At 42.6% G+C, this 144179-nt stretch overlaps 6 protein-coding genes and 1 pseudogene across 7 annotated transcripts; all 7 read right to left on the bottom strand.

The window, feature by feature from the left end:
• Positions 1–2818: 2818 nt before the first annotated feature.
• Positions 2819–7398, bottom strand: LOC143133207 (uncharacterized). Of its 2 annotated transcripts, none has more exons than XM_076292972.1 (8): positions 7342–7398; positions 5905–6395; positions 5688–5816; positions 5259–5495; positions 4055–4090; positions 3794–3889; positions 3567–3684; positions 2819–3421 (listed from the first exon to the last, which is right to left on the bottom strand). In XM_076292972.1, the coding sequence occupies exons 2-8, from the start codon at positions 6382–6384 to the stop codon at positions 2907–2909; spliced, it is 1611 nt and encodes a 536-aa protein (XP_076149087.1). In that variant the 5' UTR covers positions 6385–6395; positions 7342–7398; the 3' UTR covers positions 2819–2906. The 2 variants fall into 2 exon arrangements, with proteins under 2 accessions (XP_076149087.1, XP_076149088.1); XM_076292973.1 differs by having other exon boundaries at positions 3567–3681.
• A 39245-nt stretch (positions 7399–46643) lies between these two features.
• LOC143132955 (uncharacterized) lies at positions 46644–51895 on the bottom strand. Its single transcript, XM_076292784.1, has 6 exons — positions 51674–51895; positions 51140–51385; positions 50677–50742; positions 49849–50181; positions 47322–48852; positions 46644–46951 (listed from the first exon to the last, which is right to left on the bottom strand). The coding sequence occupies exons 1-6, from the start codon at positions 51893–51895 to the stop codon at positions 46644–46646; spliced, it is 2706 nt and encodes a 901-aa protein (XP_076148899.1).
• Positions 51896–65842: 13947 nt separating this feature from the next.
• On the bottom strand, positions 65843–68956 carry LOC143132954 (uncharacterized). Its single transcript, XM_076292783.1, has 3 exons — positions 67804–68956; positions 66577–67710; positions 65843–66150 (listed from the first exon to the last, which is right to left on the bottom strand). Exons 1-3 carry the CDS (start codon positions 68954–68956, stop codon positions 65843–65845), a joined length of 2595 nt encoding a protein of 864 aa, XP_076148898.1.
• A 94-nt stretch (positions 68957–69050) lies between these two features.
• LOC143132953 (uncharacterized) lies at positions 69051–70736 on the bottom strand. The gene is made up of 4 exons (XM_076292782.1): positions 70488–70736; positions 69954–70199; positions 69382–69835; positions 69051–69076 (listed from the first exon to the last, which is right to left on the bottom strand). The coding sequence occupies exons 1-4, from the start codon at positions 70707–70709 to the stop codon at positions 69051–69053; spliced, it is 948 nt and encodes a 315-aa protein (XP_076148897.1). The 5' UTR covers positions 70710–70736.
• Positions 70737–90927: 20191 nt separating this feature from the next.
• On the bottom strand, positions 90928–100189 carry LOC143132952 (uncharacterized; annotated as a pseudogene).
• Positions 100190–112164: 11975 nt separating this feature from the next.
• On the bottom strand, positions 112165–115380 carry LOC143132951 (uncharacterized). The gene is made up of 3 exons (XM_076292781.1): positions 113755–115380; positions 112881–113595; positions 112165–112472 (listed from the first exon to the last, which is right to left on the bottom strand). Exons 1-3 carry the CDS (start codon positions 115378–115380, stop codon positions 112165–112167), a joined length of 2649 nt encoding a protein of 882 aa, XP_076148896.1.
• An 18321-nt stretch (positions 115381–133701) lies between these two features.
• LOC143132950 (uncharacterized) lies at positions 133702–137586 on the bottom strand. The gene is made up of 8 exons (XM_076292779.1): positions 137365–137586; positions 136831–137076; positions 136507–136712; positions 136340–136473; positions 135558–136237; positions 135153–135392; positions 133934–134183; positions 133702–133712 (listed from the first exon to the last, which is right to left on the bottom strand). Exons 1-8 carry the CDS (start codon positions 137584–137586, stop codon positions 133702–133704), a joined length of 1989 nt encoding a protein of 662 aa, XP_076148894.1.
• Between the last annotated feature and the right edge of the window lie 6593 nt (positions 137587–144179).

Below are 144179 nucleotides of genomic sequence, written 5' to 3'. Positions count from 1 at the left end.
CTTCACCCCATGCGCACCCCTCAGTCAAACACACACACCACCCACACGAGCCACACGACCACTGTCAGCGGCGGGCGAGCGAGTATTAGCGGCGTGCGGCGCAGCAGATAGCTCTGCTCAATAGGCTAATTGAGAGCACAACAGGAGGCAGCCGGAGGGCCGAGGGACGCTCCGCCTCCTCACAGCGCTAGCAGATGTGCTAACAGTGCCGTCTGCCACGGAGGGGGGCCTGCGCTCTGTCAAGTCATGCTGTCCTATCTAAACAGACACACACACACACACTTTTGTTTCTGTCTTTACACAGACCCACGCACACTATACACATATACACATACACACATACACACGCACGCACGCGCGCACGCACACACACACACACACACAAACTCACAGAGAATTCTAGTGCTATCTTAATGACTGGAGTCACTGCTGGATGAGTGGCTCACAGAGTGGGCTGGGTATTGCTGGGGGGTGGCTGGCACTTATTAGAAACTCAGCCAGAGACTCGACTCACTCGGTCCGCCCTGCTCCTGGCTGGCCCGCCATCACGGCTGCTCGTCGCCTCATCATCATCTGTGGCCCTGTCCTCGCTGTCATCCCCTCCTTCAGCGTGACAAAGGTGCCCTCAGTGGAAGTGTCACCAACACACACATGGCCTTTTGTGGAGGATTTGGGGATTGACCATGTGGTGAGGACTGACTGACAGATCTCTCTGAGGGACGTCAGATAGCAGCTAAGTATGTGTGTGTGTGTGTGTGTATGTAGGGTTGCGTTGATAGTATGAAGACTGAAAGCAGGATTGTATGGCTGGGTACTCCAAGTCAAATGTGTTTGTACATGTAATAAAGAAAAGAGCCGTTATGTCAGATTCCCGACATTGAGCATGTGCACATAGGCACTTCTCTGGCCAGGGTCACTGCTGAGAAAATGTATCTCTGGGCATCCTGCCTAAAGTCTGCTTCATCTGATGCCATGGATGTCTGCTCTGCTGCATGAATGTAACTGACCCATGAATGTATAATTTATATGATATATGCTTACTCTCACCATACAGCTCAGCAGTGAATGCTTGAGGGTAAGCATATGTGCAGTTATCAATCCATGCATGGCCTGTGTCTCTCACACATCCACCTCTGCCTTGTAGTGTGGTTTTTAATGAACTTATCTACCTAAATCATCTTGGTGTGTGTGTGTGTGTGTTGTTGTTGTTGTTGTTGTTGTGTGTTGTTGTTGTTGGTGTGTGTGTGTGTGTGGTGTTGTTGCAGGTTGACAAGGTTCTTTTGGGACAGTATTTGCATGGTGTGTAAACGTGACATTTCGCACCTGACACAGTGCTGTTTGGCTCTTCCATGCACACAGCTGTCAACATCTGGGGAACTGCAGCAGGGTGCAGAGCTCTTCATTCTGGTCAGGGTAATGTGCCATGAAAAATTGGGGAATGAACAATATGTAAACTCTAATTCCCTTTCCTCAAATTCAGAATATGACTTCATAACACAATAACTCCACCCCACACACACACATGCACGACACACTGACATGCACAAACCTGAAGTCACAAACAAGTGCTCTGCTGAGAAGACAAGAGAACATGGAATCAAACAGGACAGGCATGACTAATCCACCCACTGCAGGTTATGGGACAGACATGAGTAATCACATATCTCACTGCTATCAGAAAGGATGGCCCCAGCAGACAAAATAAAACATGACTCTGTTTAGTGGTGTGCAGGAGAGGATATTAAAACCCTTATGTCTGCACTTAGGGGGGTCTGCAAAAGTATCTGTCACATCAGCTTCAGATACACATTAACTTGTGACCGAAGCCGGGAAATTCTCCATGATATCAAAAACGTGAGCTAAAGGGGACTGGTTCAGGTTTCCTACATGGACATCAGGCATATGCAGTGTCTCGGATACCATAGAAAAGCAATGCCAATTTTCAGTGTACATTTCACAACATCTACAAGGGGCTGATAAGGTGAAGTGTCTCAGAAGCGCTTTTTGCAAACACACACACACACACATATATATATATATATAAAATTATTATTAGGTTAATTCCTTATGTCACTATTATAGCATCACAGTTAACCAGTAGAGCAGCTGGATTAAGCTTTGTAGCCAAACAGCCAAAGTTCACCTATGTAAGTTGTAAGTGGACAGAATCAGCCATAACACTAGTATACATATTACTTATATTTATCTCAAAGCTGCAGATGTAACGATGAGGATGCACCCTTAAGTGAGAACTCTTTAGCTGAATGTCTCGAGGACCAAGCTGAACCCTCTGTCTTAACCGACATCACCTGGCAAGTGACTGAGTGTGAAAGGCTGTAAGGGCTTGTAATGATGTAAATAGGAATGGGACAGATCATGTGAATTTGACAATGACAAAAAATACAAAATCTTTTTTTTTGCATATTTCTGTTTCCATTTTGTCGGTTGTTTTTAAGGTTCAAACTACTGAGCAGTATGTGCAGAGGGTAATTTCAAATGACAAGGACAACTACATATTCATCACTATGCAATCATATTATGTAGTCTTCCTAGTACTGAAGTGATGTCATGTGCCTCATTAACCAGGAAGCACTAAGCAGACAGATATGCTCAGACACACGCACGCACGCACGCACGCACATACAGTATCAAAGTGGTTTAAAAAAATATTTCTTTTCTCCAGCATCTCTATCTGTCAGCCCTCCTTCAGGCAGTTTGCATCTCCATGCCAACATGGATGGTGATCCCAGGCCAGCAGGTTTAGTGCACCCATAACCCAAAGCGCACTCACAGAACAAAAGAAGGAAAATCTCAAAGCTGTTAAAGAGAGCAATGGCACTCTCTGGTGGCACTTTATTTATTCTCACCCTAGAAAACATTTGTAAAAAACAACCCAGTCCACAGTCCTATCTGCGCTGGCGCTTGGCCTTGCCTCTGACGAACGAGGAGTCCGGTGGGTACAGGTTGCGACCACCGTGGCCTCCAGACTTCCGCCGCCTGTCCGAGAGGCGGCCCATCCACCGGGGGCCACCCCTCCTCTCGGCGGCGGAGCGAGGGTGAGGGGTTCCCCCAGCAGCACCTTTGGGGGGGCAGTGGGATGGGGAGCAGAGGCCGCCTTTTTGGGACGAGTGTTTGGACGCTCCTCTCTTCCCAGCGGAGCGCTCTCTCGCTCGCTTTCTTTTCTCGGCGGCGGAGCGAGGATGAGGGGTTCGCCCAGCAGCACCTTTGGGGGGGCAGTGGGATGGGGAGCAGAGGCCGCCTTTTTGGGATGAGTGTTTGGACGCTTCTCTCTTCCCTGTGGAGCGCGCCCTCTTCCCTGCGGAGAGCTCTCTCGCTCGCTCTCTTTTCAGTCGCTTCGTCTCCCGCCGCTCTCGCCGCCTCTCTGGCCACGTCCCCTTCCGAGCCCTCGTCTGCAGTAAGCCTGGAACGCATCACCATACATACAGCTCAGACATCACACATGCCAATCATGTGAATCAGATCCATATTCTGTAGGCGTCTGTCGTTCATCATGTCTGTCTTGATTATTATAAGGCACTAATGAGTGGTTTGATGCACTCGCATACCTTTGATGGAGCTGAGAGTAGCAGTCTGCCGCTTGTGGATTTCTTCTTCTGTGTCGTAATGAGAAACATGTGGAAGAAAGGAGACAGAAGCCCCCGGCATCCTCTTCTGAAAACACTTCTGAAAGAGAGCAGGGGAAAGTGAGGGAGAGAGAGAGAGCACTCTGTCGCAAAAAAAAAGCTATTTCAATGACTTTTGAAAGAAAGAAATTTGAATGTAAAAGTCTCACATGGCCAGAGTGTCCTCTCCTGCCACAGTTGTAGCAGCCTTCTGGCCGAGGGTTTCTAACATTTCTGCCTGACTTTTTAGGGGCTCCTGGCTCAGTCTGGTAATAAAGCAGTTAAAGCATGACAGACAAATGGAGACAAAGCATGTTAACTACTTCAGTGGATTTGAATTACATTTAAAATACTTCAATCATAATGAACTGAATTAATTCCACACTTCTTCACATTGCACGGAGACTGGTGTAGTAATGCATCCATCTCACCGTTAGATGGTACTGCCTCCAGAGGTCTGGGCAGGCCTGGATAACAGATACACCAACTGATCAGTCAATACATACAACTCAACCACTAAAATGCACAAGCACAAGCTCTTGTGCAGGCCCGCCATGTGTCTTGCTCAGCCCAGGGGACAAAATCTGACCTATTTTGCATTATAGGGAGGTAATGTAAAACTGTTTAGAACCACCACATCAAGGGAAATGAAGATGAAATATAAAGATTTTCCTGATGTCATTGTTATCACATTATTACAGTAGATTTATCTAATTGTTAGATGGTCATTTTGAGGAGCCTGGGGACAAATGACCCAGAAACAGACAAATCCAGCATATAATAGCCATATTGTAGGCTACATGAAACATAAAATATTTTGGGGCTCTGGGACTCTGCATTTTCCATTATAAATAATAAGGAGATAAACAAACAGTGAAAGACGTTGCATATTTGTTGGATACAAAAGCTGTGAATTGAGGCAGAGAATTTGAGACTTGGGATCACATACAAAAAACAATGTTATTAGAAATGTGTAGTGTGTAATAACACTCTAAATACATCTGTTAAATGTATAATTACTTAAACAGTGTTGAATGGATATCTAACACATTTATTGTGAGTTAGTTCTTACCGGGGCTTTTACTGCCTGAAATATCCGATTTTGTTTACCACGCTCGGAGTTTAGTGCTGGGCTGCTGGGTGCTTATTCCCAACCTTTCTCAGGCACATTAACGGTTAGCCCGAGAATTCTCGTCGGCGAATCAAAATTCCACTGGAGCTCCAAGCGGATTTGTACACGCAGCCCTACAACACTGTTTACAGCTCTTCAAGTCACATTATAACTTAATTTTTGGTACATAGCTAATTTAGATAAACTTATTGTGTGGGTGCTTGCGTTTCTTTAGGAATCCGCCGTCTTGGTTTGTATAGAAATGAATATTAAGTGACACATACATGTAAGAGGTTGGTAATATGTGACGTTCCTATATCATTTATTGTGACTTGTAAGCACCAGGGTTTGGACCTGTGGTCCTTACCGTTGAGCTGCGCTGCTCCAGGTTTAAGCTTAGCCCTGTTTAAGCCTAGTCAAGTATAATGTAAACATTCCCTGGGCCAGGAACTAACTTCAAGCACCAGGTTTGGCCCACAGTAGAAACAGGGCTATTTGAAATGTATTCAGTACATATATCTGACCTCCTGTAAATGTCCACTGCGTCCACAGCGGAGGCAGGGTTGAGTACAGTGAGACAGCAGGGGGCATGGAGGTAGAGCTCGGCTGGCTCTGTTGGGCCGGGCCAGGTCTGCGTGAGGGGGCCTCTGCACTCCTGTCAGGTGCGTGTCCGCAGGAAGCCCACAGACAGGGCAGTGACGCCAGGGACAGAGAGACTGGCGATGACCTTGCTGACCACACAGTACACAGCAAACGCGTCTCTGCAAATAGTGATCAATACTTGGTCAGAGTAAAAAACTTCACAATTCAGTGTGTGTGTGTGTATGTGTGTGAGTGTGAGTATGTGCGTGTGTTTGTACACTAGTGTTTCATTTCATAATCATGGAGAAATGCTAAGTATGTAGATGTGCCTCCTAAAATAACAGACAATATATGGCTAAGAGTGTGCATGCCTTGGAAGCAGGGCAGTTTCGAGTCATGTGGCCAGTCTTCCGACAGTTCGAGCAGACGATTCCTGCCCTCGGGAGGAAGTTTGGGAGGAATAAACCAGGCGTAAAGTAACGAAGAGAAGGTGTCATGGTCTGAAAAAAAAGAAAAGTTTCTTCATGCACTTTATAGAACTGCATACTGTTCTGTTTTCCTCTGCACCACATTCATTGTCTCACCCACCTTTTTATCTTTCTCAGAAATCGCCCACAGATTCCGATCATCACCCTCTTTCTTTTGCCACTTTTCCTCAGACCCACTGTCTTTCCTCCCAAACTCCAGGTTTAGCTGAATGTTACGATCTCCCTCCATTTCTGCTCCACCGACCAGCATCCAGTCCTCCACACCAATGTTGTTGTCCTCCAAATCAGAACTGACCTCCAGGCTTAGGCCTGTCACTGACTGAAGGCCGCAGCTGGTTGAATAGTTCCTGAGGTAACGGAGTGACCTGTCCAAGGATGTGGACGCCATGCACTCTCCTGAGATAGTAATGTATTCTGCTGTGTCTCCATGTTCTGAGGCACTGTGGTCCGCTTCCTCCTCTGTTCCTGAATTTACTGATCCACTGCTCCAGTAATGAAGCAGGCTGTACAGTTCCGGCTCCACGTCGTCACTGTCTCCATCCCCCTCACTTTCATCACAGTCTACATATCTAGCAAACATGCTATGGACAGCTGAAACAAGGTCATGGAAAAGTAATGATAGTTTGTTAAATTCATTTCAAGCACATCCTTTAACATTTTGATTTATATATTCAAAAATCTTTTCTTTCTTGCTTTTAATCCATTTAGCAAAAGGGTTTGTTCGTTAACCCCTGTTGCTAAATGGATTCAAAGCAAGAAAGAAAAGATTTTTGGAGTGCGACCATTCTGTGATTTTCTGTGAGTTCCCTAGATCACGCACCCACAAGAAAACAAACAAGAGAACAAACGGGAGAGCGCGGTGTTTGCAAAGAAAATGATTTATATATTCAACAAATATACCTAGGAACAAATAAAATGTTTTGACAGCTGGAAAAGACAAGTCAGCTAGTTAGTTGTCATAACTGGAGACAACATTGACAGCCAGAAGCAACTCCTTTTTTAAAAAAAAGAAACACTGAACGTTTTGGAAAATTAACTCGCTTTAATGTTATTAATTTGCTGTCTACACCAGACTTAGATAAGAGGATACATACCCTTCTCATCTCTGTGCATGCAATAACCCATTCCGACACCGTTGGCCTAGCTTAGCATAATTCACATGAAGTAGGTTAGACAGTTTGCCTTATTTCCAAAAGATGACTTAATTATTCTGCTATTTCGTTGCTCAGGTTATAGGCCTAACTAGTGCCAAGACTGCCATTTACTCCAAAGCATTCTGGTGCAATCAGGGAAATCTAAAGCCATATGCGTTGTGCTTCTTCCTCTAGAAAAATGCTCGTGTTTTGTTTCAGAGCTAGCCAACGCTAAATCGTAAAAGAATGGTCAAATCTTTAACATATGTATTGTGTTTCGATAGAGTTAACATTCATACAGTACTATAAGTGTACCGGTTGTACAAAAGCAAATCCAAATGGATGAGGAGTAGGGTCAAGAAGAGTAACGTTAAATAAATAAACATTCTTCAACCTCAACTCACCTCACCACCTTGCCGGCCGGCCGGTGCCACGGGAAACACATGTAAACTCACGGCCGGGCTGGCTGACCAGGAGTTCTTCTTCTTCTTCTATAATGTTTAATGGCAGTTTGCATACTTCGTGCACTACCGCCATCCTCCGGGCTGAGGTGTGATCCAACGGGATGCTATTTATATCCAGTTTTTTAAATTAAATGAAAAAACAAAAACTAAATTCTATTTGCTAGTTGGGTCTCTTTTATGAAAGCTATAACAGCCTTAGCTGTGGACTGTGTGCTAGATATACTTAGTAAGTTTTCCATGGTTATATGTTTTTTAACCACTCCCTTCATGTTTTCTCTTTCTCTGTTATAATATGTGCAGTCTATAAGTATGTGTTTAACATTTTCTATTGCGCCACAGTGCGCATACCACCGTTTGATGTTTCCCTATAATATGTAATCCACTGTTTAAACTTGTGTGTCCCATCCTCATTCTGGTAAGCCATGTTTCCTCCTGCCTTTTCAGTCCACTGATTTTACTAGATGTTACATATTTGTGTATGTTGTATAAATGTCTGCCTTTTCCCTCCTTATCCCATCTCTCCTGCCACATTCTGTTGATTTTGTCCTTTATAATACTCTTAATTTCTGACTTGCTTAAAGTGACTTCCAGTTCAACCAGTTCTGATTTAATTGCTTCTTTCGCTAGTGTGTCTGCCTTTTCGTTTCCCTCCACTCCGCTGTGTGCAGGAACCCATACCAATTCTACTCTTATTCTCTGTTGGGATATTTTAAAAATGAGTTGATGAATCTCATCTATTAAGACCTGTCTACATGTAGACTTTCCAATCTCAATGGATGTTAGTGATGACATTGAGTCTGAGCAAATTACCACCTTATTAGGTTTTGCTTCTTCCACCCACTGTAGAGCCAGAATTATTGCTAGTATTTCTGCTGTAAAAATGGCCAGGTGGTCTGGTGTCCTTTTTTTAATATTAACATTGTATCTCGGAATGTGGACTGCAGCCCCTGTTTTCCCTGTCTGATCTTTTGATGCATCTGTAAAAATTTGAACTGTGTCATCATACATTATATCCATATATTGCTGAACATTTTGGTATACCCCTGATTTAATTATATTCTTAGCCTCCAAATCTATCCTGGGAGAACAAAACACCCAGGGTGGACTGACCAGGAGTTAACCCGGGGTTTGATGTTTTCTGTTCATTGATGGAAAACTTCTTCTTCTGTGGTTTTCATTGGCAAGTGCATTACCGCCATCTTCTGGACTGGAGGTTTGATTTCAATGGGATGTCAAATCTTCTGAATGTCTTCTGTTATCTTCCTTATTTATTGTCCTGCCACATTTGAATGATTTCCTTTATTTATGTCCAACTAAGGGGAACTTGTAGTCTTAAGAGCTTAAGAGCCTTAAGACTGTATAACTTAAGAGCCTCTTTTTTCCCCTTATATTTTCTTTAAGGGACTGTTCGTTATTTATTGAAGGGGCCACCGAAGGAAAATAGGGGATGGTCATGTCTTTTTATTCTTTTTTGAGGGGAGGGTCACCTAACTTTTTGTCAACAGACATGGTGACTATGTATGATATTGAGCTTGATTGGCCGGCCCAACGCTAACAGAAAAACACTTCCTCAAAAGACTATTTTGAACACTTGAACGTTTTCAATGTGCAAAAACAATAATTACAATAAAAGCGAGCTCTATACGCGCAAGATATATTTGGATGGCAACCCATCTTTAATGTTGCATATCTCTAAATTTGATCCAAGGTGTTTCTGAAAATACAAACTGAATCTTTTACAATAGCCTAGCTCTATAATTTTGAACAATCTGTTTTAGAGCTTAATAATCCTGACCTGTGAAAACAGTTGTGTTGATGGGGACTGATGTGGATATGTTGTCCATTTTCTTATATCTATTGAATCATGTCTGGTCTATTATTAGGCTTACCTCTTTTCAATCCATTATTATTAGATATTTTTTTTGTAAAGAAATAGGCCTACATCTATCCCTTATGTTATGCCAACATATTTAATTCACCTGTATATAGACTACAGTAGCCTAGATAGAGGATTATTGACATCTGTTGTTGTCAGTGTGCAGGCTATCCCTTAAAGGCAATTTAAAGGGATAACCAAAGTGCAGTTTCCTACCCAAAGCTAGAAAGTTGCTAGGTCGGCAATCGTCCAGAGAAGGCCGCTCAGACAATGGCAGAAGTGTTCGTCATGTTATATTTTTTACAGTCTATGGTTATGAGTTGATGTGCCATCAAAATGTTTTTGGAGACGTAATGTTAAGGTCGAAAAACTCTGTCACTTTAGCTGATGAGCTCTCACTCCTCGCTGCCAATCGATGCTTTGCTGAATTAGTCAGGGGGCCTATGTGGTTTCTGTGGGATTGAAATGTAAATTTTTGGAGAGTGGTTGGACTGTCTTTAGAGGTCATTGAACATGGAGAAAAATTATGTCTCCATTTGTTTTTTACCTGTTTTAACCCTATTTTTGTGAAATTGTATATTTCACTATAATTAACACCATAAATATTGCCTAAATCACTGGCTATGTTGAATAAAGTTCACAAAACAGTTATTTTATTATTTTCAACAGTATGATTGTATGTCAGTATTATGATTGTATGTCAAACAATTAGAGATAAGATCAATAACCAATCAGTTTCACCAAATACACATACTCCATTGCTGAAAGATAGCAAAATCACTGAATCACAGATGAGACCTCAAACAACATTTAATTCATTTACATATACACAACATATTAGATCTCACCTCCACAACGTCCTCATCAAAATCTACAACTAGTTTTGCTCTAGATTATAAATAATTCTGTCAGGGCATGTACCGCAGTCGTTTTAGACATCTGTTATTAAGCTCTCCCACAAAAAACCTAGCCTTGTATCTATACTGGTCCTCCTGGACCTCAGCGCTGCCTTTGCCAGCATAGACCATGACATACTACTTAGGCTTGAAAATTTGATAGGATCAAAGACTTGGTTTAGATCATACCTTCCTACCTGATGTGTTCATATGTTACTTCTGTGTGTAGTATACAACAGGGAGAGGTCCATATTATTGTACATAACTGTGCCTTAGGCCTGTGTACCAGCAGGAAGGTCATACAGGCCGATGTTTAGGAACATCCGAGGAACATCAGTGATAACATGGGCCGAGGGAGACAGCATGTCTGCCTATTCGGGCTAGTATCTCCATCTGGCCAGGGCCGGGTTGCGTACACTGGTTGGCACCTACCACATTGGCATGATTGACGTTTGTATGTTTTAGTATAACAGGCTGGATCTTCTGTCGGAAGGCTCAGCAGCCGCTTTTAATAACAACCACAACTGTTAGACTCAGCACAGTTTTACTGTTTGAGACTTAGCTTGTGTTCTGTTATTCATTGTTGTACCATCTACAATAAATGATCATCTAATCGCCGATCCTGATCCCACCGTCAAGCTTTATTGACCATCTTCAATACAGACATTAGAACTAAAACACAACGCAACAACCAGAGAATCCAACATTTGGTGCCGTGACCCTTCTCGCAAAAGGAGAAGAAAGACGACAACATTTGGTTATCGTGACCCGACCGCAAGAGGAGAGGGAAGACGAGAACATCCAACGGGTTCAAAGAGACTTCGGGGGCAGATTTTGGATTTTGAACATCTATAAGAAGAGTCCATCTTGGCACCCTGATTAACGTGACTGAATCCCAGCTGGAAGCCTGCCAAGAGGGGAAACACTGCTGCACTGCGCACCCTGCATTCAGTGAAGACATTCTGACCAGGTGAAAGCAAAAAGTCTTGCGGGAAAAAGAACCAAAGTAAAGCTAATTTATTAGATAAATTAGAAATTAAAAGCTGCACATTAATGAGAGTATTGAAGTTTGTGTCATTAAGTGTTTTGACAGGTAACATACCTATATCAATGATTGATGAGCTCTAGATGTCATTTGATATAAGAAGTTTTCTGGAAAAAAGTAAAAGGTCAAAGTGTACACATATTTTGGGTAATTGGATAGATTCGTGAACGAATTAAAAGAAGTAATCGATTAACTACGGACAAGCTTGGGGGATTAAATCTTTTCTTTTTCTGTACTGCCATTACATGTTAAGCTGTGTAAGTTTTATGAGATAAATGCTGTGCGTGTGCCAATGAGAAAATAGGAGGAGTTGCTACAGTCATTATTTTGCTGAGTGAACTGTGTGGTTGTTTCTCAACGGTCTTTGATTAGTTTAATGGCCTAGGACTAAACTTAGTGCTACAGAAGGAGACGAAATCACCAGAGTGGGGTGTTTTGGTTGTGCAGTAATTGAAAAGTGGGATAGGGTTTCCACCTATGTTTTTTTGTTGACTTGGTCAACTGTGAACCGAGAGGTCGTTAAAGGTGTGAGTGAGACATTCATTTTTATCGTTCTCCAGCCGTTTTGGGAGAAAAGAAACAGTCTGAGTTAAGTGAAACTGACACTGGTGAAATTTATTGTTGTGGCTTCATGCTGTGAGTAAAATAACTTACCAAGTGTCAGGTTAGCGAGAAAGATATGAGAGAGTGTTTCCTTTTCCCTGGCGGGAGCAGCGAGCGTGTGTGTGTGTGAGTGTGGAAAAAAATAAAAATAAAATAAGAGATAGAACAAATTACTAACAAATTGTCACTATATCATTACCACATCACGGAAAAATATAAAGAAATATATTTAAAAGGATCACGTCACTGCACGAAACACATAGTACAATTTAATATTTAATGATTTGATATTAGCACAATCCAGATATGGTTCTTGGTAGGAAAACTAAGTTGCAGGCCTTAGCTGAGATACAAGACTATGTGTCAGATTGGATGGCAGTGAAATTACATTTGGGCAAATTTGAAAAAAAACTACAAAGAAAAAATAGAGAAGTTGGAATTCGAGATCCGAGACAGGATTTGGAGAACAGAGATGGACAGACGTGATTTGGAGGAACAACTCATGGAAGCGGATGTGTTGCCAGAACAGAGTGGAATGAGGCGAAGAGGAGTAGTCTCAGAGGCCCACTCAATGGGGAGGAGCCAACTCCTCCCATACACACCGGCACCAATTGTGGGCGGGGGTCGCAACAGGCAACCAAGCACCCGCCTCAATCCGACTCTGCCTGACTTGGACTCAACAGCGCCATATGCCATGGTGGAGACATCTAGAAGTGCAGTGGACATTGATAAAGACGGCTTAATTGGACAGAATGCTGCTGTTATGGGGACCCCACATGGGCCAAGAAACAGCACCCCACCTGACCAACAGTCAGCAGGTGACACAAAACAAATCATTCTGGCCCCATCAACAGCCACTGCTTTCTACAATCCACAAAGACAAGGAAGAACGTCTGCAACCAATCATCATCAAACTGCTCCACTCCAGTATGGCTATCCACAGCCACTAGCCATAGCTTCAGTACCCCCCCCCCCTCCATTGTTGTTACCAATGCCACTGGCTACAAGCCCTTACCCACCTGTCAACTCTTTCCCTACCCCAGCACCAGCACCACCACCCCCACCTGTCAACTCTTTACCAATGCTGAAGACACCAGCTCCACCAGGACCATTCAGAGTTCTCCAGATAGATTACATCACTTTTCCCAAATGCAAAGGCTACCGAGATGTTCTTGTTGTCCTGTGCAAGTTCTCCAGGTGGATTGAGGCATTCCCTGCACGATCTGGAACTGCACTACACACTGCCAAAGTCCTTGTGAAAGACATCATTCCCCGATACGGATTGCCGGAACAGATCTGCTCAGACAACGGAACACACTTCACTGGAGCAGTCTGCACCCAGGTGGCCCGCATGCTGAATGTGCACTGGTCCCTGAACTGCCCATACCATCCAGAATCGTCGGGACAGGTGGAGAGAACGAACCGGACTTTGAAAGAACGGCTGACCAAGAAACATCAAGAAGGCATTCCCTGGGTTGACGCCTTACCAGCAGTCTTATGTAGCATGCGAGCTACAAGCAACAGAGACACTGGACTCAGCCCATTCGAGATTGTGACTGGCAGGCCTTTCTCGGCACCAGGAACGATTGATTTGAGGAAAGCCGACATCCACCTGACATCGGATGCGATGCTGACTTACTGTGTGCAATTGACAAAGGCAGTCCAAACAGCGGCTAACCAGGAAGAGGCCTGGGGAGACCCTCAGGAAGGAGGCCACTCTCTAGTGCCAGGACAATGGGTGATGATTCACAAGCCCCAAAGGTTAGCGCTAGGGGCAAAGTACGATGGGCCATATCAGATTTTGTTGATAACACAGTCGGCAGTGAAGGTCCAGGGTGAGAGAAAAGTGGATACATGCGAGCCATTGCAAACTAATAGAACCGCCTGAAACATGACGCGCTTGGGTAGGGTACGAATTCTATCTGAGTTTCCGCCGATCTTCTTTTAGGGGTGAGGTGTGAACTAGAGGGGGAAGATTCATGGGAGACTTTCATTTTGACAGGGAATTTATTACGTCAGAGGAGAAATGAAAGGTTAGGGATCCGAGCGTAGAATCTTCCTTTGAGAATCCGAACATGCTCAGAGTGTTGTGGTAGTGGACTCTTCTTGACACAAACTTATGTTTTGAAAAATTATAGACTTAGATAAGTCTTATAATTGATTTTGATGATTAAATATGTGTGATTACTGATATATGAAATGTTTAATTTGAGGAAACAATTACAATATAAAGACATGGATGACGAATAATTTCCTGCTTTTGAACTCAGATAAAACAGAATGGTTTTAGGTTCAAAAAGATGAGGGATATCCTATCCACATCACAGGCTACATAGTGATCTTCCACTGACCTCATCCACAAGTGTTAAAAACCTGGGAGTTATAATTGACCAGGACCTAGCACTAAGTAATCACATAAAACAACAGATCACCAAGATAAGGAAGTCCTTCTCCTTACCAGATGCCAAGAAATAAATGTTTTGTCATCTCAAGGATAGACTATTGCAATGCTATTGCAATGCTATTATGCTGGCTGTAATACCTGTCTAAAGAGCTAACAGTTTATTCAAAATGCAGTTGCTCACACACACAAAAAATATGAACATAATTTCCCCATCCTAGCGTCTTTACACTGGCTACCTGTTAAAAGTCATTGACTTCAAAATATTACTTATAGTTCTTGGTTAGTTGCCTGCATTGAAAGAGGACACCTCATGAAGACGCTCTTTTGTCTGCTTCTGACAGAAGAAGCACTTATCTATGCTGGCAGCAGCTGCTGCTGAACAAGTGTACAAAGTCCCTCTAGATGGACTTGATGCAGTTGCAGGTGTTGCTGCAGGTTCAGAAGATGGTCTACCACGTCTTTTCTGAAGACACTGAGTCCTGCCTGCTTCACATGATTTCTAGTAGTGAATCTTAGCATGCTGCAGATGCTCACTGTTACAGGTGGATTTGTAGCAGTTCCTGTGCCAAACTGCTTTGTTCTCTTGTAAGATAACTGCACTGTAACAATGTAACCGTTGGCTGATCTGTGATCCCCATCTCTATACTCTCTCATGGACAAAAACAAGAAATTTGGCATATGTCTCTAGTGATGGTTCATTCACCAGTCCACACATATCTGCCACTGGATACATAGCCCAAAATCTGTTTCTTTTAGAATATGTGTGCCATCACCTGACTAACAGAAAGACACACCTCAGAATATAACCTAACTAGACTGTGCCACCATGGACTATGAAAATGTGCTTGCTCAAATGTAGAAGGCTAGAAGGTCACTAATATCACCAACCATGAAGAACAGAGCACTATGTGCTTCAGGTTATTCGATATTCTAAATTCTATCACTGCCAGCTATCATCAGCCAACTGTCAATGGTAGTCAGGGATGGATTACTGCCCAGGGGAGACAAGGAGTCAGGGGGCCCAAGCCATTGCATTGAATCATTGCCTCAATATCAACACATCATATCAACATAGGCTATGAATCTGATTGAATTAAAGTATTGGCCATCCCCAAAATGCACCAGAATATAGGAAATCACATCAAATACATTTTTAAAAATGTCCCCCGCAACAATTAGTGGGTGGCCCTTAATACATCTGGGCCCAGGGGCCTGAAAGTTCATAATCCATCCATGCTGGTAGTGTCTCTCTTTCTCTTTCTCTCTGTTACACACACACACACACGCACTTACAGCAAAAAAAGTAATATAAGTATATAAATATAAACTCCACTGCACAATAGAGACTGTAGAAGATAAAAAAATATACTAAAAATACTAAATATACTAAAAAAATAAATAAATCAAATATCCACATAGTGTGCAATGTGTGCTATAGGATGATCAAGCATGAGGCGCTTGCAGTGATAGAGCAGGGACTGAGAAGACACTTAGGGGCAGTTTGGGAACCAAAGGTAAACAACTTTGATAAGGTGTGTTTTTTAAATTGTCCTAAAAATGTTGAGAATTGCTCTAAAACTTAAACTGTTTATCATGTTGTTAGTCGCTTTGGCTAAAAATGCGTCAGCCAAATGTAATGTAATGTAATGTAATGTAATGTAATGTAAAAAGGTTTAACTTTGGAGTCTTCATAGCTCGCTAATAGTGAACATTATCGGGAAACCGGCCCTCAGGCATAGGATAGTTGCATAGTTGCTCAATGGAACAAGTCCATACCGAACTTACCGACCTCAAATTTTGTGGGTAGGGGTGGGGCTAAGTTTGGGCTTTGCCCCCGCCCCCCATTTGTTTTAAGAGTATACTATGGCTCTTTGTCCATATGTTGGGTCAAAAGTTTTCTGCCATCAAGAGGCTGTGGTGATCAGATCATTAGGGCTCAATAGTGACCACACAAAGGTCACTATGGTATCAGCTGGTCAACAGACACAGAAATGTGGGGGATGTTTCTTTAACGATCATGAATGCTAGAGAGCAGGATAGCAGTACCTATGGCTGCAGGGTGGATATACCAGGATGGTTCAATGACCAGAAAACCCATGTGGACCTCAGTTGACACAAAATTACTGAAGAAAAAAAGATTCCGGAAGAAAAAAACTCTGACTAAACCTATATGACCGCCACTTCGCTAGTAATAATAATCCAATAAATTGCAAGTCAACCATTATATACATCCATATTTATCATAGATGAATGAAAATGTAATGTCATATGTTTTCATTATTATGACTTATTATGACACCGGATTGTTTTTTATTTTCTTTAGTAATTTTTTTTGCCAAAGATTCCCGGGACACTGAAAGACCGGGATGCACGAAACTTGGTGGGCATGTAGTCTCACAAGGATGACACAGAACCATTGTTTTTTGTTTTGATCCATCGCCCACCCGCCGCACCGAACCCCCCGAAATGAGGGTAGGGCGGACACAGTTCTCAAGAAACGTAGGGCCTAGGATGACCAACTTTTTTTTGTATGTTGGTCTCAAGGGACTATGCTAGCCCATCCCATATCCACTCTTTTGAGGTATAAGGCCACCTAGTTAAAAATGAAAAGGCAAAAACAAGGCGTTGTAATTGCAGGTATCTTTGGCTGACAGGTTCAAAACGGCACAGAATTTGAAGTGTAGGATCACTATCAAGTTTCGTGGAAATCCGTTCATGGGGGGCCATATCAGCTACACACACACACACACGCACATGCATGCACACACACACGTATACACACACACACAGGCACGCACACATGCACGCATACACACACACATAAACACACACATGCATGCACTCACGCACATGCACACACACACGAATACAAATACAAATAAAAACACACACATATGCAGGCAAGCAGGCACACACACACACCCCATTACCCCCCCCCCCCACACACACACACACACACACACGCGATCACACACACAGAAGAACACATATACAAAAAACCAAACACACACTATGCACACACTCATTTACATACACAAAAGTAGGGGATGGAGTAGGAGATGGAGACAAATTGACAAGCGTGATTTAGTTTTGCGGAGAGAATTTGAAGGCCTGGGCGGTCATATTTTGTACCACTCTGAGGTACATCTAGTCATTATTTTGAGTGTGATGAATGACATTTGCCGTTTTTGGCAAACCTTTCAAACACAGAGAACATTTCCCCTTTCCAAAAAAATGTGTTTTGCAAGAAGAAGAAAACGTTTTCACTTGCTGACCTCTTTGACCTATTGATGGTGTTGGCTAATTTAGGGAGTCACTTGATAAAAAAGGAAGACTTTCCAGAGAGTCACCATCAGCTGGGCATTCAAAGAGGATTCCACCATGATGAACCATCAGCTCTGCACCTCCTTCACTTGGCTCCTTCTCTGTCAACTCATTGGTAAGATATCTCATATGAACATTCTAAAGTACACCCCATGCAGTTTAATATAAATAAAGCCTAACTGTTGCAATGGCAAGTATGACTACATTGTTATCATGAAGCATGGGCCTTTCGTGTTTTGTTGTTAGTTTTAGCCTATTGCTCACACACTTTTTGCAGAATTTGGCTCATTATGTCAAAACTCTACACACAGTCAAATAAGACATAGCACTTGGAGATAAACAAATCACATCTATGCCAAAATGAAACACGGCAATTAAAACTCAACAATACTTTCTAAAAATAAATTATTCTAAGAAAACCTGTTTGAATTACTCTTTCAAATCAACAGCAACACACTGATGTGCTTTAAAACACTGCAGTCTTTGTGTTACTATTTTTAATTGTCATTTTCTCAGACTCAGTCTTCTGTGAAACTCTGAATTTCTGCAGTAATCAGCTGACATTTTAAGCAATAAAAGTTTTTACAAAAAAACAAACATTCTTACAGAAATAAAGAAAACAAAACAAATAAAACATGTAGGAACAAAACAAAAGTAAAAAGAAAAAACAATTACTGGAGAAATTGTTATTGGAAAAAAACATATGTTTGTGTGTGTGTGTGTGTATGTGGCAGGGGATTATGGATCCTGCTTTCTGTTCAGATCTGGCCACAAGTCCTCGTCAACATCAGACGATGTCCTTCTCGGGCTAGTCAATGGGGAAAATATCACCTTGTGTGCCATATCCACCCTTTAACTGGCCCCACCTCAATGTCTCTGCATGCCTCTTACATTGCTTGTAAAAGAGGCATGCAGTTATGTGGTTGGTGATCATATTCCTTTCATTGGCACACAGAAAATAATTATTCGATATGGTTTTAGAAATGGGGAGTAAATGGGCAAATACAGAACTGTACACTGTACTCAATGTAAAAGTACACACTTGAACATCTATTTGTAGTGCTAAGCCTTAGACTTAGATTAGATTAGATTAGTGTTCAGTTTTCTTTGTAAGTGTTTTCAGGTATGTGTGTGAGTATGTATTACCAATTCCCAGATGTGCTTGCATTTTTAACGGAAGTGTTTTCCCAATGATAACAGGAGATTTCGCAATAAGTGTGTTGCAGAATTGCAAACAATGTGCAAAGCAGAAAATGTGTTTAAGCCATGGTTACACAGTGTGTAAGGTACAAAAAGTTTAGGTATTGAGGCTTTGCTGTGTAAGCAATGGGCAAAAACTGTATTAGAATGACACCTACCTAACAGTCTATTTTGTGTTTGCATGAAGCATGTCAAGCAATGTTTATTATTAACTGTCAAATTTTATTTTGCTGTTTTTTTATGTTAGAAATTGACACACATTGGTATGGTTTTTCAGCTACTGGATCAGCAGTTACTGTCTATGGATATGCAGGACAGAGTGTTACTCTTCCTTGCAAATATGATGGCAAATCCTACGGCTCTTTGTCCATCTGTTGGGGCAAAGGCCTCCTGCCATCACTAGGCTGTGGTGATCAAATAATTCAGACAGAGGGCTCAACACTGACCACACAAAGTTTACCACAGTATCGGCTGGACAACAGACACAGAAATGTGGGGGATGTTTCTTTAACGATCATGAATGCAAGAGAGCAGGATAGCGGTACCTATGGTTGCAGGGTGGCTATACCAGGATGGTTCAATGACGAGAAAACCCATGTGGACCTCCGCATACAAGCTGGTCAGTATAACATGAGGTGCCATTGTACTAAAAAAAAAGAAAAACAGAAATTAGATTGTTTTTTTAATGTTCATGGGGTATATACTTTCAGCTCCAACAACTACAACCATAGCAACAACAACAGACGCTCCAACAACAACAGAAGCCCCAACAACACTTGTAAACACCACTACTTTGGAAACCATTGTGTCAACAAGTAAGGCTATGCAAGAGCATAAACAAAGCAATGTTGGGTGTTGGAAACAAAAGTTGAGGTGTAGTAGTTTGACTTATTATGTTTGAACTGTGGGCAAGAACACTTATTACTACTGTGTGGATTTTGTTTCAGTGCAAGAATCTACTGCAGAACTTCCTACCACTACTGCACAGGTTGTCACAACAGCAGAAGCTACACCAAGACCGACCAGTAAGTCAATTCAAGCATAGACAAAAGATCAATTATTATATTGGGATAACTTTAGAAATTATGCAATTAAACTGTAAATATAATTTATTTATTTATATTTGCTCATTTCATAAACAAAATCCAAATAAATTGTCATTGTTTTACATCAAGTTGGACAGCTTTCAGGTAGTGAACAGTCATCATCTTGGTCAGCAGAGATGACAAGTACTTCCTGCTTTTATATGGTCGGTTCAATGTTGTGTGAGGGCATGCTACACACATTAATGCAATACTGACTGAACTTGTGTCATAGAACTACATACAGTAACTCGAGCTATGTAGCACTGATTTTATTTTATTATGTAGCACCGATTTTATTTCCGGACTGACAGTACGAGAACATTTTTTAAAAATTGCTGGAGTTTTCCTGGTTATTAGAATGACTTTCACCTACCTAACAGTCTATTACATGAAGCATGACAGGCAAACTGCAAAATTCTATTTTGCTGTATTTTTGCGTTAGAAATGACATTGGTATGTTTTTTTTGTCTTTCAGCTGCTGGACCAGCAGTTACTGTCTATGGATATGCAGGACAGAGTGTTACTCTTCCTTGCAAGTATGATGGCAAATCCTACGGCCCTTTGTCCATCTGTTGGGGAAAAGACCTATTGCCATCAAGAGGCTGTGGTGATCAGATCATTCAGACAGAGGGCTCAACAGTGACCACACGATCATCACAACGGTATCAGCTGGTCAACAGACACAGAAATGTGGGGGATGTTTCTTTAACAATCATGAATGCAAGAGAGCAGGATAGCGGTACCTATGGCTGCAGGGTGGCTATACCAGGATGGTTCAATGACCAGAAAACCCATGTGAACCTCCGCATACAAGCTAAATGAAACATTATGTTGTGATGATGTCAATTCATGCAATAGAATAAACCTGTTTTTACTAAACAGCATTCAAAAAGCTTTCATTGTACGTCTTCTTTTACTGACAGGATGTGAACACCAACACTCAAAATGTTAAGATTTCCAAGACAGTGAGAGCAGGCGCGCTCAACTCCAAAACTCACAAAAATTTCGGGTGCGAGCCAAAATGTGACAACTTAGAATAGAGAAAACGCACTCTCAAGTTCATTCTCTTTACTTATTTATTAATACCATGTCCACAGACGCGTTTCGGCCTAAGCCATCGTCAGTGTGTAGTGTGACTACCAACATGAATGCTTTTTATCTTTGAAGGGGTAAAGGGTTACAGGTGAATCACATGAGGTCATTAGGTGAGCTGCACCCAAGGGTGCGCTGCACCATCAGTTGTACAACATATTTGCACACAAAGGACACAATACATCCGACTATAGTAAATAGACACATGCAAACCCTATCAAACAGTTGCCAAATTAATCAGCATTAAGAAAAATGAAAAAATAAAATAAATGATAATATAATGGCCTAAATACTAAGGCTAAGCCTATTTAAAATTATGCAAAAATAGAGAGAGCCCACCACATAGGCTATACATTACATATAGCCCAGTAAATAGATATGCATTACACAAAGGTCATAGAAACTCACAAGAAGCAATTTAAAACCAGTTCTTCATTTAAACCATTAGGGTGTACTGTTTGGAGCGTATAGATCCAGAAGGCCTCCCGTTGAAGGAGATAGCGCTCCCTGTCTCCGCCCCGTTTAAGAGGCTTAACTGCCTCGATGCCTTGAAATTTCAAAGTACAGACGTCGTGCCTAGATTCATTAAAGTGTCTTGCCACAGATGACTTAATGTCATGATTACGTATGTTGCTTTTGTGTTCATTTATTCGTATTCTTAATTCTCTTTTTGTTTTACCAACATAACAAAACCCGCATGGGCATTTCAGTAAGTAAACGACAAAGGATGTGCGGCAAGTGATTCTCCCCCTCACAGAGAAAGACTCGCCGGTCCGTGGATGTAAAAAGGAGTTGCCTTTATTCATCGCATTACAGTTCACGCAACTCCTGCAAGGGAAGTTGCCAGGATCGAGAGTTGAAAGCCAATTGGTTGGCGGAGTGAAAGAGTCCGCTCTCACCAGCGTATCTCTCACATTTTTACACCTCTTATAGGCAAAAAGTGGAGGGTTTTGAAAAGATTGGCCGATCTGTGGGTCGCTAGATAAGACATGCCAATGTCTTTTGACTATGGACTTAATCTCACCTGAAAGGGGTGAAAAAGTCGTGGATAAGACAACATGATTATCTGAAGTGGCTTCTTTTTTCTTAAAAAGTGATTCTCGTTCTGTGCGACTGTTTGATAGGGTTTGCATGTGTCTATTTACTATAGTCGGATGTATTGTGTCCTTTGTGTGCAAATATGTTGTACAACTGATGGTGCAGCGCACCCTTGGGTGCAGCTCACCTAATGACCTCATGTGATTCACCTGTAACCCTTTACCCCTTCAAAGATAAAAAGCATTCATGTTGGTAGTCACACTACACACTGACGATGGCTTAGGCCGAAACGCGTCTGTGGACATGGTATTAATAAATAAGTAAAGAGAATGAACTTGAGAGTGCGGTTTCTCTATTCTAAGATTTCCAAGACAACCACAAAACCTAACAATGGACAAAAATGAAAAAAGTTTTCATTTTATAATTGTTATGTATTGGGGTAGTTCTCATGTGCGGGCCACCGTAGTTAATTAAGAATTGCAGTATTCTAAGTTGTTGATGTTTACTGGCCACCGTAGTTAGGAAGAGTTCTGTTGTATGCTCGCACTTGGAGAACTCAGGAGTGTGTTATGCTTGACTGTAACGATGCAGTTTTCTCCAGTAAAAGTTCCTGAACATTAAGCCTGGTGTCACCTCTTCACTCTACCAAAACAGACATAACACTGGCGACGAAGCGGATTGCTAAATCAACTAACTATGCCGAACCGAAGGTGCAGTACGCTCTACTACTGAATAGACTTTCTGCTTGAAGTTATAACGTTGCTGCAAAGATGGCCACTTTTGGGCGCATTGAAGAGTTTTCGAGGGAGAAAGGGAGTTCGTGGCAAGAGTACTCTGAAAGACTGGAATGTTTTTTCGTGGCTAACGATATCACGGAGGATGAGAAAAAAAGAGCAGTCTTACTGACCGTGTGTGGATCAGCAACATACTCCACTTTGAGATCGCTGCTTGCTCCACAGCTGCCCACCACAGTGGATTACAAGGACATTGTTGAGTGTTTAATGGTGTCTCCGTAGCACACATGGGAAAGGCAGCGCTGTGCTACATAGCACTTTAAGAATGTCATCGCAGGTTCGAATCCAGCCTGAAGCACAGTCCGGCTGTTTCCGCGGTCTCACGATGTTTTACGCGACGGTGCCCTCTGCTCAGCGTCTTCCCGATCACCCGCGACATCTTATGAAGCAGAGAACCTGAGTGTTTGTAACTGTTTGCGTCCTGTTTCTTGTGCTTTTTTACTGAGGGCAATCATATGAATCATTGATATCCATTGCAACACCCAGAGGAGTAAAAATAATTTTACAAAATAGGGGAATGCTGCGATCGGCGGACTTTGACCTACGCACGCACGCAGTAGCCGGCAGTCACGAGACTCTAATCATGTATAATGAGCACTGCATTAATGGTGTCTCAGTAGCACACATGGGAAAGGCAGCGCTGTGCTACATATCACTTTAAGAATAGCATCGCCGGTTCGAATCCGGCCTAAAGCACCGTCCGGCCGATTCCGCTGTCTCACGTTGTTTTACGCGACGGTGCCCTCTGCTCAGCGTCTTCCCGATCGCCGGCGACATCTTATGAAGCAGAGAACCTGAGTGTTTGTAACTGATTGCATTCCTGTTTCTTGTGTTTTTTTACTGAGGGCAATCATATGAATCATTGATATCCATTGCAACACCCAGGAGAGTAAAAAATAATTTTACAAAATAGGGGAATGCTGCGATCGGCGGACTTTGACCTACACACGCACGCACGCACGCACGCACGCAGTAGCCGGCAGTCACGAGACTCTAATCATGTATAATGAGCACTGCATTAATGGTGTCTCAGTAGCACACATGGGAAAGGCAGCGCTGTGCTACATATCACTTTAAGAATGTCATCGCAGGTTCGAATCCAGCCTGAAGCACCGTCCGGCTGTTTCCGCGGTCTCACGATGTTTTACGCGACGGTGCCCTCTGCTCAGCGTCTTCCCGATCACCCGCGACATCTTATGAAGCAGAGAACCTGAGTGTTTGTAACTGTTTGCGTCCTGTTTCTTGTGCTTTTTTACTGAGGGCAATCATATGAATCATTGATATCCATTGCAACACCCAGAGGAGTAAAAAATAATTTTACAAAATAGGGGAATGCTGCGATCGGCGGACTTTGACCTACGCACGCACGCAGTAGCCGGCAGTCACGAGACTCTAATCATGTATAATGAGCACTGCATTAATGGTGTCTCAGTAGCACACATGGGAAAGGCAGCGCTGTGCTACATATCACTTTAAGAATGTCATCGCAGGTTCGAATCCAGCCTGAAGCACCGTCCGGCCGTTTCCGCGGTCTCACGATGTTTTACGCGACGGTGCCCTCTGCTCAGCGTCTTCCCGATCGCCCGCGACATCTTATGAAGCAGAGAACCTGAGTGTTTGTAACTGTTTGCGTCCTGTTTCTTGTGTTTTTTTACTGAGGGCAATCATATGAATCATTGATATCCATTGCAACACCCAGAGGAGTAAAAAAATATTTTACAAAATAGGGGAATGCCGCGATCAGCGGACTTTGACCTACGCAGGCACGCACGCAGTAGCCGGCAGTCACGAGACTCTAATCATGTATAATGAGCACTGCATTAATCAGCGTCTCCGTAGCACACATGGGAAAGGCTGCGCTGTGCTACATAGCACTTTAAGAATAGCATCGCCGGTTCGAATCCGGCCTAAAGCACCGTCCGGCCGATTCCGCTGTCTCACGTTGTTTTACGCGACGGTGCCCTCTGCTCAGCGTCTTCCCGATCGCCCGCGACATCTTATGAAGCAGAGAACCTGAGTGTTTGTAACTGTTTGCGTCCTGTTTCTTGTGTTTTTTTACTGGGGGCAATCATATGAATCATTGATATCCATCGCAACACCCAGAGGAGTAAAAAATAATTTTTCAAAATAGGGGAATGCCGCGATCAGCGGACTTTGACCTACGCATGCACGCAGTAGCCGGCAGTCACGAGACTCTAATCATGTATAATGAGCACTGCATTAATCAGCGTCTCCGTAGCACACATGGGAAAGGCTGCGCTGTGCTACATAGCACTTTAAGAATAGCATCGCCGGTTCGAATCCGGCCTAAAGCACCGTCCGGCCGATTCCGCTGTCTCACGTTGTTTTACGCGACGGTGCCCTCTGCTCAGCGTCTTCCCGATCGCCCGCGACATCTTATGAAGTAGAGAACCTGAGTGTTTGTAACTGTTTGCGTCCTGTTTCTTGTGTTTTTTTACTGGGGGCAATCATATGAATCATTGATATCCATTGCAACACCCAGAGGAGTAAAAAATTATTTTACAAAATAGGGGAATGCTGCGATCGGCGGACTTTGACCTACGCACGCACGCACGCAGTAGCCGGCAGTCACGAGACTCTAATCATGTATAATGAGCACTGCATTAATCAGCGTCTCCGTAGCACACATGGGAAAGGCAGCGCTGTGCTACATAGCACTCTAAGAATGGCATCGCCGATTCGAATCCGGCCTTAAGCACCGTCCGGCAGTTTCCGCGGTCTCACGTTGTTTTACACGACGGTGCCCTCTGCTCAGCGTCTTCCCGATCGCCGGCGACATCTTATGAAACAGAGAACCTGAGTGTTTGTAACTGATTGCATTCCTGTTTCTTGTGTTTTTTTACTGAGGGCAATCATATGAATCATTGATATCCATTGCAACACCCAGGAGAGTAAAAAATAATTTTACAAAATAGGGGAATGCTGCGATCAGCGGACTTTGACCTACGCACGCACGCACGCAGTAGCCGGCAGTCACGAGACTCTAATCATGTATAATGAGCACTGCATTAATCAGCGTCTCCGTAGCACACATGGGAAAGGCAGCGCTGTGCTACATATCACTTTAAGAATGTCATCGCAGGTTCGAATCCAGCCTGAAGCACCGTCCGGCCGTTTCCGCGGTCTCACGATGTTTTACGCGACGGTGCCCTCTGCTCAGCGTCTTCCCGATCGCCCGCGACATCTTATGAAGCAGAGAACCTGAGTGTTTGTAACTGTTTGCGTCCTGTTTCTTGTGTTTTTTTACTGAGGGCAATCATATGAATCATTGATATCCATTGCAACACCCAGAGGAGTAAAAAATTATTTTACAAAATAGGGGAATGCTGCGATCGGCGGACTTTGACCTACGCACGCACGCACGCAGTAGCCGGCAGTCACGAGACTCTAATCATGTATAATGAGCACTGCATTAATCAGCGTCTCCGTAGCACACATGGGAAAGGCTGCGCTGTGCTACATAGCACTTTAAGAATAGCATCGCCGGTTCGAATCCGGCCTAAAGCACCGTCCGGCCGATTCCGCTGTCTCACGTTGTTTTACGCGACGGTGCCCTCTGCTCAGCGTCTTCCCGATCGCCCGCGACATCTTATGAAGTAGAGAACCTGAGTGTTTGTAACTGTTTGCGTCCTGTTTCTTGTGTTTTTTTACTGGGGGCAATCATATGAATCATTGATATCCATTGCAACACCCAGAGGAGTAAAAAATTATTTTACAAAATAGGGGAATGCTGCGATCGGCGGACTTTGACCTACGCACGCACGCACGCAGTAGCCGGCAGTCACGAGACTCTAATCATGTATAATGAGCACTGCATTAATCAGCGTCTCCGTAGCACACATGGGAAAGGCAGCGCTGTGCTACATAGCACTCTAAGAATGGCATCGCCGATTCGAATCCGGCCTTAAGCACCGTCCGGCAGTTTCCGCGGTCTCACGTTGTTTTACACGACGGTGCCCTCTGCTCAGCGTCTTCCCGATCGCCGGCGACATCTTATGAAGCAGAGAACCTGAGTGTTTGTAACTGATTGCATTCCTGTTTCTTGTGTTTTTTTACTGAGGGCAATCATATGAATCATTGATATCCATTGCAACACCCAGGAGAGTAAAAAATAATTTTACAAAATAGGGGAATGCTGCGATCGGCGGACTTTGACCTACACACGCACGCACGCAGTAGCCGGCAGTCACGAGACTCTAATCATGTATAATGAGCACTGCATTAATGGTGTCTCAGTAGCACACATGGGAAAGGCAGCGCTGTGCTACATATCACTTTAAGAATGTCATCGCAGGTTCGAATCCAGCCTGAAGCACCGTCCGGCCGTTTCCGCGGTCTCACGATGTTTTACGCGACGGTGCCCTCTGCTCAGCGTCTTCCCGATCGCCCGCGACATCTTATGAAGCAGAGAACCTGAGTGTTTGTAACTGTTTGCGTCCTGTTTCTTGTGTTTTTTTACTGGGGGCAATCATATGAATCATTGATATCCATCGCAACACCCAGAGGAGTAAAAAATTATTTTACAAAATAGGGGAATGCTGCGATCGGCGGACTTTGACCTACGCACGCACGCACGCAGTAGCCGGCAGTCACGAGACTCTAATCATGTATAATGAGCACTGCATTAATCAGCGTCTCCGTAGCACACATGGAAAAGGCTGCGCTGTGCTACATAGCACTTTAAGAATAGCATCGCCGGTTCGAATCCGGCCTAAAGCACCGTCCGGCCGATTCCGCTGTCTCACGTTGTTTTACGCGACGGTGCCCTCTGCTCAGCGTCTTCCCGATCGCCCGCGACATCTTATGAAGTAGAGAACCTGAGTGTTTGTAACTGTTTGCGTCCTGTTTCTTGTGTTTTTTTACTGGGGGCAATCATATGAATCATTGATATCCATTGCAACACCCAGAGGAGTAAAAAATTATTTTACAAAATAGGGGAATGCTGCGATCGGCGGACTTTGACCTACGCACGCACGCACGCAGTAGCCGGCAGTCACGAGACTCTAATCATGTATAATGAGCACTGCATTAATCAGCGTCTCCGTAGCACACATGGGAAAGGCAGCGCTGTGCTACATAGCACTCTAAGAATGGCATCGCCGATTCGAATCCGGCCTTAAGCACCGTCCGGCAGTTTCCGCGGTCTCACGTTGTTTTACACGACGGTGCCCTCTGCTCAGCGTCTTCCCGATCGCCGGCGACATCTTATGAAACAGAGAACCTGAGTGTTTGTAACTGATTGCATTCCTGTTTCTTGTGTTTTTTTACTGAGGGCAATCATATGAATCATTGATATCCATTGCAACACCCAGGAGAGTAAAAAATAATTTTACAAAATAGTGGAATGCTGCGATCAGCGGACTTTGACCTACGCACGCACGCACGCAGTAGCCGGCAGTCACGAGACTCTAATCATGTATAATGAGCACTGCATTAATCAGCGTCTCCGTAGCACACATGGGAAAGGCAGCGCTGTGCTACATATCACTTTAAGAATGTCATCGCAGGTTCGAATCCAGCCTGAAGCACCGTCCGGCCGTTTCCGCGGTCTCACGATGTTTTACGCGACGGTGCCCTCTGCTCAGCGTCTTCCCGATCGCCCGCGACATCTTATGAAGCAGAGAACCTGAGTGTTTGTAACTGTTTGCGTCCTGTTTCTTGTGTTTTTTTACTGAGGGCAATCATATGAATCATTGATATCCATTGCAACACCCAGAGGAGTAAAAAATTATTTTACAAAATAGGGGAATGCTGCGATCGGCGGACTTTGACCTACGCACGCACGCACGCAGTAGCCGGCAGTCACGAGACTCTAATCATGTATAATGAGCACTGCATTAATCAGCGTCTCCGTAGCACACATGGGAAAGGCTGCGCTGTGCTACATAGCACTTTAAGAATAGCATCGCCGGTTCGAATCCGGCCTAAAGCACCGTCCGGCCGATTCCGCTGTCTCACGTTGTTTTACGCGACGGTGCCCTCTGCTCAGCGTCTTCCCGATCGCCCGCGACATCTTATGAAGTAGAGAACCTGAGTGTTTGTAACTGTTTGCGTCCTGTTTCTTGTGTTTTTTTACTGGGGGCAATCATATGAATCATTGATATCCATTGCAACACCCAGAGGAGTAAAAAATTATTTTACAAAATAGGGGAATGCTGCGATCGGCGGACTTTGACCTACGCACGCACGCACGCAGTAGCCGGCAGTCACGAGACTCTAATCATGTATAATGAGCACTGCATTAATCAGCGTCTCCGTAGCACACATGGGAAAGGCAGCGCTGTGCTACATAGCACTCTAAGAATGGCATCGCCGATTCGAATCCGGCCTTAAGCACCGTCCGGCAGTTTCCGCGGTCTCACGTTGTTTTACACGACGGTGCCCTCTGCTCAGCGTCTTCCCGATCGCCGGCGACATCTTATGAAGCAGAGAACCTGAGTGTTTGTAACTGATTGCATTCCTGTTTCTTGTGTTTTTTTACTGAGGGCAATCATATGAATCATTGATATCCATTGCAACACCCAGGAGAGTAAAAAATAATTTTACAAAATAGGGGAATGCTGCGATCGGCGGACTTTGACCTACACACGCACGCACGCAGTAGCCGGCAGTCACGAGACTCTAATCATGTATAATGAGCACTGCATTAATGGTGTCTCAGTAGCACACATGGGAAAGGCAGCGCTGTGCTACATATCACTTTAAGAATGTCATCGCAGGTTCGAATCCAGCCTGAAGCACCGTCCGGCTGTTTCCGCGGTCTCACGATGTTTTACGCGACGGTGCCCTCTGCTCAGCGTCTTCCCGATCACCCGCGACATCTTATGAAGCAGAGAACCTGAGTGTTTGTAACTGTTTGCGTCCTGTTTCTTGTGCTTTTTTACTGAGGGCAATCATATGAATCATTGATATCCATTGCAACACCCAGAGGAGTAAAAAATAATTTTACAAAATAGGGGAATGCTGCGATCGGCGGACTTTGACCTACGCACGCACGCACGCAGTAGCCGGCAGTCACGAGACTCTAATCATGTATAATGAGCACTGCATTAATGGTGTCTCAGTAGCACACATGGGAAAGGCAGCGCTGTGCTACATATCACTTTAAGAATGTCATCGCAGGTTCGAATCCAGCCTGAAGCACCGTCCGGCCGTTTCCGCGGTCTCACGATGTTTTACGCGACGGTGCCCTCTGCTCAGCGTCTTCCCGATCGCCCGCGACATCTTATGAAGCAGAGAACCTGAGTGTTTGTAACTGTTTGCGTCCTGTTTCTTGTGTTTTTTTAATGAGGGCAATCATATGAATCATTGATATCCATTGCAACACCCAGAGGAGTAAAAAAATATTTTACAAAATAGGGGAATGCCGCGATCAGCGGACTTTGACCTACGCAGGCACGCACGCAGTAGCCGGCAGTCACGAGACTCTAATCATGTATAATGAGCACTGCATTAATCAGCGTCTCCGTAGCACACATGGGAAAGGCTGCGCTGTGCTACATAGCACTTTAAGAATAGCATCGCCGGTTCGAATCCGGCCTAAAGCACCGTCCGGCCGATTCCGCTGTCTCACGTTGTTTTACGCGACGGTGCCCTCTGCTCAGCGTCTTCCCGATCGCCCGCGACATCTTATGAAGTAGAGAACCTGAGTGTTTGTAACTGTTTGCGTCCTGTTTCTTGTGTTTTTTTACTGGGGGCAATCATATGAATCATTGATATCCATCGCAACACCCAGAGGAGTAAAAAATAATTTTTCAAAATAGGGGAATGCCGCGATCAGCGGACTTTGACCTACGCACGCACGCAGTAGCCGGCAGTCACGAGACTCTAATCATGTATAATGACCACTGCATTAATGGTGTCTCAGTAGCACACATGGGAAAGGCAGCGCTGTGCTACATATCACTTTAAGAATGTCATCGCAGGTTCGAATCCAGCCTGAAGCACCGTCCGGCCGTTTCCGCGGTCTCACGATGTTTTACGCGACGGTGCCCTCTGCTCAGCGTCTTCCCGATCGCCCGCGACATCTTATGAAGCAGAGAACCTGAGTGTTTGTAACTGTTTGCGTCCTGTTTCTTGTGTTTTTTTACTGAGGGCAATCATATGAATCATTGATATCCATTGCAACACCCAGAGGAGTAAAAAATTATTTTACAAAATAGGGGAATGCCGCGATCAGCGGACTTTGACCTACGCAGGCACGCACGCAGTAGCCGGCAGTCACGAGACTCTAATCATGTATAATGAGCACTGCATTAATCAGCGTCTCCGTAGCACACATGGGAAAGGCTGCGCTGTGCTACATAGCACTTTAAGAATAGCATCGCCGGTTCGAATCCGGCCTAAAGCACCGTCCGGCCGATTCCGCTGTCTCACGTTGTTTTACGCGACGGTGCCCTCTGCTCAGCGTCTTCCCGATCGCCCGCGACATCTTATGAAGTAGAGAACCTGAGTGTTTGTAACTGTTTGCGTCCTGTTTCTTGTGTTTTTTTACTGGGGGCAATCATATGAATCATTGATATCCATCGCAACACCCAGAGGAGTAAAAAATAATTTTTCAAAATAGGGGAATGCCGCGATCAGCGGACTTTGACCTACGCACGCACGCAGTAGCCGGCAGTCACGAGACTCTAATCATGTATAATGAGCACTGCATTAATGGTGTCTCAGTAGCACACATGGGAAAGGCAGCGCTGTGCTACATATCACTTTAAGAATGTCATCGCAGGTTCGAATCCAGCCTGAAGCACCGTCCGGCCGTTTCCGCGGTCTCACGATGTTTTACGCGACGGTGCCCTCTGCTCAGCGTCTTCCCGATCGCCCGCGACATCTTATGAAGCAGAGAACCTGAGTGTTTGTAACTGTTTGCGTCCTGTTTCTTGTGTTTTTTTACTGAGGGCAATCATATGAATCATTGATATCCATTGCAACACCCAGAGGAGTAAAAAATTATTTTACAAAATAGGGGAATGCCGCGATCAGCGGACTTTGACCTACGCAGGCACGCACGCAGTAGCCGGCAGTCACGAGACTCTAATCATGTATAATGAGCACTGCATTAATCAGCGTCTCCGTAGCACACATGGGAAAGGCTGCGCTGTGCTACATAGCACTTTAAGAATAGCATCGCTGGTTCGAATCCGGCCTAAAGCACCGTCCGGCCGATTCCGCTGTCTCACGTTGTTTTACGCGACGGTGCCCTCTGCTCAGCGTCTTCCCGATCGCCCGCGACATCTTATGAAGTAGAGAACCTGAGTGTTTGTAACTGTTTGCGTCCTGTTTCTTGTGTTTTTTTACTGGGGGCAATCATATGAATCATTGATATCCATCGCAACACCCAGAGGAGTAAAAAATAATTTTTCAAAATAGGGGAATGCCGCGATCAGCGGACTTTGACCTACGCACGCACGCAGTAGCCGGCAGTCACGAGACTCTAATCATGTATAATGAGCACTGCATTAATGGTGTCTCAGTAGCACACATGGGAAAGGCAGCGCTGTGCTACATATCACTTTAAGAATGTCATCGCAGGTTCGAATCCAGCCTGAAGCACCGTCCGGCCGTTTCCGCGGTCTCACGATGTTTTACGCGACGGTGCCCTCTGCTCAGCGTCTTCCCGATCGCCCGCGACATCTTATGAAGCAGAGAACCTGAGTGTTTGTAACTGTTTGCGTCCTGTTTCTTGTGTTTTTTTACTGAGGGCAATCATATGAATCATTGATATCCATTGCAACACCCAGAGGAGTAAAAAATTATTTTACAAAATAGGGGAATGCCGCGATCAGCGGACTTTGACCTACGCAGGCACGCACGCAGTAGCCGGCAGTCACGAGACTCTAATCATGTATAATGAGCACTGCATTAATCAGCGTCTCCGTAGCACACATGGGAAAGGCTGCGCTGTGCTACATAGCACTTTAAGAATAGCATCGCTGGTTCGAATCCGGCCTAAAGCACCGTCCGGCCGATTCCGCTGTCTCACGTTGTTTTACGCGACGGTGCCCTCTGCTCAGCGTCTTCCCGATCGCCCGCGACATCTTATGAAGTAGAGAACCTGAGTGTTTGTAACTGTTTGCGTCCTGTTTCTTGTGTTTTTTTACTGGGGGCAATCATATGAATCATTGATATCCATCGCAACACCCAGAGGAGTAAAAAATAATTTTTCAAAATAGGGGAATGCCGCGATCAGCGGACTTTGACCTACGCACGCACGCAGTAGCCGGCAGTCACGAGACTCTAATCATGTATAATGAGCACTGCATTAATGGTGTCTCAGTAGCACACATGGGAAAGGCAGCGCTGTGCTACATATCACTTTAAGAATGTCATCGCAGGTTCGAATCCAGCCTGAAGCACCGTCCGGCCGTTTCCGCGGTCTCACGATGTTTTACGCGACGGTGCCCTCTGCTCAGCGTCTTCCCGATCGCCCGCGACATCTTATGAAGCAGAGAACCTGAGTGTTTGTAACTGTTTGCGTCCTGTTTCTTGTGTTTTTTTACTGAGGGCAATCATATGAATCATTGATATCCATTGCAACACCCAGAGGAGTAAAAAATTATTTTACAAAATAGGGGAATGCCGCGATCAGCGGACTTTGACCTACGCAGGCACGCACGCAGTAGCCGGCAGTCACGAGACTCTAATCATGTATAATGAGCACTGCATTAATCAGCGTCTCCGTAGCACACATGGGAAAGGCTGCGCTGTGCTACATAGCACTTTAAGAATAGCATCGCTGGTTCGAATCCGGCCTAAAGCACCGTCCGGCCGATTCCGCTGTCTCACGTTGTTTTACGCGACGGTGCCCTCTGCTCAGCGTCTTCCCGATCGCCCGCGACATCTTATGAAGTAGAGAACCTGAGTGTTTGTAACTGTTTGCGTCCTGTTTCTTGTGTTTTTTTACTGGGGGCAATCATATGAATCATTGATATCCATCGCAACACCCAGAGGAGTAAAAAATAATTTTTCAAAATAGGGGAATGCCGCGATCAGCGGACTTTGACCTACGCACGCACGCAGTAGCCGGCAGTCACGAGACTCTAATCATGTATAATGAGCACTGCATTAATGGTGTCTCAGTAGCACACATGGGAAAGGCAGCGCTGTGCTACATATCACTTTAAGAATGTCATCGCAGGTTCGAATCCAGCCTGAAGCACCGTCCGGCCGTTTCCGCGGTCTCACGATGTTTTACGCGACGGTGCCCTCTGCTCAGCGTCTTCCCGATCGCCCGCGACATCTTATGAAGCAGAGAACCTGAGTGTTTGTAACTGTTTGCGTCCTGTTTCTTGTGTTTTTTTACTGAGGGCAATCATATGAATCATTGATATCCATTGCAACACCCAGAGGAGTAAAAAATTATTTTACAAAATAGGGGAATGCCGCGATCAGCGGACTTTGACCTACGCAGGCACGCACGCAGTAGCCGGCAGTCACGAGACTCTAATCATGTATAATGAGCACTGCATTAATCAGCGTCTCCGTAGCACACATGGGAAAGGCTGCGCTGTGCTACATAGCACTTTAAGAATAGCATCGCTGGTTCGAATCCGGCCTAAAGCACCGTCCGGCCGATTCCGCTGTCTCACGTTGTTTTACGCGACGGTGCCCTCTGCTCAGCGTCTTCCCGATCGCCCGCGACATCTTATGAAGTAGAGAACCTGAGTGTTTGTAACTGTTTGCGTCCTGTTTCTTGTGTTTTTTTACTGGGGGCAATCATATGAATCATTGATATCCATCGCAACACCCAGAGGAGTAAAAAATAATTTTTCAAAATAGGGGAATGCCGCGATCAGCGGACTTTGACCTACGCACGCACGCAGTAGCCGGCAGTCACGAGACTCTAATCATGTATAATGAGCACTGCATTAATGGTGTCTCAGTAGCACACATGGGAAAGGCAGCGCTGTGCTACATATCACTTTAAGAATGTCATCGCAGGTTCGAATCCAGCCTGAAGCACCGTCCGGCCGTTTCCGCGGTCTCACGATGTTTTACGCGACGGTGCCCTCTGCTCAGCGTCTTCCCGATCGCCCGCGACATGTTATGAAGCAGAGAACCTGAGTGTTTGTAACTGTTTGCGTCCTGTTTCTTGTGTTTTTTTACTGAGGGCAATCATATGAATAATCATTGATATCCATTGCAACACCCAGGAGAGTAAAAAATAATTTTACAAAATAGGGGAATGCTGCGATCGGCGGACTTTGACCTACACACGCACGCACGCACGCAGTAGCCGGCAGTCACGAGACTCTAATCATGTATAATGAGCACTGCATTAATGGTGTCTCCGTAGCACACATGGGAAAGGCAGCGCTGTGCTACATAGCACTTTAAGAATGTCATCGCAGGTTCGAATCCAGCCTGAAGCACAGTCCGGCTGTTTCCGCGGTCTCACGATGTTTTACGCGACGGTGCCCTCTGCTCAGCGTCTTCCCGATCGCCGGCGACATCTTATGAAGCAGAGAACCTGAGTGTTTGTAACTGATTGCATTCCTGTTTCTTGTGTTTTTTTACTGAGGGCAATCATATGAATCATTGATATCCATTGCAACACCCAGGAGAGTAAAAAATAATTTTACAAAATAGGGGAATGCTGCGATCGGCGGACTTTGACCTACACACGCACGCACGCAGTAGCCGGCAGTCACGAGACTCTAATCATGTATAATGAGCACTGCATTAATGGTGTCTCAGTAGCACACATGGGAAAGGCAGCGCTGTGCTACATATCACTTTAAGAATGTCATCGCAGGTTCGAATCCAGCCTGAAGCACCGTCCGGCTGTTTCCGCGGTCTCACGATGTTTTACGCGACGGTGCCCTCTGCTCAGCGTCTTCCCGATCACCCGCGACATCTTATGAAGCAGAGAACCTGAGTGTTTGTAACTGTTTGCGTCCTGTTTCTTGTGCTTTTTTACTGAGGGCAATCATATGAATCATTGATATCCATTGCAACACCCAGAGGAGTAAAAAATAATTTTACAAAATAGGGGAATGCTGCGATCGGCGGACTTTGACCTACGAACGCACGCACGCAGTAGCCGGCAGTCACGAGACTCTAATCATGTATAATGAGCACTGCATTAATGGTGTCTCAGTAGCACACATGGGAAAGGCAGCGCTGTGCTACATATCACTTTAAGAATGTCATCGCAGGTTCGAATCCAGCCTGAAGCACCGTCCGGCCGTTTCCGCGGTCTCACGATGTTTTACGCGACGGTGCCCTCTGCTCAGCGTCTTCCCGATCGCCCGCGACATCTTATGAAGCAGAGAACCTGAGTGTTTGTAACTGTTTGCGTCCTGTTTCTTGTGTTTTTTTACTGAGGGCAATCATATGAATCATTGATATCCATTGCAACACCCAGAGGAGTAAAAAATTATTTTACAAAATAGGGGAATGCCGCGATCAGCGGACTTTGACCTACGCAGGCACGCACGCAGTAGCCGGCAGTCACGAGACTCTAATCATGTATAATGAGCACTGCATTAATCAGCGTCTCCGTAGCACACATGGGAAAGGCTGCGCTGTGCTACATAGCACTTTAAGAATAGCATCGCCGGTTCGAATCCGGCCTAAAGCACCGTCCGGCCGATTCCGCTGTCTCACGTTGTTTTACGCGACGGTGCCCTCTGCTCAGCGTCTTCCCGATCGCCCGCGACATCTTATGAAGTAGAGAACCTGAGTGTTTGTAACTGTTTGCGTCCTGTTTCTTGTGTTTTTTTACTGGGGGCAATCATATGAATCATTGATATCCATCGCAACACCCAGAGGAGTAAAAAATAATTTTTCAAAATAGGGGAATGCCGCGATCAGCGGACTTTGACCTACGCACGCACGCAGTAGCCGGCAGTCACGAGACTCTAATCATGTATAATGAGCACTGCATTAATGGTGTCTCAGTAGCACACATGGGAAAGGCAGCGCTGTGCTACATATCACTTTAAGAATGTCATCGCAGGTTCGAATCCAGCCTGAAGCACCGTCCGGCCGTTTCCGCGGTCTCACGATGTTTTACGCGACGGTGCCCTCTGCTCAGCGTCTTCCCGATCGCCCGCGACATCTTATGAAGCAGAGAACCTGAGTGTTTGTAACTGTTTGCGTCCTGTTTCTTGTGCTTTTTTACTGAGGGCAATCATATGAATCATTGATATCCATTGCAACACCCAGGAGAGTAAAAAATAATTTTACAAAATAGGGGAATGCTGCGATCGGCGGACTTTGACCTACACACGCACGCACGCACGCAGTAGCCGGCAGTCACGAGACTCTAATCATGTATAATGAGCACTGCATTAATGGTGTCTCCGTAGCACACATGGGAAAGGCAGCGCTGTGCTACATAGCACTTTAAGAATGTCATCGCAGGTTCGAATCCAGCCTGAAGCACAGTCCGGCTGTTTCCGCGGTCTCACGATGTTTTACGCGACGGTGCCCTCTGCTCAGCGTCTTCCCGATCGCCGGCGACATCTTATGAAACAGAGAACCTGAGTGTTTGTAACTGATTGCATTCCTGTTTCTTGTGTTTTTTTACTGAGGGCAATCATATGAATCATTGATATCCATTGCAACACCCAGAGGAGTAAAAAATTATTTTACAAAATAGGGGAATGCTGCGATCGGCGGACTTTGACCTACGCACGCACGCACGCAGTAGCCGGCAGTCACGAGACTCTAATCATGTATAATGAGCACTGCATTAATCAGCGTCTCCGTAGCACACATGGGAAAGGCAGCGCTGTGCTACATAGCACTCTAAGAATGGCATCGCCGATTCGAATCCGGCCTTAAGCACCGTCCGGCAGTTTCCGCGGTCTCACGTTGTTTTACACGACGGTGCCCTCTGCTCAGCGTCTTCCCGATCGCCGGCGACATCTTATGAAACAGAGAACCTGAGTGTTTGTAACTGATTGCATTCCTGTTTCTTGTGTTTTTTTACTGAGGGCAATCATATGAATCATTGATATCCATTGCAACACCCAGGAGAGTAAAAAATAATTTTACAAAATAGGGGAATGCTGCGATCGGCGGACTTTGACCTACACACGCACGCACGCACGCAGTAGCCGGCAGTCACGAGACTCTAATCATGTATAATGAGCACTGCATTAATGGTGTCTCCGTAGCACACATGGGAAAGGCAGCGCTGTGCTACATAGCACTTTAAGAATGTCATCGCAGGTTCGAATCCAGCCTGAAGCACAGTCCGGCTGTTTCCGCGGTCTCACGATGTTTTACGCGACGGTGCCCTCTGCTCAGCGTCTTCCCGATCACCCGCGACATCTTGTGAAGCAGAGAACCTGAGTGTTTGTAACTGTTTGCGTCCTGTTTCTTGTGCTTTTTTACTGAGGGCAATCATATGAATCATTGATATCCATTGCAACACCCAGAGGAGTAAAAAATAATTTTACAAAATAGGGGAATGCTGCGATCGGCGGACTTTGACCTACGCACGCACGCACGCAGTAGCCGGCAGTCACGAGACTCTAATCATGTATAATGAGCACTGCATTAATGGTGTCTCAGTAGCACACATGGGAAAGGCAGCGCTGTGCTACATATCACTTTAAGAATGTCATCGCAGGTTCGAATCCAGCCTGAAGCACCGTCCGGCTGTTTCCGCGGTCTCACGATGTTTTACGCGACGGTGCCCTCTGCTCAGCGTCTTCCCGATCACCCGCGACATCTTATGAAGCAGAGAACCTGAGTGTTTGTAACTGTTTGCGTCCTGTTTCTTGTGCTTTTTTACTGAGGGCAATCATATGAATCATTGATATCCATTGCAACACCCAGAGGAGTAAAAAATTATTTTACAAAATAGGGGAATGCCGCGATCAGCGGACTTTGACCTACGCAGGCACGCACGCAGTAGCCGGCAGTCACGAGACTCTAATCATGTATAATGAGCACTGCATTAATCAGCGTCTCCGTAGCACACATGGGAAAGGCTGCGCTGTGCTACATAGCACTTTAAGAATAGCATCGCCGGTTCGAATCCGGCCTAAAGCACCGTCCGGCCGATTCCGCTGTCTCACGTTGTTTTACGCGACGGTGCCCTCTGCTCAGCGTCTTCCCGATCGCCCGCGACATCTTATGAAGTAGAGAACCTGAGTGTTTGTAACTGTTTGCGTCCTGTTTCTTGTGTTTTTTTACTGGGGGCAATCATATGAATCATTGATATCCATTGCAACACCCAGAGGAGTAAAAAATAATTTTACAAAATAGGGGAATGCCGCGATCAGCGGACTTTGACCTACGCACGCACGCAGTAGCCGGCAGTCACGAGACTCTAATCATGTATAATGAGCACTGCATTAATCAGCGTCTCCGTAGCACACATGGGAAAGGCAGCGCTGTGTTACATAGCACTTTAAGAATGGCATCGCCGGTTCGAATCCGGCCTGAAGCACCGTCCGGCAGTTTCTGCGGACTCACGTTGTTTTACGCGACGGTGCCCTCTGCTCAGCGTCTTCCCGATCGCCCGCGACATCTTATGAAGCAGAGAACCTGAGTGTTTGTAACTGTTTGCGTCCTGTTTCTTGTGTTTTTTTACTGAGGGCAATCATATGAATCATTGATATCCATTGCAACAACCAGAGGAGTAAAAAAATATTTTACAAAATAGGGGAATGCTGCGATCGGCGGACTTTGACCTACGCACGCACGCACGCAGTAGCCGGCAGTCACGAGACTCTAATCATGTATAATGAGCACTGCATTAATCAGCGTCTCCGTAGCACACATGGGAAAGGCAGCGCTGTGCTACATAGCACTCTAAGAATGGCATCGCCGATTCGAATCCGGCCTTAAGCACCGTCCGGCAGTTTCCGCGGTCTCACGTTGTTTTACACGACGGTGCCCTCTGCTCAGCGTCTTCCCGATCGCCGGCGACATCTTATGAAGCAGAGAACCTGAGTGTTTGTAACTGATTGCATTCCTGTTTCTTGTGTTTTTTTACTGAGGGCAATCATATGAATCATTGATATCCATTGCAACACCCAGGAGAGTAAAAAATAATTTTACAAAATAGGGGAATGCTGCGATCGGCGGACTTTGACCTACACACGCACGCACGCAGTAGCCGGCAGTCACGAGACTCTAATCATGTATAATGAGCACTGCATTAATGGTGTCTCCGTAGCACACATGGGAAAGGCAGCGCTGTGCTACATAGCACTTTAAGAATGTCATCGCAGGTTCGAATCCAGCCTGAAGCACAGTCCGGCTGTTTCCGCGGTCTCACGATGTTTTACGCGACGGTGCCCTCTGCTCAGCGTCTTCCCGATCACCCGCGACATCTTGTGAAGCAGAGAACCTGAGTGTTTGTAACTGTTTGCGTCCTGTTTCTTGTGCTTTTTTACTGAGGGCAATCATATGAATCATTGATATCCATTGCAACACCCAGAGGAGTAAAAAATTATTTTACAAAATAGGGGAATGCCGCGATCAGCGGACTTTGACCTACGCATGCACGCAGTAGCCGGCAGTCACGAGACTCTAATCATGTATAATGAGCACTGCATTAATCAGCGTCTCCGTAGCACACATGGGAAAGGCTGCGCTGTGCTACATAGCACTCTAAGAATGGCATCGCCGATTGGAATCCGGCCTTAATCACCGTCCGGCAGTTTCCGCGGTCTCACGTTGTTTTACACGACGGTGCCCTCTGCTCAGCGTCTTCCCGATCGCCGGCGACATCTTATGAAGCAGAGAACCTGAGTGTTTGTAACTGATTGCATTCCTGTTTCTTGTGTTTTTTTACTGAGGGCAATCATATGAATCATTGATATCCATTGCAACACCCAGGAGAGTAAAAAATAATTTTACAAAATAGGGGAATGCTGCGATCTGCGGACTTTGACCTACACACGCACGCACGCACGCAGTAGCCGGCAGTCACGAGACTCTAATCATGTATAATGAGCACTGCATTAAACAAGCATTATAATCCCCTGCCATCTCCCATTGTGCAACGTTTTCATTTCCATAACTGTAAGCAGAAACCAGACCAATCCATTGCCAGTTACATAGCAGAATTAAGAAAGTTTTCAGTTTATTGTGAGTTTGGTGACCAACTTGAAAACATGCTCAGGGATCGTGTAGTGTGCGGTGTCCTCGATGCTAATCTGCAGCGCCGCCTGCTGGCAGAACCTAAACTGACTTTCAAAATGGCTGAAGAAAAAGCCCTTGCAGCGGAGACTGCTTCTGCAAATGTGCGCATGCTTCGCCCTGAGCAAGTAATACAGGAATCAGCTGTTCACCAAACAGTACAACAGCACAGGCGTGGACAGAAGCCTGCAGCTGATGGGGAGCGAAGCCATAGGCCCTGTTTTCGCTGTGGGGGTACTCATAGCTCCTCTACTTGTAAATTCACTACCGCCATCTGCCATTTCTGCAAGAAGAAGGGACACATTGCCAGAGCCTGCATATCTAAGTCACACACGGCCGCATCATTTTCTGCTAGGAATGCTGTGACTGTGCAACCCCAACAGGATGACACACACGACAACATGGAAGGGGCATATATGATCAACACTGTTATGGGGCAGAGTGTCATCACAAGAGGGCACCCTTTTATGCTAGTTACTCTTAATGGAAAGCAGCTCAAGATGGAAGTTGACTCAGGTGCGGCCTGTTCACTAATCAGTGAGGACACTTTTCACAGTCTCTGGCCTACACATACAGTAGCCCCCAACTAATGGGCGAGGACCGAGTCCTAAAACAGTGGTCAAACACACCATTGAGCACACTGGGCAAGATCATTATTGATGTGGAGTACCGGGGAGTGACACATACCCTACCCTTGTTGGTACTCCAGGGCCATGGCACAAGCCTGTTAGGGTGTGACTGGTTTAGCGTTTTGGGAATATAGGTGTCAGTGGGGTTTATCAAGTTACTCCACACTCTTTGCTTAGCACCCTTGAAAAACATAGTGAAGTCTTTAGAGATGAGCTGGGAGCTTACAGGGGCCCACCAGTGTCAATCGAAGTGGACTCAAGTGTTGCACCGAAGTTTTTCAAAGCTCGCACAGTTCCTTTTGCATTACGCACAAAAGTTGATGAGGCCTTGGACCTTCTAGTCGAGCAGGGTGTTTTTGCACCTGTCAAACATTCCAGATGGGCGACGCCAATTGTGCCAGTGGTAAAGAAAGATGGCTCACTGAGACTCTGTGGTGATTACCGCTGCACTGTTAACACTGCAGTCAAGGCTGATGTCTACCCCCTGCCAACTGTTAATGAGATTTTTGCGAAGCTTGCCGGTGGGACTGTTTTCTCAAAGCTAGATTTAAAGCAGGCATATCAACAACTTCTGGTGGATGAGAGAGCTGCTGAGTTGCTCACCATCAACACACACCGTGGATTGTTCCGTGCCCGGAGATTACAGTTTGGCGTATCAACTGCAGTGTCCATTTTTCAACGCTTCATGGACACTCTCCTAGCTGGCATCCCGGGGGTTCAGCCATATCTCGACGATATTTTAATAACGGGACACACTCAAAGCCAACATGACCAGCATCTGGATGAGGTGCTCCAGCGGTTTGCTGAGGCGGGCCTGCGGCTGCAAAAAGAAAAGTGCTCTTTTGGAGCTAAAGAAGTGGAGTTTTGGGGATTCCGGGTAGATAAAGATGGAATCAGACCAACAAATGAGAAGGTGGCTGCCATACAAGGTGCACCCATTCCACGCAACAAGACCGAACTCCAAGCCTTTTTGGGCCTACTGAATTTTTACAACTGTTTCCTGCGCAACAAAGCTACTGTGCTAGAGCCCCTGCATCGCCTATTGGATCAATCAGCATCGTGGAGGTGGACCAGAGAACATGAAACGGCCTACATAAAAGCAAAGCAGTTGCTTCAGACTGACGATGTTCTGGTACATTACGATGAAGACAAGCCGCTAGTTTTGGTGTGTGACGCCTCACCTTATGGGCTTGGAGCCCTACTCAGCCATGTCCAGCCGGATTGCCGTGAGGCACCGGTGTGTTTTGCTTCAAGGACCATGACCTCTATGGAGAGGAACTACGCACAGATTGATAAGGAAGCACTTGCTATTGTTTTTGCTGTGCGGAAATTCCACCAGTATCTATTCGGCAGGCCATTTGTGGTCTACTGCTACATGATGCCCACCCTGGAATTGTCCGCATGAAGGGCATTGCCCGCAGCTATGTCTGGTGGCCAGGGTTAGATGCCCAAGTGGAGGAGATGGTGAGGGGCTGCTCAACTTGTCAGCAATCACGGCATGCCCCACCCAAAGCCCCTGTGCATCCCTGGGAGTGCACCTTAAGAAGATGGTCCCGTCTCCACATAGATTTTGCAGGCCCCTTTCATGGGAAGGTTTTCCTCATTGTGGTGGATTCATATTCAAAGTGGTTAGAGGTGGAGCTGGTGAGCTCTATGTCTTCCTCAGCTGTAATTACCACATTGCGTAAGCTCATGGCGACCCATGGCCTTCCAGATGTAATCGTCTCAGACAATGGCACGGCATTCACCTCAGCAGAGTTCAAAAGGTTTGTACAGCGTAACGGCATCAGGCATACCACTACTGCCCCATACCATCCGTCTTCTAATGGGCAAGCTGAGCGTATGGTGCAGACGACAAAGGAGGCTTTAGGAAGAATGGTTCAAGGGGATTGGCCGACACGTCTTGCCAGATTTCTGCTGGCACAACACACACAACCTCATTTCGGTGACACAGAAGAGTCCAGCTGAAATGTTGATGGGTCGTCGCCTAACTACAGCTTTGGACCGTCTGCATCCGGACTTTGCATCAGACATGCAACAAAAGAGACAGGAAGCTGCGGCCCTAGGTCAAAGGCCAGTGAGGCATTTTCAGGTGAACGAGCCTGTGTTTTTGAGGCACTATGGAGAAGGGCCTAAGTGGGTGTCAGGAGAGGTTGTTGGAATCACTGGCCCCCTGTCTTACAAAGTGCGAACTGAGAATGGTCAAGAGCATCGCCATCATGTGGACCAACTCAGGAGACGACGCCCCTCAGCCGCCGTGCACCTGCCTTTAGCTATAAGTGAAGATTTCGATGACAGCCTAAGCAGCCCTCCCTGCAACGAAGCTGACAACGAGCTGTCGGACAACAGCCAACCTGATGTCCCACCTATTGCCCCATCCTCCACAAGCTCAGAAACTGCCGCCCCAGCTCTGACTCCTCAAGAGACATTCCAACGACCAGTAAGCCTGAGGGTTCCCCCAAGGCGCTACCAGGATTCTGAATAATGGGGGGAAGGGGTGTTATGTATTGGGGTAGTTCTCATGTGCGGGCCACCGTAGTTAATTAAGAATTGCAGTATTCTAAGTTGTTGATGTTTACTGGCCACCGTAGTTAGGAAGAGTTCTGTTGTATGCTCGCACTTGGAGAACTCAGGAGTGTGTTATGCTTGACTGTAACAATGCAGTTTTCTCCAGTAAAAGTTCCTGAACATTAAGCCTGGTGTCACCTCTTCACTCTACTAAAACAGACATAACAATAATCTAATTATTTAAAGGTGCTATATGTAAGACAGGGGGAGGAGAGGGCTCAGCACACATCTTTGTGGTACGCCGGTGTTCAAAGTGATGGTTGAGGAGGGGTGATTATCTAACCTAACAGACTGAGGTCTGTTGGTTAGGAAGTCCAGAATCCAGTTACAGAGGGAGGTATTGATGCCCAGTTCACTAAGTTTGGTGATCAGTTTGGAGGGGAATGCTGAACTAAAGTCAATGAACAGCATTCTCACATAGATGTTGCTATTATCAAGGTGGGACAGGGCAGAGTGCTATAGAGATGGCATCCTCTGTGCTCCTGTTCTGACAGTAGGTGAATTGGAAGAGGTCCAGTGAGGGTGGTAAGCAGGTCTTGAGATGGGCCAGGACCAGCCTCTCGAAGCACTTTATGATGATGAGGGTGAGTGCAACTGGATGGAAGTCCTTAGCCGACTTCAGACCCACGAGCCAGGCCAGGCTAGGGTAATTTGAGGGGCCACCTGGTGATAGTAGCCCAGGCTACAAGCCTCATGAACCTGACACGTTTGTGTTCAGACTGTCAGGCCATTAGCCTCTCCGCATTACACCTCGACACGCCCTCGCTTGTGAAAACGTCACCAATACCACCCATTTTTTTTAAACAGGATAAGCAGAAAGTCACGTATCTCTTTCCTATACTGGGGTGTGATTCCCAAAACCATAGCTGCTAACTTAGTTAGCAACTTTGTTGGTTGCAATGCAATTTCCCATTGCCAACCAACTAAGTTGCTAATGGGTTAGCAATGGTTTTGGGAAACGCACCCCTGTATGCTATCAAAGTCAGTTGTTTCCCTGTTGTTTCTGTTCGAGCTGATGTCCGAGTCTGTTGAGGCTGGACTGTCATTGGCTCATCTGCGTTCTAAGGGTGGCGCTTAGCGACAGGTCAATTACAAGTTAACAGTTGCTATGTGATTTGATGATTTGAACAACAACACGCTCTGCTCCCGCCTAAAGTGGGATGGGGGCCTAATTTGCATTACAATACAGATATCTCTATAGAAATTCAGTTACTAAAACATGTTTTCATTATTAATTCATTGGCCATACCCAACGAGGGGGAATGTGGGACGTGTTCTCGCGTTCTAGACAAATGTCCAGCACCAACGAGACAGCTGCTGCCCTGGTGGCATCCATGTTCTTCCCAAAAAGACTACAAACCCCAGTGTTTGCGCTAGCAACTCATTTGTACATGTCGTACAGGTGGGCGTACGAGACTAATGGAAAGAGCCATAACTCCCTCTCCTATGCTGGCAACGCTCCAACTACGAGATGCATTGAAGAAATCAAAGTCGCAGTAGTGTCGTGATGGTCAAAGGTCATAGCCTATCGTTGACTAACACATATTTGCGATGTGGTAATGGTAATTTAGACATAGAAATATTGCAAATATTTCTCATTTATGTTTTATTTCAGCAAACTAAAATACTGTTTTGGTTATCATACTGTTACGACCCTGTGGGTCTTGATTATTATTTGTGTTTGTTACTTCTGTTTTGTGCTTCCAGGCAGATTGGCGCAGCTGAGGGGTGGTGTGAAACCCTATGACGTCAGGGTAGCCCGGCCCTTTAAAAGGGGGCTGACGTCATTGAGCTCTCTTGCTAGCTGTGGGGATCGTTCGTTGCCACCGTCGCTGCCGCACATCGCTGCCACTAGGGCCAGCCTCGGGCCTTGCCCGTGCAACTTGCCGTCATCTCTCTCACTCCCTGGGGTGAGAGACCAGGAGTGAGCGTCTGGCCGCCGAGGCCTTGTTTTTTCTTGGTTTAGACATTTTTCCATACGGGTTTTTTTTGTATTAATAAATACACCATTTTATTAAGTCTTGTGTCTGCCCGTTTTTGTTATATCCCACAAGCCCTAGACCGGGATGTAACAATACACTATCTGCCCGCATCCCCGTCCTTGAATTTTAGGAATATCACAATCCACCCGTTTTATCAACTTTTATGCGGGTACCCGACCCGATGCAGGACTCTGGGCTAGATTGTTTTCCCATGTAGCCTACTTTGAAGCATATGCAGGTGGGAGAAAATGTTTAAGAATGAAAACCCTGGCCTGAAAATATATTTGTCATATCTTGCATATCAAATTATGGTTTGTCTATGTTTTTAGTGAGGCTGTTATTTGAAACAATTTGCGAGAAAAAGTCTGATCATTATTCAGGCAATTCGGTGTACAGGATTGTGAAATGGGAAAAATAACCCCAGAAAATGGACCGGACACATAACAAATATTTTAAATGTTTATTGGTGAAAAAAAAAAAAAAGTGAAAAGTAAGTAAATAGTTTAAAAGAAAAAATAAATTATAACGAAATTAATTTAATGACAAATAATATGTTTGGATGAATATAAAGATGATCTTATTTTCTTTTCCTATCCCAGCCAATCATCTGTTTCCTCAAGAGTTTGTTCTGGGAGGAGTAGATGTTAGTGCCATTACATTTATCAAGGTTCCTGTCAGCCTCTTCATTCAGTTTGAGAATGCGGGCCAACTGGGCTTGGCTTCTGGCCTCTTTCTTCTGCTCTTTCCTCTTTATCTTTTTCTCTTTCTTTTCTTTTTCCCACTCAAGCCAGGATGACTCTAGATTTTGTCTTTTTGCCTCTGCATCCACTAGGCTCTTGCGTTTCTCCTGCTCTCTTTTGGCCCGGGTCATGTATCCTTTGAATACTGCAGAGAGAAAGACATACAGTAAAATTCAGATGTAGCCTGATGTAGCCATACTCGATTCTATTTAGAATTTGATTCTGATACTGCATGATTGGGATGTGATTATGGGGCGTTTCAACTGTACCCTGCTCCTGCACCGTTGCTCATCTGTCAATCATCTTATAAAGCCCGCCCAGACAAATTGATTGGTGTTAACTCGCCAAACTGCTCTAGTTCAGGCATAGTTGCTTCTCAATGGAACAAGTCCAGACCGAATTTCCCAACCTCAAATTTTGTGGGCAGGGTTAAATTCATGGCTTCCAGGCCAATTTAGATGTGTATTTAAACAAGGATCTCAGTCAGAATATTTACAGATTTATTGGGTACTTACCTTGAAAATAAGGTTCTTCACCTTCTTCCTCTTCTCTCATGATGGTCCTCTCAATTTTTGTCTCATATCGCTCTTTCATCTTTCCATTGACCCATCCAATGAGCCTCCTTCTCATACTTTTATCTCGGACCGGATCATCTGTCTCATCCTGTGATTCCCTCTCATCATCATTACTCTCATCACTGCTCTCATCACTACGCTCATCATCAGTTTGTTCCCAGAATGTTCCCTTGTCCTCCTGTTGTTCATCCTTTGTCTGACTCTCCATTTCTTCTTGTTTTTGTCTTTGCATTTCTTCCTTTTGTCTCTTTCTCTCCATTTCCTCTTCCCTCTGTTTCTGAATTTCCTGTTCTCTCTCTCTTTCCATTTCTAGCTCCCTTTGTCTGTCCTGTTCGTCCTGTTCGTCCTGTTTTTCCAATTCTAGTTGTTGTTCTCGAATAATGTCCAGTCTAGTTTTTCTTGCTTCAGTGTCTGTTCTTTCCATCTCTCTGTCTGTCTCTTTTTGTCTCATTTCCATTTGTCTGTTTATTTCCTTCTTTTCTTCCTCCACTTTCATTTGTCTAGCTTCCACTTCTTCCTTTTCCATTTCTAACTTTCTGTTGTCCATTTCTGCTTGCCTATTTTCATTTTCCCTCCTCTGGATCTCGAGTAGACTTTGTGACTCTCTTTGTTTTTCCTCTTCAGTTTGAAGCTGTTGATGTTTTTCTCTCTTGTCCTCTATTTGTTTAAGCTCAGACTCACATTTTTCTTTTATGCTTTTCTCAATTTCCTTCAGTTTCTCTGCTTCTTCTTCCTTTTGTAACTCCAGTTCTTGTTTTTGCTCCATCTCTCTTTTTCTTTTCTCAGCTTCTTTTCTCTCCATCTCCATCCTTTTCTGTTCCATCTCTCTTTCTCTCTCCTCAATATACTGACGTCTTTTCTCTTCTTTTTTCTCCATTTCCAATGTTCTCTGTTCCATCTCTCTTAGGCTCTCCTCCATCTCCATTTTTTGGATCTCTAGGAGCCTTTCTCTCTCATTTTGTCTCTCCTCTTCTATTTGAATCTGACTTTGCTTTTTCTCTTGCTCAAGGTGTTTCACCTGTTCTTCCCTCGTTTTTGCCTCTTTTTCTGCCTCCTCTCTTTGTTTTTCAATCTCTCTGCATTTCCACTCATCATCCTTTTGCAGGGCTACTTTTGTCCACTTTTCCTCTGTTTGTTTTAGGTCAGCCGTGTTTTTATCTTGTTCACTCTGGCTTTGCCTAAGGTTCTCCTCTTTTTCTTGTCTCTTTTTAGCCAACTCTCTCATCTCCACATCTCTCTGTCTCTTCTCATTCTCCTTTCTTTGGATATCCATCAGTCTTTCTATCTCTTTTTGTTTTTCTTTTTCAATTTGAATCTGTCTTTTCTGTTCTTCCCTCCTTAGCTCTTGTAATCTTTCTTTCTCATTGATGGCATCCTTTTCTGCCTGTTCTCTCTGTTTTTCTATCTCTCTGTATTTTGCTTCCCATTCCTCCTCCTTTTGTCGGGCTGTTTGTCTCCAGCTTTTCTCCATCTGTTTTAGCATATCTTTATTTTTCAATGTCATTGTTCTCTCAATTTCTTTGAGTTTCTCCTTTTCTTCAGCCGCTGAAGCTTCTTGTAATTGCAGCTGATATCTTTTCTCATCTACCTCCCTTTGTTGCTCCTCCAAAACTCTTTCTCTCTCTCTTTGCTTCTCCACCTCCATTTGCATATGTCTTTCATGTTCTGCTCTCTTCTGGTTTTCGGCTTTTCTATCCAAATTTTCTTTCTGATTTTCATTTTCCATGGCCCTTTTGTTCAACTCCTTCAGCTGCTTCTGTTCTATCTCGCTGAGTCTCTCCTCTTTCCCCCTCAGTTCCATCTCTCCTTTTTTCTTGATATCTCTCTCCATCTCTTTCAAACGCTCCATCTCTTTCTCTCTCTGCTGCCTCTCCTCAATCTTTTGCTGTCTCTCATTCAAACCTTGTTCCATTTCTTTCTGTTTTTGAAGAAGTTGTCTTTCCATTTCTCTGTGCTTTTCCAACATTTTTTCCCCCATTGTTTTCTGTTGATCTTCCAATTGTTTCTTCAGTTCTTCTTGTCTCTTGATCTCTTCCAATTTCTCATGATGTTGTTTTCTTGCCTTTTCTCTTTCCAAGTCGTTCAATCTATCCATCTCTTTCTGCGTTTCTTCCTCTGTCTTGAACACTTTTAGCTGTTCTCTCTCTGTCTTCTGTTTCTCCCTCTCTAACTCTTTAGAGCTCTCCAGCTCTTTCAACCTCTCCTCCTCTTTGGCTTTTCTTTCCAACACTTCTTTTTCTTTGGTTTTCTTGTTCAACTCATCCAGTTGCTTCAGTTCCATCTGTCTGAGTGTCTCCTCTTTCTCCATCAATTCCATCTCTCCTTTTTTCTTGATATCTCTCTCCATCTCTTTCAAACGCTCCATCTTCTTCTCTCTCTGCTGCTTCTCCTCCTCAATCCTTTGCGATCTCTCACTCAAACATTGTTTCATTTCTTTTTGTTTTTCTTGAAACTTTCTTTCCATTACTCTTTGCTTTTTCTCCATTTCTTTTTCCATCATTTTCTGTTTCACTTCCCACTGCTTCTTCAATATTTCCTGACTCTCAAACACTTCCTCTTTCTTCAGCTTCTTCAGCTCTTCCATCTCCTTCTGCCTCTCTTTCTCCCACTCCAACCCTTTATGTCTCTCCTGCTCTTTCAACCTCTCTTCCTCCTTGAGTTTTCTCTCCAACTCTTCCTTTTCTTTGGTTTTCTTGTTCAACTCATCCAGCTGCTTCAGTTCCATCTCCCTGAGTCTCTCCTCTTTCTCCCTCAGTTCCATTTCTCCCTTCTTCTTGATATCTCTCTCCATCTCTTTCAAACGCTCCATCTCCTTCTCTCTCTGATGCCTCTTCTCCTCAATCCTTTGCTGTCTCTCATTCAAACCTTGTTCCATTTCTTCCTTTTTTTGAAGAAGTTTTCGCTCCATTTCTTGTCCCATTTTTCTCTGTTTTTCTTCCCATTGCTTCTTCAGTTCTTCCTGTCTTTTGATTCCTTCCAATTTCTCATTGTCTTGCTGTCTTGCTTTCACTCTTTCCGAATCTTTAATTCTATCCATCTCTTTCTGCTTTTGTTTTTCTCTATCTAGCTTGCTCAGCTGTTCTATCTCTTGCTGCTTCTGTTTCTCTGTCTCCAACTCTTTGTTTCTCTGTAGCTTTATCGGATCCACTTCTTTTTGGGGTTCTAGTTCTGTCTGTCTCTCTGTACCTGTATGAACCGATTTCCCCCTTGTTTCCAACTTCATCTCTTTTTCTCTTCCTGATGCTTTCAGGTTCTCCATCTGTATATGCCTTTCCCTTTCTCTCTGCATTTCTTTCAGCCTCTCCATCTTTTGCAACCTCTCTCTTTCCCTTTCCAGCTCTCTCAATCTTTTATTCTGTATCTGTCTTTCTGTTTCCAATTCCAGTTTTTGTAATTGTTCTCTTTCTCTCTGTATCTCTTTGTCTCTGTCCAACTTTTCCTTTTCTCTCTCTAGGTTTTTGAGCTGGTTCATCTCCATTTCTTGCTTATTGGTACCTTGATTTCTTGACCTCAGCTCAATTGCATGTGTCTCCCTTTCCCTCTCCAAGGCTAGAATTCTTTCTTCAGCCTGTTTCAATCTTTCCATCAGTAGCTTTTGCTCCTGAGCTCGCTCAATCTCTCTCAACCTCTCCATGTCCCTCTGCAATTGGAAATTATTTTTTTAATGGCTTATACTGACCATTTTAATTGGATAAAGCACAGAGTACATGAATGTTGCAAAGATGTACAAATAAAATTATTGTTTTAGAGACACTTACCTTCTCTTCATCACCTGCACATCCATAAGACTGGCCAATGCCCCACAGCCCTGTTCGATCCGAGCCAACCAGTCTTTCTACATCTCTTGTTAGAGCTCTCGCTCGCTCTTCCTCCTTCTTCCTCTCTCTTTGTTGCCTCTGCTCAATCTGTAATGTTGCCATTTGTTGTTTTCTCTGGAGGGCTTTCCTTCTCTTGTTTTGGTAGAACAGTTCAAGCTTACGCAGTCTATCCAACTCTTTGTGAGCCTTTTGAAAAGTTAGGAAAGCATTTTATTTACCTCCACACAGGGAAATATGGTTGTCAATAACCATGAAAAGCCAGCTAAAACATACAAGTACAAATGCAATATACAATTAAATGAGCAAAAGTGCAATGTGTTAATGAACAATAAACAAATCGGAATTTGGTACTGACAAATATTTAGTATAAAATGTAATGCTGGAGCAGATAAACAAATTGATCAACACCATATTTAAAGTCATTTCTCTTCCAAAGCATGTATGTAAGTTGAAGTAGCGTGTAAAGTGTCCTACCATCTCATGCAGTTCCTTGTCTGTTTCTGACACCTTTTGGATGAAATGGTTCAGTTGTTTGATGTCATGGGATAACTCCTGCTGCTTTATTGCCACCTCTCTCTGTTTCTCTGCCTTCTGTTTGGCCCTGACGTCCATCTGCCTCTGTATTTCTCTCTCCTCATCCACCTGCTGCTCTTGCCTTGCCTGCTGAAGTCTCTTCCGCTCTCTCTTCCTCTCCATCTCTCTCTCTCTTTCTGTTGGTCACCTCTCTGGTCCTCCTACAGTTGAATGTGAGATTTTGATTTAAGACTTACAGTGCCATTTCTATGTCTTTACAATTTATTTCACACTAGAGCATGTACATGTCTATTGATATACACATAATTCATTATCATTAATAATGATCTCATTTATATTTGGAGAAATTCCATACAGATTAAATTAATCTGTCTGTCCTCATTCTTTAGGGTCACTAAAATTAGCCCTCTTTCCAATAGATGCGTCACCATTATGTGTCTTGGCCTGCTTACATGGCAAAAAGGCCTACAATTCCCATAATAATGTCTTTACAAAGGAACTTACCAAAATGTAACGATAGAAAGTCTGAACTTTTCTTGCTCAACAAAAGTATACAAATTCAAGTGTGCTTATCTGATACAACTGACTGTTTCCATATTCTGCTGTGTTTATTAGGATTCCAAAACCACGGCAACATTCCTATGATTGCTATGTGACATCAGAGCTCTATTACGTAGTTGTCACAAACCTTTTCACAGCACAGAACATTCTACAGTACCTAAGTGTGACGTTTCGTTTCCATGACAGCAGGTTCACTGGATCTAAACAAGCTTTCGAAGTGGCATCATTTCTACCTAATAAATTGTTTTAAATGTAGACTATAGCCGTTTAAAAGTGTTGCACCTGTTTATTAGGTTTATCAGTTTTTCTCAGTTGCTTTGGTGCATTTCTCAGACCCGAATTGAAACTCTCAAAACTGCTTGTTCAAACTCTATACATCGTATCACTTGTGCACATCATAAAAGCAATTTCTCCCAATATTGGTAAGTGCTTCTCCCAGACTGTAAATACTTTTGTGCATCCATGCAACTTATTGTGTCTGCTCTTTTACTTTTTCGATTGCTAATGTCATGTTTGTCAAAATGCCGAATAGTAGCCTATTTAGAACACAACTGTCTCTGCTAGGCTACCCGATAAAACAAATAGGCAGTGTTGTAATGTAACGGAGTACAAATACTAAGTTACTGTACTTAAGTAGAAATTTCACGTATCTGTAGGCTACTTTACTTCGCTATTTACATTTCCACTAAGCATCTTCGTTACTCGTTACTAAAACATAAAATTAGAAGAAATGTGTGCGACTGCAATAAGGGAGGTTTGGCGATTGTTTGTTGCTAAAGGAGGAGGACGCACAATTGAAACCGCCATGGAAGCACAAGCACCTCCTGGAGGACCTCCCGTTATCATAGACGACCACCCCGACGATAGTGGTGAACTCGGTGAACAGGGTAGTGGTGAAGATAACGTCATACACCCGTGGCCGTATTTGCAAGAAATGTTTCTGTACATTGGGAGCTTTCTGTGAAGCTGAACATTCCGCTACCTGCCTCAGCGGCCTGTGAAAGGCTATTTAGCATCTCAGGACTTGTCTTTAGTCCAAGAACAGTAAGACTGAATCAGGCCCGGGGTGGGCAATCGGGAGAATTCCCGGTGGGCCGCTTCACTTTTGGGCCGGTCGAGGGAAAAATATTGACATTAGGCACGTTAGTCTTTTTTCTTAAGGACACGTTCCGCATTCTGTGCATGACACCAATGCAATGCCTCTGCATGGGTTGTAGCCTATGTGAGGGAGTTCTCCCCTCCCAAAAAGAGTTGGTTGGGTCCATAGGCTATAGCCCGTCTTTTCCAAAAAGTTTTCTCAGATATGGATAGCCGAGCCGGCCCTACAGTAAACACAAGCGTCAGGAAGGATGGATGGTAGAGGCCAGGAGAGACTGAGCAGCAGATCAACCAGTCGACCACTGAAAATGATGAGCTTCTTTTGAAGATGAACAGACACAGTTTCAACTAATGACTGGCATATTAGTAGCTGCTGGACATAGGTGGCCTGTGTGTGTGTGTGTGTGTGTGTGAGAGAGAGAGAGAGTGAGATAGTGACCTGGGGAGTAAGTAAGCCCTAGAAATGCTCATACACATGACCAAACTGTTCTCCCTACAAGCAGGTCAATTATATTTTTGAAAGAAAAAAGTTATTTATTTTTCATTTTTACCTGAAGTTCATACGTGACATTTCTCTTTCTGTTTTTTTTTCTTTGATGTCAGCTCTAAACATATGCTGTTTGTTCTTTGAACTTAAGAGAATTGTGCCTGAAAAGTCCTAGAAAAGAATGTGATTTTGATTTGATGAGTGAGATTAAGAAGATATGGGAACCCTGAGTATGCTTTATGCTTTACTATAAGAAAGCCAAAATAAAGTTCACAATAAAAGTTCAAAATAAAACTAAAATAAAAAATAAAGCTTGCTTTTTACTTTTTACTTTAACTTCAAATACATTAAATATCAGAAAATTACTTTTGATACTTAAGTACGGTATATATCAAATACTTTAAGACTTAAGTAACTTACGTCTTACTTACTTAAGTAAGTAACATTCTAAAAGGTAACTTTCACTTCTACCAAAGTCTTTTCCTAGTACGATACTTGTACTTTTACTCAAGTATTGCTTTCTAGTACTTTATACAACACTGCAAATAGGCATTATTTCATCGTTTTCCTTTGCACAATGCACTAAAAGACACACACAATAATGTAACTTTAAAAAATAAAAGTAGGCTACCTAAATATGCTTCCTTGTGCATTGCACTGCAAACTGTAAAATTGACAACATGACATTTGTTCACAAACAATGGCGTAAGGATTGTAGACTACCGATGTTTCCATTGGCATAAATACATGTTTCCTTTTGAGACATAAACTATTTGAGATTCGGGAAATGCACCAAAGCGACTGAAAACAACTGTAAGTGCCCAAATAAAAAGGCAACACAGCGCCATCTGCTGCTGCTCTACTTTTACTTTCCCACTTTACATTTTTACTGTGTTCATCTCCTTTTGCTACGGAGCCCTCCGGGTGACATGGGGAAAAAAAACATGGGTTAGAAAAAAAATAAAAAAAGTAGTGGGGAAAAAAAAACATGAGGAAGAAAAAAAAAAACGATGCACTTTTGCGGGATCTCATTGCAAAGTTTTGCGAGATCCCGCAAAACTTTTGCGAGATCTCGCAAAACTTTTGCGAGATCTCGCAAAACTTTTTTTCTACTTTTGGAACTTGCTGGGCTTCCTACTTGACCCCAATAGGCCCACAAACCACTACCGCCAGATGGCAATCGTATCATGATACTCTGATTGCTCTATCACTGTTGCGTGTTGTGGGTTTTCTGGACACATTACATAGGCCTATGACAAGGGAGGGAGAGGGAGACACCTGCGTGCAGACACGCACACACAGCAGGCTACAATAAATTGCCTAACAGACAGCAGCCTAATTTCGAGGTATCACCAGGGTGCGATTTGTAGGGGGGGATGGTGAGGATTTCCCCAACTCTGGTTTTCCTATCCCTACCTCTGCTAAATTATTTTTATCTCCGGTGGGGACAAGGATTAAACCCCTTGATAGCGATGAATGCAACTTAACTGCTAGCCTACTTAAACTCTTGAAATCTAGCGATCTTCAGTGTCAATACATCAGAGTAGGCTATTCAGTAGCCTTCTGGCAGACGGCGCATATTTCTGAACGTCATCGAACACAAAAACATTGTAACATTTTCAGTCCCTCTCAACATTTTAGTGCGGGAACTTCCGTAGGGAAAACAGCGCTGAACCAAACATGAAACGCGCTCAGAGCAGCATATCGTCTTACTTAAACACCTAGTAGTTTGCGGAGGACGAACGAGAAAGCACTCGTTTGATAAATCAGCCAGTAGGCTAGGCCTAGTAGACAAATACCTTACAGAAATAATCTGTACAGCAAAAACAAATGTTGGTGGCGGGTATTTAAACTATCTAGCGGGTGTTTTAACATCTGCAAGAAATAGAAGCAAGTAGGAAGCCCAGCAAGTTCCAAAAGTAGAAAAAAAGTTTTGCGAGACTTCCCACAACCGGGAAGCAGCAAAACTTTGCGAGATCCCGCAAAAGTGCATCGTTTTTTTTTTCTTCTTCATGTTTTTTTTTTTCCCCACAACTTTTTTTTTTTTTCTAACCCACGTTTTTTTTCCCCATGTCACCCGGAGGGCTCCGTACCTTTTGCCTTCTCATTTTGGCACTTTAAACGCAGTGCACGACGAAAAATGTATAAATATATGGGAGAAGCAAAGGCAGAGGTCGGCATCTTCATTTGATTGTTTTACTTTGTGACGGAACTGTTTTGAGTTTTGACTTCTTTTTGGGTTTTGGCCACAGAGTCAGAGGAACAGCAGCGATGTAATGAAAAATGTTGATTTAATTTTAAGGCTTACCAAATCAAAGCAAGCAAGTACAGGTGATTAAGAGGAATATCCTAAGCAAAAATGAAAATAGTTATAAATGGCTAAGAAAAAGTAAATATGAAATAAATAGTTCTGTTTAACTATCTCAAGAGTCACTAGGCCTACACATCAAACACACAGGACAGGACTAGACTAGCACTCACTAAGACTGACAGAGGTGAACATATATACAGGTGACCAGCACCATTCAGGTGAATTACAGGTGAACACACAACAAACAATTAACACATAATTCACAAGACAGACTCTGAGACAAAATTATAATATTCCTCTATAAACTAATACTCAAATAAACATCACATAATAAACACATTTAAAGCGGTACATATAGGGACGAAAATACAGAGCAACTTGATCAGGATTGCCCTGCTCCCCCCCTTGGCGCTTCCCACTTGAACGTGGCCAGTTCCCTCCGGAACCCAATTAAAAGTCCATTGTTTCCCGACGGCACCCCTTTGCTGCCGGACAGTCAGAAAACAACAGAGGACGCCACCACAGCTGGTAACATAACACGCAAACATTTACACAGAAGTTGCACCAACCTGTACGAAATAAATGTTACGCATAATAAATAGTCTTTGTGTTTAGTGTTATTTCCATGTATTTGGCGCGAGTGACATTGTTTAATGTGTCTGCATTTATTTGTGTGTATGTGCGCGTGTATAAGACGCCATAGTCCATAGTCTGTGCCGTTCTGGCATTAAATATGTGCGGTCACATTTAGGACCGTCACATACTTATTGTCATTTCATTTCTGCCAGCTTTTGCCTCCCATTCTCGACGTTCCTCCCACCCGAACAGGGGCGCCACCCAGGGGTGGCCAGGGGTGGCCGTGGCCACCACAACATAAACTCTGGCCACCCCTTGTGGCCAACGGATGCAGACACAAAGTATTTTCCCCTAATATAAAGGCTGACCTAAGATATATGCAAGCATGATCACATCATACTTTCCCAGATATGGGTAGCATAGAAGAAGAGCTGTCAGTCAAACAGGTGGGCAACAAGCTACAAGTGAGCGGCAAATCTGAGAAGAGACACGAAGATGGAAAAGGCTCCTACTCCTACAGGGTCCAGGCCTTCAGGAGGGAGTTTGATTTCCCAGAAGGGGTGACTCCTGAGGCTGTGACCTGCAGTTTGGCAGAGGGAAAGCTTCACATTGAAGCACCAGGAAAACAGATGCCTTCCATCTCTGAGAGGGTAGTTCCCATCAACTGCAAAACAGCGGATTCCACAGAACAGTTGGAGAAGATGACAAAAGAGGACAATGCCACAGGTCGGGAGAAAATCCAACAGTAAACACACTGCTGAAAAAGGAGACTATTCCTCTTTGAAGAAAAATGATGGACTTTTAAAATGATATTCAGTTTCTTGTTGTGTTTCCAGACAAATGTAATGAATCTTTCCTAATATGAACAACCAATTTGTAATATGTTTTTTAAATAGACAAATTATGTTATAATGATGTCAACTAATAGCCTGGCGGGCCATCCTATATCATTGAAATTTATAGTCTGGAATCGAGCCATTCACCTCGCTTAATCCAAGGGGCAGGCAGAGAATTGTCTTTCAAACTGCCTAGGCATGTAATAGGCCAGCGCTACGACCATATCTGTATCCGGTCGGCAAAACGGCAAATACATCCTTCTTCGAAAGGAATGACTTAAGTGCATTGTGTTGCTCAACTTTCAAAGAAAAGTCCAACTCCTCCAAAGTTGACGCCAACGCCGATTCAAACAACCGCTCTTCGTTCGCCATAGCCACCTTCCTTGTTGTTCACCGTCGCAGGACTGTCGTTATCCTGTTAAGCCCGCCTTAAGACTCTCTAACAAAATAGAGCGCTGTGATTGGATAACATCCACGGTGTTAGCCAATAGAAATTCCTATGGTTTGCTACTAGACGTACAGGCTGAGCAAATTAATTTGCCGCCGCTAGGGTGCGTCTAGATTTCTAGGCTAGTCAAATAATGCAATAGAATAAACTTTTTTATTCAATAAAATCATAAAGATTTCCTAGTTTGTCTTCTCTCATTTAACAGAGTGTGCTAAACTTGAAATGCTAAAATTTCCAAGAAAGTCACAAGGCTTGATAAGTATATCATTATTAGTGTGATTTATTTCTGTAGGCAAAAGAGAAGTAAAATAACTTTTTTTTTTTCAAATTTGGCTTTTAGTATTGTGATTCAATGTGGCCAAATAAAATAAATATATTTTAATATGAACAACTAATATGCATAATGTTTTTTTTTACAGGTAAACATATATAAACAGATATAACGTTCACTGACAATGACATGCTTAAGACATGTAAGCAGGAATGGTGCTTTGAAAATCTGTCAAATGTTTTTGTTAATTAACTAAACTGACATATGGCCACTTAATATTTTTGAGTGGAGACTCAAATTTGAAACATGGTCTGCACGCAAAAAAGCTACTGTTGATTACTGTTAAAGACTGCATGGTACATTCGGTACACATCTGTATTGAACATAATGTCCTGTACTACACTACAAACTCAATGTTGAGACAGAGCACATTGAAACTCAGAGTTGCCCAAAAGTCACTGGTGGTTTGGCCTTATATGGGCTGTACGGGCTGTAATATTGGCATAAAATGAACAGAAAAAGATCATTACATTGCAATTATTTGTAATCCAATTGATTATCAACCAACATTTTGAGTGTGTCAACTCGACTAGATAGGCTTACACTGAGAGAGTAGAACAAATGTAGCATTATGTTCTTAATGATCTATGAACAGGTTCATAAGACTCAGTCCATCACTCCAACAGTCCAACAGCCCATCATGCTCTTGAGAACACACAAGAGGATCATGAATGTTACCTCCCAGTTGCTGCTTGATTTTCACTTCTCAGATACCATATGCTGAATATTGCTATAGATGCAAGTCCACAAATGTAGACAGAAATACTGAATGTCTGAATCAGAAAACCAAATTTAAAACAAAAACAAGACCTAAAAACCTGTGAGTGAGTGAATTGATTCTATAAAAATGTGGATATTTTTGGAAAAAGGAGAAAAAGACCACCTCGTCTATGTGTTCAGGTTGAGAGGAGTCCATTAAAATCTGAGAATCTTGAATACAATGTTCTGTTCCTTCTAGCTTTGCAGAGCAAGCTGTGCAGAGAAACACAGTTCAGTGCCATGGTGTAGCAGATAGTGTATGCTGCATGCTGTGTAGGTTGCTTCCTCACTAGTTTGCTTGCTTGCTCTTCTGCTTTTAGCCACTGCCACTAGCTAGTCTCACCAGAGTCAAAAAGACGAGCAAAGCATCCTCTGCCAGTACATAGTCTCTCCACCACCAAGACTTCTACAGTGCCTCCTTGCGTCCACACATAGCAACTGGGGTTGTTCCAGAGTTTAAAACATCTAAGATTTCTTACAGGGGAGTATTTATATGTCAGAGAGATAGCTGGGGGCTTTGCTATTTAAGCATTTAAAAGTTCTTAGCAAAATAAAGTTAATCCTATGGAATCCAGTGAAGGGAAGCTAAGATGGGAGTGATCTCGCTTAGAGGCGAGCTGCTGTATTTTGAACCAGTTACAAGCGGGAAAGTGAGGCCTGGCTGAGACCAACATATAAGGAGTTACAGTAGTCCAGTCTGGTTGTTATGAAGGCATCGATTACTTTTTTAAAGTCCACAAAAGTCAGGAAAAGCTTGATTTTAGATACGTTGTTTAACTGGAAGATACTAGCTCTAACTACGGACTTGACCTGTTTGTCAAATGTAAGATCTACGTCCATGATCACACCCAGGCTACAGAGGGCTTTACATAGGGCCACAGGGAGTCTAAGTCCATACCCTGGGTGTCATTTCCACTGGGTCCTAATAGGAGGACTTCAGTTTTGTTGTTATTAAAATTCAAAAAATTTAAGGCCATCCAGGCCTTGACATCATCAAGACAGTCTAGGAGAGGTCTTATAGGACTAACACAATTTAATTGATGTCCACATTAACAACACTAAGTCAAAAGACAATATTTCAAGCACAAACATGTATTAACTGATGAAATCTATCATTATTAGTGGGCTTGAAAATAATTTCCTTTCAAATTTGGATTTTCGGCTGAAACACATCTAACTAAGGAATCGATATCCACTCCAAGACATAATTTTGAGATTCAGATATAAAAACAGCAGTCAATGTAAAATTTGGTTAAATCCACATGAATATGCACCTATTTACAAGTCATATTTTATTTGTTCATGGGCTGAAATATGAAATAATATCTCTGTGTATAACAATATGATAGATATATCTATTTTCCAAAACATTAACCCTTGATGATGTATGTATATGTACCCAGTACAGTTTGCAAATGTCACTGCTTATTGTCGGCCTGAGTATTTTTAAAATCACTTTACCAAATACATAACCTGTTTAATAATTAGTGTTCATAAACATGACATCAATTTCATTTAAATGTATCCTATGAGTTGGCGAAGCAAAGAATCCATATTGCTCACCACATCCAAATTTAGAATCTTTGTGACATCATCATCTGATAAAATAGTGATATCATTAGTAGTGTGGTTTATTTCTGTAGGAAAAAGAGGAGGAAATTAATTTCCTTTTTCAAATTAGAATAGATTCGATTAGATTCAACTTGTCATTGTGCAGAGTACAAGTACAAAGCCAACAAAATGCAGTTTGCGTCTAACCAGAAGTGCAAAAAAGCAGAAAAGTGCAATGTGATATACAAAGTATAGACAGGTGGTGCATAGGCAGGACAAGAAATATAGTGCACAGGGTTCTAAATTAACACCCGCCAACCCGCCAAATGCGGGTTAAAATTAATTTTGGCGGGTGTTAATAAAAACTTAGTAGCCAGTTCGGCCGGTGATGCATGAAGCATTACGTGCATGATACATAAGGCTCTGCTCTCGGTCATATGTCCCCCTGGCAGTACTTCCTACATTTCCCATGACCACTGTGCCGTAATGCTACGTGATGACGTTTCATACGCCCTTTGGCTGCGCGCAGTTTGTCAGCGCGAGAGACGATGGAAACGAACCAGAAAACTACCAGAAAACTCAAGGAATTAGAAGAACGAACAGAGCCAGAGCAGGATGCATAGACTGAAAGAGGGAGGGAGTTAGCCAGTAAAGTAAAGTAAAAAGTAGGCTACATAACACAAATACATAACACGTTAGGAAATATTAACGCAATTAACGCATTGTGTTTGCCTATTTCCTTTGTGGGGGGCTGATGTCATGTAGCGGAGGCCGCAAAACCTGAAGCAGCTAGATCGTTTATTTTATTGTCTATGGAGTCAGCTGAAGATGGAGAGGAACGGAGGAGCTTGTATAGGCGAAAATTATCCGTTTTAAAAAGTTGCCTGATCAGTGATCACCACCACCACACGCATCACGCACTGTGCATAGGGCACCGAGATACAGAGGAGGGGTCGACATGCTACTCCATTTAATTGAGGACACTCTGAGCACGCACAAGAGGGGGAGAAAATGAGTGGCAGCTTCCAGCTGGCTTGTCATTGTTGATGATAATTGATATCAACTTTTTCTTAAGTTAAGATTAAACTAAATGCGGTGGTGGTCGGGACAGATTTATGGGGGCGAGAAGAGGAATGAAGCAGGGGATATCATCAGAGAAATAGATAGATAGATAGATAGATAGATAGATAGATAGATCGATATCCCAAACATGAAATGAAGTGTTTGCACTTTCTGTGTATATTTTGTGGTATGTATTCATGCCAACAATGTTAATAAAATGATCAAATGCATTCAGTGACACTCATCTCATAAACTCATAATTCTCTTATTTTCACCGAAAAAAATTGGCTAGTAGAAATTCTGATTGGCTAGTAACTTTAAAAAGTTACCAGCCACATTGGCTGGTGATCAAAAAAGTTAATTTAGAACCCTGATAGTGCAGTACAGCACTATCTACAGCAGTACTACAGCAGTAGTATGCAGTTGGTTTACAGGAGGTTTAGAGTACTATAAATTAGATATAAATATGTGCAATGTAGTAGCAGTAACAATATAATAGTAGTAAGAATAATAATGTAAGGATATATGCAGTGTATTAGCAGTTACTTCATAAGAGCAGAATAAATATGGATATTCAGTATGAACCGTATTGACAGATATATACAGCTATGTGCATTGTGGTAACAGTACCATTGTAGTGCAGATACAGTAACATTATAAGAGTAATAAGTGTATGTACAGGATGTAGTATGAAGAGCAGTAAAATAAGGCTATGTATAAGTGTAATTACAGTATGTACAATTGTAAATAAATAGAACACTATGGGTGGGATAGGGTAGTGAAAATTGTCCTTGTTGTCCCTGTCAAAGTTGTGGACACCTCAACAGGCACAGGCAAGGAGGCATCGGGCGGGGCGGGGGGGGGGGGGGGGGGCTTAGTTGATTGGTTGTCACCGGGATGCAGAGTTAGAGTTCAGTAAGGTGACAGCGGCAGGAAAGAAGCTTCCTCTGAACCTGCTGGTTCGGGTGCAGAGAGACCTGTAACGCCACGCCTCCCGGAGGGTAGTGGGGAGAACAGTCTGTGGTTGGGGTGAGAACAGTCTTTGGTGATGCTGCGTGCCTTACGCAAGCATCGCTTTCCCTGGATGGCCTCGATGGAGGAGAGTGAGGAACCGGTGATGCGTTGGGCAGTTTTCACCACCCTCTGCAGTGCTTTTCGGTCGTGGGCAGAGCAGTTGTTACAGTTAGCAAACTGTGACACAGTTGGTGAGGATGCTGTCGATGTTGCAGCAGTAGAAGTTCACCAGGATCTAGGGAGACAGGTGGACCTTCTTTAGTCTCCTCAGAAAGAAAAGACGCTGGTGAGCCTTCTTGATCAGGGTAGAGGTGTTGAGGGTCCAAGAGAGGTCCTCAGAGATGTGGACACCCAGGATCTTGAAGCTGGTGACACGCTCTACCTCAGTCCCGTTGATGAGAATGGGGGTGTGTGTGCCAGCTTTAGACTTCCTGAAGTCCACAATGAGCTCTCTGGTCTTTTTGGAGTTGAGAGCCAGGTTGTTGTCAGTGCACCATGATGTAAGGTACTGGACCTCCTCCCTGTAGGCCGTTTCATCGTTGTTGCCGATGAGACCAATCAGATAGATAGATAGATAGATAGATAGATAGATAGATAGATACTTCATTGATCCCCAAGGGGAAATTCAAGATACCGTCACCGTACCTTTGCACCGTACCGTAGTGTCGTCTGCAAACTTGACAATGGTGATAGAGCCATGTACAGATGTACTATCGTAGGTGAAGAGGGAGTAGAGGAGAGGGCTCAGCACACACCCTTGTGGTACACCGGTGTTCAGAGTGATGGTTGAGGAGGGGTGATTATCTAACCTAACAGACTGAGGTCTGTTGGTTAGGAAGTCCAGAATCCAGTTACAGAGGGAGGTATTGATGCCCAGTTCACTGAGTTTGGTGATCAGTTTGGAGGGGAATGCTGAACTAAAGTCAATGAACAGCATTCTCACATAGATGTTGCTATTATCAAGGTGGGACAGGGCAGAGTGCTATAGAGATGGCATCCTCTGTGCTCCTGTTCTGACAGTAGGTGAATTGGAAGAGGTCCAGTGAGGGTGGTAAGCAGGTCTTGAGATGGGCCAGGACCAGCCTCTCGAAGCACTTTATGATGATGAGGGTGAGTGCAACTGGATGGAAGTCCTTAGCCGACTTCAGACCCACGAGCCAGGCCAGGCTAGGGTAATTTGAGGGGCCACCTGGTGATAGTAGCCCAGTCTACAAGCCTCATGAACCTGACACGTTTGTGTTCAGACTGTCAGGCCATTAGCCTCTCCGCATTACACCTCGACACGCCCTCGCTTGTGAAAACGTCACCAATACCACCCATTTTTTTTAAACAGGATAAGCAGAAAGTCACGTATCTCTTTCCTATACTGGGGTGTGATTCCCAAAACCATAGCTGCTAACTTAGTTAGCAACTTTGTTGGTTGCAATGCAATTTCCCATTGCCAACCAACTAAGTTGCTAATGGGTTAGCAATGGTTTTGGGAAACGCACCCCTGTATGCTATCAAAGTCAGTTGTTTCCCTGTTGTTTCTGTTCGAGCTGATGTCCGAGTCTGTTGAGGCTGGACTGTCATTGGCTCATCTGCGTTCTAAGGGTGGCGCTTAGCGACAGGTCAATTACAAGTTAACAGTTGCTATGTGATTTGATGATTTGAACAACAACACGCTCTGCTCCCGCCTAAAGTGGGATGGGGGCCTAATTTGCATTACAAAACAGATATCTCTATAGAAATTCAGTTACTAAAACATGTTTTCATTATTAATTCATTGGCCATACCCAACGAGGGGGAATGTGGGACGTGTTCTCGCGTTCTAGACAAATGTCCAGCACCAACGAGACAGCTGCTGCCCTGGTGGCATCCATGTTCTTCCCAAAAAGACTACAAACCCCAGTGTTTGCGCTAGCAACTCATTTGTACATGTCGTACAGGTGGGCGTACGAGACTAATGGAAAGAGCCATAACTCCCTCTCCTATGCTGGCAACGCTCCAACTACGAGATGCATCGAAGAAATCAAAGTCGCAGTAGTGTCGTGATGGTCAAAGGTCATAGCCTATCGTTGACTAACACATATTTGCGATGTGGTAATGGTAATTTAGACATAGAAATATTGCAAATATTTCTCATTTATGTTTTATTTCAGCAAACTAAATACTGTTTTGGTTATCATACTGTTACGACCCTGTGGGTCTTGTTTATTATTTGTGTTTGTTACTTCTGTTTTGTGCTTCCAGGCAGATTGGCGCAGCTGAGGGGTGGTGTGAAACCCTATGACGTCAGGGTAGCCCGGCCCTTTAAAAGGGGGCTGACGTCATTGAGCTCTCTTGCTAGCTGTGGGGATCGTTCGTTGCCACCGTCGCTGCCGCACATCGCTGCCACTAGGGCCAGCCTCGGGCCTTGCCCGTGCAACTTGCCGTCATCTCTCTCACTCCCTGGGGTGAGAGACCAGGAGTGAGCGTCTGGCCGCCGAGGCCTTGTTTTTCTTGGTTTAGACATTTTTCCATACGGGTTTTTTTTGTATTAATAAATACACCATTTTATTAAGTTTTGTGTCTGCCCGTTTTTGTTATATCCCACAAGCCCTAGACCGGGATGTAACAATACACTATCTGCCCGCATCCCCGTCCTTGAATTTTAGGAATGTCACAATCCACCCGTTTTATCAACTTTTATGCGGGTACCCGACCCGATGCAGGACTCTGGGCTAGATTGTTTTCCCATGTAGCCTACTTTGAAGCATATGCAGGTGGGAGAAAATGTTTAAGAATGAAAACCCTGGCCTGAAAATACATTTGTCATATCTTGCATATCAAATTATGGTTCGTCTATGTTTTTAGTGAGGCTGTTATTTGAAACAATTTGCGAGAAAAAGTCTGATCATTATTCAGGCAATTCGGTGTACAGGATTGTGAAATGGGAAAAACAACCCCAGAAAATGGACCGGACACATAACAAATATTTTAAATGTTTATTGGTGAAAAAAAAAAAAAGTAAGTAAATAGTTTAAAAGAAAAAAATAATTATAACAAAATTTATTTAATGACAAATAATATGTTTGGATGAATATACAGATGATCTTATTTTCTTTTCCTATCCCAGCCAATCATCTGTTTCCTCAAGAGTTTGTTCTGGGAGGAGTAGATGTTAGTGCCATTACATTTATCAAGGTTCCTGTCAGCCTCTTCATTCAGTTTGAGAATGCGGGCCAACTGGGCTTGGCTTCTGGCCTCTTTCTTCTGCTCTTTCCTCTTTATCTTTTTCTCTTTCTTTTCTTTTTCCCACTCAAGCCAGGATGACTCTAGATTTTGTCTTTTTGCCTCTGCATCCACTAGGCTCTTGCGTTTCTCCTGCTCTCTTTTGGCCCGGGTCATGTATCCTTTGAATACTGCAGAGAGAAAAGATTTGATGACTCGTTAAAACATTAAGATTAGCAGTGAAATTTAAGGATGATGAAGACATACAGTAAAATTCAGATGTAGCCTGATGTAGCCATACTCAATTCTATTTAGAATTTGATTCTGATACTGCATGATTGGGATGTGATTATGGGGCGTTTCAACTGTACCCTGCTCCTGCACCGTTGCTCATCTGTCAATCATCTTATAAAGCCCGCCCAGACAAATTGATTGGTGTTAACTCGCCAAACTGCTCTAGTTCAGGCATAGTTGCTTCTCAATGGAACAAGTCCAGACCGAATTTCCCAACCTCAAATTTTGTGGGCAGGGTTAAATTCATGGCTTCCAGGCCAATTTAGATGTGTATTTAAACAAGGATCTCAGTCAGAATATTTACAGATTTATTGGGTACTTACCTTGAAAATAAGGTTCTTCACCTTCTTCCTCTTCTCTCATGATGGTCCTCTCAATTTTTGTCTCATATCGCTCTTTCATCTTTCCATTGACCCATCCAATGAGCCTCCTTCTCATACTTTTATCTCGGACCGGATCATCTGTCTCATCCTGTGATTCCCTCTCATCATCATTACTCTCATCACTGCTCTCATCACTACGCTCATCATCAGTTTGTTCCCAGAATGTTCCCTTGTCCTCCTGTTGTTCATCCTTTGTCTGACTCTCCATTTCTTCTTGTTTTTGTCTTTGCATTTCTTCCTTTTGTCTCTTTCTCTCCATTTCCTCTTCCCTCTGTTTCTGAATTTCCTGTTCTCTCTCTCTTTCCATTTCTAGCTCCCTTTGTCTGTCCTGTTCGTCCTGTTCGTCCTGTTTTTCCAATTCTAGTTGTTGTTCTCGAATAATGTCCAGTCTAGTTTTTCTTGCTTCAGTGTCTGTTCTTTCCATCTCTCTGTCTGTCTCTTTTTGTCTCATTTCCATTTGTCTGTTTATTTCCTTCTTTTCTTCCTCCACTTTCATTTGTCTAGCTTCCACTTCTTCCTTTTCCATTTCTAACTTTCTGTTGTCCATTTCTGCTTGCCTATTTTCATTTTCCCTCCTCTGGATCTCGAGTAGACTTTGTGACTCTCTTTGTTTTTCCTCTTCAGTTTGAAGCTGTTGATGTTTTTCTCTCTTGTCCTCTATTTGTTTAAGCTCAGACTCACATTTTTCTTTTATGCTTTTCTCAATTTCCTTCAGTTTCTCTGCTTCTTCTTCCTTTTGTAACTCCAGTTCTTGTTTTTGCTCCATCTCTCTTTTTCTTTTCTCAGCTTCTTTTCTCTCCATCTCCACCCTTTTCTGTTCCATCTCTCTTTCTCTCTCCTCAATATACTGACGTCTTTTCTCTTCTTTTTTCTCCATTTCCAATGTTCTCTGTTCCATCTCTCTTAGGCTCTCCTCCATCTCCATTTTTTGGATCTCTAGGAGCCTTTCTCTCTCATTTTGTCTCTCCTCTTCTATTTGAATCTGACTTTGCTTTTTCTCTTGCTCAAGGTGTTTCACCTGTTCTTCCCTCGTTTTTGCCTCTTTTTCTGCCTCCTCTCTTTGTTTTTCAATCTCTCTGCATTTCCACTCATCATCCTTTTGCAGGGCTACTTTTGTCCACTTTTCCTCTGTTTGTTTTAGGTCAGCCGTGTTTTTATCTTGTTCACTCTGGCTTTGCCTAAGGTTCTCCTCTTTTTCTTGTCTCTTTTTAGCCAACTCTCTCATCTCCACATCTCTCTGTCTCTTCTCATTCTCCTTTCTTTGGATATCCATCAGTCTTTCTATCTCTTTTTGTTTTTCTTTTTCAATTTGAATCTGTCTTTTCTGTTCTTCCCTCCTTAGCTCTTGTAATCTTTCTTTCTCATTGATGGCATCCTTTTCTGCCTGTTCTCTCTGTTTTTCTATCTCTCTGTATTTTGCTTCCCATTCCTCCTCCTTTTGTCGGGCTGTTTGTCTCCAGCTTTTCTCCATCTGTTTTAGCATATCTTTATTTTTCAATGTCATTGTTTTCTCAATTTCTTTGAGTTTCTCCTTTTCTTCAGCCGCTGAAGCTTCTTGTAATTGCAGCTGATATCTTTTCTCATCTACCTCCCTTTGTTGCTCCTCCAAAACTCTTTCTCTCTCTCTTTGCTTCTCCACCTCCATTTGCATATGTCTTTCATGTTCTGCTCTCTTCTGGTTTTCGGCTTTTCTATCCAAATCTTCTTTCTGATTTTCATTTTCCATGGCCCTTTTGTTCAACTCCTTCAGCTGCTTCTGTTCCATCTCCCTGAGTCTCTCCTCTTTCTCCCTCAGTTCCATCTCTCCTTTTTTCTTGATATCTCTCTCCATCTCTTTCAAACGCTCCATCTCTTTCTCTCTCTGCTGCCTCTCCTCCTCAATCTTTTGCTGTCTCTCATTCAAACCTTGTTCCATTTCTTTCTGTTTTTGAAGAAGTTGTCTTTCCATTTCTCTGTGCTTTTCCAACATTTTTTCCCCCATTGTTTTCTGTTGATCTTCCAATTGTTTCTTCAGTTCTTCTTGTCTCTTGATCTCTTCCAATTTCTCATGATGTTGTTTTCTTGCCTTTTCTCTTTCCAAGTCGTTCAATCTATCCATCTCTTTCTGCGTTTCTTCCTCTGTCTTGAATACTTTTAGCTGTTCTCTCTCTGTCTTCTGTTTCTCCCTCTCTAACTCTTTAGAGCTCTCCAGCTCTTTCAACCTCTCCTCCTCTTTGGCTTTTCTTTCCAACACTTCTTTTTCTTTGGTTTTCTTGTTAAACTCATCCAGTTGCTTCAGTTCCATCTGTCTGAGTGTCTCCTCTTTCTCCATCAATTCCATCTCTCCTTTTTTCTTGATATTCCTCTCCATCTCTTTCAAACGCTCCATCTTCTTCTCTCTCTGCTGCCTCTTCTCCTCAATCTTTTGCTGTCTCTCATTCAAACCTTGTTCCATTTCTTCCTTTTTTTGAAGAAGTTTTCGCTCCATTTCTTGTCCCATTTTTCTCTGTTTTTCTTCCCATTGCTTCTTCAGTTCTTCCTGTCTTTTGATTCCTTCCAATTTCTCATTGTCTTGCTGTCTTGCCTTCACTCTTTCCGAATCTTTAATTCTATCCATCTCTTTCTGCTTTTGTTTTTCTCTATCTAGCTTGCTCAGCTGTTCTATCTCTTGCTGCTTCTGTTTCTCTGTCTCCAACTCTTTGTTTCTCTGTAGCTTTATCGGATCCACTTCTTTTTGGGGTTCTAGTTCTGTCTGTCTCTCTGTACCTGTATGAACCGATTTCCCCCTTGTTTCCAACTTCATCTCTTTTTCTCTTCCTGATGCTTTCAGGTTCTCCATCTGTATATGCCTTTCCCTTTCTCTCTGCATTTCTTTCAGCCTCTCCATCTTTTGCAACCTCTCTCTTTCCCTTTCCAGCTCTCTCAATCTTTTATTCTGTATCTGTCTTTCTGTTTCCAATTCCAGTTTTTGTAATTGTTCTCTTTCTCTCTGTATCTCTTTGTCTCTGTCCAACTTTTCCTTTTCTCTCTCTAGGTTTTTGAGCTGGTTCATCTCCATTTCTTGCTTATTGGTACCTTGATTTCTTGACCTCAGCTCAATTGCATGTGTCTCCCTTTCCCTCTCCAAGGCTAGAATTCTTTCTTCAGCCTGTTTCAATCTTTCCATCAGTAGCTTTTGCTCCTGAGCTCGCTCAATCTCTCTCAACCTCTCCATGTCCCTCTGCAATTGGAAATTATTTTTTTAATGGCTTATACTGACCATTTTAATTGGATAAAGCACAGAGTACATGAATGTTGCAAAGATGTACAAATAAAATTATTGTTTTAGAGACACTTACCTTCTCTTCATCACCTGCACATCCATAAGACTGGCCAATGCCCCACAGCCCTGTTCGATCCGAGCCAACCAGTCTTTCTACATCTCTTGTTAGAGCTCTCGCTCGCTCTTCCTCCTTCTTCCTCTCTCTTTGTTGCCTCTGCTCAATCTGTAATGTTGCCATTTGTTGTTTTCTCTCGAGGGCTTTCCTTCTCTTGTTTTGGTAGAACAGTTCAAGCTTACGCAGTCTATCCAACTCTTTGTGAGCCTTTTGAAAAGTTAGGAAAGCATTTTATTTACCTCCACACAGGGAAATATGATTGTCAATAACCATGAAAAGCCAGCTAAAACATACAAGTACAAATGCAATATACAATTAAATGAGCAAAAGTGCAATGTGTTAATGAACAATAAACAAATCGGAATTTGGTACTGACAAATATTTAGTATAAAATGTAATGCTGGAGCAGATAAACAAATTGATCAACACCATATTTAAAGTCATTTCTCTTCCAAAGCATGTATGTAAGTTGAAGTAGCGTGTAAAGTGTCCTACCATCTCATGCAGTTCCTTGTCTGTTTCTGACACCTTTTGGATGAAATGGTTCAGTTGTTTGATGTCATGGGATAACTCCTGCTGCTTTATTGCCACCTCTCTCTGTTTCTCTGCCTTCTGTTTGGCCCTGACGTCCATCTGCCTCTGTATTTCTCTCTCCTCATCCACCTGCTGCTCTTGCCTTGCCTGCTGAAGTCTCTTCCGCTCTCTCTTCCTCTCCATCTCTCTCTCTCTTTCTGTTGGTCACCTCTCTGGTCCTCCTACAGTTGAATGTGAGATTTTGATTTAAGACTTACAGTGCCATTTCTATGTCTTTACAATTTATTTCACACTAGAGCATGTACATGTCTATTGATATACACATAATTCATTATCATTAATAATGATCTCATTTATATTTGGAGACATTCCATACAGATTAAATTAATCTGTCTGTCCTCATTCTTTAGGGTCACTAAAATTAGCCCTCTTTCCAATAGATGCGTCACCATTATGTGTCTTGGCCTGCTTACATGGCAAAAAGGCCTACAATTCCCATAATAATGTCTTTACAAAGGAACTTACCAAAATGTAACGATAGAAAGTCTGAACTTTTCTTGCTCAACAAAAGTATACAAATTCAAGTGTGCTTATCTGATACAACTGACTGTTTCCATATTCTGCTGTGTTTATTAGGATTCCAAAACCACGGCAACATTCCTATGATTGCTATGTGACATCAGAGCTCTATTACGTAGTTGTCACAAACCTTTTCACAGCACAGAACATTCTACAGTACCTAAGTGTGACGTTTCGTTTCCATGACAGCAGGTTCACTGGATCTAAACAAGCTTTCGAAGTGGCATCATTTCTACCTAATAAATTGTTTTAAATGTAGACTATAGCCGTTTAAAAGTGTTGCACCTGTTTATTAGGTTTATCAGTTTTTCTCAGTTGCTTTGGTGCATTTCTCAGACCCCAATTGAAACTCTCAAAACTGCTTGTTCAAACTCTATACATCGTATCACTTGTGCACATCATAAAAGCAATTTCTCCCAATATTGGTAAGTGCTTCTCCCAAACTGTAAATACTTTTGTGCATCCATGCAACTTATTGTGTCTGCTCTTTTACGTTTTCGATTGCTAATGTCATGTTTGTCAAAATGCCGAATAGTAGCCTATTTAGAACACAACTGTCTCTGCTAAGCTACCCGATAAAACAAATAGGCAGTGTTGTAATGTAACGGAGTACAAATACTAAGTTACTGTACTTAAGTAGAAATTTCACGTATCTGTAGGCTACTTTACTTCGCTATTTAAATTTCCACTAAGCATCTTCGTTACTCGTTACTAAAACATAAAATTAGAAGAAATGTGTGCGACTGCAATAAGGGAGGTTTGGCGATTGTTTGTTGCTAAAGGAGGAGGACGCACAATTGAAACCGCCATGGAAGCACAAGCACCTCCTGGAGGACCTCCCGTTATCATAGACGACCACCCCGACGATAGTGGTGAACTCGGTGAACAGGGTAGTGGTGAAGATAACGTCATACACCCGTGGCCGTATTTGCAAGAAATGTTTCTGTACATTGGGAGCTTTCTGTGAAGCTGAACATTCCGCTACCTGCCTCAGCGGCCTGTGAAAGGCTATTTAGCATCTCAGGACTTGTCTTTAGTCCAAGAACAGTAAGACTGAATCAGGCCCGGGGTGGGCAATCGGGAGAATTCCCAGTCGACCACTGAAAATGATGAGCTTCTTTTGAAGATGAACAGACACAGTTTCAACTAATGACTGGCATATTAGTAGCTGCTGGACATAGGTGGCGTGTGTGTGTGTGTGTGAGAAAGAGAGAGTGAGATAGTGACCTGGGGAGTAAGTAAGCCCTAGAAATGCTCATACCACATGACCAAACTGTTCTCCCTACAAGCAGGTCATTTATATTTTTGAAAGAAAAAAGTTATTTATTTTTCATTTTTACCTGAAGTTCATACAAATGTGACATTTCTCTTTCTGTTTTTTTTTCTTTGATGTCAGCTCTAAACATATGCTGTTTGTTCTTTGAACTTAAGAGAATTGTGCCTGAAAAGTCCTAGAAAAGAATGTGATTTTGATTTGATGAGTGAGATTAAGGAGATATGGGAACCCTGAGTATGCTTTATGCTTTACTATAAGAAAGCCAAAATAAAGTTCACAATAAAAGTTCAAAATAAAACTAAAATGAAAAATAAAGCTTGCTTTTTACTTTTTACTTTAACTTCAAATACATTAAATATCAGAAAATTACTTTTGATACTTAAGTACAGTATATATCAAATACTTTAAGACTTTTACTTAAGTAACATTCTAAAAGGTAACTTTCACTTCTACCAAAGTCTTTTCCTAGTACGATACTTGTACTTTTACTCAAGTATTGCTTTCTAGTACTTTATACAACACCGCAAATAGGCATTATTTCATCGTTTTCCTTTGCACAATGCACTAAAAGACACACACAATAATGTAACTTTAAAAAATAAAAGTAGGCTACCTAAATATGCTTCCTTGTGCATTGCACTGCAAACTGTAAAATTGACAACATGACATTTGTTCACAAACAATGGCGTAAGGATTGTAGACTACCGATGTTTCCATTGGCATAAATACATGTTTCCTTTTGAGACATAAACTATTTGAGATTCGGGAAATGCACCAAAGCGACTGAAAACAACTGTAAGTGCCCAAATAAAAAGGCAACACAGCGCCATCTGCTGCTGCTCTACTTTTACTTTCTCACTTTACATTTTTACTGTGTTCATCTCCTTTTGCCTTCTCATTTTGGCACTTTAAACGCAGTGCAGTGAAAAATGTATAAATATATGGGAGAAGCAAAGGCAGAGGTCGGCATCTTCATTTGATTTTTTTACTTTGTGAAACTTTGTACTTGTGATGCCTACACATCAAACACACAGGACTAGACTAGCACTCACTAAGACTGACAGAGGTGAACATATATACAGGTGACCAGCACCATTCTTAATTACAGGTGAACACACAACAAAATATTAACACATAATTCACAAGACAGACTCTGAGACAAAATTATAATATTCCACTATAAACTAATAACATACTCAAATAAATATCACATAATAAACACATTCAAAGCGGTACATATAGGGACGAAAATACAGAGCAACTTGATCAGGATTGCCCTGCTCCCCCCCTTGGCGCTTCCCACTTGAACGTGGCCAGTTCCCTCCGGAACCCAATTAAAAGTCCATTGTTTCCCGACGGCACCCCTTTGCTGCCGGACAGTCAGAAAACAACAGAGGACGCCACCACAGCTGGTAACATAACACGCAAACATTTACACAGAAGTTGCACCAACCTGTACGCATAATAAATAGTCTTTGTGTTTAGTGTTATTTCCATGTATTTGGCGCGAGTGACATTGTTTAATGTGTCTGCATTTATTTGTGTGTATGTGCACGTGTATAAGACGGCATAGTCCATAGTCTGTGCCGTTCGGGCATTAAATATGTGCGGTCACATTTAGGACTGTCACATACTTATTGTCATTTCATTTCTGCCAGCTTTTGCCTCCCATTCTCGACGTTCCTCCCACCCGAATAGGGGCGCCACCCAGGGGTGGCCAGGGGTGGCCGTGGCCACCACAACATAAACTCTGGCCACCCCTTGTGGCCAACGGACGCAAAATGTGTCCAAATTCACACCCATTATTCTCTGTTGAATTGTTCACTGAGTACTTATCACACATAAATTACACAGATATCACGTGGAAGAGCAGAACCTGAGCCTTCCCATGATATTAGCGGCTAGGTGTTGTGATAAACGGTTCGCGAAAAAAAATAACTTTGGATATACATGACATTTAATCTTCCATTGTGCACACAGCGCTTCGTCTATCTCCACACTCTCGGTGGTATATCTCACGAACACCTCTGTACAGTAAGTGGTTCCCGAGTAATCCGGTTTTGAAATTGCAGCAAAAATTCTACATGTTATCCAACTTTGGGCTGAAATTGTTATATATTCTATAGCAGCCCAAAATAATGAACTTGCTTTCAGAATCAAGACAGATCAACTGTGCTTTTGAATAGATATTTCTACCAGCATGCTTCAAGTGGCATGGATGCAGACACAAAGTATTTCCCCCTAATATAAAGGCTGACCTAAGATATATGCAAGCATGATCACATCATACTTTCCCAGATATGGGTAGGATAGAAGAAGAGCTGTCAGTCAAACAGGTGGGCAACAAGCTACAAGTGAGCGGCAAATCTGAGAAGAGACACGAAGATGGAAAAGGCTCCTTCTCCTACAGGGTCCAGGCCTTCAGGAGGGAGTTTGATCTCCCAGAAGGGGTGACTCCTGAGGCTGTGACCTGCAGTTTGGCAGAGGGAAAGCTTCACATTGAAGCACCAGGAAAACAGATGCCTTCCATCTCTGAGAGGGTAGTTCCCATCAACTGCAAAACAGCGGATTCCACAGAACAGTTGGAGAAGATGACAAAAGAGGATAATGCCACAGGTCGGGAGAAAATCCAACAGTAAACACACTGCTGAAAAAGGAGACTTTGAAGAAAAATGATGGACTTTTAAAATGTTATTCAGTTTCTTGTTGTGTTTCCAGATAAATGTAATGAATCTTTCCTAATATGAACAACCAATTTGTAATATGTTTTTTTAAATAGACAAATGATGTTATAATGATGTCAACTAATAGCCTGGCGGGCCATCCTATATCATTGAAATGTATAGTCTGGAATCGAGCCATTCACCTCGCTTAATCCAAGGGGCGGGCAGAGAATTGTCTTTCAAACTGCCTAGGCATGCAATAGGCCAGCGCTACGACCATATCTGTATCCGGTCGGCAAAACGGCAAATACATCCTTCTTCGAAAGGAATGACTTAAGTGCATTGTGTTGCTCAACTTTCAAAGAAAAGTCCAACTCCTCCAAAGTTGACGCCAACGCCGATTCAAACAACCGCTCTTCGTTCGCCATAGTCACCTTCCTTGTTGTTCACCGTCGCAGGCAGGGGGTCAAGAGCGTGCAGATTAGCTTCGGCATGTTAGCATACGCCATTTTCAAATATGGCGCTGCATGGAGCATTTGGAACCAGCTCCATGCACGAAAATCCGTGTTGGGCACGAGCTCTCATGCGCGTACATGTTGGTGGGCGGGTACCTATCCGGCGGCTACAGCCAAACGTTATTCAGTCCGTATTTCTTGAGGATCCTATGAGAAGACGTGCATATTATGGTTGTTTATCCATCATATGACAAATAAACAAATAAAGAAAATTGTATTGATCTTGTTTCGTTGTTGTTTGTCCCGAACAAACGTAGCCTAAACATGATTAAAGACAATAAATTACACAACAGCGGCATAAAGACCTCTCTATAGCCGCCCCCTTTGGAGCTTGCTAGAGGCTGAAGCACTAGGCTACTACATTTAAACACAATTATTGCCGCGAGGCATTCCAGCCTACGAATTTAATAAAAAGTAAACCATGCATAATTAAAAAAAAATAAAATAAATTTAGGCTACTTCTCTATGCAATAAGGATTCCATTAGAGCACAGCGCACGTTCAATGAATGAAAAAGGCCTTGTCTCGCAATAAACAGCTGGAAATTCCAACACTTTTTCAACTACACGAAACTTTACAGTGATCATCAAATACCCTCTATATTTAAATGCCCATCAGCCTCAACATTTAACTATATAATAAAAGTCAAAAAGTAAATTAAATCCCATACCAAAACCGAAAATCGTCTGCGTTTGATAGCCTGGTATGCCGCTCCAAACAAAACGCATGTCTCACAATAACGTACAATGTAAGAAATAAAGGTCTGCCTCGAATAAGCATACCTCAAATAAATACCTGTGCTTTGCAGCCTAAGTAAATAGCAGACCCTGGACATAATTTAGGATTTACGGAAATGCAATCATACAATGTTGGACGCCTGGCGATGCTCTGGCCGTCTACTGTGCCTCTGACACCGCTGCCTCATTTGGATGGTAACTCCACAGGTGAGCGCCAAGATTGGACGTCGTGGATGCGTAAGTAAACTGTTTTTTGCTGAGTCCGCAGACAACATTCTCTTTAACCGTTACTTTACCATCTGCGGTGTACAACTCAAAGTAAAGACTCCACATTTTAGATGAGTTGGGGACGTAATTGTCCGCTCAGGCTGACCGTTTTGTGCGTTATCTTCAATACTATCTTCAATATTATTTTCAAAACAGGGTGGCTATTGAGGGCTCTGGCTCCAGTCATTATTGTGGCTACTGGCTATTATTGGCTTGATTTGGTCATGGGCCAACGCTAGAATACGTTTAGAGCACCCGCTATGAGATGGCAAACAATAAAATAAAAAACAAACTAATCATAGACTGTAAAAATGCGCTACACTTGGCACTAAAAATCGAATAGTTTATTTATAGTTCGACTACGGATATTTCACGTCATGTTCGAATGCATATTAGCAGCAGGACAGCAGGCAGACCCACTGATCTATAATAGATCAGTGAGGCAGACCGCTCTTAGTTAGAGCGGCTGTGTTATCCAATGAAATTAAGTTGCGCTTCAGGCCGACTCCACTCGGACTCCATGCGCGTTCCCGATCAACTTTTTCTTCTTCTTGTTATGAGGCAAGGACTTTATGTGCATTATCGCCACCCTCTTACTGGAGGACGACTCTCTTTTTACAGAATATCCAATAAAAATCGACGTTGGTCCATGCGTCATTTCCAGCTTTGTAACTTGGCGCATGGTCAGAGCCGACTGGCGCTGAATCCGAACCCCAGTGTTCAAGATGGCGTTGACTATGAATTGGCCGGATTTAATAGCCTAGCCTCCGCCATTCATTTGTATGGAGGGCGGGACTTAGTCACTCTCTCCAGTTATATATAATACCTCCATGGTCGCAGGACTGTCGTTATCCTGTTAAGCCCGCCTTAAGACTCTCTAACAAAATAGAGCGCTGTGATTGGATAACATGCACGGTGTTAGCCAATAGAAATTCCTATGGTTTGCTACTAGACGTACAGGCTGAGCAAATTAATTTGCCGCCGCTAGGGTGCGTCTAGATTTCTAGGCTAGTCAACTAATGCAATAGAATAAACTTTTTTATTCAATAAAATCATAAAGATTTCCTAGTTTGTCTTCTCTTATTTAACAGAGTGTGCTAAACTTGAAATGCTAAAATTTCCAAGAAAGTCACAAGGCTTGATAAGTATATCATTATTAGTGTGGTTTATTTCTGTAGGCAAAAGAGAAGTAAAAAAACTTTTTTTTTTTCAAATTTGGCTTTTAGTATTGTGATTCAATGTGGCCAAATTAAATAAATATATTTTAATATGAACAACTAATATGCATAATGTTTTTTTTTACAGGTAAACATATATAAACAGATATAACGTTCACTGACAATGACATGCTTAAGACATGTAAGCAGGAATGGTGCTTTGAAAATCTGTCAAATGTTTTTGTTAATTATCTAAACTGACATATGGCCACTTAATATTTTTGAGTGGAGACTCAAATTTGAAACATGGTCTGCACGCAAAAAAGCCTACTGTTGATTACTGTAAAAGACTGCATGGTACATTCGGTACACATCTGTATTGAACATAATGTCCTGTACTACACTACACACTCAATGTTGAGACAGAGCACATTAAAACTCAGAGTTGCCCAAAAGTCACTGGTGGTTTGGCCTTATATGGGCTGTACGGGCTGTAATATTGGCATAAAATGAACAGAAAAAGATCATTACATTGCAATTATTTGTAAGCCAATTGATCATCAACCAACATTTTGAGTGTGTCAACTCGACTAGATAGGCTTACACTGAGAGAGTAGAACAAATGTAGCATTATGTTCTTAATGATCTATGAACAGGTTCATAAGACTCAGTCCATCACTCCAACAGTCCAACAGCCCATCATGCTCTTGAGAACACACAAGAGGATCATGAATGTTACCTCCCAGTTGCTGCTTGATTTTCACTTCTCAGATACCATATGCTGAATATTGCTATAGATGCAAGTCCACAAATGTAGACAGAAATACTGAATGTCTGAATCAGAAAACCAAATTTAAAACAAAAACAAGACCTAAAAACCTGTGAGTGAGTGAATTGATTCTATAAAAATGTGGATATTTTTGGAAAAAGGAGAAAAAGACCACCTCGTCTATTTGTTCAGGTTGAGAGGAGTCCATTAAAATCTGAGAATCTTGAAAACAATGTTCTGTTCCTTCTAGCTTTGCAGAGCAAGCTGTGCAGAGAAACACAGTTCAGTGCAATGGTGTAGCAGATAGTGTATGCTGCATGCTGTGTAGGTTGCTTCCTCGCTAGTTTGCTTGCTTGCTCTTCTGCTTTTAGCCACTGCCACTAGCTAGTCTCACCAGAGTCAAAGAGACGAGCAAAGCCTCCTCTGCCAGTAAATAGTCTCTCCACCACCAAGACTTCTACAGTGCCTCCTTGCGTCCACACATAGCAACTGGGGTTGTTCCAGAGTTTAAAACATCTAAGATTTCTTACAGGGGAGTATTTATATGTCAGAGAGATAGCTGGCGGCTTTGCTATTTAAGCATTTAAAAGTTCTTAGCAAAATAAAGTTAATCCTATGGAATCCAGTGAAGGGAAGCTAAGATGGGAGTGATCTCACTTAGAGGCGAGCTGCTGTATTTTGAACCAGTTACAAGCGGGAAAGTGAGGCCTGGCTGAGACCAACATATAAGGAGTTACAGTAGTCCAGTCTGGTTGTTATGAAGGCATCGATTACTTTTTTAAAGTCCACAAAAGTCAGGAAAAGCTTGATTTTAGATACGTTGTTTAACTGGAAGATACTAGCTTTAACTACAGACTTGACCTGTTTGTCAAATGTAAGATCTCCGTCCATGATCACACCCAGGCTACAGAGGGCTTTACATAGGGCCACAGGGAGTCTAAGTCCATACCCTGGGTGTCATTTCCACTGGGTCCTAATAGGAGGACTTCAGTTTTGTTGTTATTAAAATTCAAAAAATGTAAGGCCATCCAGGCCTTGACATCATCAAGACAGTCTAGGAGAGGTCTTATAGGACTAACACAATTTAATTGATGTCCACATTAACAACACTAAGTCAAAAGACAATATTTCAAGCACAAACATGTATTAACTGATGAAATAGCACTATCATTATTAGTGGGCTTGAAAATAATTTCCTTTCAAATTTGGATTTTCGGCTGAAACACATCTAACTAAGGAATCGATATCCACTCCAAGACATAATTTTGAGATTCAGATATAAAAACAGCAGTCAATGTAAAATTTGGTTGAATCCACATGAATATGCACCTATTTACAAGTCATATTTTATTTGTTCATGGGGTGAAATATGAAATAATATCTCTGTGTATAAGAATATGATAGATATATCTATTTTCCAAAATATTAACCCTTGATGATGTATGTATATGTACACAGTACAGTTTGCAAATTTCACTGCTTATTGTCGGCCTGAGTATTTATTTATTTATTTTTAAAAGTATATTTTTTGGGCTTTTTGCCTTTATTATGATAGGACAGTGAAGACAGACAGGAAGTGAATGGGAGAGAGAGATGGGGTGGGATCGGGACATGACCGCAGGTCGGACTCAAACCTCGGTCCCCGTGGGCACTTGGATCCGTACATGGTATGGGCGCTGTAGCCTGCTGCGCCACAGCGCCCCCCCGGCCTGAGTATTTTTAAAATCACTTTACCAAATACATAACCTGTTTAATAATTAGTGTTCATAAACATGACATCAATTTCATTTAAATGTATCCTATGAGTTGGTGAAGCAAAGAATCCATATTGCTCACCACATCCAAATTTAGAATCTTTGTGACATCATCATCTGATAAAATAGTGATATCATTAGTAGTGTGGTTTATTTCTGTAGGAAAAAGAGGAGGAAATTAATTTCCTTTTTCAAATTAGAATAGATTCGATTAGATTCAACTTGTCATTGTGCAGAGTACAAGTACAAAGCCAACAAAATGCAGTTTGCGTCTAACCAGAAGTGCAAAAAAGCAGAAAAGTGCAATGTGATATACAAAGTATAGACAGGTGGTGCATAGGCAGGACAAGAAATATAGTGCACAGGGTTCTAAATTAACACCCGCCAACACTGGCGCCTTAATGCAGGGGCTTACCTGGGCTTCAGCCCAGGGGCCTCGACCAATGAGGGGCCTCCTAATAGACTAGGCAGGATTTTGGAAAATGTGCTTATTTAAAGTCCCGAAGGCAAATCATGTTAATTTTTGGCATACAACATTTTTAGGGGTTTTGAAGGGTGCTGAATTCAAATCTTCTGTATGCCAGGCTCAAAAATGTCCCATAATGCCTCAAAACGGAGAAATCCAATATGGCCGCCGCCGCCAGGTCAAAATCTAATTAATCACTTATCTTTTAGACTGTACAGGGTAAAAACCTGAATGTAATGTGCTTTTATAGGTTTTCACATATAGGGAATTCAATGTCATGCTCAGATTTAAGATCAATACTAGAGAAAATGCTTGAAATTAATGTACATGGTTAAAATTGTTTTCTCGGATAATGAATAATTCATGAAAAAAGAGGACCATGAAACAGGTTGATGGCTTTCTGAAGAATTTACTTGAAACATGTTTAGAAGCAAGGTTGATTACCATATTTCAATTATATATTTATATTATTTATCTGTATTTATCTATTTATCTGTATTTTAACTATTTATTTAATAATGCATATTTACCTATTTAGTTAGTAATTAATCCATTCTGTTCTAATCAATTCTTTAAACTTCTTGGTATGAAGAGGTAGGCTACACACTTAGGCTATCCTAATCATCCTCATCCTCCTCTCCAGCAGTGTTCTGACAGGTGCTGCTGCAACTGCATGACTCCATGCATAACATGCAACTTTTCCTGCAACTGTAGCGCTGGCTTAGACATCCCTTGACGCAACCATAGGTGGTGATCTCCTTACAAGCTTTTGGAATTGGTGAGAGATAGTAGCTGTGGCACTAACTGATCATGCACATTTGGATGGCCTGATAAGTGTGTGTTGTGTTTGGGCATGCTTTCTTGGCGCCCCCGAGTCATGCATGAATTGTTTAATTATGCCTACGCACACAAGGGAAGCCCGTTGTCGTTTTTTCTCTGGTAAACGTGCGGGTTCTCCTGTTTCCGAGGTTCCGTCAAGGAAGATGGCAAGAGTAGCCAGGGCGCTTGGGGAGTCCTCAGCAGCCTTACAAGCCTGCAGTTCCCCAACCTGCTCCTTCTACCAGTCCGCATGAGCTGGAGGAGGAAGATGAGGAGGCCATTGTGGACGTTGAGACGGTTCTTGCGTCTGAGGGAGAGGAGCTACCTTGTGCACTGCCCTGTGCAGCCAGCCCCGTGGGAGGCGAGCTGGCCCGTCTGTTTGAGGAGGTCCTTGGCAGGGCATCCAGGGCTCTTGATATTCCCCTTCCAGAGAAGCCTCTTGCCTCTGCGTCTAGGTTCCACACAGACATGACTGTGCGCCCAGTGGCGGCGCTTATTCCCCTCCTACCAGACTTTAGCGATTGGTCTGTCGCCAGATTTCCTCCCCAACTACTTTTCATAGGTGGTCTGGCCAGGCTAAGGTGCTTTCCAACATGCACGGTGAAGGGCTGATAGGTTGTGGCTCGCTCCCCCCAGTGGATCAAGCTTTGGAGCCCCTCTTCAACTCCCCCAACTCCCTCTTTGGTGGTCCCTCCTGCCTCAGTGCCAATGGCAGGACTATGGAGGCTCTGCTGGGTAAGCTGCATAGGCCCATAGTGATGCAAGGCCGACTGGCTAACACAGCGGCCATTCTGTCCCTGTATGTTCGACACCTCTCTGGTCTCTTGCAAAGCAGTGCCGGTGATCCCACTCTTTTGATAGAGCTCCAGTCAGCCTCTGTGTACCTCACTGCAGTGTCTAACGAGCAGGCAGTGGCATCGGGCCGCTCCTTGCCTCAGTTCTAAGTAGCTAGACGCCATCTCTGGCTGCCTTAATCTCAGCTCCAGCAGGCAGACAGAGAACGTCTTTTGAGAGTGCCGGTGGAGCCTGGGTCCATGTTCGGCCCACAGCAGGCATGTGACAGCTGGCCCTGTGCAGAAGAGGTGAGAGGGTCTCTTGGCGGGCGTACCAGGGGCGCTAGGCGCCCTAGAGCATTCACGCCTCAGCCAACACCTACCTTGCGGCATCCGTCTTGGGGGCCGACTGATCTCAGGCAGCGGCTTCAGGCATCCCAGGGGCGGGGTGGCCGCCCACAAGCTGGCCAGGGGGCCAGCGTGCTACTAGCCGTGGCCTCTCCAGGTGCTCTCGTCATTCCTGACAATCTCCGGGCCAGCCAGCCTCACCTCTCAGCTCGATGCATTAAGGCTTGGCTGGAGCAGATCCATGGGTGCTCTCCACCATGACCCACGCTCAGACCTTATGTGCAGAGCGGTCCACCCTCCTGGACAAAAGGGCGATAAGGGAAGTGAGGAGTTCAGACCCCCAAGCGGGGTTCTTCTCCCATTATTTTCCTGTACCCAAGCACACAGAGGACCTTCGTCCTATTTTAGACCTCAGGGCTCTCAACGTACACCGGTCTCTGAGGTGCAGGTTCATCACAGTTCCGAGGGTGCAGCAGGCCATCAATGCAGGGGACTGGTTTGCTACCATCGACCTACAGGATGCTTATTTTCAGATACCCATGGCCAGGGCATTGGCAGTTCCTGAGGTTTGCGTTCGAGGGTCAGGTCTTCGAGTTCCAAGTCCCCCCATTTGGAATCTCTCTGGCCCCCCGAACCTTTACCAGGTGCATGGAGGCAGAGGGGGCTGAGGATATTAAACTATCTAGACGACTGGCTCATCTGTGCAACCTCAGAAGTGCAATGCCGCCTACACGTGGCCTTGCTGTTGAAGCACATTCAGGACTTTGGCTTGCGCCCCAATCCCAAGTAAAGCAGGCTCCAGCCTTCCCAGGTCACCACCTTCCTGGGCATGGTCCTGGACTCCAGGAGGGCAACCGTCTCAATGTCTCAGTTGCTTCACGTTGCACGCCCAGGTGGAGTGGAAACTCTGCCTTCGCCTCTTGGGCCTTATGGGCCTTCACATGCGCCCAGTCCAGAGGTGCCTGTTGAGCCTTGGTCTGTGCCCCCAAGGGCCCTCCCAGGCCAAGGTGACTGTGTCCCGCAGGCTTCACAGGGCCTTATACTGGTGGAGAGATCCCGCCAACACCGAGAAGGAGAGTGCCATGGAACCAGAGATTCGTGACTGGGTCGTATTTACAGACGCATCCCCAGTAGGCTGGGGCGCCATTCTCGATGGTCAGGGCATCAATGGTCTCTGGACGGACCCTTGGCTATCCCAGCACATCAATGTCCTGGAGCTGAGGGCTGCTCTCCTCGCCCTCCGACACTATCTACCGTGGCTAAGATGTGATGGTGAGGACCGACAGCACGGTGACTGCGGCCTACATCAACAGACAGGGGGGCTTGGGGTCTCCAGGTCTTTGCAGCCTGTCGACAGACCTGTGGCTCTGGGCTCATCCCCTGTTCAGCTCTCTCAGAGCAGTTCATGTGCCGGGGGCCTTGTATGCTGCGGCCAACATCTTGTCGAGGGGGCCCACATCCCGGAGAGTCGAGGCTCTAGTTAGCTTCTTCCTATTCACAAAGGCTAACTAGCTAACGTTTTTTTAGTTTCTTACGATATATTAATTATTCAGTTAGCCTATACATAATCCTCACATAACAATATTCACATGCTATTATAGATGTATTACATGGTCCTAAACAAATTGTTGTGATATTATGTTATAGTTTACCTGTTACTGCTGAGCATCATGTGAGAGGAGCGACATAATTGCTAAAAAGTGCCTCCTCAGTGTATAGGTAGAGGGTGTGGCCTCATTCAGGGTTACATATGGGTATTTGTGTGTGTAGGGGTACGGGTAGGGGTGGGATGGGCAAACATGTCATCATAGCACACTGACATCAAAACAATAGGCTCAGGTACAATATTTCAATAGTAGGCAAATCTAGTAGTAATAGCTTAAGAGTTTCAAGCATTTTCTTCAAATACTAAATAAATAGTTAAAATACAGATAAATAATATAAATAGATAGTTAAAATATAAAAATAAAAAACATGTTTCAAGTAAATTCTTCAGAAAGCCATCAACCTGTTTCATGGTCCTTTTTTCATGAATTATTCGTTATCCGAGACAACAATTTTAACCATGTACATTAATTTCAAGCATTTTCTCTAGTCTTGATCTTAAATCTGAGCATGGCATTGAATTCCCTATATGTGAAAACCTATAAAAGCACATTACATTCAGGTTTTTACCTTGTACAGTCCTAAAGATAAGTGATTAATTAGATTTTGACCTGGCGGTGGCGGCCATATTGGATTTCTCAATTTTGAGGCATTATGGGACATTTTTGAGCCTGGCATACAGAAGATTTGAATTCAGCACCCTTCAAAACCCCTAAAAGTGTTGTATGCCAAAAATTAACATGATTTGCCTTCAGGGTTAATTTATTTTCAAAATTGACCTATACTATAATAATAATAATGATAATCAATAATAATAAACGGCGTGTCCGTATTCGCGGCGTCATTATACTCTGGAGCTAGCCTAAATAATTGAGCACATCGTACTGCTCTTACATCCATGCAGAGGCCCCATTTGTCTTCTCCAATTCTAAAGTGTAACAAAATGTAACAAAACGTAATAAATTCCAACGGGTGTAGAGGAGCTAGAGGAGAGGCTGAAACTGACTGACAAACTTATCATACAAACTCTGGAGATAACGTGGGTAGGATTGAAGCAACGATAAACGAATGACGTGGATTCCTGTAACTGTCCATGAAAACAGAAGGCATAGCAGGTAAATATCGTAGCAAATAGCCTGGAAATGAAACGGCTTTAAAAACATGTATTTCACTTGTCTCATTGGAGTGAACGCAGAACATGGGCTGTGGCGCAAAGACATGAATTAGTGATCTGCATCTCCGTTCACCAACAGCTAAGTTTGTGCTAACCCGTTCGCACATATAATAGTCTATGTTATGTTGTCTCCCTTGTTAACGTGAGATATGTCTCCGTGTAGTGTAGTGATAATGCATAAGGTAGCCATGTTCACGTCACATGAGCCAGCTTGTTATAGGCTAAAAGTATTTCTGTCCCTCCCAAACTGCGTTAAACTGGTGTGTTAAGTAGACAGGATTTTAAAAAAAAACTCCTGGGGAACCCCCCGACACGACAAACACGCACTTTTGAAAAGCTTTTAAACGTCCATATGTGTAGCCTACCCATCTTAACTTAGCCTACAACATGTGTTGTAAAAGTTCAACGCTTGTTTTCGTGCAGTAGGCTAGCCTTTTTGATAAGCAATGTCATGTGGCTGACGTGATTCGAGGGCATTCTGTTCCTGTTTATGTAAAGGTTTTACATAGGCTGAATAATAGGCTACATTGAATATTATTAACCAAAAGCGCACGCTATGTGTCGGGTCAGATCGCGGGCCGGGTATCATTTAATCATAATTAATATTTGCGGTTAAGAAACATATAGCCCAGGGGCCTCGGGTGGTATTAAGGCGCCCCTGCCCGCCAACCCGCAAAATGCGGGTTAAAATTAATTTTGGCGGGTGTTAATAAAAACTTAGTAGCCAGTTTGGCCAGTGATGCATGAAGCATTACGTGCATGATACATAAGGCTCTGCTCTCGGTCATATGTCCCCCTGGCAGTAGTTCCTACATTTCCCATGACCACTGTGCCGTAATGCTACGTGATGACGTTTCATACGCCCTTTGGCTGCGCGCAGTTTGTCAGCGCGAGAGACGATGGAAACGAACCAGAAAACGACCAGAAAACTCAAGGAATTAGAAGAACGAACAGAGCCAGAGCAGGATGCATAGACTGAAAGAGGGAGGGAGTTAGCCAGTAAAGTAAAGTAAAAAGTAGGCTACATAACACAAATACATAACACGTTAGGAAATATTAACGCAATTAACGCATTGTGTTTACCTATTTCCTTTGTGGGGGGCTGATGTCATGTAGCGGAGGCCGCAAAACCTGAAGCAGCTAGATCGTTTATTTTATTGTCTATGGAGTCAGCTGAAGATGGAGAGGAACGGAGGAGCTTGTATAGGCGAAAATTATCCGTTTTAAAAAGTTGCCTGATCAGTGATCACCACCACCACACGCATCACGCACTGTGCATAAGGCACCGAGATACAGAGGAGGGGTCGACATGCTACTCCATTTAATTGAGGACGCTCTGAGCACGCACAAGAGGGGGAGAAAACGAGTGGCAGCTTCCAGCTGGCATGTCATTGTTGATGATAATTGATATCAACTTTTTATTAAGTTAAGATTAAACTAAATGCGGTGGTGGTCGGGACAGATTTATGGGGGCGAGAAGAGGAATGAAGCAGGGGATATCATCAGAGAAATAGATAGATAGATAGATAGATCAATATCCCAAACATGAAATGAAGTGTTTGCACTTTCTGTGTATATTTTGTGGTATGTATTCATGCCAACAATGTTAATAAAATGATCAAATGCATTCAGTGACACTCATCTCATAAACTCATAATTCTCTTATTTTCACCAAAAAAAATTGGCTAGTAGAAATTCTGATTGGCTAGTAACTTTAAAAAGTTACCAGCCACATTGGCTGGTGATCAAAAAAGTGAATTTAGAACCCTGATAGTGCAGTACAGCACTATCTACAGCAGTACTACAGCAGTAGTATGCAGTTGGTTTACAGGAGGTTTAGAGTACTATAAATTAGATATAAATATGTGCAATGTAGTAGCAGTAACAATATAATAGTAGTAAGAATAATAATGTAAGGATATATGCAGTGTATTAGCAGTTACTTTATAAGAGCAGAATAAATATAGATATTCAGTATGAACCGTATTGACAGATATATACAGCTATGTGCATTGTGGTAACAGTACCATTGTAGTGCAGATACAGTAACATTATAAGAGTAATAAGTGTATGTACACTCAGGATGTAGTATGAAGAGCAGTAAAATAAGGCTATGTATAAGTGTAATTACAGTATGTACATTTGTAAATAAATAGAACACTATGGGTGGGATAGGGTAGTGAAAATTGTCCTTGTTGTCCCTGTCAAAGTTGTGGACACCTCAACAGGCACAGGCAAGGAGGCATCGGGCGGGGCGGGGCGGGGGGGGGGGGGCTTAGTTGATTGGTTGTCACCGGGATGCAGAGTTAGAGTTCAGTAAGGTGACAGCCGCAGGAAAGAAGCTTCCTCTGAACCTGCTGGTTCGGGTGCAGAGAGACCTGTAACGCCACGCCTCCCGGAGGGTAGTGGGGAGAACAGTCTGTGGTTGGGGTGAGAACAGTCTTTGGTGATGCTGCGTGCCTTACGCAAGCATCGCTTTCCCTGGATGGCCTCGATGGAGGAGAGTGACGAACCGGTGATGCGTTGGGCAGTTTTCACCACCCTCTGCAGTGCTTTTCGGTCGTGGGCAGAGCAGTTGTTACAGTTACCAAACTGTGACACAGTTGGTGAGGATGCTGTCGATGTTGCAGCAGTAGAAGTTCACCAGGATCTAGGGAGACAGGTGGACCTTCTTTAGTCTCCTCAGAAAGAAAAGACGCTGGTGAGCCTTCTTGATCAGGGTAGAGGTGTTGAGGGTCCAAGAGAGGTCCTCAGAGACGTGGACACCCAGGATCTTGAAGCTGGTGACACGCTCTACCTCAGTCCCGTTGATGAGAATGGGGTGTGTGTGTGCCAGCTTTAGACTTCCTGAAGTCCACAATGAGCTCTCTGGTCTTTTTGGAGTTGAGAGCCAGGTTGTTGTCAGTGCACCATGATGTAAGGTACTGGACCTCCTCCCTGTAGGCCGTTTCATCGTTGTTGCCGATGAGACCAATCAGATAGATAGATAGATAGATAGATAGATAGATAGATACTTCATTGATCCCCAAGGGGAAATTCAAGATACCGTCACCGTACCTTTGCACCGTACCGTAGTGTCGTCTGCAAACTTGACAATGGTGATAGAGCCATGTACAGATGTACTATCGTAGGTGAAGAGGGAGTAGAGGAGAGGGCTCAGCACACACCCTTGTGGTACACCGGTGTTCAGAGTGATGGTTGAGGAGGGGTGATTATCTAACCTAACAGACTGAGGTCTGTTGGTTAGGAAGTCCAGAATCCAGTTACAGAGGGAGGTATTGATGCCCAGTTCACTGAGTTTGGTGATCGATCAGTTTGGAGGGGAATGCTGAACTAAAGTCAATGAACAGCATTCTCACATAGATGTTGCTATTATCAAGGTGGGACAGGGCAGAGTGCTATAGAGATGGCATCCTCTGTGCTCCTGTTCTGACAGTAGGTGAATTGGAAGAGGTCCAGTGAGGGTGGTAAGCAGGTCTTGAGATGGGCCAGGACCAGCCTCTCGAAGCACTTTATGATGATGAGGGTGAGTGCAACTGGATGGAAGTCCTTAGCCGACTTCAGACCCACGAGCCAGGCCAGGCTAGGGTAATTTGAGGGGCCACCTGGTGATAGTAGTCCAGGCTACAAGCCTCATGAACCTGACACGTTTGTGTTCAGACTGTCAGGCCATTAGCCTCTCCGCATTACACCTCGACACGCCCTCGCTTGTGAAAACGTCACCAATACCACCCATTTTTTTTAAACAGGATAAGCAGAAAGTCACGTATCTCTTTCCTATACTGGGGTGTGATTCCCAAAACCATAGCTGCTAACTTAGTTAGCAACTTTGTTGGTTGCAATGCAATTTCCCATTGCCAACCAACTAAGTTGCTAATGGGTTAGTAATGGTTTTGGGAAACGCACCCCTGTATGCTATCAAAGTCAGTTGTTTCCCTGTTGTTTCTGTTCGAGCTGATGTCCGAGTCTGTTGAGGCTGGACTGTCATTGGCTCATCTGCGTTCTAAGGGTGGCGCTTAGCGACAGGTCAATTACAAGTTAACAGTTGCTATGTGATTTGATGATTTGAACAACAACACGCTCTGCTCCCGCCTAAAGTGGGATGCGGGCCTAATTTGCATTACAATACAGATATCTCTATAGAAATTCAGTTACTAAAACATGTTTTCATTATTAATTCATTGGCCATACCCAACGAGGGAGAATGTGGGACGTGTTCTCGCGTTCTAGACAAATGTCCAGCACCAACGAGACAGCTGCTGCCCTGGTGGCATCCATGTTCTTCCCAAAAAGACTACAAACCCCAGTGTTTGCGCTAGCAACTCATTTGTACATGTCGTACAGGTGGGCGTACGAGACTAATGGAAAGAGCCATAACTCCCTCTCCTATGCTGGCAACGCTCCAACTACGAGATGCATCGAAGAAATCAAAGTCGCAGTAGTGTCGTGATGGTCAAAGGTCATAGCCTATCGTTGACTAACACATATTTGCGATGTGGTAATGGTAATTTAGACATAGAAATATTGCAAATATTTCTCATTTATGTTTTATTTCAGCAAACTAAAATACTGTTTTGGTTATCATACTGTTACGACCCTGTGGGTCTTGATTATTATTTGTGTTTGTTACTTCTGTTTTGTGCTTCCAGGCAGATTGGCGCAGCTGAGGGGTGGTGTGAAACCCTATGACGTCAGGGTAGCCCGGCCCTTTAAAAGGGGGCTGACGTCATTGAGCTCTCTTGCTAGCTGTGGGGATCGTTCGTTGCCACCGTCGCTGCCGCACATCGCTGCCACTAGGGCCAGCCTCGGGCCTTGCCCGTGCAACTTGCCGTCATCTCTCTCACTCCCTGGGGTGAGAGACCAGGAGTGAGCGTCTGGCCGCCGAGGCCTTGTTTTTCTTGGTTTAGACATTTTTCCATACGGGTTTTTTTTGTATTAATGAATACACCATTTTATTAAGTCTTGTGTCTGCCCGTTTTTGTTATATCCCACAAGCCCTAGACCGGGATGTAACAATACACTATCTGCCCGCATCCCCGTCCTTGAATTTTGGGAATATCACAATCCACCCGTTTTATCAACTTTTATGCGGGTACCCGACCCGATGCAGGACTCTGGGCTAGATTGTTTTCCCATGTAGCCTACTTTGAAGCATATGCAGGTGGGAGAAAATGTTTAAGAATGAAAACCCTGGCCTGAAAATATATTTGTCATATCTTGCATTTCAAATTATGGTTTGTCTATGTTTTTAGTGAGGCTGTTATTTGAAACAATTTGCGAGAAAAAGTCTGATCATTATTCAGGCAATTCGGTGTACAGGATTGTGAAATGGGAAAAATAACCCCAGAAAATGGACCGGACACATAACAAATATTTTAAATGTTTATTGGTGAAAAAAAAAAAAAAGTGAAAAGTAAGTAAATAGTTTAAAAGAAAAAATAAATTATAACGAAATTAATTTAATGACAAATAATATGTTTGGATGAATATAAAGATGATCTTATTTTCTTTTCCTATCCCAGCCAATCATCTGTTTCCTCAAGAGTTTGTTCTGGGAGGAGTAGATGTTAGTGCCATTACATTTATCAAGGTTCCTGTCAGCCTTTTCATTCAGTTTGAGAATGCGGGCCAACTGGGCTTGGCTTCTGGCCTCTTTCTTCTGCTCTTTCCTCTTTATCTTTTTCTCTTTCTTTTCTTTTTCCCACTCAAGCCAGGATGACTCTAGATTTTGTCTTTTTGCCTCTGCATCCACTAGGCTCTTGCGTTTCTCCTGCTCTCTTTTGGCCCGGGTCATGTATCCTTTGAATACTGCAGAGAGAAAGACATACAGTAAAATTCAGATGTAGCCTGATGTAGCCATACTCGATTCTATTTAGAATTTGATTCTGATACTGCATGATTGGGATGTGATTATGGGGCGTTTCAACTGTACCCTGCTCCTGCACCGTTGCTCATCTGTCAATCATCTTATAAAGCCCGCCCAGACAAATTGATTGGTGTTAACTCGCCAAACTGCTCTAGTTCAGGCATAGTTGCTTCTCAATGGAACAAGTCCAGACCGAATTTCCCAACCTCAAATTTTGTGGGCAGGGTTAAATTCATGGCTTCCAGGCCAATTTAGATGTGTATTTAAACAAGGATCTCAGTCAGAATATTTACAGATTTATTGGGTACTTACCTTGAAAATAAGGTTCTTCACCTTCTTCCTCTTCTCTCATGATGGTCCTCTCAATTTTTGTCTCATATCGCTCTTTCATCTTTCCATTGACCCATCCAATGAGCCTCCTTCTCATACTTTTATCTCGGACCGGATCATCTGTCTCATCCTGTGATTCCCTCTCATCATCATTACTCTCATCACTGCTCTCATCACTACGCTCATCATCAGTTTGTTCCCAGAATGTTCCCTTGTCCTCCTGTTGTTCATCCTTTGTCTGACTCTCCATTTCTTCTTGTTTTTGTCTTTGCATTTCTTCCTTTTGTCTCTTTCTCTCCATTTCCTCTTCCCTCTGTTTCTGAATTTCCTGTTCTCTCTCTCTTTCCATTTCTAGCTCCCTTTGTCTGTCCTGTTCGTCCTGTTCGTCCTGTTTTTCCAATTCTAGTTGTTGTTCTCGAATAATGTCCAGTCTAGTTTTTCTTGCTTCAGTGTCTGTTCTTTCCATCTCTCTGTCTGTCTCTTTTTGTCTCATTTCCATTTGTCTGTTTATTTCCTTCTTTTCTTCCTCCACTTTCATTTGTCTAGCTTCCACTTCTTCCTTTTCCATTTCTAACTTTCTGTTGTCCATTTCTGCTTGCCTATTTTCATTTTCCCTCCTCTGGATCTCGAGTAGACTTTGTGACTCTCTTTGTTTTTCCTCTTCAGTTTGAAGCTGTTGATGTTTTTCTCTCTTGTCCTCTATTTGTTTAAGCTCAGACTCACATTTTTCTTTTATGCTTTTCTCAATTTCCTTCAGTTTCTCTGCTTCTTCTTCCTTTTGTAACTCCAGTTCTTGTTTTTGCTCCATCTCTCTTTTTCTTTTCTCAGCTTCTTTTCTCTCCATCTCCACCCTTTTCTGTTCCATCTCTCTTTCTCTCTCCTCAATATACTGACGTCTTTTCTCTTCTTTTTTCTCCATTTCCAATGTTCTCTGTTCCATCTCTCTTAGGCTCTCCTCCATCTCCATTTTTTGGATCTCTAGGAGCCTTTCTCTCTCATTTTGTCTCTCCTCTTCTATTTGAATCTGACTTTGCTTTTTCTCTTGCTCAAGGTGTTTCACCTGTTCTTCCCTCGTTTTTGCCTCTTTTTCTGCCTCCTCTCTTTGTTTTTCAATCTCTCTGCATTTCCACTCATCATCCTTTTGCAGGGCTACTTTTGTCCACTTTTCCTCTGTTTGTTTTAGGTCAGCCGTGTTTTTATCTTGTTCACTCTGGCTTTGCCTAAGGTTCTCCTCTTTTTCTTGTCTCTTTTTAGCCAACTCTCTCATCTCCACATCTCTCTGTCTCTTCTCATTCTCCTTTCTTTGGATATCCATCAGTCTTTCTATCTCTTTTTGTTTTTCTTTTTCAATTTGAATCTGTCTTTTCTGTTCTTCCCTCCTTAGCTCTTGTAATCTTTCTTTCTCATTGATGGCATCCTTTTCTGCCTGTTCTCTCTGTTTTTCTATCTCTCTGTATTTTGCATCCCATTCCTCCTCCTTTTGTCGGGCTGTTTGTCTCCAGCTTTTCTCCATCTGTTTTAGCATATCTTTATTTTTCAATGTCATTGTTTTCTCAATTTCTTTGAGTTTCTCCTTTTCTTCAGCCGCTGAAGCTTCTTGTAATTGCAGCTGATATCTTTTCTCATCTACCTCCCTTTGTTGCTCCTCCAAAACTCTTTCTTTCTCTCTTTGCTTCTCCACCTCCATTTGCATATGTCTTTCATGTTCTGCTCTCTTCTGGTTTTCGGCTTTTCTATCCAAATCTTCTTTCTGATTTTCATTTTCCATGGCCCTTTTGTTCAACTCCTTCAGCTGCTTCTGTTCCATCTCCCTGAGTCTCTCCTCTTTCCCCCTCAGTTCCATCTCTCCTTTTTTCTTGATATCTCTCTCCATCTCTTTCAAACGCTCCATCTCTTTCTCTCTCTGCTGCCTCTCCTCCTCAATCTTTTGCTGTCTCTCATTGAAACCTTGTTCCATTTCTTTCTGTTTTTGAAGAAGTTGTCTTTCCATTTCTCTGTGCTTTTCCAAAAATTTTTCCCCCATTGTTTTCTGTTGATCTTCCAATTGTTTCTTCAGTTCTTCTTGTCTCTTGATCTCTTCCAATTTCTCATGATGTTGTTTTCTTGCCTTTTCTCTTTCCAAGTCGTTCAATCTATCCATCTCTTTCTGCGTTTCTTCCTCTGTCTTGAACACTTTTAGCTGTTCTCTCTCTGTCTTCTGTTTCTCCCTCTCTAACTCTTTAGAGCTCTCCAGCTCTTTCAACCTCTCCTCCTCTTTGGCTTTTCTTTCCAACACTTCTTTTTCTTTGGTTTTCTTGTTCAACTCATCCAGTTGCTTCAGTTCCATCTGTCTGAGTGTCTCCTCTTTCTCCATCAATTCCATCTCTCCTTTTTTCTTGATATCTCTCTCCATCTCTTTCAAACGCTCCATCTTCTTCTCTCTCTGCTGCTTCTCCTCCTCAATCCTTTGCGATCTCTCACTCAAACATTGTTTCATTTCTTTTTGTTTTTCTTGAAACTTTCTTTCCATTACTCTTTGCTTTTTCTCCATTTCTTTTTCCATCATTTTCTGTTTCACTTCCCACTGCTTCTTCAATATTTCCTGACTCTCAAACACTTCCTCTTTCTTCAGCTTCTTCAGCTCTTCCATCTCCTTCTGCCTCTCTTTATGTCTCTCCTGCTCTTTCAACCTCTCTTCCTCCTTGAGTTTTCTCTCCAACTCTTCCTTTTCTTTGATTTTCTTGTTCACCCCCTCCAGCTGCTTCAGTTCCATCTCCCTGAGTCTCTCCTCTTTCTCCCTCAGTTCCATTTCTCCCTTCTTCTTGATATCTCTCTCCATCTCTTTCAAACGCTCCATCTCCTTCTCTCGCTGATACCTCTCCTCCTCAATCCTTTGCGATCTCTCACTCAAACCTTGTTCCATTTCTTCCTTTTTTTGAAGAAGTTTTCGCTCCATTTCTTGTCCCATTTTTCTCTGTTTTTCTTCCCATTGCTTCTTCAGTTCTTCCTGTCTTTTGATTCCTTCCAATTTCTCATTGTCTTGCTGTCTTGCCTTCACTCTTTCCGAATCTTTAATTCTATCCATCTCTTTCTGCTTTTGTTTTTCTCTATCTAGCTTGCTCAGCTGTTCTATCTCTTGCTGCTTCTGTTTCTCTGTCTCCAACTCTTTGTTTCTCTGTAGCTTTATCGGATCCACTTCTTTTTGGGGTTCTAGTTCTGTCTGTCTCTCTGTACCTGTATGAACCGATTTCCCCCTTGTTTCCAACTTCATCTCTTTTTCTCTTCCTGATGCTTTCAGGTTCTCCATCTGTATATGCCTTTCCCTTTCTCTCTGCATTTCTTTCAGCCTCTCCATCTTTTGCAACCTCTCTCTTTCCCTTTCCAGCTCTCTCAATCTTTTATTCTGTATCTGTCTTTCTGTTTCCAATTCCAGTTTTTGTAATTGTTCTCTTTCTCTCTGTATCTCTTTGTCTCTGTCCAACTTTTCCTTTTCTCTCTCTAGGTTTTTGAGCTGGTTCATCTCCATTTCTTGCTTATTGGTACCTTGATTTCTTGACCTCAGCTCAATTGCATGTGTCTCCCTTTCCCTCTCCAAGGCTAGAATTCTTTCTTCAGCCTGTTTCAATCTTTCCATCAGTAGCTTTTGCTCCTGAGCTCGCTCAATCTCTCTCAACCTCTCCATGTCCCTCTGCAATTGGAAATTATTTTTTTAATGGCTTATACTGACCATTTTAATTGGATAAAGCACAGAGTACATGAATATTGCAAAGATGTACAAATAAAATTATTGTTTTAGAGACACTTACCTTCTCTTCATCACCTGCACATCCATAAGACTGGCCAATGCCCCACAGCCCTGTTCGATCCGAGCCAACCAGTCTTTCTACATCTCTTGTTAGAGCTCTCGCTCGCTCTTCCTACTTCTTCCTCTCTCTTTGTTGCCTCTGCTCAATCTGTAATGTTGCCATTTGTTGTTTTCTCTCGAGGGCTTTCCTTCTCTTGTTTTGGTAGAACAGTTCAAGCTTACGCAGTCTATCCAACTCTTTGTGAGCCTTTTGAAAAGTTAGGAAAGCATTTTATTTACCTCCACACAGGGAAATATGGTTGTCAATAACCATGAAAAGCCAACTAAAACATACAAGTACAAATGCAATATACAATTAAATGAGCAAAAGTGCAATGTGTTAATGAACAATAAACAAATCGGAATTTGGTACTGACAAATATTTAGTATAAAATGTAATGCTGGAGCAGATAAACAAATTGATCAACACCATATTTAAAGTCATTTCTCTTCCAAAGCATGTATGTAAGTTGAAGTAGCGTGTAAAGTGTCCTACCATCTCATGCAGCTCCTTGTCTGTTTCTGACACCTTTTGGATGAAATCGTTCAGTTGTTTGATGTCATGGGATAACTCCTGCTGCTTTATTGCCACCTCTCTCTGTTTCTCTGCCTTCTGTTTGGCCCTGACGTCCATCTGCCTCTGTATTTCTCTCTCCTCATCCACCTGCTGCTCTTGCCTTGCCTGCTGAAGTCTCTTCCGCTCTCTCTTCCTCTCCATCTCTCTCTCTCTTTCTGTTGGTCACCTCTCTGGTCCTCCTACAGTTGAATGTGAGATTTTGATTTAAGACTTACAGTGCCATTTCTATGTCTTTACAATTTATTTCACACTAGAGCATGTACATGTCTATTGATATACACATAATTCATTATCATTAATAATGATTTCATTTATATTTGGAGAAATTCCATACAGATTAAATTAATCTGTCTGTCCTCATTCTTTAGGGTCACTAAAATTAGCCCTCTTTCCAATAGATGCGTCACCATTATGTGTCTTGGCCTGCTTACATGGCAAAAAGGCCTACAATTCCCATAATAATGTCTTTACAAAGGAACTTACCAAAATGTAACGATAGAAAGTCTGAACTTTTCTTGCTCAACAAAAGTATACAAATTCAAGTGTGCTTATCTGATACAACTGACTGTTTCCATATTCTGCTGTGTTTATTAGGATTCCAAAACCACGGCAACATTCCTATGATTGCTATGTGACATCAGAGCTCTATTACGTAGTTGTCACAAACCTTTTCACAGCACAGAACATTCTACAGTACCTAAGTGTGACGTTTCGTTTCCATGACAGCAGGTTCACTGGATCTAAACAAGCTTTCGAAGTGGCATCATTTCTACCTAATAAATTGTTTTAAATGTAGACTATAGCCGTTTAAAAGTGTTGCACCTGTTTATTAGGTTTATCAGTTTTTCTCAGTTGCTTTGGTGCATTTCTCAGACCCCAATTGAAACTCTCAAAACTGCTTGTTCAAACTCTATACATCGTATCACTTGTGCACATCATAAAAGCAATTTCTCCCAATATTGGTAAGTGCTTCTCCCAAACTGTAAATACTTTTGTACATCCATGCAACTTATTGTGTCTGCTCTTTTACGTTTTCGATTGCTAATGTCATGTTTGTCAAAATGCCGAATAGTAGCCTATTTAGAACACAACTGTCTCTGCTAGGCTACCCGATAAAACAAATAGGCAGTGTTGTAATGTAACGGAGTACAAATACTAAGTTACTGTACTTAAGTAGAAATTTCACGTATCTGTAGGCTACTTTACTTCGCTATTTACATTTCCACTAAGCATCTTCGTTACTCGTTACTAAAACATAAAATTAGAAGAAATGTGTGCGACTGCAATAAGGGAGGTTTGGCGATTGTTTGTTGCTAAAGGAGGAGGACGCACAATTGAAACCGCCATGGAAGCACAAGCACCTCCTGGAGGACCTCCCGTTATCATAGACGACCACCCCGACGATAGTGGTGAACTCGGTGAACAGGGTAGTGGTGAAGATAACGTCATACACCCGTGGTCGTATTTGCAAGAAATGTTTCTGTACATTGGGAGCTTTCTGTGAAGCTGAACATTCCGCTACCTGCCTCAGCGGCCTGTGAAAGGCTATTTAGCATCTCAGGACTTGTCTTTAGTCCAAGAACAGTAAGACTGAATCAGGCCCGGGGTGGGCAATCGGGAGAATTCCCGGTGGGCCGCTTCACTTTTGGGCCGGTCGAGGGAAAAAATATTGACATTAGGCACGTTAGTCTCTTTTCTTAAGGACACGTTCCGCATTCTGTGCATGACACCAATGCAATGCCTCTGCATGGGTTGTAGCCTATGTGAGGGAGTTCTCCCCTCCCAAAAAGAGTCGGTTGGGTCCATAGGCTATAGCCCGTCTTTTCCAAAAAGTTTTCTCAGATACGGATAGCCGAGCCGGCCCTACAGTAAACACAAGCGTCAGGAAGGATGGATGGTAGAAAGAGGCCAGGAGAGACTGAGCAGCAGATCAACCAGTCGACCACTGAAAATGATGAGCTTCTTTTGAAGATGAACAGACACAGTTTCAACTAATGACTGGCATATTAGTAGCTGCTGGACATAGGTGGCCTGTCTGTGTGTGTTAGTGTGTGAGAGAGAGAGAGAGTGAGATAGTGACCTGGGGAGTAAGTAAGCCCTAGAAATGCTCATACACATGACCAAACTGTTCTCCCTACAAGCAGGTCAATTATATTTTTGAAAGAAAAAAGTTATTTATTTTTCATTTTTACCTGAAGTTCATACAAAAGTGACATTTCTCTTTCTGTTTTTTTTTCTTTGATGTCAGCTCTAAACATATGCTGTTTGTTCTTTGAACTTTTGAACACTGAGAATTGTGCCTGAAAAGTCCTAGAAAAGAATGTGATTTTGATTTGACGAGTGAGATTAAGAAGATATGGGAACCCTGAGTATGCTTTATGCTTTACTATAAGAAAGCCAAAATAAAGTTCACAATAAAAGTTCAAAATAAAACTAAAATAAAAAATAAAGCTTGCTTTATACTTTTTACTTTAACTTCAAATACATTAAATATCAGAAAATTACTTTTGATACTTAAGTACAGTATATATCAGATACTTTAAGACTTTTACTTAAGTAACATTCTAAAAGGTAACTTTCACTTCTACCAAAGTCTTTTCCTAGTACGATACTTGTACTTTTACTCAAGTATTGCTTTCTAGTACTTTATACAACACTGCAAATAGGCATTATTTCATCGTTTTCCTTTGCACAATGCACTAAAAGACACACACAATAATGTAACTTTAAAAAATATAAGTAGGCTACCTAAATATGCTTCCTTGTGCATTGCACTGCAAACTGTAAAATTGACAACATGACATTTGTTCACAAACAATGGCGTAAGGATTGTAGACTACCGATGTTTCCATTGGCATAAATACATGTTTCCTTTTGAGACATAAACTATTTGAGATTCGGGAAATGCACCAAAGCGACTGAAAACAACTGTAAGTGCCCAAATAAAAAGGCAACACAGCGCCATCTGCTGCTGCTCTACTTTTACTTTCTCACTTTACATTTTTACTGTGTTCATCTCCTTTTGCCTTCTCATTTTGGCACTTTAAACGCAGTGCACGACGAAAAATGTATAAATATATGGGAGAAGCAAAGGCAGAGGTCGGCATCTTCATTTGATTGTTTTACTTTGTGACGGAACTGTTTTGAGTTTCGACTTCTTTTTGGGTTTTGGCCACAGAGTCAGAGGAACAGCAGCGATGTAATGAAAAATGTTGATTTAATTTTAAGGCTTACCAAATCAAAGCAAGCAAGTACAGGTGATTAAGAGGAATATCCTAAGCAAAAATAGTTATAAATGGCTAAGAAAAAGTAAATATGAAATAAATAGTTCTGTTTAACTATCTCAAGAGTCACTAGGCCTACACATCAAACACACAGGACAGGACTAGACTAGCACTCACTAAGACTGACAGAGGTGAACATATATACAGGTGACCAGCACCATTCTTAATTACAGGTGAACACACAACAAACAATTAACACATAATTCACAAGACAGACTCTGAGACAAAATTATAATATTCCTCTATAAACTAATAACATACTCAAATAAACATCACATAATAAACACATTCAAAGCGGTACATATAGGGACGAAAATACAGAGCAACTTGATCAGGATTGCCCTGCTCCCCCCCTCGGCGCTTCCCACTTGAACGTGGCCAGTTCCCTCCGGAACCCAATTAAAAGTCCATTGTTTCCCGACGGCACCCCTTTGCTGCCGGACAGTCAGAAAACAACAGAGGACGCCACCACAGCTGGTAACATAACACGCAAACATTTACACAGAAGTTGCACCAACCTGTACGAAATAAATGTTACGCATAATAAATAGTCTTTGTGTTTAGTGTTATTTCCATGTATTTGGCGCGAGTGACATTGTTTAATGTGTCTGCATTTATTTGTGTGTATGTGCGCGTGTATAAGACGGCATAGTCCATAGTCTGTGCCGTTCGGGCATTAAATATGTGCGGTCACATTTAGGACCGTCACATACTTATTGTCATTTCATTTCTGCCAGCTTTTGCCTCCCATTCTCGACGTTCCTCCCACCCGAACAGGGGCGCCACCCAGGGGTGGCCAGGGGTGGCCGTGGCCACCACAACATAAACTCTGGCCACCCCTTGTGGCCAACGGACGCAAAATGTGTCCAAATTCACACCCATTATTCTCTGTTGAATTGTTCACTGAGTACTTATCACACATAAATTACACAGATATCACGTGGAAGAGCAGAACCTGAGCCTTCCCATGATATTAGCGGCTAGGTGTTGTGATAAACGGTTCGCGAAAAAAAATAACTTTGGATATACATGCCATTTAATCTTCCATTGTGCACACAGCGCTTCGTCTATCTCCACACTCTCGGTGGTATATCTCACGAACACCTCTGTACAGTAAGTGGTTCCCGAGTAATCCGGTTTTGAAATTGCAGCAAAAATTCTACATGTTATCCAACTTTGGGCTGAAATTGTTATATATTCTATAGCAGCCCAAAATAATGAACTTGCTTTCAGAATCAAGACAGATCAACTGTGCTTTTGAATAGATATTTCTACCAGCATGCTTCAAGTGGCATGGATGCAGACACAAAGTATTTTCCCCTAATATAAAGGCTGACCTAAGATATATGCAAGCATGATCACATTATACTTTCCCAGATATGGGTAGCATAGAAGAAGAGCTGTCAGTCAAACAGGTGGGCAACAAGCTACAAGTGAGCGGCAAATCTGAGAAGAGACACGAAGATGGAAAAGGCTCCTACTCCTACAGGGTCCAGGCCTTCAGGAGGGAGTTTGATTTCCCAGAAGGGGTGACTCCTGAGGCTGTGACCTGCAGTTTGGCAGAGGGAAAGCTTCACATTGAAGCACCAGGAAAACAGATGCCTTCCATCTCTGAGAGGGTAGTGCCCATCAACTGCAAAACAGCGGATTCCACAGAACAGTTGGAGAAGATGACAAAAGAGGACAATGCCACAGGTCGGGAGAAAATCCAACAGTAAACACACTGCTGAAAAAGCAGACTATTCCTCTTTGAAGAAAAATGATGGACTTTTAAAATGTTATTCAGTTTCTTGTTGTGTTTCCAGACAAATGTAATGAATCTTTCCTAATATGAACAACCAATTTGTAATATGTTTTTTTAAATAGACAAATGATGTTATAATGATGTCAACTAATAGCCTGGCGGGCCATCCTATATCATTGAAATGTATAGTCTGGAATCGAGCCATTCACCTCGCTTAATCCAAGGGGCGGGCAGAGAATTGTCTTTCAAACTGCCTAGGCATGCAATAGGCCAGCGCTACGACCATATCTGTATCCGGTCGGCAAAACGGCAAATACATCCTTCTTCGAAAGGAATGACTTAAGTGCATTGTGTTGCTCAACTTTCAAAGAAAAGTCCAACTCCTCCAAAGTTGACGCCAACGCCGATTCAAACAACCGCTCTTCGTTCGCCATAGCCACCTTCCTTGTTGTTCACCGTCGCAGGACTGTCGTTATCCTGTTAAGCCCGCCTTAAGACTCTCTAACAAAATAGAGTGCTGTGATTGGATAACATCCACGGTGTTAGCCAATAGAAATTCCTATGGTTTGCTACTAGACGTACAGGCTGAGCAAATTAATTTGCCGCCGCTAGGGTGCGTCTAGATTTCTAGGCTAGTCAACTAATGCAATAGAATAAACTTTTTTATTCAATAAAATCATAAAGATTTCCTAGTTTGTCTTCTCTTATTTAACAGAGTGTGCTAAACTTGAAATGCTAAAATTTCCAAGAAAGTCACAAGGCTTGATAAGTATATCATTATTAGTGTGGTTTATTTCTGTAGGCAAAAGAGAAGTAAAAGAACTTTTTTTTTTTCAAATTTGGCTTTTAGTATTGTGATTCAATGTGGCCAAATAAAATAAATATATTTTAATATGAACAACTAATATGCATAATGTTGTTTTTTTACAGGTAAACATATATAAACAGATATAACGTTCACTGACAATGACATGCTTAAGACATGTAAGCAGGAATGGTGCTTTGAAAATCTGTCAAATGTTTTTGTTAATTAACTAAACTGACATATGGCCACTTAATATTTTTGAGTGGAGACTCAAATTTGAAACATGGTCTGCACGCAAAAAAGCTACTGTTGATTACTGTTAAAGACTGCATGGTACATTCGGTACACATCTGTATTGAACATAATGTCCTGTACTACACTACACACTCAATGTTGAGACAGAGCACATTGAAACTCAGAGTTGCCCAAAACTCACTGGTGGTTTGGCCTTATATGGGCTGTACGGGCTGTAATATTGGCTTAAAATGAACAGAAAAAGATCATTACATTGCAATTATTTGTAAGCCAATTGATCATCAACCAACATTTTGAGTGTGTCAACTCGACTAGATAGGCTTACACTGAGAGAGTAGAACAAATGTAGCATTATGTTCTTAATGATCTATGAACAGGTTCATAAGACTCAGTCCATCACTCCAACAGTCCAACAGCCCATCATGCTCTTGAGAACACACAAGAGGATCATGAATGTTACCTCCCAGTTGCTGCTTGATTTTCACTTCTCAACAACAATTCCATGTTCCATATGTGTTGTGCATGCATTACTTGAAAATAACTAGCTCCAGTTAGCCTATGTATGAACAATGAAGGTAACGAACTCTTAAAAATGTGAAAAACGTGAACTTGAAGAAGTAAAAATTTAACAATAGGCCTATGAACTATGAAAATTGAACAACTTGAAGCTACATCAAGACATCAAGTGTGAACATGCTTAACAAAATATGGGAACAAAACATGGGAACTAAACGTGCATTACGAATATAATCAGTGGGAGCCCTGTGCTTGTTTCCCTGCAACATGGGGGTGATGGAAGACAGTGACACCTTCAGTGTGTTTGAAATGTCCAGTCGATTGCGCAATTTGGTCTTAGTTGCAGTCATTGCAGAAAACCCGGCCTCGCATATAGATACATGGTGGAAAATGGTAGCAACGTTTTCAGCGCTTTTACGGCTATCTCGGGATATTCTGCTATGGTTTTGATCCAAAAACCCGCCAGAGAGGTTTCCTCATACACACTCGACCACCGTCATTTGCAATTTCGATCAACTGCTCTTCCTCCTGCGCTGACAAGTTAGGACTATTCTGGATATTGACAAATGGGTTGCGGACCCACTCATTGGTTTGCCGTGGATCTTTGGAGGATGGGAAGTAACGCTCAAACTCATTTGAAAGCGCAACAAGGTGATCGCGCACCAGCTGCGAGAGAAAGGGCCCCTCAGTCTCTCCCAAAACCCCCACTACTGTTTGGAACATATCAAATACACCCCGTTCCCATTCGTCCACACAAATCAAGCTTGGCTTTAAATACAGTGACTTTATCTGCCAGTTTAAAGACAGTCGTCATTCTCCCCTGGAGTGACAGGTTGAGGTCATTAAGCAACCCGAATATGCCACACAGGTAAGCGAGTTTTGACACCCAGTCCTCATCACTAAAATGTGCAGCTAACCGTGACTTTTTTTTCTGTAAGAAATCTCTGCAGCGGCTCTCGCAACTCAAACACTCTGGCCAGTGCTAAAGATGCTTGTTTTTTGTTGCTCATTCTAGCAGTTTAGCTAACTTCGTGTGATACTACCGTTCGCCAAGAACTGATCAAGTGAAGTGAGCTGACCTGAGGCTGCGCAGCGCTAAAGGCAATATGTAAAGTGCTGAAGGCGGGACAGACAGACGTAAGAAAATAGACCTTGCAAAATGCAAACATGCGTGCAATCAAACAACTGCATATAGGCCTATGCCATGTAAAAACGTGACATTATTGCAAATTAAATTTAGTTTAAATTTTTTTTAAACTCATGTCGTAGGCTACGGCCCGGTTAGGAATGTCCCACGGCCCGGTACCGGGCCGCGGCCCGGTGGTTGGGGACCGCTGGTGTAGCAGATAGTGTATGCTGCATGCTGTGTAGGTTGCTTCCTCGCTAGTTTGCTTGCTTGCTCTTCTGCTTTTAGCCACTGCCACTAGCTAGTCTCACCAGAGTCAAAAAGACGAGCAAAGCCTCCTCTGCCAGTACATAGTCTCTCCACCACCAAGACTTCTACAGTGCCTCCTTGCGTCCACACATAGGAACTGGGGTTGTTCCAGAGTTTAAAACATCTAAGATTTCTTACAGGGGAGTATTTATATGTCAGAGAGATAGCTGGCGGCTTTGCTATTTAAGCATTTAAAAGTTCTTAGCAAAATAAAGTTAATCCTATGGAATCCAGTGAAGGGAAGCTAAGATGGGAGTGATCTCGCTTAGAGGCGAGCTGCTGTATTTTGAACCAGTTGCAAGCGGGAAAGTGAGGCCTGGCTGAGACCAACATATAAGGAGTTACAGTAGTCCAGTCTGGTTGTTATGAAGGCATCGATTACTTTTTTAAAGTCCACAAAAGTCAGGAAAAGCTTGATTTTAGATACGTTGTTTAACTGGAAGATACTAGCTCTAACTACGGACTTGACCTGTTTGTCAAATGTAAGATCTCCGTCCATGATCACACCCAGGCTACAGAGGGCTTTACATAGGGCCACAGGGAGTCTAAGTCCATACCCTGGGTGTCATTTCCACTGGGTCCTAATAGGAGGACTTCAGTTTTGTTGTTATTAAAATTCAAAAAATGTAAGGCCATCCAGGCCTTGACATCATCAAGACAGTCTAGGAGAGGTCTTATAGGACTAACACAATTTAATTGATGTCCACATTAACAACACTAAGTCAAAAGACAATATTTCAAGCACAAACATGTATTAACTGATGAAATAGCACTATCATTATTAGTGGGCTTGAAAATAATTTCCTTTCAAATTTGGATTTTCGGCTGAAACACATCTAACTAAGGAATCGATATCCACTCCAAGACATAATTTTGAGATTCAGATATAAAAACAGCAGTCAATGTAAAATTTGGTTGAATCCACATGAATATGCACCTATTTACAAGTCATATTTTATTTGTTCATGGGGTGAAATATGAAATAATATCTCTGTGTATAAGAATATGATAGATATATCTATTTTCCAAAACATTAACCCTTGATGATGTATGTATATGTACACAGTACAGTTTGCAAATTTCACTGCTTATTGTCGGCCTGAGTATTTTTTAAAAACATTTTTTTTTAAGTATATTTTTTGGGCTTTTTGCCTTTATTATGATAGGACAGTGAAGACAGACAGGAAGTGAATGGGAGAGAGAGATGGGGTGGGATCGGGACATGACCGCAGGTCGGACTCAAACCTCGGTCCCCGTGGGCACTTGGATCCGTACATGGTATGGGCGCTGTAGCCTGCTGCGCCACAGCGCCCCCCCGGCCTGAGTATTTTTAAAATCACTTTACCAAATACATAACCTGTTTAATAATTAGTGTTCATAAACATGACATCAATTTCATTTAAATGTATCCTATGAGTTGGTGAAGCAAAGAATCCATATTGCTCACCACATTCAAATTTAGAATCTTTGTGACATCATCATCTGATAAAAAAGTGATATCATTAGTAGTGTGGTTTATTTCTGTAGGAAAAAGAGGAGGAAATGAATTTCCTTTTTCAAATTAGAATAGATTCGATTAGATTCAACTTGTCATTGTGCAGAGTACAAGTACAAAGCCAACAAAATGCAGTTTGCGTCTAACCAGAAGTGCAAAAAAGCAGAAAAGTGCAATGTGATATACAAAGTATAGACAGGTGGTGCATAGGCAGGACAAGAAATATAGTGTTAAAATAACTGTGCCGTAATGCTACGTGATGACGTTTCATACGCCCTTTGGCTGCGCGCAGTTTGTCAGCGCGAGAGACGATGGAAACGAACCAGAAAACTACCAGAAAACTCAAGGAATTAGAAGAACGAACAGAGCCAGAGCAGGATGCATAGACTGAAAGAGGGAGGGAGTTAGCCAGTAAAGTAAAGTAAAAAGTAGGCTACATAACACAAATACATAACACGTTAGGAAATATTAACGCAATTAACGCATTGTGTTTACCTATTTCCTTTGTGGGGGGCTGATGTCATGTAGCGGAGGCCGCAAAACCTGAAGCAGCTAGATCGTTTATTTTATTGTCTATGGAGTCAGCTGAAGATGGAGAGGAACGGAGGAGCTTGTATAGGCGAAAATTATCCGTTTTAAAAAGTTGCCTGATCAGTGATCACCACCACCACACGCATCACGCACTGTGCATAGGGCACCGAGATACAGAGGAGGGGTCGACATGCTACTCCATTTAATTGAGGACGCTCTGAGCACGCACAAGAGGGGGAGAAAACGAGTGGCAGCTTCCAGCTGGCTTGTCATTGTTGATGATAATTGATATCAACTTTTTATTAAGTTAAGATTAAACTAAATGCGGTGGTGGTCGGGACAGATTTATGGGGGCGAGAAGAGGAATGAAGCAGGGGATATCATCAGAGAAATAGATACAGTAGATAGATAGATAGATAGATAGATAGATAGATAGATCGATATCCCAAACATGAAATGAAGTGTTTGCACTTTCTGTGTATATTTTGTGGTATGTATTCATGCCAACAATGTTAATAAAATGATCAAATGCATTCAGTGACACTCATCTCATAAACTCATAATTCTCTTATTTTCACCGAAAAAAAATTGGCTAGTAGAAATTCTGATTGGCTAGTAACTTTAAAAAGTTACCAGCCACATTGGCTGGTGATCAAAAAAGTTAATTTAGAACCCTGATAGTGCAGTACAGCACTATCTACAGCAGTACTACAGCAGTAGTATGCAGTTGGTTTACAGGAGGTTTAGAGTACTATAAATTAGATATAAATATGTGCAATGTAGTAGCAGTAACAATATAATAGTAGTAAGAATAATAATGTAAGGATATATGCAGTGTATTAGCAGTTACTTTATAAGAGCAGAATAAATATGGATATTCAGTATGAACCGTATTGACAGATATATACAGCTATGTGCAGTGTGGTAACAGTACCATTGTAGTGCAGATACAGTAACATTATAAGAGTAATAAGTGTATGTACAGGATGTAGTATGAAGAGCAGTAAAATAAGGCTATGTATAAGTGTAATTACAGTATGTACATTTGTAAATAAATAGAACACTATGGGTGGGATAGGGTAGTGAAAATTGTCCTTGTTGTCCCTGTCAAAGTTGTGGACACCTCAACAGGCACAGGCAAGGAGGCATCGGGCGGGGGGGGGGCTTAGTTGATTGGTTGTCACCGGGATGCAGAGTTAGAGTTCAGTAAGGTGACAGCGGCAGGAAAGAAGCTTCCTCTGAACCTGCTGGTTCGGGTGCAGAGAGACCTGTAACGCCACGCCTCCCGGAGGGTAGTGGGGAGAACAGTCTGTGGTTGGGGTGAGAACAGACTTTGGTGATGCTGCTTGCCTTACGCAAGCATCGCTTTCCCTGGATGGCCTCGATGGAGGAGAGTGAGGAACCAGTGATGCGTTGGGCAGTTTTCACCACCCTCTGCAGTGCTTTTCGGTCGTGGGCAGAGCAGTTGTTACAGTTAGCAAAGTTCACCAGGATCTAGGGAGACAGGTGGACCTTCTTTAGTCTCCTCAGAAAGAAAAGACGCTGGTGAGCCTTCTTGATCAGGGTAGAGGTGTTGAGGGTCCAAGAGAGGTCTGAGATGTGGACACCCAGGATCTTGAAGCTGGTGACACGCTCTACCTCAGTCCCGTTGATGAGAATGGGGGTGTGTGTGCCAGCTTTAGACTTCCTGAAGTCCACAATGAGCTCTCTGGTCTTTTTGGAGTTGAGAGCCAGGTTGTTGTCAGTGCACCATGATGTAAGGTACTGGACCTCCTCCCTGTAGGCCGTTTCATCGTTGTTGCTGATGAGACCAATCAGATAGATAGATAGATAGATAGATAGATAGATAGATAGATACTTCATTGATTCCCAAGGGGAAATTCAAGATACCGTCACCGTACCTTCTCACCGTACCGTAGTGTCGTCTGCAAACTTGACAATGGTGTTAGAGCATACATGGGCAACATACGGCCCGCGGGCCACATCCGGCCCGTGGGCTTTCCCTGACCGGCCCGCGTAAGGTCCGTGAAACAACAAATAGTCAAGAGCCTAGCATAGACATAATGCACGCAAATCAATATCGTTGCTTTTATTTTGAAAGCGACTGCTATTTGTACGCCCATACATTTGTGCGTGGATGCATACGATGTAGGCCTAAACACCCTCACTGAATTGTGCTGGTGAATAGAATTTATGCTTCTGCGTCGACACAGTGCAGTTGCCTTTAAGTCGGCGTAAACCTTTCAAAGTTTTGATGTCTTATGTCTGCGTCGCTCACCACCGCAAAGGTTGTCAGAACGAACTCCTGCTGTTTGTTGGCGATACGAAGTGTTAATTTCAAAACGTTACTGGCAGATAGATAGTTTACATTCGGATAACCCTGTCATTGTAACCAAAATATGTCTGAGTTTATTTGCAAAGCTTATGTTAGCGAACTAGTATGATGCTACTACCCACAGGTTGCTTGAAGCAGCCGGCTCAACACACAGGGCGAGTTGACCAATCACAGTTTTGTGCATAAAGTTAAAGCAAAAACATAGCCTACATTTTTAAAATAGTTTTCTTTGTGCATGTTGATTAACTAATGACAGCCTACTATTGTCTGCTCCACATTTTCATAGTCTAATTCTGCATAGAGTTAATTTAATGATGGTAATGATTTAATGATGAAATATTGCTGAGTGTTGATGAAATGGTGGCACAGGCCTATGGTTGTACTGACTCCTTCACATTTTCATGGCCTAGCCTAATTATATAGATATTGTAGTACTTTTTTATATCAGTCTTTGAAAACTGAAAAAAAAAAATGTCAATGTCAAAAAATCATTTTCGAGAATGAGGATTAAATACTGGACATAGATTAAATAGCCTATTGCTGTTTTTCCTTTGTCTCCCTCACATTTTCATCTGTTCTTACGAGTAGTAGTAAACAAAACCATATGATTTAATTAATGTTATACAAGAACAGAATAGAATTGGACAGAATTGAGTTCAGACTTGAGTTCGGTATTTTGGGTCCGGCCCTCGTCAACAGTCCCAGTTTGTCATGTGGCCCCTTGGGGAAATTAGTTGCCCACCCCTGTGTTAGAGCCATGTACAGATACAGTCGTAGGTGAGGAGGGAGTAGAGGAGAGGGCTCAGCACACATCTTTGTGGTACACCGGTGTTCAGAGTGATGGTTGAGGAGGGGTGATTATCTAACCTAACAGACTGAGGTCTGTTGGTTAGGAAGTCCAGAATCCAGTTACAGAGGGAGGTATTGATGCCCAGTTCACTGAGTTTGGTGATCAGTTTGGAGGGGAATGCTGAACTAAAGTCAATGAACAGCATTCTCACATAGATGTTGCTATTATCAAGGTGGGACAGGGCAGAGTGCTATAGAGATGGCATCCTCTGTGCTCCTGTTCTGACAGTAGGTGAATTGGAAGAGGTCCAGTGAGGGTGGTAAGCAGGTCTTGAGATGGGCCAGGACCAGCCTCTCGAAGCACTTTATGATGATGAGGGTGAGTGCAACTGGATGGAAGTCCTTAGCCGACTTCCGACCCACGAGCCAGGCCAGGCTAGGGTAATTTGAGGGGCCACCTGGTGATAGTAGCCCAGGCTACAAGCCTCATGAACCTGACACGTTTGTGTTCAGACTGTCAGGCCATTAGCCTCTCCGCATTACACCTCGACACGCCCTCGCTTGTGAAAACGTCACCAATACCACCCATTTTTTTTAAACAGGATAAGCAGAAAGTCACGTATCTCTTTCCTATACTGGGGTGTGATTCCCAAAACCATAGCTGCTAACTTAGTTAGCAACTTTGTTGGTTGCAATGCAATTTCCCATTGCCAACCAACTAAGTTGCTAATGGGGTAGCAATGGTTTTGGGAAACGCACCCCTGTATGCTATCAAAGTCAGTTGTTTCCCTGTTGTTTCTGTTCGAGCTGATGTCCGAGTCTGTTGAGGCTGGACTGTCATTGGCTTATCTGCGTTCTAAGGGTGGCGCTTAGCGACAGGTCAATTACAAGTTGACAGTTGCTATGTGATTTGATGATTTGAACAACAACACGCTCTGCTCCCGCCTAAAGTGGGATGCGGGCCTAATTTGCATTACAATACAGATATCTCTATAGAAATTCAGTTACTAAAACATGTTTTCATTATTAATTCATTGGCCATACCCAACGAGGGAGAATGTGGGACGTGTTCTCGCGTTCTAGACAAATGTCCAGCACCAACGAGACAGCTGCTGCCCTGGTGGCATCCATGTTCTTCCCAAAAAGACTACAAACCCCAGTGTTTGCGCTAGCAACTCATTTGTACATGTTGTACAGGTGGGCGTACGAGACTAATGGAAAGAGCCATAACTCCCTCTCCTATGCTGGCAACGCTCCAACTACGAGATGCATCGAAGGAATCAAAGTCGCAGTAGTGACGTGATGGTCAAAGGTCATAGCCTATCGTTGACTAACACATATTTGCGATGTGGTAATGGTAATTTAGACATAGAAATATTGCAAATATTTCTCATTTATGTTTTATTTCAGCAAACTAAAATACTGTTTTGGTTATCATACTGTTACGACCCTGTGGGTCTTGTTTATTATTTGTGTTTGTTACTTCTGTTTTGTGCTTCCAGGCAGATTGGCGCAGCTGAGGGGTGGTGTGAAACCCTATGACGTCAGGGTAGCCCGGCCCTTTAAAAGGGGGCTGACGTCATTGAGCTCTCTTGCTAGCTGTGGGGATCGTTCGTTGCCACCGTCGCTGCCGCACATCGCTGCCACTAGGGCCAGCCTCGGGCCTTGCCCGTGCAACTTGCCGTCATCTCTCTCACTCCCTGGGGTGAGAGACCAGGAGTGAGCGCCTGGCCGCCGAGGCCTTGTTTTTCTTGGTTTAGACATTTTTCCATACGGGTTTTTTTTTGTATTAATAAATACACCATTTTATTAAGTTTTGTGTCTGCCCGTTTTTGTTATATCCCACAAGCCCTAGACCGGGATGTAACAATACACTATCTGCCCGCATCCCCGTCCTTGAATTTTAGGAATGTCACAATCCACCCGTTTTATCAACTTTTATGCGGGTACCCGACCCGATTCAGGACTCTGGGCTAGATTGTTTTCCCATGTAGCCTACTTTGAAGCATATGCAGGTGGGAGAAAATGTTTAAGAATGAAAACCCTGGCCTGAAAATATATTTGTCATATCTTGCATCAAGGCCGTAGCCATGATGTCAACATTGGGGGGGACCAAATCTGTGGTGCGGTGTGAATTTCAATAACAGAATTTCAATAAATTTCCTGCCATGCAAAAATATTATTAAAATCACAAACAAGTCATTAGTTAAGTCAGTCAATTAGGATATACCAAACATTTGACGGACATAGGCACGGATGGATTATGAACCCCTGCATAGATGCAAAAAAACCCTCCCCTGTTAAGATAGGGGGGCCCGGGGGCATACTTCCCAGGAAGACTTTAAAAAAAAAAAAAAAGATCCTTTATATAATGACGACTTGTGAGTTTTGTGGAAATAGAAGAGAAGGGCGGAGAAGCAACTTCACACACCCTGAGCTCTTGGGCCCAGTAGGCCCATTCAATAATCCATCCCTGGATATAGACCTGTGGTATGACTCCATCCCAAAATGTATATTTTAAAAGAAAATACAAACTAGTATCTTTGATAACCTCTATATTACACTGAATGCTTACTCATAGGTTTGGACCTAGCCCAATCATATTTTGTATTTTGATTTTATTATTCTGGCGGCTAATCACACGTCCCCCCCAAAGTCTATGGTGACTACGGCCCTGTTGCATATCAAATTATGGTTCGTCTATGTTTTTAGTGAGGCTGTTATTTGAAACAATTTGCGAGAAAAAGTCTGATCATTATTCAGGCAATTCGGTGTACAGGATTGTGAAATGGGAAAAACAACCCCAGAAAATGGACCGGACACATAACAAATATTTTAAATGTTTATTGGTGAAAAAAAAAAAAAGTAAGTAAATAGTTTAAAAGAACAAATAAATTATAACAAAATTAATTTAATGACAAATAATATGTTTGGATGAATATAAAGATGATCTTATTTTCTTTTCCTATCCCAGCCAATCATCTGTTTCCTCAAGAGTTTGTTCTGGGAGGAGTAGATGTTAGTGCCATTACATTTATCAAGGTTCCTGTCAGCCTCTTCATTCAGTTTGAGAATGCGGGCCAACTGGGCTTGGCTTCTGGCCTCTTTCTTCTGCTCTTTCCTCTTTATCTTTTTCTCTTTCTTTTCTTTTTCCCACTCAAGCCAGGATGACTCTAGATTTTGTCTTTTTGCCTCTGCATCCACTAGGCTCTTGCGTTTCTCCTGCTCTCTTTTGGCCCGGGTCATGTATCCTTTGAATACTGCAGAGAGAAAAGATTTGATGACTCGTTAAAACATTAAGATTAGCAGTGAAATTTAAGGATGATGAAGACATACAGTAAAATTCAGATGTAGCCTGATGTAGCCATACTCAATTCTATTTAGAATTTGATTCTGATACTGCATGATTGGGATGTGATTATGGGGCGTTTCAACTGTACCCTGCTCCTGCACCGTTGCTCATCTGTCAATCATCTTATAAAGCCCGCCCAGACAAATTGATTGGTGTTAGTTCAGGCATAGTTGCTTCTCAATGGAACAAGTCCAGACCGAATTTCCCAACCTCAAATTTTGTGGGCAGGGTTAAATTCATGGCTTCCAGGCCAATTTAGATGTGTATTTAAACAAGGATCTCAGTCAGAATATTTACAGATTTATTGGGTACTTACCTTGAAAATAAGGTTCTTCACCTTCTTCCTCTTCTCTCATGATGGTCCTCTCAATTTTTGTCTCATATCGCTCTTTCATCTTTCCATTGACCCATCCAATGAGCCTCCTTCTCATACTTTTATCTCGGACCGGATCATCTGTCTCATCCTGTGATTCCCTCTCATCATCATTACTCTCATCACTGCTCTCATCACTACGCTCATCATCAGTTTGTTCCCAGAATGTTCCCTTGTCCTCCTGTTGTTCATCCTTTGTCTGACTCTCCATTTCTTCTTGTTTTTGTCTTTGCATTTCTTCCTTTTGTCTCTTTCTCTCCATTTCCTCTTCCCTCTGTTTCTGAATTTCCTGTTCTCTCTCTCTTTCCATTTCTAGCTCCCTTTGTCTGTCCTGTTCGTCCTGTTCGTCCTGTTTTTCCAATTCTAGTTGTTGTTCTCGAATAATGTCCAGTCTAGTTTTTCTTGCTTCAGTGTCTGTTCTTTCCATCTCTCTGTCTGTCTCTTTTTGTCTCATTTCCATTTGTCTGTTTATTTCCTTCTTTTCTTCCTCCACTTTCATTTGTCTAGCTTCCACTTCTTCCTTTTCCATTTCTAACTTTCTGTTGTCCATTTCTGCTTGCCTATTTTCATTTTCCCTCCTCTGGATCTCGAGTAGACTTTGTGACTCTCTTTGTTTTTCCTCTTCAGTTTGAAGCTGTTGATGTTTTTCTCTCTTGTCCTCTATTTGTTTAAGCTCAGACTCACATTTTTCTTTTATGCTTTTCTCAATTTCCTTCAGTTTCTCTGCTTCTTCTTCCTTTTGTAACTCCAGTTCTTGTTTTTGCTCCATCTCTCTTTTTCTTTTCTCAGCTTCTTTTCTCTCCATCTCCATCCTTTTCTGTTCCATCTCTCTTTCTCTCTCCTCAATATACTGACGTCTTTTCTCTTCTTTTTTCTCCATTTCCAATGTTCTCTGTTCCATCTCTCTTAGGCTCTCCTCCATCTCCATTTTTTGGATCTCTAGGAGCCTTTCTCTCTCATTTTGTCTCTCCTCTTCTATTTGAATCTGACTTTGCTTTTTCTCTTGCTCAAGGTGTTTCACCTGTTCTTCCCTCGTTTTTGCCTCTTTTTCTGCCTCCTCTCTTTGTTTTTCAATCTCTCTGCATTTCTCTTTCCACTCATCATCCTTTTGCAGGGCTACTTTTGTCCACTTTTCCTCGGTTTGTTTTAGGTCAGCCGTGTTTTTATCTTGTTCACTCTGGCTTTGCCTAAGGTTCTCCTCTTTTTCTTGTCTCTTTTTAGCCAACTCTCTCATCTCCACATCTCTCTGTCTCTTCTCATTCTCCTTTCTTTGGATATCCATCAGTCTTTCTATCTCTTTTTGTTTTTCTTTTTCAATTTGAATCTGTCTTTTCTGTTCTTCCCTCCTTAGCTCTTGTAATCTTTCTTTCTCATTGATGGCATCCTTTTCTGCCTGTTCTCTCTGTTTTTCTATCTCTCTGTATTTTGCTTCCCATTCCTCCTCCTTTTGTCGGGCTGTTTGTCTCCAGCTTTTCTCCATCTGTTTTAGCATATCTTTATTTTTCAATGTCATTGTTTTCTCAATTTCTTTGAGTTTCTCCTTTTCTTCAGCCGCTGAAGCTTCTTGTAATTGCAGCTGATATCTTTTCTCATCTACCTCCCTTTGTTGCTCCTCCAAAACTCTTTCTCTCTCTCTTTGCTTCTCCACCTCCATTTGCATATGTCTTTCATGTTCTGCTCTCTTCTGGTTTTCGGCTTTTCTATCCAAATTTTCTTTCTGATTTTCATTTTCCATGGCCCTTTTGTTCAACTCCTTCAGCTGCTTCTGTTCCATCTCCCTGAGTCTCTCCTCTTTCTCCCTCAGTTCCATCTCTCCTTTTTTCTTGATATCTCTCTCCATCTCTTTCAAACGCTCCATCTCTTTCTCTCTCTGCTGCCTCTCCTCCTCAATCTTTTGCTGTCTCTCATTCAAACCTTGTTCCATTTCTTTCTGTTTTTGAAGAAGTTGTCTTTCCATTTCTCTGTGCTTTTCCAAAATTTTTTCCCCCATTGTTTTCTGTTGATCTTCCAATTGTTTCTTCAGTTCTTCTTGTCTCTTGATCTCTTCCAATTTCTCATGATGTTGTTTTCTTGCCTTTTCTCTTTCCAAGTCGTTCAATCTATCCATCTCTTTCTGCGTTTCTTCCTCTGTCTTGAACACTTTTAGCTGTTCTCTCTCTGTCTTCTGTTTCTCCCTCTCTAACTCTTTAGAGCTCTCCAGCTCTTTCAACCTCTCCTCCTCTTTGGCTTTTCTTTCCAACACTTCTTTTTCTTTGATTTTCTTGTTCACCCCCTCCAGCTGCTTCAGTTCCATCTCCCTGAGTCTCTCCTCTTTCTCCCTCAGTTCCATTTCTCCCTTCTTCTTGATATCTCTCTCCATCTCTTTCAAACGCTCCATCTCCTTCTCTCTCTGCTGCCTCTCCTCCTCAATTTTTTGCTGTCTCTCATTCAAACCTTGTTCCATTTCTTCCTTTTTTTGAAGAAGTTTTCGCTCCATTTCTTGTCCCATTTTTCTCTGTTTTTCTTCCCATTGCTTCTTCAGTTCTTCCTGTCTTTTGATTCCTTCCAATTTCTCATTGTCTTGCTGTCTTGCTTTCACTCTTTCCGAATCTTTAATTCTATCCATCTCTTTCTGCTTTTGTTTTTCTCTATCTAGCTTGCTCAGCTGTTCTATCTCTTGCTGCTTCTGTTTCTCTGTCTCCAACTCTTTGTTTCTCTGTAGCTTTATCGGATCCACTTCTTTTTGGGGTTCTAGTTCTGTCTGTCTCTCTGTACCTGTATGAACCGATTTCCCCCTTGTTTCCAACTTCATCTCTTTTTCTCTTCCTGATGCTTTCAGGTTCTCCATCTGTATATGCCTTTCCCTTTCTCTCTGCATTTCTTTCAGCCTCTCCATCTTTTGCAACCTCTCTCTTTCCCTTTCCAGCTCTCTCAATCTTTTATTCTGTATCTGTCTTTCTGTTTCCAATTCCAGTTTTTGTAATTGTTCTCTTTCTCTCTGTATCTCTTTGTCTCTGTCCAACTTTTCCTTTTCTCTCTCTAGGTTTTTGAGCTGGTTCATCTCCATTTCTTGCTTATTGGTACCTTGATTTCTTGACCTCAGCTCAATTGCATGTGTCTCCCTTTCCCTCTCCAAGGCTAGAATTCTTTCTTCAGCCTGTTTCAATCTTTCCATCAGTAGCTTTTGCTCCTGAGCTCGCTCAATCTCTCTCAACCTCTCCATGTCCCTCTGCAATTGGAAATTATTTTTTTAATGGCTTATACTGACCATTTTAATTGGATAAAGCACAGAGTACATGAATGTTGCAAAGATGTACAAATAAAATTATTGTTTTAGAGACGCTTACCTTCTCTTCATCACCTGCACATCCATAAGACTGGCCAATGCCCCACAGCCCTGTTTGATCCGAGCCAACCAGTCTTTCTACATCTCTTGTTAGAGCTCTCGCTCGCTCTTCCTCCTTCTTCCTCTCTCTTTGTTGCCTCTGCTCAATCTGTAATGTTGCCATTTGTTGTTTTCTCTCGAGGGCTTTCCTTCTCTTGTTTTGGTAGAACAGTTCAAGCTTACGCAGTCTATCCAACTCTTTGTGAGCCTTTTGAAAAGTTAGGAAAGCATTTTATTTACCTCCACACAGGGAAATATGGTTGTCAATAACCATGAAAAGCCAGCTAAAACATACAAGTACAAATGCAATATACAATTAAATGAGCAAAAGTGCAATGTGTTAATGAACAATAAACAAATCGGAATTTGGTACTGACAAATATTTAGTATAAAATGTAATGCTGGAGCAGATAAACAAATTGATCGATCAACACCATATTTAAAGTCATTTCTCTTCCAAAGCATGTATGTAAGTTGAAGTAGCGTGTAAAGTGTCCTACCATCTCATGCAGTTCCTTGTCTGTTTCTGACACCTTTTGGATGAAATGGTTCAGTTGTTTGATGTCATGGGATAACTCCTGCTGCTTTATTGCCACCTCTCTCTGTTTCTCTGCCTTCTGTTTGGCCCTGACGTCCATCTGCGTCCATTTCTCTCTCCTCATCCACCTGCTGCTCTTGCCTTGCCTGCTGAAGTCTCTTCCGCTCTCTCTTCCTCTCCATCTCTCTCTCTCTTTCTGTTGGTCACCTCTCTGGTCCTCCTACAGTTGAATGTGAGATTTTGATTTAAGACTTACAGTGCCATTTCTATGTCTTTACAATTTATTTCACACTAGAGCATGTACATGTCTATTGATATACACATAATTCATTATCATTAATAATGATCTCATTTATATTTGGAGAAATTCCATACAGATTAAATTAATCTGTCTGTCCTCATTCTTTAGGGTCACTAAAATTAGCCCTCTTTCCAATAGATGCGTCACCATTATGTGTCTTGGCCTGCTTACATGGCAAAAAGGCCTACAATTCCCATAATAATGTCTTTACAAAGGAACTTACCAAAATGTAACGATAGAAAGTCTGAACTTTTCTTGCTCAACAAAAGTATACAAATTCAAGTGTGCTTATCTGATACAACTGACTGTTTCCATATTCTGCTGTGTTTATTAGGATTCCAAAACCACGGCAACATTCCTATGATTGCTATGTGACATCAGAGCTCTATTACGTAGTTGTCACAAACCTTTTCACAGCACAGAACATTCTACAGTACCTAAGTGTGACGTTTCGTTTCCATGACAGCAGGTTCACTGGATCTAAACAAGCTTTCGAAGTGGCATCATTTCAACCTAATAAATTGTTTTAAATGTAGACTATAGCCGTTTAAAAGTGTTGCACCTGTTTATTAGGTTTATCAGTTTTTCTCAGTTGCTTTGGTGCATTTCTCAGACCCGAATTGAAACTCTCAAAACTGCTTGTTCAAACTCTATACATCGTATCACTTGTGCACATCATAAAAGCAATTTCTCCCAATATTGGTAAGTGCTTCTCCCAGACTGTAAATACTTTTGTGCATCCATGCAACTTATTGTGTCTGCTCTTTTACGTTTTCGATTGCTAATGTCATGTTTGTCAAAATGCCGAATAGTAGCCTATTTAGAACACAACTGTCTCTGCTAGGCTACCCGATAAAACAAATAGGCAGTGTTGTAATGTAACGGAGTACAAATACTAAGTTACTGTACTTAAGTAGAAATTTCACGTATCTGTAGGCTACTTTACTTCGCTATTTAAATTTCCACTAAGCATCTTCGTTACTCGTTACTAAAACATAAAATTAGAAGAAATGTGTGCGACTGCAATAAGGGAGGTTTGGCGATTGTTTGTTGCTAAAGGAGGAGGACGCACAATTGAAACCGCCATGGAAGCACAAGCACCTCCTGGAGGACCTCCCGTTATCATAGACGACCACCCCGACGATAGTGGTGAACTCGGTGAACAGGGTAGTGGTGAAGATAACGTCATACACCCGTGGCCGTATTTGCAAGAAATGTTTCTGTACATTGGGAGCTTTCTGTGAAGCTGAACATTCCGCTACCTGCCTCAGCGGCCTGTGAAAGGCTATTTAGCATCTCAGGACTTGTCTTTAGTCCAAGAACAGTAAGACTGAATCAGGCCCGGGGTGGGCAATCGGGAGAATTCCCGGTGGGCCGCTTCACTTTTGGGCCGGTCGAGGGAAAAATATTGACATTAGGCACGTTAGTCTCTTTTCTTAAGGACACGTTCCGCATTCTGTGCATGACACCAATGCAATGCCTCTGCATGGGTTGTAGCCTATGTGAGGGAGTTCTCCCCTCCCAAAAAGAGTTGGTTGGGTCCATAGGCTATAGCCCGTCTTTTCCAAAAAGTTTTCTCAGATATGGATAGCCGAGCCGGCCCTACAGTAAACACAAGCGTCAGGAAGGATGGATGGTAGAGGCCAGGAGAGACTGAGCAGCAGATCAACCAGTCGACCACTGAAAATGATGAGCTTCTTTTGAAGATGAACAGACACAGTTTCAACTAATGACTGGCATATTAGTAGCTGCTGGACATAGGTGGCCTGTGTGTGTGTGTGTGTGTGTGTGAGAGAGAGAGAGAGAGTGAGATAGTGACCTGGGGAGTAAGTAAGCCCTAGAAATGCTCATACACATGACCAAACTGTTCTCCCTACAAGCAGGTCAATTATATTTTTGAAAGAAAAAAGTTATTTATTTTTCATTTTTACCTGAAGTTCATACGTGACATTTCTCTTTCTGTTTTTTTTTCTTTGATGTCAGCTCTAAACATATGCTGTTTGTTCTTTGAACTTAAGAGAATTGTGCCTGAAAAGTCCTAGAAAAGAATGTGATTTTGATTTGATGAGTGAGATTAAGAAGATATGGGAACCCTGAGTATGCTTTATGCTTTACTAGGCTATAAGAAAGCCAAAATAAAGTTCACAATAAAAGTTCAAAATAAAACTAAAATAAAAAATAAAGCTTGCTTTTTACTTTTTACTTTAACTTCAAATACATTAAATATCAGAAAATTACTTTTGATACTTAAGTACGGTATATATCAAATACTTTAAGACTTAAGTAACTTACGTCTTACTTACTTAAGTAAGTAACATTCTAAAAGGTAACTTTCACTTCTACCAAAGTCTTTTCCTAGTACGATACTTGTACTTTTACTCAAGTATTGCTTTCTAGTACTTTATACAACACTGCAAATAGGCATTATTTCATCGTTTTCCTTTGCACAATGCACTAAAAGACACACACAATAATGTAACTTTAAAAAATAAAAGTAGGCTACCTAAATATGCTTCCTTGTGCATTGCACCGCAAACTGTAAAATTGACAACATGACATTTGTTCACAAACAATGGCGTAAGGATTGTAGACTACCGATGTTTCCATTGGCATAAATACATGTTTCCTTTTGAGACATAAACTATTTGAGATTCGGGAAATGCACCAAAGCGACTGAAAACAACTGTAAGTGCCCAAATAAAAAGGCAACACAGCGCCATCTGCTGCTGCTCTACTTTTACTTTCCCACTTTACATTTTTACTGTGTTCATCTCCTTTTGCTACGGAGCCCTCCGGGTGACATGGGGAAAAAAAACATGGGTTAGAAAAAAAATAAAAAAAGTAGTGGGGAAAAAAAAACATGAGGAAGAAAAAAAAAAACGATGCACTTTTGCGGGATCTCATTGCAAAGTTTTGCGAGATCCCGCAAAACTTTTGCGAGATCTCGCAAAACTTTTTTTCTACTTTTGGAACTTGCTGGGCTTCCTACTTGACCCCAATAGGCCCACAAACCACTACCGCCAGATGGCAATCGTATCATGATACTCTGATTGCTCTATCACTGTTGCGTGTTGTGGGTTTTCTGGACACATTACATAGGCCTATGACAAGGGAGGGAGAGGGAGACACCTGCGTGCAGACACGCACACACAGCAGGCTACAATAAATTGCCTAACAGACAGCAGCCTAATTTCGAGGTATCACCAGGGTGCGATTTGTAGGGGGGGATGGTGAGGATTTCCCCAACTCTGGTTTTCCTATCCCTACCTCTGCTAAATTATTTTTATCTCCGGTGGGGACAAGGATTAAACCCCTTGATAGCGATGAATGCAACTTAACTGCTAGCCTACTTAAACTCTTGAAATCTAGCGATCTTCAGTGTCAATACATCAGAGTAGGCTATTCAGTAGCCTTCTGGCAGACGGCGCATATTTCTGAACGTCATCGAACACAAAAACATTGTAACATTTTCAGTCCCTCTCAACATTTTAGTGCGGGAACTTCCGTAGGGAAAACAGCGCTGAACCAAACATGAAACGCGCTCAGAGCAGCATATCGTCTTACTTAAACACCTAGTAGTTTGCGGAGGACGAACGAGAAAGCACTCGTTTGATAAATCAGCCAGTAGGCTAGGCCTAGTAGACAAATACCTTACAGAAATAATCTGTACAGCAAAAACAAATGTTGGTGGCGGGTATTTAAACTATCTAGCGGGTGTTTTAACATCTGCAAGAAATAGAAGCAAGTAGGAAGCCCAGCAAGTTCCAAAAGTAGAAAAAAAGTTTTGCGAGACTTCCCACAACCGGGAAGCAGCAAAACTTTGCGAGATCCCGCAAAAGTGCATCGTTTTTTTTTTCTTCTTCATGTTTTTTTTTTTCCCCACAACTTTTTTTTTTTTTCTAACCCACGTTTTTTTTCCCCATGTCACCCGGAGGGCTCCGTACCTTTTGCCTTCTCATTTTGGCACTTTAAACGCAGTGCACGACGAAAAATGTATAAATATATGGGAGAAGCAAAGGCAGAGGTCGGCATCTTCATTTGATTGTTTTACTTTGTGACGGAACTGTTTTGAGTTTTGACTTCTTTTTGGGTTTTGGCCACAGAGTCAGAGGAACAGCAGCGATGTAATGAAAAATGTTGATTTAATTTTAAGGCTTACCAAATCAAAGCAAGCAAGTACAGGTGATTAAGAGGAATATCCTAAGCAAAAATGAAAATAGTTATAAATGGCTAAGAAAAAGTAAATATGAAATAAATAGTTCTGTTTAACTATCTCAAGAGTCACTAGGCCTACACATCAAACACACAGGACAGGACTAGACTAGCACTCACTAAGACTGACAGAGGTGAACATATATACAGGTGACCAGCACCATTCAGGTGAATTACAGGTGAACACACAACAAACAATTAACACATAATTCACAAGACAGACTCTGAGACAAAATTATAATATTCCTCTATAAACTAATACTCAAATAAACATCACATAATAAACACATTTAAAGCGGTACATATAGGGACGAAAATACAGAGCAACTTGATCAGGATTGCCCTGCTCCCCCCCTTGGCGCTTCCCACTTGAACGTGGCCAGTTCCCTCCGGAACCCAATTAAAAGTCCATTGTTTCCCGACGGCACCCCTTTGCTGCCGGACAGTCAGAAAACAACAGAGGACGCCACCACAGCTGGTAACATAACACGCAAACATTTACACAGAAGTTGCACCAACCTGTACGAAATAAATGTTACGCATAATAAATAGTCTTTGTGTTTAGTGTTATTTCCATGTATTTGGCGCGAGTGACATTGTTTAATGTGTCTGCATTTATTTGTGTGTATGTGCGCGTGTATAAGACGCCATAGTCCATAGTCTGTGCCGTTCTGGCATTAAATATGTGCGGTCACATTTAGGACCGTCACATACTTATTGTCATTTCATTTCTGCCAGCTTTTGCCTCCCATTCTCGACGTTCCTCCCACCCGAACAGGGGCGCCACCCAGGGGTGGCCAGGGGTGGCCGTGGCCACCACAACATAAACTCTGGCCACCCCTTGTGGCCAACGGATGCAGACACAAAGTATTTTCCCCTAATATAAAGGCTGACCTAAGATATATGCAAGCATGATCACATCATACTTTCCCAGATATGGGTAGCATAGAAGAAGAGCTGTCAGTCAAACAGGTGGGCAACAAGCTACAAGTGAGCGGCAAATCTGAGAAGAGACACGAAGATGGAAAAGGCTCCTACTCCTACAGGGTCCAGGCCTTCAGGAGGGAGTTTGATTTCCCAGAAGGGGTGACTCCTGAGGCTGTGACCTGCAGTTTGGCAGAGGGAAAGCTTCACATTGAAGCACCAGGAAAACAGATGCCTTCCATCTCTGAGAGGGTAGTTCCCATCAACTGCAAAACAGTGGATTCCACAGAACAGTTGGAGAAGATGACAAAAGAGGACAATGCCACAGGTCGGGAGAAAATCCAACAGTAAACACACTGCTGAAAAAGGAGACTATTCCTCTTTGAAGAAAAATGATGGACTTTTAAAATGATATTCAGTTTCTTGTTGTGTTTCCAGACAAATGTAATGAATCTTTCCTAATATGAACAACCAATTTGTAATATGTTTTTTAAATAGACAAATGATGTTATAATGATGTCAACTAATAGCCTGGCGGGCCATCCTATATCATTGAAATTTATAGTCTGGAATCGAGCCATTCACCTCGCTTAATCCAAGGGGCAGGCAGAGAATTGTCTTTCAAACTGCCTAGGCATGTAATAGGCCAGCGCTACGACCATATCTGTATCCGGTCGGCAAAACGGCAAATACATCCTTCGAAAGGAATGACTTAAGTGCATTGTGTTGCTCAACTTTCAAAGAAAAGTCCAACTCCTCCAAAGTTGACGCCAACGCCGATTCAAACAACCGCTCTTCGTTCGCCATAGCCACCTTCCTTGTTGTTCACCGTCGCAGGACTGTCGTTATCCTGTTAAGCCCGCCTTAAGACTCTCTAACAAAATAGAGCGCTGTGATTGGATAACATCCACGGTGTTAGCCAATAGAAATTCCTATGGTTTGCTACTAGACGTACAGGCTGAGCAAATTAATTTGCCGCCGCTAGGGTGCGTCTAGATTTCTAGGCTAGTCAAATAATGCAATAGAATAAACTTTTTTATTCAATAAAATCATAAAGATTTCCTAGTTTGTCTTCTCTCATTTAACAGAGTGTGCTAAACTTGAAATGCTAAAATTTCCAAGAAAGTCACAAGGCTTGATAAGTATATCATTATTAGTGTGATTTATTTCTGTAGGCAAAAGAGAAGTAAAATAACTTTTTTTTTTTCAAATTTGGCTTTTAGTATTGTGATTCAATGTGGCCAAATAAAATAAATATATTTTAATATGAACAACTAATATGCATAATGTTTTTTTTTACAGGTAAACATATATAAACAGATATAACGTTCACTGACAATGACATGCTTAAGACATGTAAGCAGGAATGGTGCTTTGAAAATCTGTCAAATGTTTTTGTTAACCCTTAGAACCCGATTGACGCAAAGTGCGTCAAAAAACACACCCTTTCTTCTCTGTTACATTGCTCCAGAACGGTTCATCGCAGCGAGATGAAACCTTTATTGCACGACAGAGCAGAAGTGGGGCTTTCCAACGAGACTACACGCTTGTCTGTACGATCAAGTATGAAAATTAAAAAAAATCATGAAATTAAATCAAATTGCATCATATTTACAGTCTATACTTCTCTGCATTCACCTGCACACACATTACTCTAGTTTGAATTACTCGCGAACCCGTGATCGCATCGATATGGCAAGCATATCAGATGAAAGAGGGGGCACAGGGCTATCCATTGGTACCATGTTTATCGATCCTTCTGGCTTATAAAATCAGACGAAGTGACTGCAAAATAATAACTTCATGTACACAAACCAACGCTGCACACTCATTACTCTCCTTTGAATTACTCGCGGACCCGTGATCGCATAGATATGCCACGCATGTCAGATGAAAGAGGAGACTCAGAGCTATCATTTGATACCAAGTACATCCTTCTGGGTTATAAAACAGACGAAGTGACAGCAAAATAATAACTTCATATAGCTGGACTTACCCCACGTTTTTGTCTGTTCTTGTGGCAAAGCATGTTTATAATCCAATGCTATCATGTGTTTCTCTATGGCAAAGCATGTTCATATTCTGGTTTTGAGATCCTAGCAAATTCCTGCATGGCATCCAATTCAAGGCTCACATTGCATCCCAATTTGTTCAACAAATAAACACCTTTTTTGCCTTTACTTTGTTCATGGCAATGCAGTAAAGAGTTGAGAATTATTATGACTGCATACACACAGGCACGCAGGCTAACACGCAACCTCGGGTCAAGTCAGGTCAGATCAGTTCGTGTCACAGATATGGAGCGCAGAAAGGTCATTTTTCATCACTAAATAAAAAATGGCATTTATTTCTGTAAATCACACAGCAAATATTTCTGTAAATTGCTCAGCCCCAGAGTATCCCTCCAACATGGCAATTATATTGCCCGATTCAGGACAGTCTGCCCTACACACACATGAAATGCACGTAGAGCTGTGAGCTTGCTGTGGTGAGATACATGTCGAAATATAAGAATTTTTATAATACACTTTTTATATTTTAATTCTTTAAAAATGTAAATAAAATCAATGCTAGTATTAATACATGAAATGATGGCAGATCAGAATAGCCTAAACTCCTCTGAAAAAAACAATATATAATATATGTGTGTGGCACTTACAATGACCAGAATAAATCCTTATGAATAAAGGTAGTGAAAATGCCCTAAAAACAGCTTAGGGTTCTAAGGGTTAATTAACTAAACTGACATATGGCCACTTAATATTTTTGAGTGGAGACTCAAATTTGAAACATGGTCTGCACGCAAAAAAGCTACTGTTGATTACTGTTAAAGACTGCATGGTACATTCGGTACACATCTGTATTGAACATAATGTCCTGTACTACACTACAAACTCAATGTTGAGACAGAGCACATTGAAACTCAGAGTTGCCCAAAAGTCACTGGTGGTTTGGCCTTATATGGGCTGTATGGGCTGTAATATTGGCATAAAATGAACAGAAAAAGATCATTACATTGCAATTATTTGTAAGCCAATTGATTATCAACCAACATTTTGAGTGTGTCAACTCGACTAGATAGGCTTACACTGAGAGAGTAGAACAAATGTAGCATTATGTTCTTAATGATCTATGAACAGGTTCATAAGACTCAGTCCATCACTCCAACAGTCCAACAGCCCATCATGCTCTTGAGAACACACAAGAGGATCATGAATGTTACCTCCCAGTTGCTGCTTGATTTTCACTTCTCAGATACCATATGCTGAATATTGCTATAGATGCAAGTCCACAAATGTAGACAGAAATACTGAATGTCTGAATCAGAAAACCAAATTTAAAACAAAAACAAGACCTAAAAACCTGTGAGTGAGTGAATTGATTCTATAAAAATGTGGATATTTTTGGAAAAAGGAGAAAAAGACCACCTCGTCTATGTGTTCAGGTTGAGAGGAGTCCATTAAAATCTGAGAATCTTGAAAACAATGTTCTGTTCCTTCTAGCTTTGCAGAGCAAGCTGTGCAGAGAAACACAGTTCAGTGCCATGGTGTAGCAGATAGTGTATGCTGCATGCTGTGTAGGTTGCTTCCTCACTAGTTTGCTTGCTTGCTCTTCTGCTTTTAGCCACTGCCACTAGCTAGTCTCACCAGAGTCAAAAAGACGAGCAAAGCATCCTCTGCCAGTACATAGTCTCTCCACCACCAAGACTTCTACAGTGCCTCCTTGCGTCCACACATAGCAACTGGGGTTGTTCCAGAGTTTAAAACATCTAAGATTTCTTACAGGGGAGTATTTATATGTCAGAGAGATAGCTGGGGGCTTTGCTATTTAAGCATTTAAAAGTTCTTAGCAAAATAAAGTTAATCCTATGGAATCCAGTGAAGGGAAGCTAAGATGGGAGTGATCTCGCTTAGAGGCGAGCTGCTGTATTTTGAACCAGTTACAAGCGGGAAAGTGAGGCCTGGCTGAGACCAACATATAAGGAGTTACAGTAGTCCAGTCTGGTTGTTATGAAGGCATCGATTACTTTTTTAAAGTCCACAAAAGTCAGGAAAAGCTTGATTTTAGATACGTTGTTTAACTGGAAGATACTAGCTCTAACTACGGACTTGACCTGTTTGTCAAATGTAAGATCTACGTCCATGATCACACCCAGGCTACAGAGGGCTTTACATAGGGCCACAGGGAGTCTAAGTCCATACCCTGGGTGTCATTTCCACTGGGTCCTAATAGGAGGACTTCAGTTTTGTTGTTATTAAAATTCAAAAAATTTAAGGCCATCCAGGCCTTGACATCATCAAGACAGTCTAGGAGAGGTCTTATAGGACTAACACAATTTAATTGATGTCCACATTAACAACACTAAGTCAAAAGACAATATTTCAAGCACAAACATGTATTAACTGATGAAATCTATCATTATTAGTGGGCTTGAAAATAATTTCCTTTCAAATTTGGATTTTCGGCTGAAACACATCTAACTAAGGAATCGATATCCACTCCAAGACATAATTTTGAGATTCAGATATAAAAACAGCAGTCAATGTAAAATTTGGTTAAATCCACATGAATATGCACCTATTTACAAGTCATATTTTATTTGTTCATGGGCTGAAATATGAAATAATATCTCTGTGTATAACAATATGATAGATATATCTATTTTCCAAAACATTAACCCTTGATGATGTATGTATATGTACCCAGTACAGTTTGCAAATGTCACTGCTTATTGTCGGCCTGAGTATTTTTAAAATCACTTTACCAAATACATAACCTGTTTAATAATTAGTGTTCATAAACATGACATCAATTTCATTTAAATGTATCCTATGAGTTGGCGAAGCAAAGAATCCATATTGCTCACCACATCCAAATTTAGAATCTTTGTGACATCATCATCTGATAAAATAGTGATATCATTAGTAGTGTGGTTTATTTCTGTAGGAAAAAGAGGAGGAAATTAATTTCCTTTTTCAAATTAGAATAGATTCGATTAGATTCAACTTGTCATTGTGCAGAGTACAAGTACAAAGCCAACAAAATGCAGTTTGCGTCTAACCAGAAGTGCAAAAAAGCAGAAAAGTGCAATGTGATATACAAAGTATAGACAGGTGGTGCATAGGCAGGACAAGAAATATAGTGCACAGGGTTCTAAATTAACACCCGCCAACCCGCCAAATGCGGGTTAAAATTAATTTTGGCGGGTGTTAATAAAAACTTAGTAGCCAGTTCGGCCGGTGATGCATGAAGCATTACGTGCATGATACATAAGGCTCTGCTCTCGGTCATATGTCCCCCTGGCAGTACTTCCTACATTTCCCATGACCACTGTGCCGTAATGCTACGTGATGACGTTTCATACGCCCTTTGGCTGCGCGCAGTTTGTCAGCGCGAGAGACGATGGAAACGAACCAGAAAACTACCAGAAAACTCAAGGAATTAGAAGAACGAACAGAGCCAGAGCAGGATGCATAGACTGAAAGAGGGAGGGAGTTAGCCAGTAAAGTAAAGTAAAAAGTAGGCTACATAACACAAATACATAACACGTTAGGAAATATTAACGCAATTAACGCATTGTGTTTGCCTATTTCCTTTGTGGGGGGCTGATGTCATGTAGCGGAGGCCGCAAAACCTGAAGCAGCTAGATCGTTTATTTTATTGTCTATGGAGTCAGCTGAAGATGGAGAGGAACGGAGGAGCTTGTATAGGCGAAAATTATCCGTTTTAAAAAGTTGCCTGATCAGTGATCACCACCACCACACGCATCACGCACTGTGCATAGGGCACCGAGATACAGAGGAGGGGTCGACATGCTACTCCATTTAATTGAGGACACTCTGAGCACGCACAAGAGGGGGAGAAAATGAGTGGCAGCTTCCAGCTGGCTTGTCATTGTTGATGATAATTGATATCAACTTTTTCTTAAGTTAAGATTAAACTAAATGCGGTGGTGGTCGGGACAGATTTATGGGGGCGAGAAGAGGAATGAAGCAGGGGATATCATCAGAGAAATAGATAGATAGATAGATAGATAGATAGATAGATAGATCGATATCCCAAACATGAAATGAAGTGTTTGCACTTTCTGTGTATATTTTGTGGTATGTATTCATGCCAACAATGTTAATAAAATGATCAAATGCATTCAGTGACACTCATCTCATAAACTCATAATTCTCTTATTTTCACCGAAAAAAATTGGCTAGTAGAAATTCTGATTGGCTAGTAACTTTAAAAAGTTACCAGCCACATTGGCTGGTGATCAAAAAAGTTAATTTAGAACCCTGATAGTGCAGTACAGCACTATCTACAGCAGTACTACAGCAGTAGTATGCAGTTGGTTTACAGGAGGTTTAGAGTACTATAAATTAGATATAAATATGTGCAATGTAGTAGCAGTAACAATATAATAGTAGTAAGAATAATAATGTAAGGATATATGCAGTGTATTAGCAGTTACTTCATAAGAGCAGAATAAATATGGATATTCAGTATGAACCGTATTGACAGATATATACAGCTATGTGCATTGTGGTAACAGTACCATTGTAGTGCAGATACAGTAACATTATAAGAGTAATAAGTGTATGTACAGGATGTAGTATGAAGAGCAGTAAAATAAGGCTATGTATAAGTGTAATTACAGTATGTACAATTGTAAATAAATAGAACACTATGGGTGGGATAGGGTAGTGAAAATTGTCCTTGTTGTCCCTGTCAAAGTTGTGGACACCTCAACAGGCACAGGCAAGGAGGCATCGGGCGGGGCGGGGGGGGGGGGGGGGGGGCTTGGTTGGTTGGTTGTCACCGGGATGCAGAGTTAGAGTTCAGTAAGGTGACAGCGGCAGGAAAGAAGCTTCCTCTGAACCTGCTGGTTCGGGTGCAGAGAGACCTGTAACGCCACGCCTCCCGGAGGGTAGTGGGGAGAACAGTCTGTGGTTGGGGTGAGAACAGTCTTTGGTGATGCTGCGTGCCTTACGCAAGCATCGCTTTCCCTGGATGGCCTCGATGGAGGAGAGTGAGGAATCGGTGATGCGTTGGGCAGTTTTCACCACCCTCTGCAGTGCTTTTCGGTCGTGGGCAGAGCAGTTGTTACAGTTAGCAAACTGTGACACAGTTGGTGAGGATGCTGTCGATGTTGCAGCAGTAGAAGTTCACCAGGATCTAGGGAGACAGGTGGACCTTCTTTAGTCTCCTCAGAAAGAAAAGACGCTGGTGAGCCTTCTTGATCAGGGTAGAGGTGTTGAGGGTCCAAGAGAGGTCCTCAGAGATGTGGACACCCAGGATCTTGAAGCTGGTGACACGCTCTACCTCAGTCCCGTTGATGAGAATGGGGGTGTGTGTGCCAGCTTTAGACTTCCTGAAGTCCACAATGAGCTCTCTGGTCTTTTTGGAGTTGAGAGCCAGGTTGTTGTCAGTGCACCATGATGTAAGGTACTGGACCTCCTCCCTGTAGGCCGTTTCATCGTTGTTGCCGATGAGACCAATCAGATAGATAGATAGATAGATAGATAGATAGATAGATAGATAGATACTTCATTGATCCCCAAGGGGAAATTCAAGATACCGTCACCGTACCTTTGCACCGTACCGTAGTGTCGTCTGCAAACTTGACAATGGTGATAGAGCCATGTACAGATGTACTATCGTAGGTGAAGAGGGAGTAGAGGAGAGGGCTCAGCACACACCCTTGTGGTACACCGGTGTTCAGAGTGATGGTTGAGGAGGGGTGATTATCTAACCTAACAGACTGAGGTCTGTTGGTTAGGAAGTCCAGAATCCAGTTACAGAGGGAGGTATTGATGCCCAGTTCACTGAGTTTGGTGATCAGTTTGGAGGGGAATGCTGAACTAAAGTCAATGAACAGCATTCTCACATAGATGTTGCTATTATCAAGGTGGGACAGGGCAGAGTGCTATAGAGATGGCATCCTCTGTGCTCCTGTTCTGACAGTAGGTGAATTGGAAGAGGTCCAGTGAGGGTGGTAAGCAGGTCTTGAGATGGGCCAGGACCAGCCTCTCGAAGCACTTTATGATGATGAGGGTGAGTGCAACTGGATGGAAGTCCTTAGCCGACTTCAGACCCACGAGCCAGGCCAGGCTAGGGTAATTTGAGGGGCCACCTGGTGATAGTAGCCCAGTCTACAAGCCTCATGAACCTGACACGTTTGTGTTCAGACTGTCAGGCCATTAGCCTCTCCGCATTACACCTCGACACGCCCTCGCTTGTGAAAACGTCACCAATACCACCCATTTTTTTTAAACAGGATAAGCAGAAAGTCACGTATCTCTTTCCTATACTGGGGTGTGATTCCCAAAACCATAGCTGCTAACTTAGTTAGCAACTTTGTTGGTTGCAATGCAATTTCCCATTGCCAACCAACTAAGTTGCTAATGGGTTAGCAATGGTTTTGGGAAACGCACCCCTGTATGCTATCAAAGTCAGTTGTTTCCCTGTTGTTTCTGTTCGAGCTGATGTCCGAGTCTGTTGAGGCTGGACTGTCATTGGCTCATCTGCGTTCTAAGGGTGGCGCTTAGCGACAGGTCAATTACAAGTTAACAGTTGCTATGTGATTTGATGATTTGAACAACAACACGCTCTGCTCCCGCCTAAAGTGGGATGGGGGCCTAATTTGCATTACAAAACAGATATCTCTATAGAAATTCAGTTACTAAAACATGTTTTCATTATTAATTCATTGGCCATACCCAACGAGGGGGAATGTGGGACGTGTTCTCGCGTTCTAGACAAATGTCCAGCACCAACGAGACAGCTGCTGCCCTGGTGGCATCCATGTTCTTCCCAAAAAGACTACAAACCCCAGTGTTTGCGCTAGCAACTCATTTGTACATGTCGTACAGGTGGGCGTACGAGACTAATGGAAAGAGCCATAACTCCCTCTCCTATGCTGGCAACGCTCCAACTACGAGATGCATCGAAGAAATCAAAGTCGCAGTAGTGTCGTGATGGTCAAAGGTCATAGCCTATCGTTGACTAACACATATTTGCGATGTGGTAATGGTAATTTAGACATAGAAATATTGCAAATATTTCTCATTTATGTTTTATTTCAGCAAACTAAATACTGTTTTGGTTATCATACTGTTACGACCCTGTGGGTCTTGTTTATTATTTGTGTTTGTTACTTCTGTTTTGTGCTTCCAGGCAGATTGGCGCAGCTGAGGGGTGGTGTGAAACCCTATGACGTCAGGGTAGCCCGGCCCTTTAAAAGGGGGCTGACGTCATTGAGCTCTCTTGCTAGCTGTGGGGATCGTTCGTTGCCACCGTCGCTGCCGCACATCGCTGCCACTAGGGCCAGCCTCGGGCCTTGCCCGTGCAACTTGCCGTCATCTCTCTCACTCCCTGGGGTGAGAGACCAGGAGTGAGCGTCTGGCCGCCGAGGCCTTGTTTTTCTTGGTTTAGACATTTTTCCATACGGGTTTTTTTTGTATTAATAAATACACCATTTTATTAAGTTTTGTGTCTGCCCGTTTTTGTTATATCCCACAAGCCCTAGACCGGGATGTAACAATACACTATCTGCCCGCATCCCCGTCCTTGAATTTTAGGAATGTCACAATCCACCCGTTTTATCAACTTTTATGCGGGTACCCGACCCGATGCAGGACTCTGGGCTAGATTGTTTTCCCATGTAGCCTACTTTGAAGCATATGCAGGTGGGAGAAAATGTTTAAGAATGAAAACCCTGGCCTGAAAATACATTTGTCATATCTTGCATATCAAATTATGGTTCGTCTATGTTTTTAGTGAGGCTGTTATTTGAAACAATTTGCGAGAAAAAGTCTGATCATTATTCAGGCAATTCGGTGTACAGGATTGTGAAATGGGAAAAACAACCCCAGAAAATGGACCGGACACATAACAAATATTTTAAATGTTTATTGGTGAAAAAAAAAAAAAGTAAGTAAATAGTTTAAAAGAAAAAAATAATTATAACAAAATTTATTTAATGACAAATAATATGTTTGGATGAATATACAGATGATCTTATTTTCTTTTCCTATCCCAGCCAATCATCTGTTTCCTCAAGAGTTTGTTCTGGGAGGAGTAGATGTTAGTGCCATTACATTTATCAAGGTTCCTGTCAGCCTCTTCATTCAGTTTGAGAATGCGGGCCAACTGGGCTTGGCTTCTGGCCTCTTTCTTCTGCTCTTTCCTCTTTATCTTTTTCTCTTTCTTTTCTTTTTCCCACTCAAGCCAGGATGACTCTAGATTTTGTCTTTTTGCCTCTGCATCCACTAGGCTCTTGCGTTTCTCCTGCTCTCTTTTGGCCCGGGTCATGTATCCTTTGAATACTGCAGAGAGAAAAGATTTGATGACTCGTTAAAACATTAAGATTAGCAGTGAAATTTAAGGATGATGAAGACATACAGTAAAATTCAGATGTAGCCTGATGTAGCCATACTCGATTCTATTTAGAATTTGATTCTGATACTGCATGATTGGGATGTGATTATGGGGCGTTTCAACTGTACCCTGCTCCTGCACCGTTGCTCATCTGTCAATCATCTTATAAAGCCCGCCCAGACAAATTGATTGGTGTTAACTCGCCAAACTGCTCTAGTTCAGGCATAGTTGCTTCTCAATGGAACAAATCCAGACCGAATTTCCCAACCTCAAATTTTGTGGGCAGGGTTAAATTCATGGCTTCCAGGCCAATTTAGATGTGTATTTAAACAAGGATCTCAGTCAGAATATTTACAGATTTATTGGGTACTTACCTTGAAAATAAGGTTCTTCACCTTCTTCCTCTTCTCTCATGATGGTCCTCTCAATTTTTGTCTCATATCGCTCTTTCATCTTTCCATTGACCCATCCAATGAGCCTCCTTCTCATACTTTTATCTCGGACCGGATCATCTGTCTCATCCTGTGATTCCCTCTCATCATCATTACTCTCATCACTGCTCTCATCACTACGCTCATCATCAGTTTGTTCCCAGAATGTTCCCTTGTCCTCCTGTTGTTCATCCTTTGTCTGACTCTCCATTTCTTCTTGTTTTTGTCTTTGCATTTCTTCCTCTTGTCTCTTTCTCTCCATTTCCTCTTCCCTCTGTTTCTGAATTTCCTGTTCTCTCTCTCTTTCCATTTCTAGCTCCCTTTGTCTGTCCTGTTCGTCCTGTTCGTCCTGTTTTTCCAATTCTAGTTGTTGTTCTCGAATAATGTCCAGTCTAGTTTTTCTTGCTTCAGTGTCTGTTCTTTCCATCTCTCTGTCTGTCTCTTTTTGTCTCATTTCCATTTGTCTGTTTATTTCCTTCTTTTCTTCCTCCACTTTCATTTGTCTAGCTTCCACTTCTTCCTTTTCCATTTCTAACTTTCTGTTGTCCATTTCTGCTTGCCTATTTTCATTTTCCCTCCTCTGGATCTCGAGTAGACTTTGTGACTCTCTTTGTTTTTCCTCTTCAGTTTGAAGCTGTTGATGTTTTTCTCTCTTGTCCTCTATTTGTTTAAGCTCAGACTCACATTTTTCTTTTATGCTTTTCTCAATTTCCTTCAGTTTCTCTGCTTCTTCTTCCTTTTGTAACTCCAGTTCTTGTTTTTGCTCCATCTCTCTTTTTCTTTTCTCAGCTTCTTTTCTCTCCATCTCCACCCTTTTCTGTTCCATCTCTCTTTCTCTCTCCTCAATATACTGACGTCTTTTCTCTTCTTTTTTCTCCATTTCCAATGTTCTCTGTTCCATCTCTCTTAGGCTCTCCTCCATCTCCATTTTTTGGATCTCTAGGAGCCTTTCTCTCTCATTTTGTCTCTCCTCTTCTATTTGAATCTGACTTTGCTTTTTCTCTTGCTCAAGGTGTTTCACCTGTTCTTCCCTCGTTTTTGCCTCTTTTTCTGCCTCCTCTCTTTGTTTTTCAATCTCTCTGCATTTCTCTTTCCACTCATCATCCTTTTGCAGGGCTACTTTTGTACACTTTTCCTCTGTTTGTTTTAGGTCAGCCGTGTTTTTATCTTGTTCACTCTGGCTTTGCCTAAGGTTCTCCTCTTTTTCTTGTCTCTTTTTAGCCAACTCTCTCATCTCCACATCTCTCTGTCTCTTCTCATTCTCCTTTCTTTGGATATCCATCAGTCTTTCTATCTCTTTTTGTTTTTCTTTTTCAATTTGAATCTGTCTTTTCTGTTCTTCCCTCCTTAGCTCTTGTAATCTTTCTTTCTCATTGATGGCATCCTTTTCTGCCTGTTCTCTCTGTTTTTCTATCTCTCTGTATTTTGCATCCCATTCCTCCTCCTTTTGTCGGGCTGTTTGTCTCCAGCTTTTCTCCATCTGTTTTAGCATATCTTTATTTTTCAATGTCATTGTTTTCTCAATTTCTTTGAGTTTCTCCTTTTCTTCAGCCGCTGAAGCTTCTTGTAATTGCAGCTGATATCTTTTCTCATCTACCTCCCTTTGTTGCTCCTCCAAAACTCTTTCTTTCTCTCTTTGCTTCTCCACCTCCATTTGCATATGTCTTTCATGTTCTGCTCTCTTCTGGTTTTCGGCTTTTCTATCCAAATCTTCTTTCTGATTTTCATTTTCCATGGCCCTTTTGTTCAACTCCTTCAGCTGCTTCTGTTCCATCTCCCTGAGTCTCTCCTCTTTCCCCCTCAGTTCCATCTCTCCTTTTTTCTTGATATCTCTCTCCATCTCTTTCAAACGCTCCATCTCTTTCTCTCTCTGCTGCCTCTCCTCCTCAATCTTTTGCTGTCTCTCATTGAAACCTTGTTCCATTTCTTTCTGTTTTTGAAGAAGTTGTCTTTCCATTTCTCTGTGCTTTTCCAAAAATTTTTCCCCCATTGTTTTCTGTTGATCTTCCAATTGTTTCTTCAGTTCTTCTTGTCTCTTGATCTCTTCCAATTTCTCATGATGTTGTTTTCTTGCCTTTTCTCTTTCCAAGTCGTTCAATCTATCCATCTCTTTCTGCGTTTCTTCCTCTGTCTTGAACACTTTTAGCTGTTCTCTCTCTGTCTTCTGTTTCTCCCTCTCTAACTCTTTAGAGCTCTCCAGCTCTTTCAACCTCTCCTCCTCTTTGGCTTTTCTTTCCAACACTTCTTTTTCTTTGGTTTTCTTGTTCAACTCATCCAGTTGCTTCAGTTCCATCTGTCTGAGTGTCTCCTCTTTCTCCATCAATTCCATCTCTCCTTTTTTCTTGATATCTCTCTCCATCTCTTTCAAACGCTCCATCTCCTTCTCTCTCTGCTGCTTCTCCTCCTCAATCCTTTGCGATCTCTCACTCAAACATTGTTTCATTTCTTTTTGTTTTTCTTGAAACTTTCTTTCCATTACTCTTTGCTTTTTCTCCATTTCTTTTTCCATCATTTTCTGTTTCACTTCCCACTGCTTCTTCAATATTTCCTGACTCTCAAACACTTCCTCTTTCTTCAGCTTCTTCAGCTCTTCCATCTCCTTCTGCCTCTCTTTATGTCTCTCCTGCTCTTTCAACCTCTCTTCCTCCTTGAGTTTTCTCTCCAACTCTTCCTTTTCTTTGATTTTCTTGTTCACCCCCTCCAGCTGCTTCAGTTCCATCTCCCTGAGTCTCTCCTCTTTCTCCCTCAGTTCCATCTCTCCCTTCTTCTTGATATCTCTCTCCATCTCTTTCAAACGCTCCATCTCCTTCTCTCTCTGCTGCCTCTCCTCCTCAATTTTTTGCTGTCTCTCATTCAAACCTTGTTCCAATTCTTCCTTTTTTTGAAGAAGTTTTCGCTCCATTTCTTGTCCCATTTTTCTCTGTTTTTCTTCCCATTGCTTCTTCAGTTCTTCCTGTCTTTTGATTCCTTCCAATTTCTCATTGTCTTGCTGTCTTGCCTTCACTCTTTCCGAATCTTTAATTCTATCCATCTCTTTCTGCTTTTGTTTTTCTCTATCTAGCTTGCTCAGCTGTTCTATCTCTTGCTGCTTCTGTTTCTCTGTCTCCAACTCTTTGTTTCTCTGTAGCTTTATCGGATCCACTTCTTTTTGGGGTTCTAGTTCTGTCTGTCTCTCTGTACCTGTATGAACCGATTTCCCCCTTGTTTCCAACTTCATCTCTTTTTCTCTTCCTGATGCTTTCAGGTTCTCCATCTGTATATGCCTTTCCCTTTCTCTCTGCATTTCTTTCAGCCTCTCCATCTTTTGCAACCTCTCTCTTTCCCTTTCCAGCTCTCTCAATCTTTTATTCTGTATCTGTCTTTCTGTTTCCAATTCCAGTTTTTGTAATTGTTCTCTTTCTCTCTGTATCTCTTTGTCTCTGTCCAACTTTTCCTTTTCTCTCTCTAGGTTTTTGAGCTGGTTCATCTCCATTTCTTGCTTATTGGTACCTTGATTTCTTGACCTCAGCTCAATTGCATGTGTCTCCCTTTCCCTCTCCAAGGCTAGAATTCTTTCTTCAGCCTGTTTCAATCTTTCCATCAGTAGCTTTTGCTCCTGAGCTCGCTCAATCTCTCTCAACCTCTCCATGTCCCTCTGCAATTGGAAATTATTTTTTTAATGGCTTATACTGACCATTTTAATTGGATAAAGCACAGAGTACATGAATGTTGCAAAGATGTACAAATAAAATTATTGTTTTAGAGACACTTACCTTCTCTTCATCACCTGCACATCCATAAGACTGGCCAATGCCCCACAGCCCTGTTCGATCCGAGCCAACCAGTCTTTCTACATCTCTTGTTAGAGCTCTCGCTCGCTCTTCCTCCTTCTTCCTCTCTCTTTGTTGCCTCTGCTCAATCTGTAATGTTGCCATTTGTTGTTTTCTCTCGAGGGCTTTCCTTCTCTTGTTTTGGTAGAACAGTTCAAGCTTACGCAGTCTATCCAACTCTTTGTGAGCCTTTTGAAAAGTTAGGAAAGCATTTTATTTACCTCCACACAGGGAAATATGGTTGTCAATAACCATGAAAAGCCAGCTAAAACATACAAGTACAAATGCAATATACAATTAAATGAGCAAAAGTGCAATGTGTTAATGAACAATAAACAAATCGGAATTTGGTACTGACAAATATTTAGTATAAAATGTAATGCTGGAGCAGATAAACAAATTGATCAACACCATATTTAAAGTCATTTCTCTTCCAAAGCATGTATGTAAGTTGAAGTAGCGTGTAAAGTGTCCTACCATCTCATGCAGTTCCTTGTCTGTTTCTGACACCTTTTGGATGAAATCGTTCAGTTGTTTGATGTCATGGGATAACTCCTGCTGCTTTATTGCCACCTCTCTCTGTTTCTCTGCCTTCTGTTTGGCCCTGACGTCCATCTGCCTCTGTATTTCTCTCTCCTCATCCACCTGCTGCTCTTGCCTTGCCTGCTGAAGTCTCTTCCGCTCTCTCTTCCTCTCCATCTCTCTCTCTCTTTCTGTTGGTCACCTCTCTGGTCCTCCTACAGTTGAATGTGAGATTTTGATTTAAGACTTACAGTGCCATTTCTATGTCTTTACAATTTATTTCACACTAGAGCATGTACATGTCTATTGATACACATAATTCATTATCATTAATAATGATCTCATTTATATTTGGAGAAATTCCATACAGATTAAATTAATCTGTCTGTCCTCATTCTTTAGGGTCACTAAAATTAGCCCTCTTTCCAATAGATGCGTCACCATTATGTGTCTTGGCCTGCTTACATGGCAAAAAGGCCTACAATTCCCATAATAATGTCTTTACAAAGGAACTTACCAAAATGTAACGATAGAAAGTCTGAACTTTTCTTGCTCAACAAAAGTATACAAATTCAAGTGTGCTTATCTGATACAACTGACTGTTTCCATATTCTGCTGTGTTTATTAGTATTCCAAAACCACGGCAACATTCCTATGATTCCTATGTGACATCAGAGCTCTATTACGTAGTTGTCACAAACCTTTTCACAGCACAGAACATTCTACAGTACCTAAGTGTGACGTTTCGTTTCCATGACAGCAGGTTCACTGGATCTAAACAAGCTTTCGAAGTGGCATCATTTCTACCTAATAAATTGAATGTAGAACTAGACATGTGGCATCATTTCTACCTAATAAATTGTTTTAAATGTAGACTATAGCCGTTTAAAAGTGTTGCACCTGTTTATTAGGTTTATCAGTTTTTCTCAGTTGCGTTGGTGCATTTCTCAGACCCGAATTGAAACTCTCAAAACTGCTTATTCAAACTCTATACATCGTATCACTTGTGCACATCATAAAAGCAATTTCTCCCAATATTGGTAAGTGCTTCTCCCAAACTGTAAATACTTTTGTGCATCCATGCAACTTATTGTGCCTGCTCTTTTACGTTTTCGATTGCTAATGTCATGTTTGTCAAAATGCCGAATAGTAGCCTATTTAGAACACAACTGTCTCTGCTAGGCTACCCGATAAAACAAATAGGCAGTGTTGTAATGTAACGGAGTACAAATACTTCGTTACTGTACTTAAGTAGAAATTTCACGTATCTGTAGGCTACTTTACTTCGCTATTTAAATTTCCACTAAGCATCTTCGTTACTCGTTACTAAAACATAAAATTAGAAGAAATGTGTGCGACTGCAATAAGGGAGGTTTGGCGATTGTTTGTTGCTAAAGGAGGAGGACGCACAATTGAAACCGCCATGGAAGCACAAGCACCTCCTGGAGGACCTCCCGTTATCATAGACGACCACCCCGACGATAGTGGTGAACTCGGTGAACAGGGTAGTGGTGAATATAACGTCATACACCCGTGGCCGTATTTGCAAGAAATGTTTCTGTACATTGGGAGCTTTCTGTGAAGCTGAACATTCCGCTACCTGCCTCAGCGGCCTGTGAAAGGCTATTTAGCATCTCAGGACTTGTCTTTAGTCCAAGAACAGTAAGACTGAATCAGGCCCGGGGTGGGCAATCGGGAGAATTCCCGGTGGGCCGCTTCACTTTTGGGCCGGTCGAGGGGAAAAATATTGACATTAGGCACGTTGGTCTATCTTTTCTTAAGGACACGTTCCGCATTCTGTGCATGACACCAATGCAATGCCTCTGCATGGGTTGTAGCCTATGTGAGGGAGTTCTCCCCTCCCAAAAAGAGTTGGTTGGGTCCATAGGCTATAGCCCGTCTTTTCCAAAAAGTTTTCTCAGATACGGATAGCTGAGCCGGCCCTACAGTAAACACAAGCGTCAGGAAGGACGGATGGTAGAAAGAGGCCAGGAGAGACTGAGCAGCAGATCAACCAGTCGACCACTGAAAATGATGAGCTTCTTTTGAAGATGAACAGACACAGTTTCAACTAATGACTGGCATATTAGTAGCTGCTGGACATAGGTGGCCTGTGTGTGTGTGTGTGTGAGAGAGAGAGAGAGTGAGATAGTGACCTGGGGAGTAAGTAAGCCCTAGAAATGCTCATACCACATGACCAAACTGTTCTCCCTACAAGCAGGTAATTTATATTTTTGAAAGAAAAAAGTTATTTATTTTTCATTTTTACCTGAAGTTCATACAAAAGTGACATTTCTCTTTCTGTTTTTTTTCTTTGATGTCAGCTCTAAACATATGCTGTTTGTTCTTTGAACTTAAAGGAACACGCCACCCAAAATCAGTAGTGATATATGTTCTTACCGTAACTTTCACGAGTTGAGTCGTACCTCTCCCGCGTCGGTAGGTGCACTCAAACGCTCTGTCGCGCGGCGCGAATGTGTTAGCATGTTGCTATGCTAGCGGGCTCTGCCGTGGCCGTAGAGAGAGGCACATAGCAGTATTCAAACACCTCCACGTTTTACCTACTTAAATACAGTTGCACGAGTAGTTGATGAAAAATGTTAGGGCACACAACATGAAACGTGACGATTTTCCAAGCGAATAAACATGAGAACTACAATGTGTGGCGCAATAGCACTTGGGAGTACTTCGACCTAGCGTGGTAATATTATTAACACCTAATTGTAGATCCTATCCACCACAGAGTTTAGAATCCATGCTGGATCGACCCTCAGCCTCTCCCTCCCCTCTGAGCGAGAGAGGCACACACACTAGAGATGCGCTGATGGGTTATTATTTCAACCATAACTGCATAGCAAAACTTATCATCCATCAGCCATCCATCAGCACTAAAGTTTGTTGACCAATTTTCAAAGCTGCACCCGCCATCCGCTGGTTGTTTTAATGTAGGCTAGGCTATATGGGTGATGCAGCGCTGCTGACGTGAGGCTAGAAAGCCCTTGCCTGTTCTAGAAAGACTGATCTAATGCAGCAAATATATTAAAAGGCAAAAGTCGTACATTGGCTAGGCCTATCCCCAGAATATCAGCAGCAAACAGTCTCTGTCGCGCAAAACAGTCTCCAAATAAAACGCACATCGGCCTGTTGCCTATTCTGCCAGCTTGTGACAATATATCGTCCAAAATGCTTGATTGCATTGCATTCTCCACATTTTTAGCTACATTTTCATGTACCACATCAGCATTTTTGTTCAGTGAATCTTTTGTAAATTGCTTTACAATTACCGTCGGGCCTATTGCCTGGCTTGCCTCAGCTTCGGTCACGTCCTTTTACAATTGTATCATTGTAATAAAAAACGCAATTTGCCACATCATTTCAGCATGCTCCTGGCCTACTAATTAATGCCTATTGTAGGCTACTTTATTTTTTGCAAAAAGAAAGAAATCCTTGATAAAATAACAAGTCATTCACATTATAGGCTACTTTACACACTGTTATGTCAGGTTGACTGACAAGCCTGTTCTGAAGACTCCCATTCATTTTGACTGCACGAGCGCGTCTTTTTCAGACAGACATCGCAATTCATTTTATAGCCTAGCAGGCCATCGGACAAATATGACGCCTCGATATTAAAGAAACTCCGACTCCATTCATTCTGAAAGTCCACCGCACAACAATGCAACGTGCATGTTCACATGTTTAGTAACAACCGCCAAACTTGCTTGCTTGCCTTACACATCTAAGTTTTCCGACTATTTTTCTTAGCTTATTTTTCCGCTGTGGATTATAGTGAGTTTGTAGAAGTTTTAGCTCTTACGTTCTGAACATCTCGCACTGCCATCGCCCGATGTCATTTCTTAGTCATATCACTCTCTGTCTCTCTTTTAAATGCCTATTCGCTGTTTTGCGCGACAGAGACTGAGTTTGCTGCTGATATTCTGGGGATAGGCCTAGCCAATGTATGACTTTTGCCTTTTAATATATTTGCTGCATTAGATCAGTCTTTCTAGAACAGGCAAGGGCTTTCTAGCCTCACGTCAGCAGCGCTGCATCACCCATATAGCCTACATTAAAACAACCAGCGGATGGCGAGTGCAGCTTTGAAAATTGGTCAACAAACTTTAGTGCTGATGGATGGCTGATGGATGATAAGTTTTGCTATGCAGTTATGGTTGAAATAATAGCCCATCAGCGCATCTCTAGTGTGTGTGCCTCTCTCGCTCAGAGGGGAGGGAGAGGCTGAGGGTCGATCCAGCATGGATTCTAAACTCTGTGGTGGATAGGATCTACAATTAGGTGTTAATAATATTACCACGCTAGGTCGAAGTACTCCCAAGTGCTATTGCGCCACACATTGTAGTTCTCATGTTTATTCGCTTGGAAAATCGTCACGTTTCATGTTGTGTGCCCTAACATTTTTCATCAACTACTCGTGCAACTTTATTTAAGTAGGTAAAACGTGGAGGTGTTTGAATACTGCTATGTTCCTCTCTGTACGGCCACGGCAGAGCCCGCTAGCATAGCAACATGCTAACACATTCGCGCCGCGCGACAGAGCGTTTGAGTGCACCTACCGACGCGGGAGAGGTACGACTCAACTCGTGAAAGTTACGGTAAGAACATATATCACTACTGATTTTGGGTGGCGTGTTCCTTTAAGAGAATTGTGCCTGAAAAGTCCTAGAGAAGAATGTGATTTTGATTTGATGAGTGAGATTAAGAAGATATGGGAACCCTGAGTATGCTTTATGCTTTACTATAAGAAAGCCAAAATAAAGTTCACAATAAAAGTTCAAAATAAAACTAAAATAAAAAATAAAGCTTGCTTTTTACTTTTTACTTTAACTTCAAATACATTAAATATCAGAAAATTACTTTTGATACTTAAATACAGTATATATCAGATACTTTAAGACTTTTACTTAAGTAACATTCTAAAAGGTAACTTTCACTTCTACCAAAGTCTTTTCCTAGTACGATACTTGTACTTTTACTCAAGTATTGCTTTCTAGTACTTTATACAACACTGCAAATAGGCATTATTTCATTGTTTTCCTTTGCACAATGTACTAAAAGACACACACAATAATGTAACTTTAAAAAATAAAAGTAGGCTACCTAAATATGCTTCCTTGTGCATTGCACTGCAAACTGTAAAATTGACGACATGACATTTGTTCACAAACAATGGCGTAAGGATTGTAGACTACCGATGTTTCCATTGGCATAAATACATGTTTCCTTTTGAGACATAAACTATTTGAGATTCGGGAAATGCACCAAAGCGACTGAAAACAACTGTAAGTGCCCAAATAAAAAGGCAACACAGCGCCATCTGCTGCTGCTCTACTTTTACTTTCCCACTTTACATTTTTACTGTGTTCATCTCCTTTTGCCTTCTCATTTTGGCACTTTAAACGCAGTGCACGACGAAAAATGTATAAATATATGGGAGAAGCAAAGGCAGAGGTCGGCATCTTCATTTGATTGTTTTACTTTGTGAAACTTTGTACTTGTGATGCCTACACATCAAACACACAGGACTAGACTAGCACTCACTAAGACTGACAGAGGTGAACATATATACAGGTGACCAGCACCATTCTTAATTACAGGTGAACACACAACAAACAACACATAATTCACAAGACAGACTCTGAGACAAAATTATAATATTCCTCTATAAACTAATAACATACTCAAATAAACATCACATAATAAACACATTCAAAGCGGTACAAATAGGGATGAAAATACAGAGCAACTTGATCAGGATTGCCCTGCTCCCCCCCTTGGCGCTTCCCACTTGAACGTGGCCAGTTCCCTCCGGAACCCAATTAAAAGTCCATTGTTTCCCGACGGCACCCCTTTGCTGCCGGACAGTCAGAAAACAACAGAGGACGCCACCACAGCTGGTAACATAACACGCAAACATTTACACAGAAGTTGCACCAACCTGTACGAAATAAATGTTACGCATAATAAATAGTCTTTGTGTTTAGTGTTATTTCCATGTATTTGGCGCGAGTGACATTGTTTAATGTGTCTGCATTTATTTGTGTGTATGTGCGCGTGTATAAGACGGCATAGTCCATAGTCTGTGCCGTTCGGGCATTAAATATGTGCGGTCACATTTAGGACCGTCACATACTTATTGTCATTTCATTTCTGCCAGCTTTTGCCTCCCATTCTCGACGTTCCTCCCACCCGAACAGGGGCGCCACCCAGGGGTGGCCAGGGGTGGCCGTGGCCACCACAACATAAACTCTGGCCACCCCTTGTGGCCAACGGATGCAAAATGTGTCCAAATTCACACCCATTATTCTCTTTTGAATTGTTCACTGAGTACTTATCACACATAAATTACACAGATATCACGTGGAAGAGCAGAACCTGAGCCTTCCCATGATATTAGCGGCTAGGTGTTGTGATAAACGGTTCACAAAAAAAATTAACTTTGGATATACATGCCATTTAATCTTCCATTGTGCACACAGCGCTTCGTCTATCTCCACACTCTCGGTGGTATATCTCACGAACACCTCTGTACAGTAAATGGTTCCCGAGTAATCCGGTTTTGAAATTGCAGCAAAAATTCTACATGTTATCCAACTTTGGGCTGAAATTGTTATATATTCTATAGCAGCCCAAAATAATGAACTTGCTTTCAGAATCAAAGAATCAAAAGTTGGTCATGCCATGCACAGATCAACTGTGCTTTTGAATAGATATTTCTACCAGCATGCTTCAGGTGGCATGGATGCAGCACA

The sequence above is a fragment of the Alosa pseudoharengus genome, unplaced genomic scaffold (assembly GCF_046254945.1).
Source record: "Alosa pseudoharengus isolate Yale_2024_CS ecotype anadromous, Long Island Sound unplaced genomic scaffold, YU_APseudo_1.1 YU_APseudo_1.1_scf_19, whole genome shotgun sequence".
Taxonomy (NCBI): domain Eukaryota; kingdom Metazoa; phylum Chordata; class Actinopteri; order Clupeiformes; family Clupeidae; genus Alosa; species Alosa pseudoharengus.
Note: the sequence above shows the minus strand (reverse complement) of the source record. Positions and strands in the feature narration are given on the sequence as shown.

Bases quoted from the DNA above. Each gene is read 5' to 3' on its own strand.
- LOC143133207 (XM_076292972.1), bottom strand. From the start codon at position 6,384: ATGTTTGCTAGATATGTAGACTGTGATGAAAGTGAGGGGGATGGAGAC. The intron at 5,496-5,687 runs GCATGCACACTC...CACTATTTGCAG, and splicing joins GAAACTGCCCTGCTTCCAAG to AGACGCGTTTGCTGTGTACT. The intron at 4,091-5,258 runs GTCAGATATATG...TCTGTTATCCAG, and splicing joins GCAGTGGACATTTACAGGAG to GCCTGCCCAGACCTCTGGAG.
- LOC143132955 (XM_076292784.1), bottom strand. From the start codon at position 51,895: ATGGAGAGGAAGAGAGAGCGGAAGAGACTTCAGCAGGCAAGGCAAGAG. The intron at 51,386-51,673 runs GTAGGACACTTT...ACTTTTCAAAAG, and splicing joins ACAAGGAACTGCATGAGATG to GCTCACAAAGAGTTGGATAG. The intron at 48,853-49,848 runs GTAATGGAAAGA...ATGCTAAAACAG, and splicing joins AAATGGAGAAAAAGCAAAGA to ATGGAGAAAAGCTGGAGACA.
- LOC143132954 (XM_076292783.1), bottom strand. From the start codon at position 68,956: ATGGAATTGATGGAGAAAGAGGAGACACTCAGACAGATGGAACTGAAG. The intron at 67,711-67,803 runs GTGAACAAGATA...GGAAATGCAGAG, and splicing joins GAACCTTAGGCAAAGCCAGA to AGATTGAAAAACAAAGAGAG. The intron at 66,151-66,576 runs GTAAGTACCCAA...TTCTCTCTGCAG, and splicing joins TGAAGAACCTTATTTTCAAG to TATTCAAAGGATACATGACC.
- LOC143132953 (XM_076292782.1), bottom strand. From the start codon at position 70,709: ATGGAGAGGAAGAGAGAGCGGAAGAGACTTCAGCAGGCAAGGCAAGAG. The intron at 69,836-69,953 runs GTAAGTGTCTCT...TTCCAATTGCAG, and splicing joins GTGCAGGTGATGAAGAGAAG to AGGGACATGGAGAGGTTGAG. The intron at 69,077-69,381 runs GTACAGAGAGAC...CTTCAAAAAAAG, and splicing joins GGGGAAATCGGTTCATACAG to GAAGAAATGGAACAAGGTTT.
- LOC143132951 (XM_076292781.1), bottom strand. From the start codon at position 115,380: ATGGAACAAGGTTTGAATGAGAGACAGCAAAAAATTGAGGAGGAGAGG. The intron at 113,596-113,754 runs AAAAGGATGGAG...AAACAAATAGAG, and splicing joins GAGAAAGAGAGATGGAACAG to GACAAGAGAGAAAAACATCA. The intron at 112,473-112,880 runs GTAAGTACCCAA...TTCTCTCTGCAG, and splicing joins TGAAGAACCTTATTTTCAAG to TATTCAAAGGATACATGACC.
- LOC143132950 (XM_076292779.1), bottom strand. From the start codon at position 137,586: ATGGAGAGGAAGAGAGAGCGGAAGAGACTTCAGCAGGCAAGGCAAGAG. The intron at 137,077-137,364 runs GTAGGACACTTT...ACTTTTCAAAAG, and splicing joins ACAAGGAACTGCATGAGATG to GCTCACAAAGAGTTGGATAG. The intron at 135,393-135,557 runs GTAATGGAAAGA...GAATTGATGGAG, and splicing joins AAATGGAGAAAAAGCAAAGA to AAAGAGGAGACACTCAGACA.